We start from the raw sequence: 144,179 nt of genomic DNA on the forward strand, positions 1-144,179 counted from the left end.
CGCACAATCTCCAGGAAAAATGGACATCCTCAGCGATTAGATACATGAACGAACATCATACAGCATATCCACCGTTCACCCACTTCGCTGAATTTCTACGAGAACAAAGTCACATCAGGAATAACCAAAGTTTTCTCTATGAAACAACATTCATCAGGATGGATACAAATGTGTTGACCTATGTTCAGAAAAACTCTGTTGTTGTGAAGAAAACTAACACAAATCATGAAGTTCAGAGCGCAGTTAGTAGAACTGAAGATATTTCTGTACCTGGAAAGTGTCCGATACACAATACTGACCATCCTGTGAATAAGTGAAGAACCTTTAGATCAAAGAGTATTCAGGAAAGAATAAAATTTTTAAGAAAAAAAAGAATATGTTTTCGATGTTGTGCCTCAACCACTCATATCAAGAAAGATTGTTAGGAGATAGTGTCATGCAAAGAATGCAACAGTAGCAGTCATCCTACAGCATTACATATCGATATGCCATCGGTACTTCATACAGCTGCATCAACTCACAGCGAGGAGGCTCCAATTGACAGTACTTCAAAGTGCACTCAGATATGTGGTAGATTTCCAGGAAAATCTTGTGCTAAAATTCTGTTAGCCGATGTACATCTGCAAGACCGTCCTGACAATCGTGTGCGTGCATACATCATGCTAGATGATCAAAGTAACCGTACTTTAGCCAGTTCACAACTCTTTGATTCACTCAGAATTGAAGGACAGGATGTGGAATATATACTTACATCATGCGCAGGAAAGGAACGAGCTCTTGGGAGGAGAGCCTATGGCGTAGTAGTGGAATCGATGGATCAGAATGTCAGACTTCAAATTCCTGCTGTCACTGAATGCCGCTATTTTCCTAACAATCGCGAGGAAACTCCAACACAGGAGGTAGCTCAGAACTACACTCATCTACTTGACATTGCCCAGTATATTCCACCCCTGGATGATAGTATGCAAATTTTGCTATTGATTGGAAAAGATGTCATTGCCCAGTACATTCCACCCCTGGATGATAGTATGCAAATTTTGCTATTGATTGGAAGAGATTTCATTCAAGCTCACCATGTTCTGGACCAAAGTATTGGACCAGATAATACCCCCTACGCACAAATACTCCCATTAGGATGGGCCATCATAGGTGAAACCTGTTTAGATAGTTCTCACTTGCCAGAAGAGATCAACAAAAACAAACATTTATGTGAAAAACAAGACATTCTACTGTCTGAGAATAACTTGTTCAGGAGAACGGAAGATGATGAAAAACCTGGCTGTCTGCAAATTACAGAGCATTCTTAGAAACTATGAGTTCCGAGTTCAAAAGGGACAAAGATGTCTTTTGGACCGCACCACTGCCGTTTAAGCCAAATCGTCAAAAGCTGCAGAACAACTATGATTCAGCATTGAAAAGAGCCAAGAGTTTAGACAGACGCTTGGAAAAGAATCCCTTGAAGAAAGAGCAGCTTTTAGCATTCATGGAAAAGATGTTTCAAAGAGGCCATGCTGAAAAAGCGCCACCCCGTATAGAAGGAGAAGAATGCTGGTTTTTGCCGATCTTTGGTGTCTACCACCCAAGGAAAAAAGATCAAGTACGGGTAGTATTCGACTCAGCTGTGAAGCATAATGGCGTCTCCTTGAACGAAGTACATGTATTATGTTCAGACCTAACAAACAGCCTCCTAGGTGTGTTTCTTCACTTCAGACAGGAACCAGTAGCCATTGTTGCTGACATAGAGCAGATGTTTTATTGCTTTAAAGTCAACGATGAACATCGCAATTATCTTAGATTTTTCTGGCATGAAGAAAACGATTTTCACAAACCTCTTGTTGTATATCGCATGTGTGCATATGTTTTCGGAAACACAGCCTCTCCGGCGATAGCTACATATGGCCTTAGACTTGCAGTAAATCACAGTTGTCTTGGTTCTGATGTCAGGGACTTTGTGTGTAAAGACTTCTGTGTCGACGATGGACTCACTACCTACTGCTTCAAAGAACACAGAAAGCACTGTAAGTTGAAGGAAACTTGAGACTTCACAAGATAGCTTCAAACCGAGATGAAGTCATGCAAGCATTCACATCTGAGGACCTGTCAAAAGATTTAAAGGACCTGGAGTTTGGCAATGAAATTCTACCGGTCCAACATACTCTTGTTGTTTTGGTTTTTTTTTTTGGAATCTGGAGGCTGATTCCTTTTTGTTCCGCATCTCAATGTTGGGTCAACTCCTTGAAAGATGTACATTGTTTAAGTATCCTGCGCACTTACCTTTCTGTGTCGTGGACAAATGCATGCAACAAATCCGTACACATCTTCGCAGATGCATCCGAACGGGCAGTAGTCGCTGTTGGATACCTTGTATATCAGAGCGAAAATGGAAACATGGAAATGGGTTTCATCTTAGGGAAGTCAAAGGTTGCAACAAAGCATGTTCACACCATCCCAAGGTTGGAACTTTGTGGTGCAGTACTTGCAGTGGAAATAGCAGAATCCATTGCTACTCACCTAGATCTTTACATTAAGGACTTAACATTCTACACTGACATCAAAGTGGTTCTGGGTTACATTCAAAATGACACTAGAAGATTTTTACACATATGTAGCCAATCGAGTTGAGAGGATAAGAGCGTCCACCCGACTTCAACTGTGGCGCTATGTGTCGACAAACCATAATCCAGCAGACCAGGCAACACGCTCTGTAGCAGCTTGTGAAATGCAGGACAATCCTTGGTAAGTAGGACCAGCCTTTTCTCTGGACGAACATGTTTCTACACAGGATGCGCATGAGTTACAGAACCCAGATGAGGACAAAGACATTGTTAGAGTTATCTTTCTTTAATTATTGATTTTTCATTTTAGAACTTTCTTGTGTTTTTCGGTAAAATTGTCATACGAAGCCCGCCATTTGTTCATGCGGTTGAACACCGCGTTCTGTATTTTTTGCTAAGTTTAGCCTACCACAGAGTAAGTAATGATTTAAAACTTGTTCATTATTCTGTAAAAAAGATGATTTCAACATGTTTATAGCTTTTACAGTAAAAGCAAATAAATTTCCTTTCAATAATGTATGAAATGACTCTTAGAGATTTTAAAATCACATTAACGGTTTGTAAAACATCACCATCTTATAACACATTTCATTGCCACCATTCTCAGTAGAGTTTGTTCATTGGCTTTAAGCATCACAGTGAAAGGTTTAGTTCAGAAGGAATTAATCTTCGTAAGATGTTCTTCGTCAATTGTTTTTAAGTGAAGTGTTTATCTTTTTTTTTCTTGAGAGATGTAACTCTTTTTGTTTTCAATATTGTACTACTTTACTATTTTAATCTCTTATTGTCATCTGCTCTTCTAAAATCTTTGCCGATTTGATTTAGTATTTATCAGACTTTAATCCAAATGATTATATTCGATAGATGTGACAGTAACAGTATTATATATTTATACATCGCTTACATCAAATTGTATTGTAAAACGCCTGTAAAGTTTAAACAAAAATATATTTTAGAACATAAACGCTTGAAAAAAAGCAAATCCATCCAATTCAGAGGTATCATAAGATTTTTATCTATAGAAAACAATTCTCAGTATAAAAAGTATATACACTTAACTTTAAACGTGAAAGGATACCAATCGAAATTTCGTCGTTTCGTTCTTTCAGAATTTTAAAAAAATATTGATAGTAAAAGCTTAATCGATTAATGTTGCTACACTTTTGTTCATACTCTTGAATGTCTGAAAATTACTTTAGATTAATGATCAATACCTTTGTACTTGGGGATAGGGGTTATATTTTTGGTGAAGAAAGATGTGTATATGAAATTGTTCAAAGCCTAATTTTGCTCTGTAACTCTTGTCATCATGATTTGATAGAAAGAAATTTGTACACATCGTTGATGATTTTTATTGTGATTGTATAAACATTTTTTTTATTATATAAATACCAAAAAAAAGTTTGATTCATTTTTTTCAACGTTAAGAAGATATTTTCCAATATAGAAGGTACGGGTTCTTTATATTGCATGTGTCTAAAGATAGACATGCACATTTTTATTTTCATTCACAATCATTTTTAAATTAATGCTATTTTTCTAAGGATTTTTTAGATACAGTCAACGTAAAAAGAAAAAAAATCATCTCGCCCCTGTTTATAAAGCTACATTAAGAATAAAGTGTAAACCAGTCTGTTAAAACCATCAATTTCCATGATCAGTTCCTTTAACATACACATCATCAATGCACTATATAAATCGATAAATTAATTAGAATACTTTTTCCTCACGGCAGGGTCACCTAAAATAATGAAAGATTAATATATCAATATGTATAAATTTATATTCATCATTATTTGTCAGAGTTACCCGTATAAAGCGATACCGAAGGACACTAATGTTTGCTTGTGCGATCCATCCCACCAAATCAATCTCTAACCAATTTCATACAACGTTAGAGATTCGCAATAAGGGATCTTCCCTTTGATGTTTTCTCCACGTTATAATTAGTTTAGGAAATGAAAGACGTCAGTGGATTACTTAATAGGAAAGTATTCTTTTATTAAGTGACGCATAAGAAGTATACTGACTTTGGTTTTAACTGAAGATAAGATGTAAAAGAGATTTTAAAAAAAATGAAATTTAGGACGTTTGGTGGTGGATTTGTTTTAATCGCTGTCCTATGGAATACAACAAAATATGATGGTACGTAATTTCTTAATTTACATGTACATGTATATTATTGATGTACATGTAACATGCAAAAAAGTACAAAATATCAGTTAAGACCATTAAAATAGGAGTTTAGCTAAATTATTCAATATATATATTTATCATTAATTGTGTTATTTCAAAATTATATATTTTGTTCAGTTATCACTGCGTTTTGGTGGTTTTGATAATCAGTTCCTTATCTGAAAAAAGATAATAAAGCATTTATTTGTAAAACTAAATCAAAAACAAGATTGTTATGTTCTTCAAAAGATACGATTTGTAAGTATGATGACCAGTTATCACTGCGTTTTGGTGGTTTTGATAATCAATTCTTTATATGAAAAGAGATAATGAAAAAAAATTATTTGTAAAACTATATATGCCGCAAACTGTTCATAGTTGTAACGTTTTAATACTAAAGTGATATTGATTATTCTGATTATGTTGCTAGTTTTAGGAAATGGAACCGATTTTTTAAATGTCAGATATTTTATGATAAAACCCACATTGATATTTAATTGGTCTTGCCATGATTCATCCTTACAAGTCAAGGGTTTCTGATTTACACATCTCCTTCCATTTGAAGCGAAGAGAACCAAACACCATTGGCTAGAGAAGAAAGACCTGATTCAACATTTATAACTTTAAGATTTAAGAATTTATTTCAATATTGAAAGTTGTACACATAGAGACATATTAAGAAGTACAAAATTCAAACAGGCTTTTTTTTAGCTTTTATATTATTATTTCACAATTTTCAATTTTAAGAAATATTTGCACATTGTATTATTTTTATATTACTTATAATAATGAAACATATACTTATAAGTTTATTTGAGGAAAAAATGAAAACAAAAAAGCCATAAAAAAGTTCAAATTAAAAACCCACATAAAATAATATCATTTTTCATATAGTTTGTGGAATCGAGGCACCCTTTGTAAGTGCATGGACGCCTATGGCATCTGACGGGACAAGCCCTGTTGTTATACCCCACACATTAGGGGAAGTTCCCGCAAAAGTTGATGTCCAAGTAAAGGTAACATATAATGGAATAGAATATATGTTTCCTGGGATGGGGTCTGCGCCTAGGGACGACGATTTGGCCGCTGATTACGGAGGAGTTGGATACCTGTATAATGAATTGGAAGTAAAGGTATACGTACCTGTGGCAACAAATTCAGGAAATGGACCAGGCTGGGCGATAACAACAGGTTTGGCCATCATGAGATATGTTACAGTTTCGATACTCAAGCTAAGTAGACTGTAAAATTCTGCAAATTAGGCAACGTTTCTTTCAGACCAGATATTGTTATCTATCTTGCTGATTTGGTTTTTGTACGTTTTATTAATTATTTTGTTTTTCAATTAGTGTTACTGCTGGTACCAGCTTCAATACTTAATACCTAGCATAAAGCAGCAAAAACAAAAACAATTTACGTAATGTTAAGTTCTTACTGTTTTACGATTATTTTCAAACACCACGTTGACAAATCGTGGCTGATCGGTGGATTTCCTTATAACTTATGCCTAATGCGAGTTCATATGTCTTGATACGACTTACACACATTTTCAGATTATGCAATCTGATACAATGTCATTTTTCGTTTAGTTACGATATCACACATTCTAATAAGATTGTCCAGATAGGATTTTCAATGAAAGCTCGACCTGATCCGAGCATCAAGCCACAGGTGTTCTGTTGCGATAGGTTATGATAATGAATTTATTCTCGATCAACCTCTAAAGTGGTCACGACTTCGCAACGATTGGACTTCGGGTGACCATAATGATACATTGCAAGCGCAGCTCAGTGTGGTGATTATCTTGGCCTAAATTGATACAGAACACCATATATAAATATATATGTTAATGTATTTTAATAGGTGTTATTTCCGTGTATGCGATATATAATTTTGGTATTTGATATATAATTAGTTCATATTTTTTGCAACTTATACAATATTTTCAAATTAATGATCAATATCTATCAATTGTGAGATTTGTTTTAAAGAAAAAAACATTCTGATTCTCCTTCTTAGGCGGTGCATTGTATGCAGGTCCTTTTGTTGGATCATTTACAAGCTGTGACGTCAGAGTGAGAGCATGGAAACTGTCGTACTGGCCTACTCCGAATTTTGTCGGATCAGCACCCATTTCAAAATGTAAATATTGTTAAGCATTCTGGCAATACTATCATGGACAAATATTTTTTTTAATAAAATCAACATTTTAAAACCGTTAGCAATTAAAACCAGAAATGAAGATACAGTTGAATCGTTACAATTTTCTTGATTGATCAATCTCTTTATTTATTTATTTTTTTAAATAAAAATATCATGTACAGTAAAAGATGCAATGTACATGTTTTTAAGTGTATTTCAAGAACACGTGTATCAAGATTGTCAAAGTAGATATTCTAAGCAAGAGATTTTACATCAAACATAAATAAACTTCTGTATGTACAGATATATGTTAAAATATTTTCGTTCAAGTCCTGTTTAATATTGTTTCATTTAATTGATCATGACATAATCCAACCGAATAAAAGCCAATCAAATCCCGGGTATTTCATCCATGAATAAAACAATGAAATAGTTGTTAATATTTTTTATGAACCGACAGTGAATTTTACTTGCAACAGCCCAACTTTAGGACAGTCATTCATGAATCAACCTGTTTTCTTTTAAAACCCAAATGATTTAGCTTTGGTATAGGTAGAGACGCAATAAAGTAAAACACGATAAAAAAAATTCTTTTGTCATATTGTTTCCAAGTTGTTACGTATATATTCTAATTTTAGCTCTTTATTTAATGAAGATAAAAAAATATTTAGTCTAAAAATAGATATGGGCATCAATGAAGACATAAAATTGAAAATCAGATGACACGTATTTTAAATGAATAATTGCTGTTATAGTCCTAGGTGAAGCAAATGTGTCTGTTTGACCCTACTATTTCAGCTTCACCATATGCTGATGTACCACATGGTCTCGGAGTTTACCCGGATTTTGTGACTGTTCAGCTAACACTGTCAGATGGATATGTGTCGGAAGCCCAAGGTATTATAAAATGCCTTTTATTTGATCTATTAATTGTCTGATGATGAGAAATATAGCCATTGTCGGACAGGGTTCAAAGGTTTATAGGACATGGTGTTTAAATCAAATCGATTTGATTCCTCCAAATATTTACTCTTTTATATTGTTTAAAAATTCTCTGTCGTTTTTCTTGAAATGCAGTTCGTATTTATATACCTTCATGACCTCTTTTCCATTTAGAAAAAATAACTACAGATTTTATAAAAAAAATATTTAATGTTGAATATGTTTTGTGCTGTTCTAAACTGATTTCGTTACTCATTTCAAATAAGTTTCAAAAAAATTTCCTTTGTTAAATGCATAGTGACTTGCACGTTTTTATGTTATGATTTGAAATTGGTAGTTTGTAAAATCAATTTCATGACAAAGTTATTACCTATGATAAAAAATATTTCCATTAACGCACATGGCTTAAAGGTTTTTAAGCCACAATGATTTAAAAAATCGATTCGATGCTTCCAAACAATTACTCTTTTCTTAATTATCTTTTTTTTTCTAATTGCAGTTCGTATTTCTAATCTTCACAACCTATTTTTAATATTACAAAAAACTACATATTTACATATTTTACAAAAAAAATATTATATAAGATATGTTGTTTTTTTTTTTTGTTATTTCAAGATGCTATAATTAGTCTTTACAAATAAGTTTCAAAAGTCCCCTTTGTTATATGCGTACGTACCTGTACATTTCGATAATATAATTTGGGAAGGTTAGTATATCAAGCAAATTTCATGACATAGCTATTCCCTACTTTTTTATTGAATATTGTTCAGCGATGTATTTGACAGTGTTATAAAGAGTTGGATAATTAAAAGTCTATATTTTTTACAGGAACGACTACGACGACGTCTGATCATAGTACGAAGTGGGTCAACTCCTGTGGGACAATATTTGGTGTCACTGACTCCTCGGTCACTCTCTGGGCGGCTGCTGGAGCAGGTAAGAGAATGAATCATGTACTGTATATATTTATTTTACAAACGTTAAACGTACATCATCACAAGGAAAAGATTTAGTGGATATACATTTTGTTTATTATTGTAATTGTTTCAATCTTCTCTGTAGAACCCTTTCGTTTTCTGGGTAGCATAGGTCGGATTAGAGGAAGCCTAATATATTGTAATAAAAAAATTCCAACGTTATCACGATGAACACGGTTTAAATAGTTATAATAAACATTTCTGTTTAAATATGCATAGCTGTCCTTCTTTCCTTTTTCTAAATTTCGTAGTTAAATTTTGAGCTACGAAACATCCAATTCTTAACAATATAAGACAATATTTTTCTCACTCAGATTACTCTAATTATATCAGTTACAATTTTTTTTGAATTTAATTTTATTATCTATTCTATTTATGCTTAATCGAACCAGTTTTAAGACATAACAAATCAGAAAATAAATAACTCAAATTTTAAACATGACAATTGTATAAATGTTACAGATGACTTTGTCGCTTGCTTCAAAGATGGCTGGGGTACAGAGGATGTATCGTATAGTTCAGCAAGCGTAGACATAAGAGCCTGGGTACTTACCCCTTCAGAGGTCATACAAAATGATGTGTATCCATATACACAAAGTGTGACGTCATTGCCAACGGAACTACAACTCACCTCTTTATTTCATAGCGACTTTCATATTGTTATTGTGGAGGTACGTTCAAGGACATTATGTGTGGTGTTACTCTGCTTGAAACAATGCACATTTTTGCTTACTATTAAACCACATATAAAGAATAGTTGATACACTCTATTTATAAATTCATTTATAAAATTTTCTGGAATGTCTTATCCTACTTCAAAGTTCACTTGTACCGTAGCTGCATATTCTGCAAGCAGTTATTAAATACAGATGAAACAAACAAAAAATTTCAATATTAAACACTATAAAATGACACATACAACATAATATAATATACGTGCTTTGTTAGACAAAAGACAATTCCGTCGCCCACGGTCGTGCTTTTTACGGTGCTGGGTCTGCCAGCCAAGGAGAGTTGAATGAAGCATTTGGAGGGACTGTGTATGGATACAGCCAATCACAGGCCGTTTTATGGACTTCTGATGTGTCCTATGGGAAACCAATTTACGTCGACGGTATATGGGGTGGTGGTACAGACCCTCTTCAAGTGTCTGATGTTCTTATAACTATCAGAGTAATTGCAACTGGAGCTCTTATAATTCCTGTAGGTAAGGGTCATATGCATAGTTGCAATTGGTAAGACTATTTTTTAAAACGTCTGTCTTTGCGTATTTTTGTAAAACTTCTGTTGATAAGTACCTTTGAGGAAAAGTTTCAAATTCGAATAGAAAAAACTTTGATGTATATTAAACATACGTATTTATGTTTCATTAACCAGTCTATTGAATAGCTACATATCTTGTTACAATAAAACATTACCAGATATATACATGTAACTAGGGATGAGTAAAGATTTTGAATATGTGCGATTCACTGTTCAGTTCAAACAACTTTAAGTTAGAAAAAAAAATATAAGAAGGTGACAATAATCTTACATAACGATTATCGTATCTTATGAGTGGATGTTTTTTTTTCAGTCGCATGTCCTCCTCCACCGTCTATTGCCGATGGTTATTATGATTTGAGTAACGACACAGTCCAGTATTTCTGTAATGAGGGTTTTTCAGCCAACCAAACAAAGAGTATATTTAATTGTAACAACACCATTTGGGAGAACATCACATTTTCTTGCGAAGGTAATGTGTGCTTATCATTTTTCTATTATTGGTTGCTATTACTTGATCTCGACTGCTCTTGATTAAATTATTCTTTATTTACATTCATTACCAGTATCAAATTTGGTGAAGAACATAAATTAATTCAATTGCCATTTCACAACAAAAATGCTAGATATAATACTAACATTGATTAAAGGCATTCGTCTTTTTTATTCTATTAAGTAGACATGCATTCCATCTACAGCTTATTGGATAAGCATTTGAAATTTAGTTTAATTTACTTTTCCTTAATCAGTCTAGAAGTCCGTCCAAGCACAGTTTCATGCTCAGTAGTGAAAACATTGACATTAACAGCTGCAATTTCGAATGATTTTGTTCAATATCATAGCGTTAAACCTTTCAAAGACTTGTTTTAGTTAAACATAAAATAAAAGCGTTCCTCAATTTTAAACTTTAATTTTTGTGATAAAGCAACAGCTATGACGCAATTTATCTTGAATACAGATTACCCGTTTAAAAAGAAAATCTCATTTAGGAGAGAATATTCAATGCATGTCAATAAGAAACAATGAGTAATGGTTTTCATCCTTCAAAACATTCTCGTTACATGGATATATTTAGATGAAGACTCAGATTCAGCTCATGTATTATGTGTGAATGTCAATCAAAGTACGCCTTGCATTCGTTTAATCTTTCCAATCCATAGTTTGTACCAGTATTAAATGTAAGCAATATAAATTATCTATTTCTTTAGCTTACTTAAAAAGAAAATCAATTGTAAACCTTTGAAATAAGGATCAATCAAAAGCATGTTTTGCAAACATCGCTGAGTGAAGATGATTTCTTTGTTTAAATTAGTAGACGTTATACATTATCCGCTTATTTTTCCTTTTAAAGACGTTTAAACCTAAACAACCATAACTTCATCATAAAAAGTAGACCAATCTTAATAACTGGTGTAAACCTTTGAAATATGAATCCAATCAATGGCATATTATTTTTCAAAAATCAATGAATATTAAACAAACAAGATATGACAATATTATCCCACTGTTTGGTGTTTGTTTTCTAGTGATGTTGTGTCAGGAACCGATCACCATTTCTAACGCTGTACATGTATCTAATGGATATCAGAACGGAAGTCAGACTTTGTATTCTTGCATACAGGGATACGCTGGAAATATTGGAAACAGGATAACAACCTGTGATGGAACACACTGGTCAAACACAACCTTGACTTGTGGTGAACAAAAATTTTTCTTTATGGTCAGAAACTAAGGCCCATTACTCTACATCTTTATTGTATCACTGATGTTTTATTCAAAGGCGATGGTTCTGAACCCAGTGTACTTTAATGAATCGAATGTTCATCGCGTATATCTCCACTTGTGTCTATTCATACTAAGGCCAATCTATTTAAATGTTTGATAAATCAACATTTTGCTAACTTTTACTTACATATAGTTGCATTTCATCGAAGAATTATTGATGCATCACAAGAGGTGATTGACTCGAACATACAGTGATTATTCATTGTTTGTCCTAGAAAATAACATTTTTTTGCATACACTTACACATGAAAAGCTCAAATTCAGATTGAATGCGGTAAAGATATACACTGAATCTAAAACCGGAATTGTTTTATAAAACTTTGTTAAAATTCAGAACATACTAGTTTCATGAATTTCGACTTCGCTGTCTAGTTAATGTTGGGGAACAATTTGAGATACCAAAAGGCAAGGATTCATAGTTAAAAAAAAACCCAATTGTCCATTAAAATGCAGAGCAACTTTTCAATTTAAATTCTGTAAAATCCTCGATACTTAGAAAATGTGTTATGATTGGTATCATGAAAAAAGCTTTGGGCGAATAATTAGGAAAATATTAATTTTATTGTATTTTAGAAAACATAATATCGAAGTCTTGTGGACTTCCACCTTATATAAAGGATGCGTTCCTGGAAATAGAAAACGATACTGTTACTTATCACTGTCGTGAAGGCCATATTGCGAACCAAACAATGAACACAGCACACTGCATCAACGGACAGTGGACACAACTCTCATTGGGATGCATAAGTAATTTTTTTTAATTTTTTTCTTTCATTTCGGTTCTCTTCCAAGGTTTTAAGGTTTTGCCTGCTGTCCAATTGTTTTACTTGATAATACATGCATCTGGTAATTATGTTATAAAAATGCAAAAATGTCGTTTTAACATTTGAAGCAAATGAATGTATCATTAAATAATACGAGTGATAATTCAAATATAAGTACATGATTACCAGGTGCCACAAAGATTTTCAAACCAATTTAAGACTTGCATACTTATATAGATACAAATTGTGGCACTCCGCCCATAATACCAAACACTTTGAGACTTAGCAACGGGTTCAACAACGAGAGTGTGACATTATACTCTTGCAACTCAGGATTTTCCTCAAACGGTGAAGATCCAACAATATTCTGCAATGGAACTCATTGGTCGATTACCCAGTTTAATTGTTTAGGTAACACCTGTACCTTGAAAAAGTTTACCCTTCATTCTCTTTTTATGCTGTCATATAAGGGTATACAGTGTACTTTGGATTAAGCTTTGTATTCGTTTAAAAAGAAAACCATAATACAGAATTTTACAAAATAAATGCGGAGAGGATTTAGATTTACACTGCCAATATTCTTAAGTATTTATTTTGAAACGTAATTAAATATAAAAATTAAATATTAAATATGTTCTTGAAAACTATTTTGCATAACATTAACAATATTTACTTTTGTATTAGCTGACATTAATTGTGGTTTTCCGCCAAACGTGTTAAACGCATATTACGGAGTAGACAACAACACAGCTACGTACCAATGTCTTCCTGGATACACGGGGACAACGAAAAATAATACCATTCACTGTAATGGAACAGTTTGGAACACGCCAAGCATTCAGTGTTCAGGTAAAACGTCATGAATATATAAAAACAGAAACACTTAATATAATGATCACATTTATTAACAATTTCATACAAACTTTTTTTCACAGCCATATTTTCAAAAAAAGTATATTCATGACAGGAAATTATTTCAAAAAATACCAGTAAGGGAATATGCCAAAACGTTTCATTTTCAGAAGAAACATGTGGTGATCCTCCAGAAATTCCAAATGCTATAAGCGTTTCTGACGGATATTCAAATAGCAGTATTACATTATACTCGTGTTTGACTGGGTTCCTTGCCAATAGCGAAAGTCCAGTTACTTTGTGCAATGGAAGTCATTGGTCCAGTTCAACGTTTCAATGTTTAGGTAACTTTATTGCGTCATGTAGTTTGAAAGATTTAAAAACTGCCTTGTCGTGTGTTAAGTAATAATTAATAAAACTGCCAAACTTCTCTTGCAGGAAACCTTAACTGTGGATTACCCCCTGAATTATCTAATGGTTATTACGTTATAGACAACAACACTGCTACCTATTTTTGTTTGCCTGGATTTACAGTAAATGGACAAAACAATACAGCACATTGTAATGGGTCAACTTGGGAACTACCTAGCCTTACTTGCACAGGTAGTATTATTTCGTTTTATCAATTTTCTTTAAATTCAATTTAATTTAGTTAATCTTTCCGTCAAAAACGTTTATAATTAAATTACATTTTTAGTTTAGAAAAAGGTTAAATGCCACTTCTCTTATTATTTATTTTCTTTTCACTAAGGAATATGTGTCATTAATTATTTATACATGTATCAAGTATAAGCCATCGGAAACTTATTAAAAAACCACAATTGTTGAACTTGTTATATCATATTCGTTCTTATTTATTACATGTAGCTGTCTTATTGAAAGATCAGAAAGAGACTAACAAGATGGTTACTTCTGAATGATAAATATGTTCACTTTATTCCTTTAAGCGCAATTCTGTCCTTCTCCACTGGATATTGCCAACACAGACAAGATATCTAGCGGATTCAGCAACGGAAGTTTAACAGTTTACAGATGCGTGTCAGGGTTTGTTTCAAACGGGGCGGATCCTTATATCTCCTGTAATGGAACGCACTGGTCTAATACTGTGTTTTCTTGTTCTGGTAAGATTTAATGGTTTTTAAAATCGTTGCATGGTTGTTTTCTAGGAAATGTAGAAACATATAGAGCATTTAATCGAAATATTCTAAAGTAAATACGACTATATAGAATATATGGAAAAAAGACCCATCGTATTGTAATGATATGTTGAAATTATAGTGTGATTTTCATTTTGGCTCAAATGTATATCACTCATTAGTTCCCATTGTCTGTTGAGCTCCTCCGAACATACAAAACACTACTTTTATTAATAAGAATCAGACAACAGCCATCTACAAGTGTTTATCTGGATACACTGTCAAGGTACCCAGTGCATTCAGCAACGGAAGTTTTACAGTTTACACATGAGTGTCGGGGTCCGTAGCTAACAAAGAGGTTCCGTATATTTCTTGTTACGGAACACACTGGACAAACACGCTGGTTGAGCGTTCTATTGAGAAAAAGTTTCAAGTTTAAATATTTACATCCATATTTTATTCATACATTTTTTCAATATCCATCACCTAAGTTTTTTAATGGCAATGTTTGTCAATGACCTTTAACTCTGTGATAAAGTAGTGGTAGAGATGATGAATTGCCAACGATGCAGAAACACAATCTACAGAATCATACAATAAATGATTATTAAATCAATGATCCGGTCAAGACACACTTAATATTGTTATCAATATAAACATTACCTTTAACGATTCCTTTTTAGGCGGGTTCTGTCTTCCGCCGCCGGATATTGCAAACACAATTAAAATCTCCAATGGATCAAATACCGGAAGTTTAACAGTTTACACATGCGTGTCAGGATTTGTTGAAAACGGAGAGGATCCCTTTATATCCTGTAATGGGACACACTGGACAAATACGTTGTTTGCTTGCTCTGGTGAGCTTAAAATTGAACTCATAAATGATTTTGAAATACTGTTAACATGAACATATTAATGGACTATGATTCCCGATTGCCTCGATTTCCATTTTTTCATTCAAGGCCTTAATGTGTTGATCTGGTAGTGCCGAAACAAAGAAATACGTAGTATTCTCAACAGAATATATTTTATATAACATGAAAGCACTTTACTTCTATATCAGGTGTACATAATTTTTTAAGTAGGGTTGTTTTAATCGGCCGGCAATCAAAAAATGCCTTTTTCATAAAATTGTTGATTTTATTCATCGTTTGATAGTTTCCAGTGAATGTGGGCCTCCACCAAGTCTACCCAATGCAAGTTACTTTTTGGAGAATCAAACAACGGCTGTTTACAACTGTTTGTCTGGTTTCACGCCCAGCAACGCAAACAATGCGATCCATTGTAAAGACTCTAATTGGAGCAATATCAGCTTAACGTGTACTTGTAAGTTTCAATTTTTTATAATTATTATTTCATGACACTAATATTTGGGGGGTTTTGTACAGTATTTATTAACCTTATTATATCTCATCTATTAAACGTCACGGTTATGTTACATTATTTGAGAACAGAAATAGAAAGCACTACCACTTGGTAACTATGCAAGTGATGAAAATCTCTATTGTTTCAGCCCAGTTATGCACCTCTCCCCCGGAGGTCCCTAACGCTGTCAAAATAATCAGTGGATTCAGCAACGGAAGTTTAACAGTTTACACATGCGTATCAGGGTTTGTTGCCAACGAAGAGGTTCCGTATATTTCTTGTAACGGAACACATTGGACAAACACGTTGTTTGCTTGCTCTGGTGAGCTTATTCATGATCCAAGCTTATAATTGTTATTTCTTGAAATAAAATTGATAACTATTTCTTGAAACAAAATGGTCATTTATTGATCATTCTAATTAACAGATTCGCTTAAGAAGCTTAAAACGGATTAAACCGTTGCAACTATATATTTATTTCTAATGTCTTTTATATGTACCTTCCAGTAACAAATTCTTAGTTTTGTAATTGTTACTAGTTACGTGGTAAAGTAAATATACATATCATACAATTGCCGACAATCACTTAATAAAAAACGGATTAATCTGATGTATATTTTCATAACCATGAAGTAATTCAAACCATGGCAAATTTCCTTTGCAACCGTGTTATCTTGTTTTACCCAATAAGGTAGTCTTAGTTTTTGGATAACAATATATATTGTTTTTTATGTGTGAAAAAAGATTTGTAAAGATGCTTGCAAAATGAAAAAAAAAAGACATTTCAAATGATGACATTTCTGTTATGTATGCCCCAGTTGCCAGTGACTGTGGGCCCCCTCCAAGCCTCCCAGATACTAGCTATATTCTGGAGAATCAGACAACAGCGGTGTACAGCTGTTTACCGGGCTATACATCTAACAACTCCAACAACGCAATCTACTGTAAGGACTCTGTATGGAGCAATATCAGCTTAACATGCATTGGTGAGATACTATTATATTTAAACATCTATGTTCAAAAAACCCTTTATTTCGCTATAATTACATTTTAAGTTATCAACTAGTACTAATATGCTTGTGATATCTTTTTAAGAGTAATTTTACATTAGAAACTTTATCGAACAATCTTTAATTAAAATGTATACTTCAAAGAATATACATGTAAGTCAGTCTTTCTTTTACGTGCTAGCCAATTTGTTGGATTATTTGTTTGATTGGTACTGTAAAAACAAAGAAATAAGCAATCATCTCAACAAAATACATTCTATATAACATGAAAGCACTTTACTTCCATGTCAGATGTACATAATTATGTTTTTTAAGTAGGTTTGTTTTAATCGGCCGGCAATCAAAAAATGCCTTTTTCATAAAATTGTTGATTTTATTCATCGTTTGATAGTTTCCAGTGAATGTGGACCTCCACCAAGTCTATCCAATGCAACCTACTTTTTGGAGAATCAAACAACGGCTGTTTACAACTGTTTGTCTGGTTTCACGCCCAGCAACGCAAACAATGCGATCCATTGTAAAGACTCTAATTGGAGCAATATCAGCTTAACGTGTACTTGTAAGTTTCAATTTTTTATAATTATTATTTCATGACACTAATATTTGGGGGGTTTTGTACAGTATTTATTAACCTTATTATATCTCATCTATTAAACGTCACGGTTATATTACATTATTTGAGAACAGAAATAGAAAGCACTACCACTTGGTAACTATGCAAGTGATGAAAATCTCTATTGTTTCAGCCCAGTTATGCACCTCTCCCCCGGAGGTCCCTAACACTGTCAAAATAATCAGTGGATTCAGCAACGGAAGTTTAACAGTTTACACATGCGTATCAGGGTTTGTTGCCAACGAAGAGGTTCCGTATATTTCTTGTAACGGAACACATTGGACAAACACGTTGTTTGCTTGCTCTGGTGAGCTTATTCATGATCCAAGCTTATAATTGTTATTTCTTGAAATAAAATTGATAACTATTTCTTGAAACAAAATGGTCATTTATTGATCATTCTAATTAACAGATTCGCTTAAGAAGCTTAAAACGGATTAAACCGTTGCAACTATATATTTATTTCTAATGTCTTTTATATGTACCTTCCAGTAACAAATTCTTAGTTTTGTAATTGTTACTAGTTACGTGGTAAAGTAAATATACATATCATACAATTGCCGACAATCACTTAATAAAAAACGGATTAATCTGATGTATATTTTCATAACCATGAAGTAATTCAAACCATGGCAAATTTCCTTTGCAACCGTGTTATCTTGTTTTACCCAATAAGGTAGTCTTAGTTTTTGGATAACAATATATATTGTTTTTTATGTGTGAAAAAAGATTTGTAAAGATGCTTGCAAAATGAAAAAAAAAGACATTTCAAATGATGACATTTCTGTTATGTATGCCCCAGTTGCCAGTGACTGTGGGCCCCCTCCAAGCCTCCCAGATACTAGCTATATTCTGGAGAATCAGACAACAGCGGTGTACAGCTGTTTACCGGGCTATACATCTAACAACTCCAACAACGCAATCTACTGTAAGGACTCTGTATGGAGCAATATCAGCTTAACATGCATTGGTGAGATACTATTATATTTAAACATCTATGTTCAAAAAACCCTTTATTTCGCTATAATTACATTTTAAGTTATCAACTAGTACTAATATGCTTGTGATATCTTTTTAAGAGTAATTTTACATTAGAAACTTTATCGAACAATCTTTAATTAAAATGGATACTTCAAAGAATATACATGTAAGTCAGTCTTTCTTTTACGTGCTAGCCAATTTGTGCCCTTCTCCCCCGGACATAACAAACGCTGTTAAGGTACCTGGTGGATATAGTAACGGAAGTTTGACTGTCTACACATGCGTGTCTGGCTTTGTTCCTAACGGAGAGGATCCATATATTACGTGCAGTGGAAAACTCTGGACGACAACGTTGTTTGCCTGTTCTGGTGAGCATTCAAAAAAAAATCATGAAAAAAAAAATAGATTAAGATGCAAACCATTTGACATAAACGCTATTTTCACTGGCATAGATATATACTTCAACCCTTTATTTATTGAATTGCTACTGCCAATGGACTATGATACCGATTGCATCCATGTCCATACTTCACTAAAACCCCTTATTTGTTGGATTGGTACTGTAAAAACAAAGAAATAAGCAATAATCTCAACAAAATACATTCTATATAACATGAAAGCACTTTACTTCCATGTCAGATGTACATAATTATGTTTTTTAAGTAGGTTTGTTTTAATCGGCCGGCAATTAAAAAATGCCTTTTTCATAAAATTGTTGATTTTATTCATCGTTTGATAGTTTCCAGTGAATGTGGACCTCCACCAAGTCTATCCAATGCAACCTACTTTTTGGAGAATCAAACAACGGCTGTTTACAACTGTTTGTCTGGTTTCACGCCCAGCAACGCAAACAATGCGATACATTGTAAAGACTCTAATTGGAGCAATATCAGCTTAACGTGTACTTGTAAGTTTCAATTCTTTATAATTATTATTTCATGACACTAATATTTGGGGGGTTTTGTACAGTATTTATTAACCTTATTATATCTCACCTATTAAACGTCACGGTTATATTACATTATTTGAGAACAGAAATAGAAAGCACTACCACTTGGTAACTATGCAAGTGATGAAAATCTCTATTGTTTCAGCCCAGTTATGCACCTCTCCCCCGGAGGTCCCTAACACTGTCAAAATAATCAGTGGATTCAGCAACGGAAGTTTAACAGTCTACGCATGCGTGTCGGGGTTCGTTGCCAACGAAGAGGTTCCGTATATTTCTTGTAACGGAACACACTGGACAGACACGTTGTTTGCTTGCTCTGGTGAGCTTATTCATGATCCAAGCTTATAATTATTATTTCTTGAAATAAAATTGATAACTATTTTTGGAAACAAAATTGGCATTTATTGATCATTCTAATTAACAAATTCGCTTAAGAAGCTTAAAACGGATTAAACCATTGCAACTCTATTTATTTTTAATGGCTTTTACATGTACCTTCCAGTAACAAATTTTAAGTTGTTTAAAGTAAATATACATATCATGCAATTGCCGACAATTACTTGATAAAACACGGATTACTCTGATGCATATTTTCATAACTTTGAAGTTTTTGCAACCGTGTTATCCCATTTCACTCAATAGTGTAGTTTTAATTTTTTGATAAAAATATTGGTTTTTATGTGTTAAAAATAGATTTGTTAAGATGCTTGCAAAATGAGGAAAAAATAGACATTTCGAATAATAACATTTCTATTATGTATGCCCCAGTTGCCAGTGACTGTGGGCCCCCTCCAAGCCTCCCAGATGCTAGCTATATTCTGAAGAATCAGACAACAGCGGTGTACAGCTGTTTACCGGGCTATACATCTAACAACTCAAACAACGCAATCTACTGTAAGGACTCTGTATGGAGCAATATCAACCTAACATGTACTGGTGAGAAGCGATCATTAATTAGATATCCATGTTTAAAAACCTTTTACTTCGTTATAACTAAATTTTAAGTTACTGAGTATTATGTAGTACTAGTATGCTAGTAATACCTTTTTAAAATCATTTAACATTAGAAACGTTATTGAACTATCTTCAGTTAAAGTGTATACTACAAGGAATAAACATCTTAAAGTCATTTTTTCTTTTACATAGCCATTTCGTGCCCTTCTCCCCCGGACATAACAAACGCTTTTAAGGTACCTGGTGGATATAGTAACGGAAGTTTGACTGTCTACACATGCGTGTCTGGCTTTGTTGCTAACGGAGAGGATCCATATATTACGTGCAACGAAACACACTGGACGACAACGTCGTTTGCCTGTTCTGGTGAGCATTCAAGAAAAATCATGAAAAAAATAGATTAAGACGCAAACCATTTGACATAAACGCTATTTTCACTGGCATAGATATATAATTTAGTTTATATCACTGATTAAAAATATGTCTTTATTCAGAATCGATACTAATCGATACTAATTATTCTATTTCAGACAGCTTTTGTCACGAACCACCGAGCATTCATAATGCTGATGTGCTTATAGAAGGTTTTCAGACCGGGAATTTGGCGTTATACTCGTGTGTAGAGGGGCATGTCGCGACTGGTGGACTGTCAACCATAACATGTAACGGAACGCACTGGTCCCAGACTAACTTTTCCTGTCTAGGTTGGTCTAGCTGAATTCATTCCTGTGTATTTTCGCCCCGTGTTATCTTCGTCCCCCCCCCCCCTTTTGTTTTACTTGCAAACGGTTTTGCACCATCTTGAATTCGCCATATTAAGTTGTGATTAAAGAGAAATAATTTGATACATTGGAATTCGCCAAGTCTTAAATTCGCATGCTGACAATGAGGGCCAAAGGGGCGAAAATAAAAAAGGGGCGAATATTTCCCTGTAAACAGTATTCAACGAGTTAAAATGTAATATTTTATGCTCTGTATTAATACAACTTTGCAGCGACTTCATACACCTAGCATTACACTTTGCATGCTAATTAATTAATCATAGAGATTATGTTATTCAACTTACTTGTAGGTACTCAGTCTTTTATGAAAAACACTTCTGAATTCCGCACTTGACCAAAATTAAACATGTTATTTTGCAGAAGGCAGTCTTCAACCCTCTCTTTGTGGACCTCCGCTAGCTTTATCTAATGCTTACTATGAAATCACAAACAACACTGCTACCTATCATTGTCATAGAGGATACACGGCCAATCAGACGGACAACGTTATCAGCTGTGTACAGGGACAGTGGGAGGAGCCTAAGTTATCTTGCCTGGGTAATAGTATCGGCACTGCACGCTGCCACCCTTCTCATATTGTACAACTATTCTTATGAAGTATAGATGTATTGAGTGTTTAGTTTTATCATGCATTTTCTTCACTAATGGGAAGGACAGGATAGTTTGGGCAACTTAACTAAACCCCAAACATTTCTGGTTTAAAAAAAGATAAATTTTGAATTGTTTGAATTAAAATAAGAAATGATTTATTCTTCCATCAATATACATGTGTACAGTTATTCTTGAAATCGTAATCCTAGTCTTCAAACGTACACACTTTTTCTTTAGATATATCTTGCCCAACACCTCCGGATATCGCCAACGCGCTGAAGATTTCTGACGGATTACACAACGGGAGCATTACCATGTATGCGTGTTTGCCAGATTACGTAGCTAGCAATGCAGCCAATACCATTGTGTGCAACGAAACAAGTTGGACGCTAACGAATTTGTCCTGTTCCCTAGGTATTAGTTATAAATTCATTTTCGTTACATTGCAATTTTAATTTTTATGCTGAATTTGCGGGAGTCCACTTGGTCACTCCCTCTCCTCCCTGGATAATCCAAATTAGTAAATTACTACGCTAAAGCCACATAGCAAATAACTGTCATTACCCCCACCCCCCCCCCCCACCCCTCCTCTCGAAAAAGAAATTCTTGGCCTTTGCAAGCTTTGATAATAATAATAATAATACGGATTAATACCGTCGTATTAAAATATTAAAATTAAATCTTCTATACTCCAGATCGACCTTTGATACATGTATTTCAATTTTTTTTTTTTATACAAGGGATGGAACATTAGCATTAACCCGTTATGAGGTTTTTTTTCTTATTACTCCAGTATCAGCGCCGGCGGGGTGTGAACTGCCTCCTTCTATCCCGAATGGTTACTATAAGGTCCAGGGCGACACCGCTTCTTACCACTGCCTGGGTGGATACACGGCCACCACCATCACTAACACCATACAGTGTGTGGGGGCGGCGTGGGAGCAACTCTCACTACAGTGTATAGGTAAACATACAAAGTTATTTAAGGTACCTCACTACACCTAAACTTAACCTTTTTAAGACAATACGTCACACGACGGTGATTTAAATGCTTTAATTGTTAAATTGATTGTATGAAGTTTGAATCCGTCTGGGGCTTTTGCTCAGATATACTGAATTCAGGTTTTGAAAATGTAATTTTCTATCAAAATTGCACATTTTTAGCCTATTTGACTTGAATACTTCTAACCCATCATGCTATCTATCATAGTCAAGTAATTTTCTGCTGATTCAGGAAACTATTTCAAAGTGTAGTGAGCCACCTTAGTTAATTAAAATGGTTAAACAATTACATACCTTTCCATGAATTGTTTAATTTTTAGTGGAGAATAGAAATCGAACTGTGGCTTTTTTGGTAAAATTGGGTTAGATAGACTGAAGAACTTTATTTGATGTCGGTACATGTACATCATCAAAACTTTTCTTCATAGTACACTTTTCTATTACTTCGAATTCTTTCTAAAAAAATATCCCAATGTAAGTATTAATATTGTTCGTATTATGTATCTTAATTGATAAGGTTCAAAAAGCATAGACAAAAGTTTGAATCCCACGCATAGTATTTGTCTGCGACTTTGCTAAATCTTAGTTTTGCAAACGGATTTTTTCTCGCATGACAGAACTGCAATTTGTTGGGCTCTTTTATCTAGCTGATTTTTCTGGAGAGCTATACAGTTCAGCAAACCTCGACCAGTCTGAGTCTTAGCGATTGATCGTAATGGTTTAGAAGACTGGTCGTTGCTCTCCAGCGATCAGAATATAACCCAACTATGTTTTCTTTTATTCACTTTAGTTACTAGCATTTTAAAATTTTTGTATCGATAACAATTCGTTTATAAATATAGATATGAATTTCAATTTATTTCATACAGCTGTGGGAAACTTTACGAGCACAGCGGTGGTAGACGGAAAGTTCGCGAAGCTAAGAATTCCCAAAAATAACACGAATGCTTACGAGCGGAGCCTGACCTGTGCGGACGATTCTCGTCCCAGCGCCAGAGCTATTGGCGGAGTGGGGACCGCCATCTTGTGTCTGGTAGCGGGGCTGATCTTTCTTTCAGATTGTGTATCATATTTTGAGAAAACTAGCATCAAATCTTCTCAAAAAGCGGCATCGTGTACTTTGGATTCATCGTGTACTTTGGATTCATCGTGTACTTTGGATTCATCGGAAACGAGTGCAGTGCATGTGTATGTAGAAAAAACAGATTCCGAAACGTAAATAATTCAATGGTAAAATGGGACATGCAAATCAGCAAAATAACTATCATATTAATGATAATAATATGTGTGTGCGTTGACAACTCTTATATGTATTTACATGTATGTATTGTTTCAAAAACATTCCGTATATGTCATTATATGTAGACTATTTAGCAAAAAAAAATGAGGGTATATATTTGAAATCTTTTTTCTTTTTCAAGACTACAGTAAAAATATCCCTAAATATTAATATGAGATATATCATTTCTATGTAAGAATGGTAAGAATCACAGAGTAATATGCTGATCTGGCTGGCCACGCATAGTACCACTGGTACCACTAAACAGAGAACTCTAGAGAACTTTGGAGAACTCTAGCAATTTTTGAATATTTAAAGTATTTAGGACGTATTTTTGCATTAAATATGAAGAAAAAAGTTGTATTTTAGTCAAAATGTATATTCAAAATATTTGGTTTTAAGTACATATTACACGCAGAAAAATAAATCTTGACCAAAATCGTAACCATGCTCCTTAAGGGTCAATCCAATGTTTTTTTTTACCTATCTGATGAAAACGTGGGTGTATGGGTGTTTTTCTTTTTATATTAATACATTGAAAATAACTTCTAAACATGAATTTAAGAAAACTTATTTTAATTATTAACACAGTTAAAATTTGTCTTCTGACAAGCAAATGGAAAAAAAAAATTAAAAAAATTCAAAGACTGGAATTGTTTGAACACTTTCAAATACATGTGTATCATGAACATCTGATCCATTACTGAAATTGACAAATTGATCACTAAATGCATCGTTTTAATAACTTAGAACTTAATGTTTGAGCATTGTCAATCTGACAAAAAATAATCACTCTCTTAAAGTTTATGATAAACATTTAATGTACAAAAAAATATCAGAAGTGTCATTTTTCTTTGATATAAACATTAAAATGGAATGTTATTATTCATAAAACATATCAATGGTAACAAAACAAAAACAAAAAATAACTGAACAAATAAGATTGTTCATAACTTATTAAACAACATTTACATGTAAACTATAACAAAATAAAGATCTGAAATGGAAAACCAAATGACATTAAACAAATCTTCAAAGCCATAAAACAGTCATAAAACAGTCATGAAAGTTTCATCTGTCACCGTAACTACATCTCATACTGTACAAGCCAGAACATCTATGATATCAAGTTACTGTACAGTTCTGTTTTTCTCGATGTTTTTAAAATATAAAGTTAACTTGTATTCATCCTCAGCATATTTTGTGGTCTCTTGCAAACTATCACAATAAATACATTTATTTGGATCAAAGGAACATTATTTCTACATGTACATGTAAGACATGTACCATACTTCATCACGAAAAAATCCCAGTCATGTAGATCTAGTATCATGAAATGATATTAATTGAACAAGAATTGGATTCAACAACTTATGAAGTAAATAAAGCAAGCCAATCATATTGGAATGCAAGATCTATGATAATTGAGATAATTTGGAAACAAAAGAAAAAAGAAAAACACTGCAATATACTCCAACAAGCATTTAGACATTTACCTAAAATAATTTCTTGCTTGAAGTTCAATGTGTTTTATAAAAGATTGACTTACGTTTACTCAAAATAAAATTACAATTCAAAAAAATATTTGTAATGTATTTCTATTTTAAATACACAGTCAATCATCTTTATGAAATTCTAAATAAAAATTTTGTTAACATGTTGACACCTGTTATTTTTACTTAACAATTCGGACAATTAAAGCAGTGAATGGTTATTTTGATTGTTAAATTGAGACAGACACAAAGACAGACAGGCAGTGAATGGACGGACATATAAACACAGTCAGCAAAAGTTCTGTACATCAAATGGAAAACTATTCAGATTATAATGACAGTGGAACAATAAAACATCAGCAACCTTTTCATTCACAAACATACTTTCCACATGGTACAAAAAATACCACATATACTCATTAACAACTCAATGAAAGAACTGAATTCATTTTAACAAAAATTCATTGGTGGATTTTCAGTGATATTTCATACTTTCTGAAAGAAAGACAATTCCACAAAATGCAAGAACATTAACTCCTATCATTACCACATCACCCAGACGATCGTTATTGTAGAACCTATGGTACGCAATGTCATTCAAGTCTCTGAACCTCTCTGCATAAAAATCAGTTTCGGACGCATGACTAGACATATATGTAGCAAATGGAGCATGATTGAGTTGCTGCTCTTCGGAACTACTCTGGGAGGGGGTATCTGTGGAAAGCGACTCTAGACCCCCACCCTGGTCTGCGTAAATGGACATGACCTCGGGGTCCTGGAAACTACTGTTGTTACAGGTGATGTTCTGGTGGTTGGGGAAGATGTCACTGGCTTTGATTGACAGGGCCACTGATTCGTAGAAGGTATATGATTGGCCGGTGAACTGCTTGGCGTGAAGGGGGTGGTCAGTCTCTAAGTCTGGTGTACTGTCAGACGAATCTATATTCATCACAGCTCCCTAGAAAGACAATGAGCAAACGATAGAATTAGACAAGTCTTGACTTAAAAGGAGAAGTAGTGTTTGCATATTATATAGCAAGTCATTCTATATATCAACATTCTGTAATAAAAAGTCTGTCTTCAACTGATTGACAGACTAGTAATTGGTTCAATAAACAAGAGGGACTTTGGACAGTACGTGACAAACTCTGATTTGATGAAGGCGGGGTTTACTCATGGTTAACTGTCAAGTCATTGGCTGATAGATATGAATACATTGAACGCAATGACATTCTTTCAACTTCATCCAGGGATTATATTTTGTTGAAACAACATCAATTTTCCACAATAGAGCAGATCTTGACCAAAAAAAATTCCAGTTTTGACAGTCTATAAATATAAATGAGCTTCTTTTAGTGAATTATAAGAAAGGGGTCAATATCTGAAAGCTTCTTTTGATGAGCAATCTAGATAGTAACATACATTCCCTTAAATCCAAACTCTTGTTAAAATGGTTCTAAGAAAGTAAGGATAGCTATGTACAGATTTTGCATAGCTCATACATGTAATGCCTCTGAAAGCCTTCAAAATGAAATTCAATTGAACAAATTTTAATGATTAAACATAAATTTTACCCATCCTCCCTGGTTGATGATGAAGTCTGCGGCGTAATCAGACAGGAGCTGCGTGGTGTAATCAATCAGGTTCCGTAACCCTGTGTGTCCTGTTTCCACTGCCCTCCATGCGACACTCTGTCCATACACCAGAAGGAACGCTACCTAATAAACAATATTATGAATATCAGGCTATTTGGCTACATGATATATGACTGTATATAATGTACATATCAATTACATGTTAATGTAATATATGATTGATCACAAATACAGTTTATGAGTACAAATTATTAATGATTTATCCAGTAAATAAACTGGTATTAAAAAATGTTAACTTATCTATTCATTGAATATATAATTTATCATCAATCCTACAACATGTACAAACATGGTGTACATGAAATCTTAATATGAATTTTTAATCCCAAATACAAAATTAATATTTTAAGATCACTCCCACGCTTGACTGTGAAATCATATATACTCCTTAATCATTCAAACATACATGTCAAACAAAGTCAAATGAAATCCTCTTTCTCTTTACCTGTCTCCACCCTGGGAGATTGTGGTCCACGATTTGACAAGCCATGTCTCGGAACACTTCGTAGGAGAACGTCTCCTGTCCACTCAGGAACAGTCGGTACAGCACGTCGTCCAGCTGGAACTCGTACTTGGCACGTACCTCGTCCCCGATCCTGGCCAAGACGCGAGCAGCGTGGGTCTGGGGGGTAAGGGGTGGGGTCAGAAGGGGGGACATCATCTCTCCATTCAGCTTCATGGCTGGAAAGACAAGAAAACACTGAGTTTTGTGCCATAAATTAATGCATATACATGTATGTTATTTTATTCTAATTGTGTTACACCATTGAAGCAGTAATGCATACATATACCAGGCATATCTAATATAATACATGCAATACTAATGGTGGAACTTAAGTTTATCATTCTATTGCTACAAGAAACATTTGTTTACATGGTTTCAAGTTGACAGTTTTGTGGGATACCATGATCAGTTGTGAACAAATTTTGTATCCACTAAAGTATGATTGACATATATATTAAATATTTACATGATTCTTGTAACTCTCTGAAATATTAACATACAATTAATGAGGCTGACCTTTCTCAATCTCTGACTCCAGTGAGGACAGCTCCTCCCTAATCTCTGCCCTCACATAGTCCTCCACACTCTCCTCAAATGCAGGGCAGGCTTGATTGACAATGTGGAGGTGGAGCCTAGTCCTGTCCCCTGGATTAACGCTGGCTGAGTGGGTGTGGCCTTCGATGTGACTACAGCAGCAGCCATCAATCTCGTGGGAGGTGACAGAGTCCCCACTCCCCGGGGAGGGGCCACTGTTGTCTATGGAGACACTGGAGGAAGACATTGTGGCTGAGGAGCTAGCGCTGTCACTGTATGTGTAGCTGTAGGCAAGGAAATGAAATAAACAAGTATTCTTTAGGCTAAAAACATGAAAAAACTCAATATTTTAATAGGCAAACACATAAATCATTAAGTTTTCTTTCCCAAGCAATATTGAATCAGGTCAAATGCTGCTGCATTTCCTTATTCTATTGCTGCATTATAAAGGGAAACAACTCAGTTTTTCATATTTATGCTAATATGAAAATTGAGAAATTACCTATAGCATAGGTTACAATAAAGATAAATCCAATTTAATTCTTGCTGGCCTCACTATCCTTTGAGGCCAAAGGATTACTCAGTATAAACTATAATTGATGCAAGTATTACAGAATCTTTTTTGACTTATACATTAAAGACACAAACTGACAAATTCATGTCACAAATAAATAGGGATGGGACGATCCACCGATGCACCGGTGCATCACGATATTTATTTTGACGATATTTGGTTCGATACATTTACCATTAATACAACGATACCTTACCGAACTTTTTTTATTTTTCAAAAAATATCCGAGCTTCATATATCGGCTATTTTTAGTCCGCGCGCCTAATATGAAAGTACAAAGATGGCGGAAAACCTTGTAAAGTTGTCAAAACTGTTAGGAAGCTAAATATGGAGTGTGGAAAACTTTTGGAGTACTTGTTTATGAAAAACTAGTGTACACGAGACTAGAGTAATTTGTAAATTGTGCAACGCTCATTATGAATATAACAAAATAACTTTGGACATGCGGTAATACATCGGCAGGTTGAATAAATTTTAAAATTTTATTCATGTTTTCATTTCATTGCAATGTATCGTGATATGTATCGTATCGCATCTCATGTATCGTGATATGTACCGAATCGGCTCAGTACAGTATCGTCCCAGCCCTACAAATAAATTCCAGCCATATTCTAAATCGTCTCTCAATTAACATATATTATCACAATCAATAAAGTCAACTAACCGTACAAAGTACAAGGATCAGAAAGACTTTTCACATTGAAGGCATATGCTGGTATACATGTTCATGTAAAGCATGCAATCTTACAATGTACCGGTACATGATTGTACATGTAAACATCTTGCATCAAACTTCCTTATGTGAATTACATGAATTCAGAAAAGTGGGACTAAATTTATTAAAAGGACATTTCTACTCTAAATCTCAATATACACTTGTATTTATAAGTCATTACACTTACACATGAATTTCTCTGTTCTCTTCACTGTCAAACTGCTGGTAAGTGGGAACAGCAACTTCACTATCCATTACCTCAGAGCATATACCCCTATGCTTGACTTCTTTCTCAATTACTGCTTTCACCACATCACACAAAAGAGAGTCCACAATCTCATCCATCTCCTTAGAATTCTCTGTCAGATTAACTGGTGGCCCATTGTCTTCTGACTTTGGCACAGCGGGCTCCAAGTTTGCCCAATCCTCAAAACTGGGTTCAAATCCAGCTGATTTGGGTGTAATGAGGGCAGGTTCTTGATGGCAAGGGAACAAAGACTCTGGGTGCAATACCAAATTGTCAGGAAATAAATCACTGGACTTGAGATTATTGGATTGAGGTAAAATGCCTGACAATTCACCATCCGCCTGGAAGGCTGGGAAACTGTTTCTTTTTTGGGGTAAAGAATGAACACAAGACACAGAATTTTTTTCTTTGGTCACTTGCACATGACCATCATGATTATCTATCATGACAAAATGTTCTGAGTTCACAGTTTCCAGGGATCTGGCCTTCCTTCTTGGGATCTTCTGCTGCTCTGTGATGGAAGTGGACGATGATTGAGGCCTGTCTTCCTGGGTTGGATGATCGAGGGTATTCTGTTTGCGTAGACCTGCTTTATGATTGCATCGCTTGTTGAAGTCTGGAGTCACCGGGAGAGAATGGCAAAATCTCCTGTACAGGAAGGAAGTATAAAAAAAATGAAATGTTGCAAAATATATACCAATACAGAGTAAGTAGAATTTTAAAAATCTGAGCCAGATTCTTTATAGCTTACTGTGTCATTCATTTGTATTTTTAGCTCAGATGCATGTAAGTTGTATTTAGAATTCACAAAATATCATAATCACACTTATATTGTCATAATAAAATTAAGTCCTTACACTGAACAAGTCCTCAGATTCTTGATTACTAATAAAAATGTCATTGGACTCAATTGAACAAGAGAGAGAATCCTACCTGAACAAGTCATTAACATTACTCAACCTGAACAAGTCCTTGGAGTCGACTGAACAAGGGGGAGAATCCTACCTGAACAAGTCATTAACATTACTCAACCTGAACAAGTCCTCGGACTTAACTGAACAAGAGGGAGAATCCTACCTGAACAAGTCCTTGGACTTCTCTGAATGAGATGGAGAATCGTGGGGATTTATGCCTAGGAAGTTGAGGACAATCAGCTTGGTTTCCAGCTTAAAGCTCTCGGGCGTGTATGAAGATTCCGGTGGGGTCTTAGCTGCCATTGCTTTCTACAAAAACAATCAAACAATTCTTATAATCACAACTTATTACTCTACAGATTCTTAGTACCATCTTAAAATATCAAATTGTTATAAGTATCTACGCAAGACATCTTAATTTTTTTTTTAATACATGCAATCTGATTCCTGATCAACAGCAAGACAATCTATAATTTAGTTAACTAATGCCAAATAGATCTGCAGTGGGCTTAAAGCATATTAAGAAGTTTCAGTTTTAAAAAATGTATGTACCGGTAGTATTATAACGGTTGATTTCCAGCGTTTCGTAGAATAGCAGGAAAATGTTTCATGATAACGTGTTGAACTGTTCAAATAGATTTGCGTAGGAATACAGGGCGGGGCCATAGGAAGGCCAGTATAAAAGGGTCAGTGTTAATAGCAAAGGTCATTCTAGCCAGTTTCACTCAGGGCATGAAACTTAGGTTCTTTTTTCGCAGGCAGCATGGTGGCACCAAATGACGAATTCTTACAAAGAGTTTCAAAAATAATGGACTCCAAACTGCCTTCATTCGAGCAAAAGATATCCAAACATCAAAAACAGCAACATGAACAGCAGTTGTCCAGGATTCAAGCAGCAAATTATATAGGGAATTATATTTATATGTTACATTTTATGTACACACGATATCGATGATGCATTTTCATTAAAGGCCAGCCGCCCACAAAGCTTGTCTGGCTCACACCTAAGATGTGTTGCTGTTAATTTGTTGGAAATATTCTTATAAGTTTATATTATACGTAACAATACATGTTATTTGATTGCTAGTTCTGATTTTTAGTATAATGAAGTTTCTAATAATTCTCAATTCTGGCTAAAGTTTGTCGCCAAATTAGACACCCAACTTAGATGACATTTAGCACTATAAAGATCTTCTCAAACAAGTCAAATGCCAGTAAATAATTTCTCTATTATCTCCATACTAACTTATTAATAATATACTTTGTACTTGCTCTTGGATTGGTAAATAATCCAGTTTTTCAAATGCTGGAACCTAATTTGCATTCAATTCAGCTATTTGTAGTTGAATTAGTTTAGGATATTATTATATACATTTCCTAATACATAATAAACAAGTCTGAGAGATGTTTGTGAAACACTTATGCCCCCCTTCCTTGGAAACATCCACAAAGAAAATGAACGTTAACTGAAAATATTTGGAATTTTTTTTAAGTCCAAGGGGCATAACTCTGTAGAAATTTGCTCTATCATACCCAAAATTAAACTTGACCTAGACATTATTTAGATAAACCTGTATACCAAATGTCATATCAATATGTGCACCCTCTGTGAATAAAATGAGCGGAAACTGCAAATAACTGGAATTTTTCTATGTGCAAGAAAGAAAAAAAAATGTGTGTCGAAAATTGCTCTATCGTACCCAATATTAAACTTGACCTAGATATTATCATGATAAACCTGTATACCAAATTTCATTTCAATATGTTCATCCTCTGCAAAGAAAATGAACGGAAACTGCAAATAACTGGAATTGTTCTACGTCCAAGGACCATAACTCTGTCGAAAATTGCTAGACCGTACCCAATATTGAACTTGACCTAGATATTATTATGATAGACCTGTATACCAAATTTCATTTCAATATATTCATCCTTTGCGAAGAAAATGAGCGGAAACTGCAAATAACTGGAATTTTTCTAAGTCCAAGGGCCATAACTCTGTTAAAAATTGCTCGATTGTACCCAATATCAAACTTGACCTAGATATTATCATGATTAACCTGTATACATACTAAATTTCATTTCGATATGTTCATCCTCTGCAAAGAAAATGAGCGGAAACTGCCAATAACTGGAATTTTTCTACATCCAAGGGCCATAACTCTGTCGAAAATTGCTCGACTGTACCCAAAATTAAATTTGACCTAGATCTTATCATGAGAAACCTGTATACCAAATTTCATTACAATATGTTCATCCTCTGCGACGAAAATGAATGGAAAATGTTGGTGGACCGACAGACAGCAGCAAAGCAATATGCCCTCTCTTCTTTGAAGGGGGGCATTAAAATCTGATCAGTAATACACAATTTTACATTTTCATTCTGCATGACCAATTGAGTAATTCTCTCCACTAAATTCAAAATTAATTTCATTTGTAGGGTTTTTTCCTGGTGGAAAACTTATTATCCTTACAGGCCATTCCAAAACTTTAAGCTACATTAAAAACAATGACAAAAATTGACCCCCCTTAAAAAGCTTATCAAAATGTTTGAAAAGTAAAAATAAATGGCCAGGTTAATTAAGGTAAAGTTCACACTAAACATGAAAAGATTGTAACGACTGGACATCAGCGATCTTGATGGCATAATTTATTTAAGTACTAGATTAAAAGAAAGAACTAGATTAAATAAAAGTACATATAATATCCAGGAAATTTTCGTGGTCGGATTTATTTCCCCCGATTGTACAGCTGATATCAGAATTCTCAGCATCCTGATTTAGCCAGTTTTACTGAAATAATTATTATGGCCAATATAGTGTCACAGAAAACATACAGAACATGATGGTATCATCTACATGTAGGTCTATACCATACACACTCCAGCTTCAAAAGCTTAATAGAAACTTAAGACAAACCTCCATTAAAGTCCAAAAGAGCGTTGGCCAAGAGTTGGATTACAGCCAAACATTAATATTGGAGTAGACACAATCATTTATCAAAACTGACCCGATGTATAACATTGTGCTATCTTTGTAGGACATTGTGTGTCTGAGTGTGTGTAACATATGTGTATAATTATCATGTCATTGCATGATTATGTTTGCAACTAATGAATAATATCTTTAACTAAATTTGAGGGCCATAATATTGACAGCTTTTTCAATTCCAAATTGGAGTAATTTCTTTACAATTATCTTAAATTTCTCATCAAACCTGGAAGCTTAGACTCTTTAAAAGTATTTGTTTCATCGTTGACTATAATTACATAATAATGTTGTAGATTTATGTATACAGTTCAGATCTTCAGACTTTCAATGCGTTGCAAGTACAAACAATAAAACAAGATATCTGTGAGCCAATGCTTACAAGTGATACATGTACCCAAGCTCTTATGTGAATAGACAAAATCAGCAAAGTTGACATATATTTAATAAGGAGTTGCCATCAAATTTGCCATAATAAGGCCAAATTTTGGTCAAAAATATTCAAAGTAATCAGTTAACAGGGTGACATTTGATTGGTACAAAAATGAATCCCAACATAAGGCATACCAACACAAATACGGTGTTAATATTTCAAGCATTTACAATTAATTACCTGCATGGTAATAATTGGTGAGAAAAATTTCACAGAAATTTGATAAAGACACAGACAGACACACAAGGGTAAAACAATATACTCCTCCTTCAGAGCGGGGACTACATGTACTATAAATGTCAAAAAACATAATGTAAACTAATTTGCTCATCATTGTTATTCCTGTCCGAGAAATTTTCGGCAGGTAAAAAATGAGGTTTGCAATTTAATCGTCATCCCAGATTTTTCTTACTGTGATCTCGAACCAATCTTCAAATGTTCTGTTTACTCATAATCCAGATACCAGGTAATCTACATCCTGAAAACACATATATATCTCACTGGTAAACCCCAAATAGAGTTGGTTTACAATATATTCCTTCTTTGGAACTTAAACGAACCATACAACCTTATTTGACAAAATATTATTTTTCATACCTGGTTAAAATGTCTGCTCATATGATAAAAATCTGCATTATACATGTACCTTTGTGATAAGCATACTAATTATATCAAAATGTGTGTGAGATTTATGTATTGCATACTTTGTATGTCATTCAAAACATTAAGGACAGTTTTAAAAGGCAACATTTTGCTTTGAAACAGCAATATTACAAGGATGTTGTTTTGTAATTGCCTATTTTTATCTGAAAGCTGATAGTCTATTATTCTACTGTTATTCTAACATTCCTGAGATATTTTACTACTGATTCACCATCTTATTTGCATCAAACATTTTCCAAAACACCCTAACCGACCCCAGAAAGTGAAGTATATTAAATTCACAGTCACTGTATCGATATCACATTGAGATTGAGAGTACGTCACTATTTTTTTTTACATGTAAAGGAACTCCACCATTTCATTCTACAGGACTGGTGATGATATTTAAAATACATTCTTCCCAGACAAGTAAAGTAAAAACATCTAAAGTACAATGTGTCTGACTCAGGAATTTTTGCAGAATTATTTGCATAATCATGTTAATTAGGCTAATAAGTCAATAATTTGCGCACAATTATCTTTTAGTGGCCAAAACCTACAGTATCCAAAGTTTTTTGTATTGATGGCAATGTAAGTGTAGCTCCACGGTCCGTCAACTCTTTAAAACCACGCATGTGACAAATACCAGAGACAAAAACCTCTTCAGCTCTTGTCACTTGTGTGATCTTTCCATGCCTTTCAAATTTTGACATTTTTAAAGATTTAGATTTTCATCATCGTAAAAGTTTATTATTTGAAATAAAATAAACATTAGATATTACCTCCACTGATTAACTAAGCCTATATCAAATCATCTGACATGTTTACTCCTTCCTACTTTCACATTTCGGACGGCATTTTTCCTTCGTCTAACCGACACCGGAAGTGTGGACTACGTCATCAGTTATTGCTCCCCTCACAGTCACGAGAGTTTAGCCAGAAACTTGTCGATTTCTTCACGGTGCTCGTTATTACACAGCTGTCAAGATGGCTATGAGTGATCAAGATGTTCAGAAACAGGTATCAAAATGCTGTGTTTAGATATGTCGTGTATTCACATGATAATTAAGCCGTCGATGTAATTATTGATTTCCTGACAACACAGCTATTCAAGATGTACCCTATGTCTTCATACCTTTCACACGTTTAAAATGGCCCATGTTATCTTTTTCATCTTTAAGAAATGCAAAACAATGCATTTTATTACTTGGTTTTGATAAATATGGATTTATTATAATGGAATTTTTAAAATGATTTTACTTTGCCGGTATAGATCCTACAATTTATCAATTTATACTTTTAATCATAACGTTAGGTACTTCAAGGAAGTCTCTGGGTATTAAAGGTAATAAAACAAATGCTTATATTGTATGACTTATTATAGTGAGATTGGGTTAGTATAAAGGAATGGTTATCGGACTTACCCTAAGCATGCAGCCCAACTGGTCTGCATCTTTTGGCCTTGTGGTAACGTTGCTGATCACAGGTCTGTCAAGTCACCCATTCCTGTAACAATATTTCACTACAGTAAAAGACGCTTATAATGAAGTGCCAGAGATGGACTTTTTGCTTCATTATTACATGTAGCAGCACTCTGATTCATTTCAAGTTACAGTAATAACATATGTAATAATAAAAGTCTCTGGGAATGAAAATCGCTTCACTGTAAACGTGTCAATTTATTATAAGCGTGATGTGTCAATTCATTATAAGCGTGATGTTCACCATAACCATGTTTTACAGACAGGTTCGAATACTGGCGCCAGATAGCTCAGTTGGTAGAGCACCTGACTAGAGATTTAGGGGGCCCAGGTTCGAACCCAGGTCTGGTCCGTCATTATTTCTCCCATCCCGTTACATTTGGTGCAGTGACAAACCCCTGGAACTGACAGGTTAACTCCTGCCAGGGGAAGAGCTTGGGGTGATCTTCGAGGGTGAAGATCATTTAAGAGGGGAGGAATGTGACGGTCAGACCGGTTAGAATACCGGCGCCAGATAGCTCAGTTGGAAGAGCACCTGACTAGAGATTCAGGGGGCCTGGGTTTGAATCCCGGTCTGGTCCATCATTATTTCTCCCATCCTGTTACAACTGTATCTGCATGTGTATAGTATAATGAGGACTGCCCTCTCCCCCTTCCTGATTTAGACTTTTGGGATAGTTGATTCTCTTTTTCATAGAAATTCATTTGATGTTGAGGATTAAACCTTATGTCTTTTTTCTCCCTTTAGATTAAGCACATGATGGCTTTTATAGAGCAGGAAGCCAATGAAAAAGCTGAGGAGATTGATGCCAAGGTTGGTAACTGTAATTTATGTTATTAGCTATGCTATAATTTGTTACACAGTGGTGGTCTTGCACTATTATATAAGTATATAACATATTTGATTGACCTTTCGTGTTTAACAAAATATATAAAAAAAATTATAATATTTTACAAGAGAGAGTAATCAGTTATTAAAAAATAGATGTAAAATGTATTTTGTTGTACAATCCAACAAGGAACTGTACACCTAAGATTGTGGCATGTGGCAAGTTTATTCTTCCATATTTAAATAATATTTCAATCTAAGAGAACAATGTTTGTGTTCAAAGTGAATAATGAATTAAAGAAATTGAAATTTTGTCATTGTACACGATAGGAAGGTAATTTGGAAATCCTATCATTTGAATTGTTTCTTTATCAGGCAGAGGAAGAGTTTAACATTGAGAAAGGAAGACTGGTGCAGCAGCAGAGGGTCAAGATTATGGAGTATTATGAAAGGAAGGAGAAACAAGTGGAATTACAGAAGAAAATGTAAAAAAAAAAATGTTTGATATAGTATATAATAATTTCTATATTTTACTGTTTATAAACTGAATTTCATGTATTGAAATTGAAAAAAAAAATATTTTAGTTTATTTACCATTTTAAAAATTTTTTGGTGTAAACTGTGGAACAACTTTTTTCATGTAACATTAGGATCATTTTTTGATGATTGTATATTAATTTGATATGTTTTTTTATTCAGTCAAAGTTCCAACCTTCTCAATCAATCAAGACTAAAGATTTTGAAAACCAGAGAAGATCTCCTAAAGGTATTCTTTGAAAAACACATAGTTTATATATTGTTGTAGTTAAAAGTATAATATAATTACCGGTATGTATCTGAAAGGGGGTTATTGCAGAATGGTTTGGTATTTCTCATATTTAAACTTTTATTACTATAGTGAAAGTATATAATGGTGCTCAGCACATTTAGCATTCAAAGAGACTTCACAGTGGTTATGACACATGTGCAACCACATTCAATGGTATTGAAACTTAAGTTGTTTTTTTCTCTCTTTTTAATTAAAAAAGTGAAACATGGAAGTTGAATACCAGTTTTTAGTTGTAAAATGCAGAAGACATTGATGTGATTTGGACCCTAGAAAATTAGTCTTTAAAAGGCTGATTTTATTCTTATAACTGACATTATTCTCACCTTAGGACCTGATGGAGGAAGCCAGACAGAGACTGAGTAAAATCACAAAGGACAAGCCCAAGTACAAGAAATTCATGGAGGGACTCATCACCCAGGTAAATACACCAAAGTGAAATCACAAAGGACATCCTAAAAACAGTACATTAACAGAGGAACTTATTACTGATAACGATTTTAATGTAAAAAAGAAAAAACAGGCCCAAGTGCAAGACATTCCTGGAGGGACTTGTTACCCAGGTAACATGGGGGGGGGGGGGGGTTAGGTAGAGTTTTCTTATTACTTATCCCATGCCCCATTACTTTATTTTAGACTACATGGTTTATTCTAGAAGTTTAAAAGAATGCATTTGCATACAAGAGGAATTATAGATTGTTATCTGAATGATTGATTTGTGGAGATGGAAAATAATTTTTTTTCTAAACAATACTCTATAGTAATGCAAAAGGAAATATTCTTTAGATTAGACTGTTGTTTTTGGTTTGTGTATTTTGGATAATAGCTTATACTTAATGAAATGGCAGAAGTATTATATACTTACACTTACACAAATATTTAGTGCTAAATCACAATGGAAATCTGAGTTATCGCCCATTAGCCACAAATCTTACCTTCAGGACTTTCAATGTAATGTAATCACTAAATGCAGCTTTTAAATTAATAAAAATTTCGGGGCTTATTATAATATGATGTGACTTGATGAAACATTGCAAGGCTTTACAATGTAATATTTCAGGGTTTATTCCAACTGATTGAGGCATCAGTGGTTCTGAGGTGTAAACAGGAAGATTTAGACTTGCTTAAGGTAAGTTCTATCAATATTTGTCTTCTAATTTACGTAACTCAACAAAGTCTTAAAACTCCATCCATTTTAGGATTCAATTTTGTTAAATTTTGTTCATTTCTTGCATGTAAGCATTGTGTAAAGTTTTTACTGTCATCAACATGTGTTCAAATCAAGATTTTTGCACCGTTCTTTCTTTGATTTATATTTTTAATTTAACTATTTTTTTAAAAACTAAAACTGCATTGTTATGAATTCAATTTCTATAATTGAATAACATAATATTACACTACAATAATTTTTTTGTTTTCTTTTATAATGGTAATTTTTACATGCAACTTGTGTTGTACAACCATACAGTAATTAAGCAGAAAATGGAAAGATTGCTCAGACAGTTGGTAAATGAATTGGCATTTCTATACCTCATTTTCAGGAGAGTCTTCCAGCATCTGTTCAGCAGTACAAGGAGGCGACAGGAAATGACGTCTCCATCACCATCGACACCGATAACTTCCTCGGAAATGATGTGTAAGTCTATTGGCATAAAGTTGGATAGGTTATTTCCCTTTAATTGCAGTATGAGTGATTGCAAACAAAACAATGTAACAATTGTAAAATGAAAGTTATTTAAAATAGAAACTTTTATTTATAGAAAAAATAGGAAATAACTTACTGTTCTTGTAATATTTTGATAGTGCATATATATATGTCTTAAAATTATTCAATATTGAAATTTTACATTTTGAATAAGCCATGTACCATAGCATATGATTATGTATTTTGAATGAGGTTATCTTTAATATTGGCTTTGACTAATCATACTTGTTGTTAATGCTAATGTTATTAAGAAATCAACCGAGGAAATATTCACAGAAATCAAGCTTGTAACATTTTATTTTGTATGTGTGTTACGTCTTAACGTAAGTGAACATAATATCTCGCATCTTTGATTGTAGATCTGGAGGAGTTGAGCTCCTAGCACAACACGGGAAAATCCGGGTTGAGAACATGCTTGAAAGTCGTCTTTCTCTCATTAGTCAACAGGTAAAAAGTTCCGTCAATCAAATGTCCATATTCTTCAATGAAATTTAGACAAGGGAGAAAACTCTACCAAACAAATGTGAATTTCTTATCAATGAAAAAGATTTTTTTTTTAAATTGTAAGAAATATTTGAAAATTCATTTTTAAAAATGTTGTATCATTAAATGATTTTCCTGTTTTACTTATAATAATTGAAATGATGGAAAATGTGATAATGATAGACAAATGAGAAAGTAAGAACAGATGTTTGGAATGAAAATTGTCTGGTTAATTAATTTCTCAATCTTTTTTCCCATTTACTTTTCAGATGATTCCAGAGCTGAGAACAATTTTGTATGGAGCAAACCCCAATAGGAAATTCATGGATTAAAGACAGTTAATATGGGATCTTATAGACAAAATATCTAATACACCGCATCTATTTAATGTATAGTACGCAATCTAGTCAGTGTTTGACCAATCGTAGGGAAGGTTATAGATGCCGTTGGATGTAACATTGCTGCCATACGCATTTTGAATACCCTATATAAATTAATATATAACTATACTGATATTTACGAGACATGTGAACAATGCTATACAGTAATTCAAATTTACTCCCAATTAATTGTAACGATATCAAAATTTAACAATGTCTGATTTTTTTTGAAAAGGTTGAAATCCATGACGTAATTTAGGGTATAGAGTTATTTCCCTTTGGATATACTACTCCCTATATTATACACCGTATAATATGTAACCCAGAATTAGTGTCTTAGTCTTGTCAAAGGAACTGTGATCATTCCATTCATTTGTATCAGTGCTACAACTTGTATGTGTATCCATAGTACATTGTTGATATTTAATCAGGGTTATAAACTGTGAGATAAAAATATCTGTGTTTGTGTATTATTTATTTCTCAAACTGACAATGTGTACTGTACGTATATTTAAAAAAAAAAACTCCTAATCTATTTCAATATATTTACATCCACCAAGCAATATTCCCACAATTTTTACGGAAATTGATTGTAATTCATAGGTCTGTCAAAAATGACAGGACTGAAATCTACACGCCCCGTTTATCGAAATGTCGAAACCTTCAGCAACCCAGGAAATATCACGGACTGCACGAAATAATCATGATGATGTCAAACTAAAATTCCCAGAAGACGATTTGGCCGTTTCTTTTATCTAACGTTCTAATGTACATAAGCAATAATTAAGTGAATATTTCTTTTACTTTTTTCGAGCACTTTATTATAAAAAGATGTAAATATACTAGTAAACAATAAAATGCTTTCTTTAATAACGATTCATGCGGGTGATGGAGGTAGCGGGTTATGTATTTTTTCTGCAGTTCTGCCACTTTCATACCCCGCATGAATCACTAAAGAAAATATTTTATTGTGTAAATAAATAATGAACACATAGTAGACTGAGTATAAAACAACTTGATCAAATGGTAGTCTTTCTTACTGAACGAATTAGTGTGTTAACGTGTATACATGTGTTGCATATCGGATTTTTACCTGTCTGAAATACTTTTCACTTATTAAAACATGAACGTTATACACCAAATTAGATCATATCTCTCTCTCTCTCTCTCTCAAAACTAATATAGGCGTCTGAAGCAAGAGAAGTAAATATTTGAAGAACTTTAAACATAGATTATTTTCATGTGTTCAGAATCTTGCGGGCCACGGCTGTGATACAGACCCAAAGGACAAAATTATCGATGGAAGTTTTTAATTACGCTTCTTTTGAAACCCTGATTTAAAGTTTTAATATGCATATAGCGAGCTCTCCCAGCGATGTTATTTTATCAATAACAGCTAGCCCAGTGTTTACTATTATATAATAAATTATTTTCAAATAAAAGCTCGATCAATAGGCAGACTTTGCCATTGAATGCTGACAAAGGAATCCGCTGATTATCACGTGCATGTAAACTGCAAAACTGTCGCGTGCATGAATGCAAAAAGCTAATCTAGAGCGATTTATAGTCAGCACGGTGCATGTAAATAGTACTTGTCAAAGGCTTGCTTCTGCATTGATTTCTTGTTTTTGGTAAAAATCAAACAGTACTTGCACTCCTACATGCATGACTTTTTTATAGACACGTGCGATAAGAACTACAGTTAATTGAAATAATGGTTTGTTCCCGTTTTGCACACATTTGAAAATTATGTATAGAAAAAATGTGTGCGTAACGGGAATTTGACCAGGTGAGATAATTGCTTAATTGCTATAGTCTATATCACAGTTCCTGTGAGGGCTATTAACAATAAAATAAATAAAACATATCTACTCCCAATTGATATTTACATTTATTTTATGGTATAATATAAATTGCATAAAAGCACATTTACTTGCATGTTCTTGAATTTAATTTCACACTTCAATCTGCAGGCATGTTCACGAAACTTTCCTAAGATATGACATAAGTGTGTTCCTAAGATATGACTTAGGAAAAAAGTTAGGAACATCCTAAGATCAACTTAGGACACGTCTTAGGATGTAGCTCGACGGTAACTTAGGAACATCTTAAGTTAGGATATCCTAACCTAACCTTCTACAACCATATATGTAATATACATAAACTCGCGATTTTCATAGAATTTGAAACGTTACATGAGGAAACACATGTACCCTTACAAACACAGCCAATTTCCCTTTAATCTGCAATATATAGAATACACGAACATGTTAAATAAAAAAATAAGTTGTAATATATTTCGAAAATATATAAATACAGTTCATTCAACATTACAATTTTTTTTAAAGATTTTTTTTCCAAATAAAGTGATAAAAATCAGGAATGATCACGCATGGCTTATATAACCCGATGTAAATTTACTTTTTAGCAAACGACATTTAAATAATTATTTTCAAAAATTATTAAAAGCAAAACAATGAATGTAACGCATTAAGTGTACAGTGTAGATTAAAAAAAACATAAGTGAATAATTTTCATTCGTCAAACAGAGATAGTATTTGCAAAAAAAAATCTTAAAAATTTGTCAGCTCCCAGGCAGGCATGTAGTAACGGGGAAGTGGTGAGACTTCGGGGCCCCCCTCCACGTCATTTTGTTAAAATGAACACACATGATAGAATAAATGACTATGTCCCCCCCCCCCATTCCCGGATTAGGAATTTGATGTTTGTCGAAAATGATGGAACTGTGGAAAATATTGTTTTATTATACCGGTCTTAAGAAAAGGCTTCACAACATCCCAATATCCCCAAAAATTTAGGATGGTCTTAGGACAAGGTAGGTGTTGTCCTTAAGTTAGGACAAAGTTACGGCGGTTCCTATATAAACTTAGGAGAGTTTCGAGAAACAGACTTAAGACTAAGACGTATCCTAAGATGTACTTAGGACACACCATAGTCCTAAGATACCTTCGTGAACATGCCTGCTGTTCATGAACAATTTTATTAATTTATTTAAACAATTAAACTTAAGTATACTTAAGGAAGTACATGTGCATGTTACAAGATTGAAGAGAAATTATATTTTAATATTCAATTATTGCTGACATAAATAGAGGAAATGTGTCTAGTGAAAACGCTGCTAAACATTTCTCATTTATGCTTTGGCTTGAATAATCGAAGAAAATAGACAAACTGTATGATGATCAGTCACGTAGCATCGGGGGGGGGGGGGGGGGGGGGTGCAGGGGGGATGCCTGCCCCCCCCCCCCCCACTTTTATGCGCAGCAAAGCTTTTTCTTAAATTTACATACAGTGTACGAAAAATTGAATTAACATGGAGTTGCCCCCCGCCCCCCCCCCCCCACTTTTGTGCGCAGCAAAGATTTTTCTTAAATTTACATACAGTGTACGAAAAATTGAATTAACATGTAGTTGCCCCCCCCCCCCAACCTACTTTTGTATGGGACCATGTAAAAAACAATGAATTGAAAATAAGGAAATAATCAGTGAAATTGAAGTAAAGGTATACTACTCCCCACGGATTAGGATTTTCAGAATTTTGGAAAGTAACCTTTTGCCATTTTATTTTTTTTTTTGCTTGTCAAGATGTTTTAGATGAGTCTGCCCCCCCCCCCCCCCCACTTTCAAAAACGATGCTACGTGCCTGATGATATGATGATAAGTCGTCAATTTTATGATGGATGCTTCAAAAACTGTAAATATATTTTCACAAAACCTAAAACAAATGTAGACCTAATTCATGCATGTTCAACCTTCTGCAGATTGAAGTATATCGAATCAATATTAAGATTATTTCTGTCGGAATTTTTGTGCTCCATGTTTTTAACGACCGATTTGAGAAAAGCCCCCAGAAAAGTGACCCGCAATATATACTAAAGCGGTGACGTCATAAGAACTTATCGAATCAGTATTAAAATTATTATTTTTGTCGGAAATTTTTGTGTTTCATGTATTTAGCTACTATTTTAAAAAATCAGAAAGTGACCCGCAATATATACTAAAGCCGTGATGTCATAAGATGTCAAAGCCTCTACTTCAAAGATTGAAATATTTTTTGATAAAGGTCTGTTTCCTTTCATAATATTCTTTATGTTGATACCAATCAACTAATTATAAACATGCGTTTTACATATTTTGAAACCAAGTTGAGACACGGAGTCCCCCATCATCTTCACAACATCTTGTGAAGATGATCAGTGAGTGGAAACATATCGTTATCTTTATTTTATGAAATGAAAAAAAAATGGTGATAGTTATTAGACCTAAAACACAACAAAATATCTATATTCTCGTAAAGGTGCTGATAAAACACAGGTAAAAATCCAGGTAAAATCTTTGACTGGAAGCAGACTATAATTGCTATCACAACATAATTCACACCTATTGTTCTATACCCAATTATCAAATGTATGCAAAACGGGAACACACCGAAATAATTACAGAGTAACTACATTTAATAAGTTAAATTGTATAAGGGAAGTTGATCTCTCTCTCTCTCTCTCTCTCTCTCTCTCTCTCTCTCTCTCTCTCTCTCTCTCTCGCCGTAGGGTTCAGACTCTACACCCCTCCAGATTTGCGCATGCAATACCCCAGTATGTATCGTCTTAATCATCTGCTCATCGTCTTCACATCGATATGATATTTTTTTTTTCTCTCTGAGGCTACTGGTATCTACACCAAAAAAAAAATCAGATTTTAAATTTATTTGAAAAGTGCAATTTAGTGATTTTTAAAATGTCCGACAACGTTTGCAAAAAGTAGAGAAATACATTCATTTTAGTAACACCCAGGTAAACAGTCTTGTCCCATGATCCCCTGCTCTTCGATCGGGGACAACAATCGAAGAGCAGGGGACCAGTGAGCAGGGGATCATGGGACAAGACTACCAGATAAAACGAACATCATTGGTTTGAAAAATGGTCAGTACATAATGAATGGTCCAGGTACCGAGTCCTCTCCTCTTTACAGACCGCTCATTGCATGATTAACTACGGGTCATCTCAGAAATAAACACCGAGCTTGGATACTGTCACGGATTATAAAAGGTGTCTTGTTTGAGCGAGGAAGAAATTTAGACGCATGGTCATAAAGACTTTACAACACAGGCACGTAGCATCGGGGGGGGGGGGGGACTTTTCTTGCAACAAAATCTTTCTTAAAATTTCATTATTATTATAGAAAATTGAATTTCCATCAAAGGGAGAGTCAACTACCCCGGACCCCGGGGACTAGAAACTGGGGGGGGGGGGGGGGGGGGGGTTAGAGGGGGTCTTGTCTCAAACACCTGTGGTGAGAATAGGAACCTAAATATTTGACTGACTTTGGATCCAGTGTTGTAAGAGTGGTGGCCAATCAGGCAGGGAATCTAGATCTATACATGGTCTGGATACACTGGTCCTCTTTACACAACCAAAAGATTGTTCGATCCGTTCGGCATCACAAAAGACAGAGTCAGATCCTGTCAGCAGACCTAGTACAACTGCATCGGTATCCTGGATCCTCCACTATATACAATGACAACTGTGATTAACATCTTCGTTGTTGTTTGGGCGCGGACACAAAATATTACCTCTTTTTGGCTATATAGTATATATACGGGTAAAGTGAAGAAAATCCAGTTTTAATCATGAAATTCCTAATCCGTGGGGGGGGGGGGGGGGGGGGGGGGGGCTAGTATGCTTCTGAATCCAACTTCTCAATCTTTCAAGGTATTTAGGAACAATAATCTTTCCTGCGAGAAAAAGTGGGGGGCTGAACCCTCTATCATGCTATGTTTCTATATAATGGTTAGGTATAACTTTGCCAAAAAAAGTAATTAAACGCTAATGAAAATTTATGTTGGTAGATATCAGTATATGCATTGAATATTCAGGCTTAAGAAAAGTTAACATGTTTATTAAAATTAATAGACATTAGGGAAACAGAGGCTACAAGTTCGACCTTACGGGTACTTTGCAATTTACACGTATGTTCATTCGGGTACATACGTGTAGAAATTCGTCATTACACAAACTGATGACGTAATGCACATATTTTCCGTTCTACACGTACACGTTCGCGTACACGTTGGGTTGCTAAACCTCTCTAATGTCTCGGAAATACCTTTTTTTATATAAAAATGCTTGACTTCTCTCCCCGTGTTTTATAAACCCTTAAAAAAGAAAAATCAACAAAAAAGAAAACAACTATTTATTATAAAACATTGTAAGTTAGAAAATATCACAACTGGTAAACATTTATGTACATGCAGGCACGTTCCTTCAATTGATACATACTGTCTATTCTCGTGTAACATTATCACAACTATACACTACTAAACCTGACTAGAAGTTTATGTATAAATTCTACAAAACAGAGACGAACTTGATTCAAAATACTTGGCGCATATACTACACTATTTAATTATATTATAAACTATTGTCTACTATCTACCTCAAAGAAACCTGTTATTTCGTAAGCGTTAAACAATTCTTATAATGCGTGCATGATAAATGTTGGAAGTATGAAAAATAAACTCATTTTAAATAATGATATATCATTTTGTTTTTGCATGAAAACATATTACCGTTATAGGACATGAATTAGCGAGTTGCACGCTCGTGTCTCAGTTTTCACGTGCAACACGTGCAATAATGTAATAAATTCAATGTTAACTGCAGTTTGATTGTCATATTACTCTTTTATCACAAAATAGATCTATAACGATACACATTCATATTGAAATAACATTGTACGAACAAACAAAAGAAGAAAAAAATACCCCTCCCCCCCAAAAAAAGATGTATGCTAATCTCAGAACTACTATACATGAGCTATCAAAAGACATTTTCAAAATGTGTAAGTATAATTAATTGATTATGTACTTTTTTATATTAAAAGTATTTTCTAATCGCCAAATTTCCAAAATACAAATGTATACCTAATTAAAACAGAAATAGACTGAATGAAAAGAAAGCCGTCTTAAAGTGGAATTTAGAGAGATCCTATCTATATTTTATGCACAACGATGAGCGTAAGCATGGCCATTTCAATATCATATAACCATTCTCAATGCCACCTACATTTGTATATACATGTAGGTCAATCTTCCAGGAAAGAGTATACAACAATGAAACAAAACAATTATTTAAATGCCACTTTCTTCCTACATTCCTACACAATCAACTACCATCCGTAAGGATCTTCATACATTATGCCGTTCTTTTTTTGCAATTTTCCCGAGGGCGGAGGTGGAGGCCAATCTTATCGATAATCCTCAGGATTCGTGAGCCACCCTGGATCTGTATTTAGCCCAGGCTACAGGCGTCTTCTTCTTGTCCTTAGTGTAGCGGTATTTGATGGACAGGAACTTGTTGTTGGCCGCCTCCCTCCGGTGTTCGTAGATCTTTAGGGGCACGTGATGGTTGCGGTAATGGTCGATCTTCATCCAGCCCCCTCCCACTCTAACGTACTGGTGCCGGGCCTTCCTCTGTAAATGACATACATATAGAGGTGTAATACAATACATAAGGGCACGTCTATAATTAGCTGCAAGTCTGTATATGTAGCTCGCGGTCTGAAAAAAAAAATGGAATGGACGTCCTAGATCGTCCATCCAAATTGTTCAGACCGGGAGCTACAGACCTGCAGCTAGTCTATAATGAAATGTAATTGTAAAGAAAAAATTCAAATACATAAACATGTACAATTTTTTAGGGTATACCTGGTAACTTTTTGTATTACATACAGTTACCAGGTAAACCCATAAATGTTTCAGCGAATCAATGAAAATCAATTTGTGTGTATACTTGTAAACAATTATTTCCACAAGCAACAAACACAACATAATCTTCATTTTATTATTTAAAACATGCAGGTATGCTATTAAATTCCGGTAAGAATTATCTTAAATCAGACTAATAATTCCTAATAATGAGGCATAATCCTTACTTAGCGTCAATTGTTCTTTAAGTCGTTTGTTTGTCTCGCTATTGAACTTAACATGAAACACCCCCGTCAATGAATTAAATACATAATAATAAACGCATATTAGACCCATATTTTGAAAAAAAAGTTTATATATCATGTTATTTATCTAAATGAGCAAACTTGCATTTAAAGCACATTTATTACATGTACATGCATATTCAAATAATATTAAGAACTGTTCGTGTCTATTATTAATCAACATACATCCCTCCGTGCCTCAATCTTAGCCTTCGACATCTGTCACTCTGACATAATTTAATTTTAACGACAAAAAATTGTTTTATGACTATAACGTTGTATATCGTTTTGCTAAAACTATAATATGCCATGCAGAAGCATACTTTGCATGCACGTGTAACTGTCTTACCCTGTATATAACAGGCAGTGGTGGCGGTAGCTTGGGTTTGACCTTGACTGGTTCAGGTTCGGGCTCGGGAGTCTTGATTCTCGGTGGCGGCGGTGGCGGGGGAGCTACCACTGTCTTCTTCTTTTTCTTCTTTGGTTTAGCGGGCGGTGGGGTCGGGACGCGGGGTGGTGGTGGCGTAGGTTCACGGGGTGGTGGGGGCGTAGGTTCACGAGGTGTTTTCTGTTTGGTCTGCGTCCCAATGGTGCGACTTTCCTTTTCCGGCGGCTTTGGAACCACGTAGTTTGTGGTCATCTGTACACCAACATTGCGGACCTCTTTGTCGGGAACATCGTACTCGTCCACCCAGCGGTCTCCCTCTAGCTGCTTGACAGCCCTCGTTTCGTTGTTTTGTAGACGATATTCGCGGACTACTCTCTCCGTCTCGTCTTCAGTGGCGGAAGTTTCATCTTGCTGAATCTGTTCATATTCTTTCGCCATACCGGCGTGGTACGAGCTGGGTCTCTCCCGCCTGATTATAATAGGCTCGCCACCATCTCTTCCATTATAGGAACTTGGGCGACTTCTGGTGATGATGCGGCGCACCACTCGACCCTCGCGCTCGGACACCACCGGACGACGCACCACCAATACCCTCTGTGGTTCCTCTCGCTCCACACGCCGTATAACTCGTCTCACAACCTGGCCTTCATCAAAATTCCTCTGAACAACATTCTCGTTGTTTTTCACAATGACTCGTCGTCGAACCGTTCCCTCGGGAGCACTCGTCACAGTTCGGATTGTTTTGACAGCACGCACGGAAGAAGCCGATCCCGGCCGACGTCCAGGCTTCCGGACAACATTAATATTTTCGTAGTTTGAGTACTGTGTTCCGTTATTCTGAAACTTTGCCGAATCAGTCAGGTGCTTTTTAATGAGATACTGTTTAGTTTCCATTGAGTTTTCTATAGGCTTCACATACTCTCTCTCACGTACTTTGTTTCTGGGAGGTTTCTCAATCACGGCATGTATAACCCGGGGGTTCTTCACCACCCTCCTGTGTATCATTCTATTCCGGTCATCAATGATGTTGGTACTCGCTGTCGTCTGCGTACACGTGCTGCAATATGACGTCACTGTCTCAGAATCCGTTTCTGTCTCCGTCTCGCTGGGTGTCGGGGGAAGAGCTCTTTTCGTGACGGGCCGACGTACGACCACTCGTTGTTCAGGCATTTTTGTATAATCAATCAAAAATATCCCTCTCTTTTTATCAAATATTGAAAATTATGTTAACACAAAATGACACACACGATCCAAGTAACGTACACATCGATTGGAATCCAGGATCTATTACCTACTCCATAAATCTACGACAAGTCACAGACTTCACTTTCGCCATTTTGATTGTGTGATTGCGAATCACCCATGACGATCGGCTAGCTTGTTTACCGGTCGGCTTTGTGTGGAGGAATAATTTTGTTTGCAGTTTAAAACTCCGTGAAATAAAACCTCCAATTCTTACCTATAGAGCACTAAAGCATAAGTAGACAAACACACCAGGACTTTAAATCCAAAAATAATAATTACTCCAAAACGAGTCGAACCAGTTTTTCCTAAGATTTACATTTCCAAGATGTCTGTGAATACACCTACATGTATATTTACCATATTTCAAAATCCACAAGCGAACGAGTGTGGGCAAATTAGCGAAGGTAAACAAGTATCATGTCGCCATATTTGATTACTAGTATATATTGATGTTTCCTTGGCTACGAGAAGAGACAGTTGACACGTGACACGCTGAGTTCGATGCTTGCGGTGAATGAAACTTACACCTGTAATTTTCACCTGAGTGACGCGAAGCATATTCAATAATTACTTCATTATTAACTTGCTTGGGGTCTTGCGGAAAAGTGATCTTACGTGTATTTACAAATTCTTAAAATGCGAAATTTCAATTAATTTTCATTTTCATCATTAATACTTATTCATGAACTATGATTAAATTGCATTGCCTAAATTAATGCATAACGACAATTGCCAGCCAAACGCATTGCGCGTTTTTATAGTTGTTACAAAGATTCATATAAATTTATCTTAAGCAGAATATAAACCGCATGCTGAAATGGTACATGTATGCAAGTACATGTAAATTGCATACGCGTACTGTCATACCTGCATAATATGCATTTACCGGATTAAACATTCAAATAAATATTCTATTTCCCTTGCGTTCAGTTGGTATTATAACTTTAAAGTAATTACCAAGATGTCTTCTTTGAGTCATGCATGTCATGCATTTCTCTATACAAATCTAATTCAATTTTCTTGAAAAAAAACTAACAATTGTTATTCGTTATAATTACACAATTATATTGATATTATAAACATATTGAAGTACAATTTGCTTTATTTTTTTTTTATTACTAATAATATATCTCTATGTAAATATTAACAAAGTACTTCATGCATTAGGCGTACATGCACCCCAGAAACTAATAAATAAGCAATATGATTATTTTATGATAATATTTAATATATATAATTTTGATTTTTTACCCTCGAAATCAAGTCAATATTCAATTAAATACGTCTTGGATATTTTTTAAAATCTTGAACAACTATCCCATACACTGTATGCACGCATTACACTAAACCAAAAAGCTTTAAATTATAAATATACAGTTATCACAAAATATAAATGAAAAGCAACTGAACTGAATAACGACAATTGTAACATATCACAGATTTTCAATAGGAATAGCATCACATTAAGCTTGTTCAATTATGGTATAAAAGATGCATATCGGATTTTATCCGTGTGTTTGCGCTCTCTGCTAACCACAGGGGTTTTGGACCGAGCATATCGGAACTGAGAACGGATAAATGGAATCCGATCGGACGTCGGCTGCAACTTTCGGTGTAAGGGACGGTGCTGTATTCTGTGATGCTCTTCCTTCATCCACCCTCCGCCCACGCGAATGGCAACGTCTGGAGGAGGCGGGGGCTGAAAGGAGAATATCTACTTTTAAAAATTACTAAAAAAAAGATTTATAGTTGATAAACAGATTGGTATGTTGATAAAAAATATAATATTATATCAGTGGTACATAAAAGAAATACTCTCTCTCCCTCTCTTCTTTCTTTCTCTTTTTTCTCTCTCCCTCTCTTCTTTCTCTTTTTCTTTCTTCTCTCTCTCTCACTCTCTCTCTCTCTCTGCCACTGACTGAACTTAATCTATATTATACATAAACTGTCCAATTATAGTTTGCCATTAAGAACGGACAATAAGGTTACATGCATGTGCTTCTATATATCTTCAACTGTATAAAGGCATCAAAAACCTTCTTCAAGGTGAGCGACACAATTATGTTTGTGGAGTTTAAATATTGGCGATATAAACCTGAATAAGACAGACAGGGTTGCGTCTCTTGAAGCAATTTAAAAGAGTTCAATATTTCGTAAAACATGCAGTACCTGTATGTATCCAAATTTATAAATTCATACAAGACGCGCATGTAAGGAATGTATCCCCTAAAGATGCAATGTAACATCAAATGTTTACTTAAAGGACTTGTTTGAGCATCATCTGATAAAAAAGGGTATCAATTATTTGTCATGCATGTTAATAAACCAATACAACTGTTATGTGAACAATAACAAGACTCGAGCTTTGTTAACAAAACACAGAATTCTATCCTCTAGCTGTAACCCGCATGTAACTCAATTTTTGACTTTCAAATATTGACAAAGCATTAATTCATCCATTTTGACGACTTAGTATTCCACACTTTAAAAATGAAAAAAAAAATAATAATAAAAAAAATTAAGCTCAAATTACATGCATGTGTACATGTACCTGTGTAACAACAAGTTAAAAAAAAATAAATTTACCTTGTTATTTTAAAATAAAAAAGTAATCAGGCAAACAAACTAAGGGCAACAATTTCAAAAGATGATTAAAATCAATGAATAAATATCCAAAAGATATATCTTTTTCGTTTTTTGACTTCAGCCTTTTGGCCTTTCGGGATGAGGGGGTAAATAGTCTTTGAACATGTCCTAGGTAAATAATAAAGCCTTAAAACAGAGATACGATGTCTTAGTTGATGAAATATTTAAGCAAATACTAAACCTGTTCCAAAAACATTATAATTAACAAGTCGGCATTTAGAAACATAATGGACGCAAAACCAATGGGTGACGAATATAGCAAGATTACCAACATGTGTATTTGTATTTTTTGTAACGTCAATGATATGAAAGAGAAATGAAATGAACGTTGGATAATAATTTCAATATTTGAACTTATATCACGGCAGGGACGTCGACTTTATGAATAATTAAACCTTCCGCATGCATTTAAATACCTTCTCTTTCCGAACACGTGGCTTTTTGACGGGCTTTTCTACGAACTCTGCCAGCATCACATCAGGCTCTGAACCTATCTCCACAGAATGAGACCGATCATCCTTTATATCAGCATCCGGTCTACTCGGGGACCGTTCATCGGTGCTGACTGTTGTTGCTGTTGTCGAAACAACTTCACGTCTGGGACTTTCTTTCGGTTGGTACGGATGATGACTGCTTTGAACCATTTCTACAGGGGTAGGTGTAAAGTCTCTAGTATACATATTATCTTTCTCTTGAGCAAGCATGGGCGGAGCACACAAAATCTCAATACCCGATTCACTGTCACTGACATGATGCATCACGCTAGTTCCCACTGTCAGCGACTGACAGTCAGTTGGCTGCTGTTCACTGTCAATACCCCTGACTGGATTTCGGAACACCTTTGGACCTCTGAGCTCTGTTAGTGTCTGTGTGCTCGTGGACGAAATTTCGCTCTTTAACCGAACCGATGAGTGCTCGCCCAAGTATTCGAAATTCGAAAGTTCGAAACTTTCCTCTCGATTCTTCGACTGTCTTTTTGATCTGCTTTTTTCAATTGATGTCGAGTATTGGGTGGAAACACTGCGTTCTGACACAGAACCTCTACGTCTTCTGTTGGAATCACTGTGTGAAATCAAAGCTTGCTCTTCAAGTTTTTCTTTTTCCATAGCAACATTTCTAAATAATTTTGACCCTTTGCTGTTGACTAAATAAGCATCACGTTTGTTACTCCCTCTAAACGACCCTTTATTCTTTCTGCCAAAGCCCCTATAAGAATCACTTCCATTATAATGTGCAGACCTACTTTGTTTGAGTGTCTCATAAAGTCTCTCTGAACGAGCGGGAGCAGACGAGACGTTGCACGCGCGATTGAAATCAGACATGTAACCCGTATCAGAGGCAGACATTTCCGAACCGTTCCGCCATGTTTTCGGAAGTGAGCATACAACATTTTTAGACAATGGCAGTCGACTACGCCTCATCTGGTCCATCTCATTTTGGCTTGGCGCGTATTTATTCGCCAGTTTGGTTTGTATTCCTACATCCCTTACTATAGCTTTTGGTCTAGATTCCTGAACTATGTACTTTGTGCTCATCTGCGTTCCAACGGTACGCGTGTATCCTGAATCATCGAATAATTCGTCAACACTATGAGAGAACTTCGAATCTTCTACAGAATCAGACGATCTCATAGAACAGGAGTCATATTCTCTACCGCCATCACGAGGTTTTAACCTTATCCTTACTCTATATAACTCCTCCTTATCGCGATCGTATACGAACGAGTATTCTTTATCCTGTTTCTTCAGCTGTTTGGCCTCGGAATATGAATTTGACAAAATCCTTGGGTTATAGATCACGTGGTTGGCATTTTCTCTCGTCTGTGTCCCAACATCCCGAACTCTCGCAAAATATTGTTGAGGGTCGAGAATATAGTGGGTCTTCATCTGAGTTCCGACGTCACGTGATCCTGGTCCAGCGGATCCATGATACATGTACCTTTCCCTGTCCGCCCGGCGTTGAATATGTTCACCCATGGAAAATCCCGAGGAATCATCGGAATAATAGTCGTCACTAGACATACTCACTGTACTATCTCATTTAGTTTCTACTAAAGTCCTTGATGGTGATATAAAATCCATTTGTACCATGGATCACTTTGGTTTATATATAACTCAGAGTCTACAGCATGTTTCTAACACATCAGGTTCACTAGATTCGTTCTTACAAATCATCCACATCATCACGTATGCCTGCCTCACGGTCATATGAATACAACAGGTTTCGATTTTATTACGCAGTTTCAATTCGCTGAATATTCCACAGAGAAATTATTGGAAACGGTATCCAATACACAAACATTTACGATTCAAATGCTTCACTTTAACCTTCCGTTTAGCACGGTCCTTGGATGTTGCCAAGGCAGACTCGCATAATAAGAGTTCACACTTCGTCAATGCGGCTTGGATTTTTAAGACCCATATAGTCACCAGACAAGAGAACGATTCAATCGTAGCTATCAGACGTTTAAAAAGGAAATATTGTGTCAATTTAACAGCTATTGAGTTCTACAAGGTGTGTACAACACCAGAGAACGGATACGATCTCAGATCGGAATTTGTTTTACATTGATATAAGTGTATTCTGTTGAAGACAGGTTTGTTTTAAGTGTCTTTACAACAACAGATCGATACTCAACCTGTCGTCAATGTTTCAGAGTTTTACACAGATACACAGGTGTCGCTGAGAGAGAGAGAGAGAGAGAGAGAGAGAGAGAGAGAGAGAGAGAGAGAGAGAGAGAGAGAGAGAGAGAGGTATAAAGAGTAATGGAATGGAAAGATGGGGATATACGTAATTTAAATAGTAGTTGGTCAACATGCACTGAGTATGTATTTCGTTACATATATAGTTCCATTGTAAACTATGATAGGATTTGAAAAAAAAATCTTTGTTGTTTCCAAGGTTATGTCTTGGGCAAGGGCATCTCTCATTCAAAGACAGATTCAATACATATATCAAAGCGTTTTACAAAAATATTTGAAAACTTTCAAGCATAAAAAAAGAAATAGTCCCACTTTAATTTTGCACTTGCAATGACAATGAAGATGTAAGGCACTCACATTTGCATATCAGATAGAATCTAAACCCACTCAGCGTTGACATAAATCAATATATTTTAAAGCAATCCCTAAATCAAAATAATTTTAAAAAATATTTGAGAAGATTGTAAACAAGATGTCTATATTACGTACAGCCTTGCGTGTAATTAAATGAAACCGAATACATACATTTAAGGATTAAATGTGTTAGAATTTGTATTGGCAATACCGTGCAAGAAAAGTATGTGATTTACGAAATGCGGCAACACACGGAAGTAAAATGCATGTACATGCATGCGTTATCTTTCTTGGTTATTAGCGATTTAACACATGTCTGTATCCAGGTATATTTGGTGCAAACAAATTCCTGTCCAGTTTAACTTTATGTGTGCCTCTGTTGCTTTTAATTAGTTTATTTAGGTAATTTAAAGGTTTTTTTTTAATAATAATTATGTAATTTTGAGTTTTGTTAATATTATACATGTACACGGGCAATAAAAACACAGGAAAAATAATGATTTGTTGTGTTCTATTAAACTGTGTACTCCAATTATGTCACCATGGTGGTTTTTAATTGACAAGTGTGTAGTGAATTGTTTGTTTGTGTGTATATATGTGTGCCTGGCCGTGTACAATTTTAAACTGCTATTGATCTCTTGAAGTAAATTCAACATATTAAGTATACCTTAGATCAACCATTGATTCAATTCATCCCTTTTATTGTCCGGGTTTAGGTGTTCATTTTTTATAAGGGATTTAAATCAACGAATAAACATTTTGAGATCGCAAACAGATACCATAAAGCATCCATTGTGTGGCAGGTCAGACAGGCGAATTAAAACTCAATTGTATGGATATAATCCTAGATTGGTAGGAAGATTGAACGCTTTCTTTGGAACAAGCTTTTCCTTTTCTAAAAGCAGGAGCAGTATTTTAAAGCAAACGTTCGTGGCATCTCTTTCTTTCTCTACAAATTTCCTGCTTCGTTCTCTCTATCTCTGTATTTTTGTCCCTCCCTCTCTTCCGCATGTCACTTTCCATATTTTTTCTCTCTCTCATTCTCTTTGTCTATCTTTCTCTCTTCTGTTTTTCTTTCCGTCAGATTTATCTCACCCCACAATTAAGACAAATAAATGTAACAGTTATCTAGAGAAGAATAAAACAAATGCAAACTTACCGGAGGCGGAGGGATATATTTCCTCTTTGGTCCGAATTTCTTGTCGGGGACGGGCTCCGGGGGAGGAGGCCGGAGATCGATCTCTTGAACCAGAATGGGGGGAGGTTCCGGTTTCCTCACTATCTCCTCTATTAGGCCCGGATCTTTCTTCACGACAACTTCAATCTCATCGTCCGTATGATATGCCTTCTGCGTGGTCTCTGGTATGATAATGGCCGTTTTGTATCTATCTTTCGGGAGTTTTGGTGGACGCTTTCTTTCCTGTTCCTCTGTTTGTGTATTTACATTGTGGGTGATGATCTCCTCCTTTGGTTCTTCTTCTTGTGGCACATAATGGGTGATCATTTGGGTCGCTACGTTGCGATACTTCTGCGACCTGTACTCATCCATACGGTCTTGAAATCCTTTTTCAATGACACTTTTCTGAGATGTTGTTTCATCTGTGTATGTGTCCTCAGTTTCTGATTCAGTTGCCGACCCGTCATCTTCCTTGTTGCTGGCCTGTGGGTTTGGTGCTCTACGTACAGTCTCTGTTACTCTCCGCACTTCTGTATAGACAGGTTCTTCACGCCTCTCTCTTTCGACAATCGATCCAGGCTCTCTCTGTTGAATAATCCTCCAGGATCCGGGTTTTTGAGACCGGAACTGTCTTGCTGCATACCCTTCTATCTCATTCGACGGAAATCGCCGCTGCACTGTGCGGCGACGAATCGACACGGGCCTGCTGTCATAGGACGTTGTACTATCAGTAACCGAACACGTGCTACAAGTCTCAGAAGTGTCTGTGTAGCTGCCGGATGATCCTGTGCTTGTCAGCGTAGTACTTCCGGTTCCGGTTCTGGATGAATATGAACTTTTTGACGACTTGGTTGCTCGACGAACAACGTACCCTGTCGGACCAGACACGTATGTGGGATTTGATACGGATCTCACAACCCGACGTTCTCTTATTATTTCCGGTTCCGGTAAATTCCTGTACACTGATCGTCCATTTTGACGCAAGATGATTACTCTCTCCTTCTTCTCTCTTGGTTGATCATGACGTCTCCGGCGATTTGAATCGCCCTCCATGTCCCGAGATCTGATGAGTGTTCCCTGGGAATACGAATACACAATCTCTCCCGGGCTTCTAGAACTTCGTCGATCGGACATGTTTAATTAAAAATTGAGAAGTTCACAATTTTTCCTAAATGGATATCAAATATAAAACTCCATTCAATTTAACTTCACAATACATATAAACATGAGCAGATGCCAACCATTTCATTCATTCTCTGTCGGCTTGAGTAGAGCCATCTACTGCACATTAACCACTGCCAAAAGTGTGTTTCGGCGGTCTTTGTGCGGGCTTCAATTCGGGTCGACCGATCGAATACAAACTTCTTGTGTTCTGGTAACTTAGCGAAATAAGCGGCTTATTGAACTAATGATTCCTTCACGTTAGAGAAAAAACAGTAACTTTAATTTAACTTAAGTTTAAATTCCATTGTTTAAATGTCTCGTTGATCAAAGCTTCCAACACAGTCTGGGACTGCATGGAACTATACCCTGCATACCGTCCCATATTGACCCAATACTGCAGGTATTAGAAACAGGGTATTGTGTTTCTCGGCGGGGAACCAATTCTAAGTGCGGTTTCGCAAACACGGCGAAAAAATTCTAGTAACGATCTTTCTGTTTTCTATTAAAAGGCTATGTTTAAAAAGAGAACGTGAAAATTAGATCGTTAAAATATCTTTCAGAAAAGTTTGGTATCGCGGATTTTGTTCTGTCTCTGAAGTCTGTATGGGAACCATTTAGATCGATTCGTTCGGTTTTTAAAAAAAAAAAAACATGCATTAATATCATTGGTGACATAATTATACTGATATAGTTCAGAGAGTTGAAAACGAAAGTACAATACACGTGCAGTTATATAATTATGTTGTTTTTTTATACGATTTTAAAATATACATAGATAAGACAAAATCATATTTGTTATTCACACCATTTTCAATTCCGTGCAACGATTTTAAAATTTTAAAAAAAAAAAGTTTTTTTTTTACATGAATACATTTAAAAAAAAAAGGAATACGGGTATTCTACAGATGCATGCCTATTTTTGTATATGTTACAAACGATGCTTATACTTTATAAAATATCATTTAAAGGGTCATTATTCTTTATATAATACCTTTAAAAAAACCGATAATATGACGTGATTGATAAAGTAAAAAACAAAAGAAAAGAAATCGTTTATTTTGAATGTGTTGTATCCATACCGACTGACTCTAAAAAAAAAAGGCTACGCTAAACACATTCTTGCAGAGATTGCAATCTATCTGGAATGGTTCGATCTGTCTATCTAAACAGAGACCTAAAAGATTAAGTTAAATGATAGGGGATAAAACTATGCAGTCGATCGATTCTTCTTGCTTGCCACTGACAGATCTGATAAGACAGTGTTATATTCAGCTATGGTGATATGACAGTGAGATATCTAGCTGTGGTGATAAGAAAGTGAGATATCTAGTTATGGTGATAAGACAGAGAGATATTTAGCTATGATGATAAGACATTGATATAATTAGCTAAGGTGATTAGACAATGAGATATTTAGTTATGGTGATAAGACAGTGAGATATCTAGGTATGGTGATAAGACATTGATATATCTAGCTAGAGTGACAAAACAGTAAGATATTCAGCTATGGTGATAAGACATTAAGATATCTAGGTATGGTGATAAGACAGTGAGATATTTAGCTATGGTGATAAGACAGTGAGATATTTAGCTTTATGTTTAAAAGACATTGACATATCTAGCTACGGTGATAAAGCATTGAGATATCTAGCTAGAGTGATAAAACAGTTAAATATTCAGCTATGGTGATAAGACAGAGAGATATTCAGCTATGGTGATAAGACAGTGAAATATTTAGCTACAGTGATAAGACAGTGAGATATTTAGCTACAGTGATAAGACAGTGAGATATTTAGCTATGGTGATAAGACAGTGAGATATTCAACTATGGTGATAAGACGGAGAGATATTCAGCTATGGTGATAAGACAGAGAGATATTTAGCTATGGTGATAAGACAGTGAGATATTTAGCTACAGTGATAAGACAGTGAGATATTTAGCTATGGTGATAAGACAGAGAGATATTTAGCTATGGTGATAAGACAGTGAGATATTTAGCTACAGTGATAAGACAGTGAGATATTTAGCTATGGTGATAAGACAGTGAGATATTTAGCTACAGTGATAAGACAGTGAGATATTTAGCTACAGTGATAAGACATTGAGATATTCAGCTACAGTGATAAGACAGTGAGCTATGGTGATAAGACAGAGAGATATTTAGCTACAGTGATAAGACAGTGAGATATTTAGCTATGATGATAAGACAGTGAGATATTTAGCTACAGTGATAAGACAGTGAGATATTTAGCTATGGTGATAAGACAGTGAGATATTTAGCTATGGTGATAAGACAGAGAGATATTTAGCTATGGTGATAAGACTGTGAGATATTTAACTACAGTGATAAGACAGTGAGATATTTAGCTATGGTGATAAGACAGTGAGATATTTAGCTATGGTGATAAGACAGAGAGATATTCAGCTATGGTGATAAGACTGTGAGATATTTAGCTACAGTGATAAGACAGTGAGATATTTAGCTATGGTGATAAGACAGTGAGATATTTAGCTATGGTGATAAGACAGAGAGATATTCAGCTATGGTGATAAGACAGTGAGATATTTAGCTATGGTGATAAGACTGTAAGATATTTAGCTACAGTGATAAGACAGTGAAATATTTAGCTATGGTGATAAGACTGTGCGATATTTAGCTACAGTGATAAGACAGTGAGATATTTAGCTACAGTGATAAGACAGTGAGATATTTAGCTATGGTGATAAGACAGTGAGATATTTAGCTATGGTGAAGAGACAGAGAGATATTCAGCTATGGTGATAAGCCAGTGAGAAATTTAGCTATGGTGATTAGACAGAGAGATATCTAGCTTTGGTGATACATGCTAGCCATTGAGATATTTAGCTTAATTTTGTTTTCACGTGAGAGTACGTGACACTTGCAGGTGGTAAATGTATCCTATATATCCAGCTCGAACCGTGAACTGTGATTTGAAAGCGAAAGAATCTAAAATATCCATGACCAACTTCTACTTTTTTAAAAAGACAACACTTTAAACGCTAGCTGTACTGAAGGATGCTAGGAACGTGGCGAAGGTCGCAACAAATACTGTATCATATATCTAGTAGGAGAGACGGGCTTGGGCCGATGCCAACCGCTCGGGTTGATACCAGGGCCGAGATCAAAACAACAGTGCGATATTCTATATGTATCATATGAATGTTATAGTACTTGTATCTCCTAGATGTTTAGAAAAATTAAACTTAATGATTACGAAACGAAAGTATTACTAGGGCGTCACTGCATCATATTGAGTACATACAGCTGAAAATTTTCCCAAGAAATTTAAGATGCAGAAGCATGTAGAAAGGTCGCGTCGTGTCCTATTACAAATATTTTATTTTTGTGTCCTGTACTTATCAACTGTAAAAATGAGATATATTTCTCTCTCTCTCTCTCTCTCTCTCTCTCTCTCTCTCTATTGATGTCTCTCTTTCTCTTCATTCATTTGTATATATCTATATATCTTCATCAATGCATCTCTCTCTCCATGCATCTCTCTTTCCATCCATCTATCTCTCTCTCCCTCCATCCATTTTTCTCTCTCTCTCTCTCTCTCTCTCTCTCTCTCTTCATTTGTAAGTCTTTCCATTAGTTCCATGTATCAGACTAAAGCCATATCATACGAATACTTCCATAGATTTCAAGTAATTATTGTTTTACTTTTACAACGATCAAACGTAAATAACGAAAAATGGAAGATAACTCTTGAGACTTAAATACATGTATGTGTTTGCTAGAAAAATTTCATTTTATTATGCGTATTTAATCAAATAATTTTTTTTTTAAAAATTCCCTCTGCAGAAATAGATTAGATAATGTTTAATTTAGATAAAATGAAACGTGAAATTAATCGCAATACATTTGATTTAGTACGTAATATATACATGTATATATAAATAACCATACCATAGTTTTGAAATGCAGAGGTAAAATTTATGTTTCCAATATAGTCAACGAAAAATTCATATAGAATAAAAGAAAATCTATGTGTTCAAACCGAATTTCTGTTTGCACATAACTTAAAAGCGAAAATGGTATTAGAACCACGGTATTGAAGAACAACGGTAATTTTAAAAATTCATCTTAATCTTTACAGATTATGCCAAATTAAAAAAAAAAAAACATACTCACACAGACACACACAAACACGCAAAGCACCTTCACCCTCCACGCCAAATAAAACCCAAGCAACCCCCCCCCCCCAGAAAAAAAACCCGCAAAAAACAACAACAACGAAAACCAACAAAACAACAACAACAACAAAACAGCGGTAACAAACACACAATTACACTTCCAGGGAGTAACATTTTTGTTTGTGATATCATGTAACACTGTTTATTCAAATACAAATTCAGACACAGAGATACCCCCTCATTGCACACCTTTGTCACATTGTGATTAACCTGATGTGCAACATAGTCAGTGCATCATAAAATAGGGGATTTTTCTTTATATTTCGTAAAAAAAAATCCAGGGAATATCTGCTATTTTGAGGAATTTATTTTATGCTTTTATGCTTTAAAGTACAGAATTACGCAGCATATATTTTTTAACGTTATTACTTGTTGCGAAAAATCCTGATAGCAAATTCGATAGTTTTAATGAGCAAACGTCAAATTATCACCACTTAAAAATGTAAACGATAACAATTAAAACAATAACTATTTGTTATCATCGGGGTATACATGGATATGTTTATAATCAAATATTTTAAAATTCACCAAAACTGACTTATACGAACACCTATGGACGGTGTGCTAAACTGCATTCCTTATGTGCTTGATAACAGATCAATGAGGTACCGCTCTACATGTACTGTAGTGCCTCAGAAATCGACGCCAAAACATTGTCTTATTTTTTCATGCACGTGTAAACAGAGGAATGAAAAAAAATGCACCCAAGCAGCGCCACGATTATTATTTGTTGGTACAAGCTAACCTATATTACCAGAGAATTAAAATCGCTCTTTTACAATCGTTATCTAAACTCTAGTGTATGATTCATCTGCTTATATTCAAAATATAAAACATAACACACGGAAAAAGGAAATACCCTTAAAAAACCCATAACGTAATGAAAGTTTTAAAGACCAAGGGTATCTATGTTAATATCCGGATCAAATATTCCAGTACCTCAGACAAGCACACATATCAGACAGAGCTTCATAGTGTTGACTAGAAGCACCAGGCGGCCATCCGCATTTGGCATAGAGCTCAAAACATCATGCGAAACTCATGAACTCTTGATTTTCTTTGTGAACCTTGGTGCGTGCAGGACTACGAACTCTATTTTTGAAAAAAGACTTTTTTATATGGTGACATGTTGAGTTTTAATATTCTCACAATTTCCGCGCTTTTATTATATGTAAGTTGTGGACTGGCTTCGAAGAAAGAGGTAACTATTTTTTTTATCTCATAGATTAGCTGTAAAAAGCATTTTTCTAACAGAGTAACTTTTCTGACTGAACTGGTATATATCGAGAAGTTAATATCTGAATTGAATCACTTAATAGGCAAATTGTCCCTTGGCCAGAGAAACTGCAGAGATTGTTTCATCATGTCCACGAACAAACGAAGAGTGGGAAAAAGCGGCCGCAAGGAAAAATTGCGAAAACATCACTCACCCCTGTCCTAACTACATTTATCACTGTGTTATAAATGCCTGGATGAATGCAACAGTTGAAGTATGCGCGCCAATCAGACTTATAGTTGGTAAATAAATACATAATTTTAAAAGATTGAAACGGACGTTTTTGAACTTTGAATTCTTAAAATATCTTCCAATCACTGTTTATATTCAACTTTACAAATTTGTGATATATAAATATAAAAAAGAATACATGTATACAAATTACTTTTGAGGTAAAGTTTGTTTAAGTGAGATACTTCTTAAAAACGTAAAGAAAATTTCTCGTAACCAATATATTATGCAGGTTGAGTTGATTTGATACATTTATGACAAAAATTCTTATCTCAGGAAATGTTTGCGCAGAATTCAATCTTGGAGGTGATACAATACAGCGGAATTCTAAAGCTTCTTGTAAAAAATGTCCAGCGATGTATTCGTCCAGTAATGCTTTTAGATGTTAGTACCTGGATTTTTACTTCAATATGATTGATAACCTACGTAGGATGCTATGCATTGATTAAAAAAATGGTTAAGATACGAAACTGTTAAATTAAATCTATTAAGATTATTTTTGAAATGTATTTTTTGGATATAATGTTTCGAGTCTGATTTAAAATTCAAGATCAAGTAAAGATTGCTTTTATATCAATGATAGATCCTGAATGTTATGAATACGTCAACAGATCAAAAGAAATAAGTCAATCGCCAAAAACAACAGACGCACCTATTTCATCATCATCATCATCATCATCATCATCATCATCATTATCATCATCATCATCATCAAACACAACGTCAAGCAGTAGGGATGTTCAAGAGAAAAATGGGTCTTCACAAACTGAATCTAAGATAAGGTAAGATTCCATGCGGTCGTAAAGTAACCACTTATCTAAATTAAAGTACTTTATATACTTAGCATTCCGATCGTATTTTAAACACGAGTAGTTTTTGTTCTGTAACAGCATAGTGATTGGCGTGAGTGTCCCAATGACAATTGTATTTGTCCTGCTAATCTTCCTTGTTTTTCGACGCATTGGTCGAGGGCCAACTTCCCATGGTCGTTCAGCACTTGATGTATGCACTTCAGTAACACGTAAGTACCATTGAACGTCTTCTTAGATACGCCGTGAATCATAATGATTACAACACTTGTTTAAAGCATGAGCACACTAAAAAAAATCGTCTTTAAAGTCGTAGAGTAGAGCTCTATGCATGTTTCTTTGCGTTTTGTGTATATTATATTTTGTTATAGGTAAGCTTTTAACATACTGCATTCCTACAGAACAGACGACGACTGAAGGTACAAAAATTCATTATTCAATATCATGAGACAAATTGCCATGTAAACTAACAACTATATTTGATATTTTCACTCTCATTTATCTAATCGCTTCTTATAAAGATTGATATACTTGTCTTTCGTATGGATTTAAACATTTGTAATACAATTTTAGTGTATGAATTGTAATAATTTTTCAGCTGATTCCTTAGCCGACCAAAATGGCAGTGTTGATACTCATAGAAATACACTTACGGAGGAAACGAGATTACAACCGCTGATTGACCATGCAAATGTCTAATGAATTACATTGAAATAATTATTTTGCTCAAACAAAAACATATATTATAACCAAATGTTAGGTTTTCAGGATTGATGTTTGAATACCATGTACATAGATATTCTGTGTATTTAAGTTGCATTTGTTTTAAGATGTTTCCAAAGACATTCATCTAATAATATAGTTTTGATAAAGCTTCAAGAAACTGTTGACGCATTGTTTAAATTATAAACTTAAGCTTATTTATCACTCAATTAATCACTGACTCACTTACTCACTCACTGACTGACTGACTGACTGACTGTCAGTCGACTGACTGACTGACTGACTGTCAGTCGACTGACTGACTGACTCACTCATTCACCCACCCACCCACTCATTAACTCTAATTAGACGTTAGTATACAGTGTTATTTCTGCCCAGTGTAAATTTCGCCATTTTTTACTTGCTAACGGTTTTGCCCCGGCTTAAATGAATTCGCTCAGACAAAGTTGTTTTATAAGAGAAAAAAAAATAAGCTGTTGCATTTCGCTCTGTCTTTAACTATCCCGTTGACAACAAGGGAAAAAGGGGCGAAAATAAAGCAAAGGAAATATTTCCATGTATACTGTTTATTGTAAAAATGGAGATGTTTTGCCACCCCCTGCATTTATTTATTCTTAACGTTTATATATGATGATCTTAACTTTTATGCGTTGTCATCTTATGAGTGTCATAGAGTACTTTCTTCGAAAAATTAATATGTTCTTCTTATCGTAATTGTTTAATGAGGATCGGTAAATCCAAATAGTGTGCATGTACCTGTTTGATGAAAAGAGTTTAGCAGCATATAGAACATAACTTAAAAACTGTATTTTTATTTAGAATGTGTATGCTGCGTGTTAAAAGATATGATTGTTTTTTTTGTTATTTGTTTTATTTGTTTTCGCAGTTATTTATTTGAATGTGTAAGTCATGTATTGTACAAATGCGAAAACAAGTCTGTTTCCTTTTATTATAATTTTGTTTGTGATAACGAGAATACCACGAGAATTGCGTTTTCTATCACTAACATCTTTGGAATTTCGCCAATTAAAATATGTATTTTATACTTTCTGTCCATTGCTATTATCATTTGCTAATTCATACACACGTTGCACTTAGTTATCAAATGAGATACAAAATAGAATGTTTGAGATAACTGGTCGTTCGAACGGGGTACAAGTGGTAAAAACAAGGTATTTAGTCGTAAGAACAATATTATTACTTATTAGGTTAGTTACTGACTCACTACGGAAATATATTGGGTTGATCAATCTCATAGATAGCGAGGCGAAGCCGAGCCGTCTATGAGATTGATCAACCCAATATATTTCCGTAGTGAGTCAGTAACTAACCTCATAAGTGTTTTGTTTTTCCGAGGACTATCAAGCGAGATATTTATTCACAAATAGCGATGATCTATGCAAAGCCATGTACAAGATGCCTAACACCTCATTCAATTTAACTCATTTAAACTCTTCAAAATTTTCAATCTCACCTTTCAAATACTCTTTAAAAATCTTTGCTTCACCCATGTTGACTTACATTGTTTTGTTGCTATTTAATTTTAAAAGTTTTCTCCCTTTCCTCTGCAGATATTTGATCAAATTTCGACTCTGCCATTTTGTTCTGCTCCAGACAAAACAATGTGACGTCAATATTCTAAGGGCAACTACTCTAATTTTAAAGAATTTCAAAGGGCAACTACTTCAAATACTTTAAGAACTTACAGCATGCGGTTTATGTATTAAATACTATGAAATGTCGAATTGAGTAAGGGAAGCGTCGGCTAATGACGGCCATATTGCCTAATATCATTTCTCACCGAACAAATATAGAGATATATGAGGCAATCACGTGCTATGTCTAAACCAATGAAAGTGTGACATTTTTTTCCAAGGGAAAACAAAATACGTTATTTAACTTCCATTTTAAGTTAAAAACAAAGGCAATAACTATACATGTACGGATATAACAAATAATGGTTAAACGAAGTAAATCAATTAGTCCTTAGGACTTTGCTATAACCGAGTTTTACTGTAATACGACATACAATTATTATTAGGTCGCTACATGTACACTTCAAGAAATGACGTTTCTCTTTCGAACAATGTAGCGAATTGCAAATTCTTAAATAATTTTTTGCGGTTCAATTGATTTTTTGTAATTACATGAATAAAATGTATCTTACAAATGACAAAGATAATATGCTTGGTCGATACCTCCGAAAGGTTGAATATTTATTAGTCAGTGAATTGTCAATCCATCATCGGACATTGAGCCACAATTTGAGTTTTACTGTTGGTCGATTACATATCAAACTATTTCTCAAATTGCTGAATATTCACCTATTACCACGTTGGCATTACTTCAAATTGTTTACTAAAGATCCTGCAACATTGTGTATTTATGGCCGCTGCTTATCAACCGTTAATTCGAAATTTCGTAATTCGAAAGAAAAGGTCGAATATTCATTAGTCAGTGAATTGTCCATCCATCATCGGACATTGAGTCACAATTTGAGTTTTACTGTTGGTCGATTACATATCAAACTATTTCTCAAATTGCTGAATATTCACCTATTACCACGTTGGCATTACTTCAAATTGTTTACTAAAGATCCTGCAACATTGTGTACTTATGGCCGCTGCTTATCAACCGTTAATTCGAAAATTCGTAATTCGAAAGAAAAGGTCGAATATTTATTAGTCAGTGAATTGTCAATCCATCATCGGACATTGAGCCACAATTTGAGTTTTACTGTTGGTCGATTACATATCAAACTATTTCTCAAATTGCTGAATATTCACCTATTACCACGTTGGCATTACTTCAAATTGTTTACTAAAGATCCTGCAACATTGTGTACTTATGGCCGCTGCTTATCAACCGTTAATTCGAAAATTCGAAATTCGAAAGAAAAGGTTGAATATTTATTAGTCAGTGGATTGTCCATCCATCATCGGACATTGAGCCACAATTTGAGTTTTACTGTTGGTCGATTACATATCAAACTATTTCTCAAATTGCTGAATATTCACCTATTACCACGTTGGCATTACTTCAAATTGTTTACTAAAGATCCTGCAACATTGTGTACTTATGGCCGCTGCTTATCAACCGTTAATTCGAAAATTCGTAATTCGAAAGAATACGGTCGGTCGTTCATCAGCCTATTTGTCAAAGTTGCCCCCCCCCCCAAAAAAAAAAAACCCAGACGACCCTCGGTCGATCTTTAGTCGACCTTTGGTGTGGACTGGCCGACATTTAGGAACAATAATTCCATTACCTAAATGACGACCGACCGACAGCAGACAGAATGTTGCTCGACTGTCTATTCAACGACTGGTTCAACTAAATAAATCGGACAAAGACGCAGACAAAATTAAAACTTGGCCTGACGGACACAATGATTGTCGACCGTCAAAAAATGTAGTTATTGGAAAACCATAGACAGATACGTTGCTGACTGTCACCCGTGTAATCTCATTTTTGCTTCAAAAAACCATTGGTTGTTTTTGGAAAAGTGGCTGGGGTTTAAGCCGTGGTAGGAACGTAAAAAATGTCTGATTTTATGCTAAGAATGACGTGGTGATAACGAACAGTGTTCCAAATCAAAAGTCTAATGAAAAAATGCAAAGCAGGACCATAGCAAACTCGGACCTCTAAAAAAATGAAGGTAGGATCAGGTGCCGGGGAGGACTGACCGGTCACACCCACCGTGTGCTCATCGCGCAGTCTGGAAAACCAAAAATAACGTGGACAATTAGGTGATTAATTATGGTCTATCAATAAGTCTGAAAACATATATATACTCTATATCGTTTCCTAGAAGACTGCAAAAATTAACATTTCGGAGGTTATTGAAATGTACTCTCAATTAGACTGGCAAGTGCTTTCATGAATGCTTGACCTAGCATTAATCAATGACATGCATTATGTACAATTAAAGTACAGTTATTAATTAACTGCATATCAATCAGGGTATGCCTAATTATGTTTTGTTTATGCCTCTGAAAGTATATCATTTAAGTCTGTTTGCGTAGTCAAATGTAATATTTCTGAAGAATGTGTTGGGAAATAAGGTGAATACAAAATTCTATATTTTTGATTACAATGTTAATTTGAGACAATCAACCTTGGACAGATACTTAGTTGATTACCGATGCAATGGCAATGGAAGCTTATAATGTAATGTATCTTGTCAGGGAATTTTGAATACCGAACGGATTCAATTTAAATTAAATGATGATACCAAAAAATTTACTATCGCCTTCCAAAGTATCATACATTAGTTTCTGTTGTGTACAAATAAATGTATAAGATACAAACTTTAATGCATATATGTATTATCAATAGAGGTACACAGCTGGTAAATCACCTAAAAATTCCCAAAAGTTTTACCACAGCGAAACAGTTGTTTGATATGTAGTTCAAACCTTTACCTATTTTTATGTTTAAAAAAAGCCTCACGAAGTGTACATTAGCTCTCTCTGGGATTAAAAGACTTTTTCTGATCATTTTGCATTGAATATCATGTTAAATATACTGTATTTGGATAAAAATTCCGAGACATAGAAACCCCTTATTTCACATTTACGCCTCATGAAGACTCACTTGATAAAATCATAAAAATGTGATTCTTTTTTATAATTCATTCAAACATTTTCGATGATTTTCTGCTATTCCATGGAATTTCAGTAATGTTATATACAGAATTTTGCTATGTTAACATAGCATACAGTGTAACTCATACATGTTTCTTTGCTTTAAAAACAAGGAATTAAAGAACTTCATCGTGATATTCTTGTGTAAATAATCAATATTCGACTTGCCAATACAAACGCATAGGAACACCTATAGACGATTTACAGAACTGCATTTCTTATGTGCTCGATAACAGATCATTGGTGCATTGTTCGAGCTTGACTTAGATATCAATATCATAAAACTATTATTTTTTCATACACGTGTGAACAAAATAATCAGAGTAATGCGTTTCGGTCATTAAATTACTGTACAAGTTAACGTTTATAACTGAAGAACTAAAACCTTTCTTTACATTGGCTATTAAACGAGCATGACGAAACATGAGTCATCTTTATGTACAATTAAAAATTTTAAGAATAACTCATAGGCAAAGAAAATACCCTTTTAAAACCCCGCAGCGTCAAAATAGTACGGTATTTCTGATAATATACACTTTAAATGTACCAGTGTATTACAGGTATACCTTTCTGACAGAAGTTCAGCAACTTCTACAATCATACTGTAATTTGAGCCAAATCTCATCTCGTGAACTCATGAGTTTTTTAATTCCTATGCGGACCTGGAAAGCTTGATATCAGCCTGTAGGATTTCACACTCAATTTTCTGAAGGAGTTTTCATGCAGTGAAATAAACATGTTTAGTTTTAACATTTGTATTATTTCTGCTCTTTTATATGCAATTAGTGGATTAGTATCAAATATAGAGGTAAATATCCTAGTTAATGTTTTTTTTATCTTATATATTAGCTGCAAAAAGAATTTTTCTACGAAACAGTTGTTCAACTGTATTACATCGAGTTAGATACCAATGATTCAATGGAATCAATTTGCAGGCAAGTTGTCCACTGGCAAATAAAACCGCTGAGATTGTTTCATCATGTCCCCAGACAGACGAAGAGTGGGAAAAAGCAGCCAAAAGGAAAAACTGTGAAAACATCACTCATCTCTGTCAAACCTACATTTATCATTGTGTTATAAATGCTTGGATGAATGCTACTATTGAAGTATGCGCGCCAAGCAGATTTATAATCGGTAAATTAATACATGATTTTAAAAAGTTGGAACATGCTTCTAAAGCTTTTAATTTAATGAAGCATGTTCTGTGTAAGCTACACAGTGACGTTTTGAACATTGAAGACTTCAATATTTTTCAGTCACTGTTTATATTCTATTGAGTGAGTGAGTGAGTGATCTATGAGTGAGTGAGTGAGTGAGTGAGTGAGATCACTCACTCACTCACTCACTCACTCACTCACTCACTCATAGATCACTCACTCACTCACTCACTCACTCACTCACTCACTCACTCACTCACTCATAGATCACTCACTCACTCACTCACTCACTCACGCACTCACTCACTCACTCACTCACTCACTCACTCACTGAATCTAATTCAAACTACTGTATACAAGGTTATTTTCGCCCCGTGTTGTTTTCGCCCTTCTTTACTTTCTGTTTTCGGTTTCACCCCGTCCTAATAAAACTCGCTCGCATATACAAAATTGATTTTAAGAGAACAAATTTAAGCCATTTGATTTCACCCATTCAAAACGGAGGCGAATATTTCCTTGTATACAGTATATTGTACAGATGGGGATATTATGCTCCAACTTCGTTAATTTATTCATTACGTTATTGATGATCTCATCTTATCTGGTTTGTCAGCTTATGGGATGTACTTTTATTGAAAATGTTGTATATTTTTTGTTTACCGTAATTCTTTACTCAATAGTGTGCATGTACCTGCCTGGTGAATGCATGTAGACCAGAATTTGAAAAGTGCATTGTTATTCAAAATGTGTTTTTTAAGTGTTTAAAAATATGAATGCCTATTGTAACTTTTGTTATTTCTTTTTGCTGATACAATTATTACTTGAATGTGAAATTTATGTATTATACAAATGCGAAAACAAGTTTGTTTCTTTTTGTTTATTAGTTTTGTTTGTGATAATGGGAACACGGCGGCAATTGCGCTATCTATCACCAACATCTTTGGAATTACGCCAATAAAAAAATATAAAGTACGTTATTTCCATTGATATTATCATTTACTATGTCGTACATACGATATAATAAGTTATTAAATGAGATAAAAAATCGAATGTTGAACAAAATTGGTCGTTAGAACGGCAAACAAGTAGAACGAGCAGGGTATTTAGGCGTAAGAACAATATGATACGTTAACAGAGGGTTGTTCGGAAATTATTGAGACATTTACTATTATTTCCTTGGGGAAAAAAAGAAACCCTTGAAATTTCACCAAAACGTACACCAGGATATAGTTTATCAATGTGAAAAGTTTCGTGTCCATAGCATGATTAGATCATTCCTGGTAAACGGACCATTTTGCCTTCGTCCAGTGACCTGGCGCAACCGCAAACTTACCGCAACGTCATTTTAACGCTTCTCATTGATCCTATGTTTGAAACACCAAACAAACAAAGGGATATTAGAATTAATTCTTCATTTCTCATCTTTTGTTTACATTACAAGATGTCAACATTCACATATTCTTTCCATTCTTGATTTTTGGGGAATAAATCGGGTTATTTCTAACCGAAAGTTAAATAACTGTGAAATGTCTCCTACAGTCATTCTGTTTACATATTTTAGAACTGTTGACATCATTTAGTGTGCGAAAAGTACTTGATATTTAGTCACTTTGTCTGAATTCTAGCTAAATAATTAGTAAAATAAGATAATAAACTGAACCCCTCTATCCCTTGCCATCGTATATGTTTTGTTAAAGCAATTGGGTGCCCTGAAAAGGTTTTTTTCCGAAATTTCCACCACTTTGATGTATATTTGCTGCGCCGCCTTGACGTCAAAATTCAATATACTGTCGTTGGTAAATTTATATTGTTTGGTAAATATATCTGTACCATATCCGTATTTCAACTCGAACAGAAGTGAAACTTGATCAAAAGTTCGTCACAATAAATAGCAAAATAAACATAAATAATCTGATTTCTTTTATTATAAACTATTACTTTGCAGACACTTAGATAGACGATGTTTTAGTTTTATTATTCTCCGAGTTTATGCTTGCGCCGGGTATCCCGACCACTGATTTGTTTATCTACCGCTGTAAACAAAATAGTAATCATTTTTTTAAAAAATATTTTTTGTTTAATTATTTGTGAAATGTTCATGCCAATTTTCCCCCTAATTCGTCACTTAGGAAGGGAAATATCCATGTTGTCTCAATAATTTCCGAACAACCCTCGTACATGTATTTACATTTTAAATTTGAAAAACATAAGGCTTAGCTATAATACGACATACATGTACTATCTCGTTGCTACACTACGAGAAGAAACGTTTCTTTCCCGAACGATATCATACCGCAACAGCGATTTCTTGGGAAATCTCTTGCGCTATTTTCTTGTAATGACTTTTTTTTTTAATTAAATATTTTATTCAGAAATATGCAACCCTTTACAATATCTGATTGCCCCGGGTCAGGACAAGCAGTTTAAAAATCTTAACTAATAAACAGATTATAACAATCGAATAAGTTCTAGTATTTTACCTCTATATACTTTTGTTTTTAAAAAATTCAACATCAAGTCCATTTCTTTAGAGAGAGACCTTTTGAAAAAATTCAAAAGCGTGTTACATGATTGAACATTTTCATTCATTCTACATATCATTTTATATTTATAAATTACATATGATACATATGATATAATTGTATTTAAAAATACTGTTTTTGAAATTTTTTTTCTAAATAGAATCCTATAATGATGTGTTTCCAGCATACATCGAAATTCAAAATACCATTCAATTTTTGCCACAATCTCTGTACAGATAGACAATTTAATAAAAGGTGCTTAATGTCCTCCTTTTCACACAGAAGGAATTCACAATTTGCATTAGACTTTGATTTACATTTGTATTGAAAGGAATAACAATTCAAAATATTATTTAACAACTTTTAATTAAATTCACTAAGTATTTTGTCATACATGTTCTTAACCTTTCTTTCATAAATATCTTTTCAATTTTCTCTACCAATATTAAATAAATTGTTAAATGCAGATTGGTAGCAAGGTGGTTTGAATTTTTTATGAAGCAAGATTACATAGTGGAATTTACATCTTTTATCGAATATATCAAAATTAATGTTCCCTAATGAAAATTATAAACATTTCTTTTCAGTTTTTTTGTATAAAAACAACACTTCATATCAAAACACTTTTTTTCTTAATTACTTTCTTTAAAATATTGTATTCACACAACCAATTATTTTTCTTCTTTAGATCATTTGAAAGTTCTTGTAGTGTTTTGAATTCACCATTTTTGTTGAATAAATCTTTAACAAACAAAATTTTACTCATTACCCAGTTTTTAAAAAATAATGATTTCCCCTTATGTTCAAACAGAGTATTATTTCACAGTGGTTGTTGTAATAACATAAATAAAATGTATCTTACGCATGCATGACAGAGATAATGTGCATGCCTGATATCTCCAAACGTTGGACGATTACTTAGTCGGTGAATTGTCACACCATCATTGAGCTATTGTTGTGCCATATTGATAGTTTGATTTTTACTCTTGGTCGATTACATAATCAACTAGTTCGCAAATTGCTGATCATTTACGTAGGCATTGCTCCAAAATGATTGACACAAATGTCTGTAGCAAGCCTGCGTCGTCCGCCTGGCCGCCGCTTTTCAACCATTAGACTGGAGTATGTTTCACGTAATTCATACACATGGTCAGAAGTCCACCAGCCAATTTGTCAAAATCTCCCCAAAAGACCAGTCGACACAACATCGATTTTAAGTCGTTAATCGGTGTATGCCAGCCAACATTCAAGAACAATTGAAATGCCTGAATGACGACCAACGGACAACAGACAAAATGTTGCTCGACTCTCTATTCAACTACTTTTTCAACAATAAGAATTGGTCAACGACGCAGAAAAAGAACCTTGGCCCGTCCGACACAAAATTAGTCGAACAACCCCCCCCCCTCCAAAAAAAGATATATAGTGAAAAAAACCCTGATAAATAGCCAACTGTCGCACGTATTATCCCATTTTTGCTTTTAAAACCATTGTTTGTTTGTTGTGACTGAACTTTTACCCTTGGTAGAAACGTCAAAAATATCAGAATATATGTTAAACATAATTTCGTTTCCGAGGTGACAATTGAAATTCCCTGGATGAAACTGGTAAGTGTTTTCATAAATGATTTGCTTTCCATTAATCAAAGTTTTCATACATTACAGTGCATGTACAATCAAAGTACAGGTTATATAGCACATCAATTAGAGTATGCCTATTTAGGTTTTCTTAGTGCATCTAAAAAATTTTTATCATCATCACCAAAACTCCCAAATAATAGAACGGTTTTATTTGACATGGAAAGCTACGTGTCCCGATTTGCACAGACTACGAGCAGACTGACATCCATTACTCTTCTTCCTTAACATTCTTTACTTTCTAAGGTAGGTTGGCGTTTTTGAAAGAAACTCTGAGGAATGTAACCCAATGACACCAGTAGTCAACTGTATGTGGAAAGTCATGGCATACAGTGTACATGTATATTCAGTATTTTAAAAGGATGTTTTGGAAATAAGGTAATACAGATAATAAAACATTAGCGCATGTCTTTATTTACCATAAATTGCAATATTTTTATATATAATATATGCAGCCCCACGACTTTAAATCTCAAATTTTCCCCACAGAAACACATAAATGTTTATGGCAGACGAAGCTATGATTTTAAAGTAACATTAAACATTTGATATCTTTATCCATGTCAACTTAAACTATTCTGATGTTACTACAACTATATCAATAAGTTTTGTGAATGATATATATCAATACATTTGATCTCTTTAAGCAGTATTTGTTGAGATGATAGTGAATGAAATGGAATTTGGCGTAGAACATTTTAATAAGTACCACATATATACATGCACAGAAGTTTAGCAATAAAAAGGATAAAGCTGATATTGATTAACGCAGACAAAGTATATCTAAAAAAACCTTTACATGTAAGGCTATGCTTTCGTTTTAACTTAAATGAAATGCTTGTATAACCTTACAGATTTACTTGTAATCGGAAGAAAATATCATAAGGACCACGCCACTAGCTGTTCAGTAAAGCTTCGACCGCGTGTGATAGATAGATAGTTCTGTTTTACCAATACTCATAATATTTTGCATATTGTATGGGAATGAAAAAAAAGATTCAATTCAAATTTTATGACGAATAACAAGCGATATAACTTTCCATTTCCGATGTACGCGCATGTTAGTCTCTGCTGTGTAGAATTAACGTATGAGATATTGATTCTTGTATGAGTCGTGTGTGTGTAACCAATAGTGATACATTGTACATAGCTGGTAAATCACCTAAAAAGTCCTTCTTAAGGTTTATTTTTGCAAAATAATCAATTTTTGTTCGATATATAGTTCAAACTATAGCCTATTTCCTATATTTGGACAAAATAATAAAAACCACTCTCACAGGGATCAAAACACATTTCTAGATCATATCATTTAGATAACAATTCAAGGACATAGATACCTCTTATTTCACACTCAAGTCTAATGATGACTGACTTGATATGCAACTTAGTCATAAAAAAGAGATTCTTACTAATAATTTATTAAAAAATTTTGAGGAATTTCTGCTATTCTGCGTAATATCTGTATGGTTTATACTGTATTACGCTATGTTTACAAACTCTCATAAATATTACGTAAACTTTTTATTGCTTCTTCCGAAATCAAATTTAACAGTTTAAACAAGCAAAAGTCAAATTGTCACCCAGTTAAAAAACTATATACGTTTTACAATCTTAAGCAAGAAATTAAATTTATTATCATAGTGTTATATACTTTGAATATTCAGCAATTGACCTGTCAGCACTAACGTAAGTTGTCACCTATATACGATTTGCATATTTACATTCCTGATGTGCTCGATAAGAAATCGATTATGTATTGCTCTAACGTGACATAAAAACCAATATCATAAAACTATCTTAATATTGATGCAGGTATAAACAGAGGAATAAGAGTAATGGATGTTAGTCTGCACGCAGTCTGTACCAGTTAATGAAAGTTTCTCTCTCACACTGGTTTTTATAAACTTTAGCATTAAGGAAACATGAGTCATCTTCATGTACAATTCAGAATTGAAGAATAAAACATGGGCAAAGGGAATACCCTTAAAAAACCGACAACGTATAATAAAACGGTATTTATGATACAGAATATTTATGATGATATACTCTTCTAATGCCCCATTGTATGACATATATATAATTTTGATAAAAGTTCAGCAACTTCTACAAGCATATTTTCATCCTGTGAGCCTTTACTTATGCAGACCTTCATATTAGTGTTTAGGATTGCAAACTCAGTTTTCTAAAAGATTTTTCATACAGTGAAATTAACATGAATAACTTTAATTTTTCTTATATTTTTCCTGCTCTTTTTTTTGCAATCTGTGGATTGGTATCAAATATAGAGGTGAATATACTAGTATTTTTTTAAAATCATATATTAGCTGCATAAAGAATTTTTCTACGAAAGAGTTGTTGAACTGTAATACATGGACTTAGAAACCAATGTTTTAATGGAATCAATTTGCAGGCAAGTTGTCCACTGGCAAATGAAACCGCTGAGATTGTTTCATCATGTCCACAAACACACGAGGAATTGGGAAAAGCGGCCGCAAAGAAAAACTGTGAAACGACCACCCACCCCTGTCATACTTACATTTATCACTGTGTTATAAATGCGTGGATAAAATGTTAACAGTTGAAGTATGCGCGCCAAGCAAACTCATAGCTGGTGAATATATATATAATCGCATTAAGAATATTACATGTTTTTGTTTGATGTCATGAATGGTTTATTATTTAATCTAAGAAGTGCTAATGTTGCATATTAAAGTCTAAAACATTTCTTTAAATTTAACTACAAAATAATATTTGTTTTCCTATTGAGTAAACGTTTTGCAGGGAGGCAAATATAAAACGTTAGGGAAAGTTTCCCGTATACAGTACACATATCAAATTGATTGTCATATACGTTAAGGATGAATTTACTTTCTATGAAATGTATGCGCCGAATTTAATTTTGGAGGAAATAAAATACAGCGACATTATGATTAAAAATGTCAACGATGTCCAACAGTATATAATTCAGGCAATGCATTTAATTGTAAGTAACTGAATTTATTTTCTTTTTTACAAAATAGCAACCGTTTATTTCGATTATTATATATATTTATCAAAAACAAATGTCATTGCTTTTAACAAAAAACTATGAAATCTAAAATTATTTTAGAGAAAAAAAATTGCTGAGAATTGTTTATAGAATATACATTGTTTCCTTTTATCTGATGATCAGATTCTGAATGCTATGATTAGTCGGGAAATCGATGGAAATGAATAAAACTCAAAAATCAAGAGAAGCACTTAGTTTAACCAGATTTTTCCAATCTCCAGCATCCAACACAACGTTAAATATCAGTAGAAATCTTCAACAGGAAAATGCGTCTTTACACAAAGAAACTAAGATAAGTAAGGTAAGTTTCTGTTTTAGCCCTTTATCAAAAGTACTTATAAATGATTGACATTTCAAATGAATTTCAAGTTCATTTTTGTCCTGTAAAACAGCATAGTGATCGGTGTGAGTGTCCTTATGGCGGTTGTATTTGTCCTGCTTATGGTCCTTGTTTTTCGACGCACTGTTCGAGGGCCAATTTCATTTGGTCGACCAACACATGGTGCATGCTCTTCACTTAAACGTAAGTACCAATGCACGTCTTCCTAGAAACACCGTAAATTATTAGACGTACAACACTTGATTTTAGCATGAACAAATCTCGGAAGCCATCTTAAAGTCGTCGAGTAGAGCTGAATAGTATATGTTTTACGTGTTTTTATTTTGTTACAGGTATGTTTCTGCCGTACTGTACTTCCACAAATAACGACAGGATGACAAGTGAAGGCAAAACAATACTTTCATAGATTGTCAAAATGTCTAAAGGGACAATAAATATTTTTTAAACATTGTATTATTTACCATATACTATTTTATCATTTATTTATCGATATTATATACATATATACATCGTTTGAATTTCAAGATGTAAAGTGCAACACACATGTAAATATATGCTCTCGAAAATAACTTTTCAGCTGGTTTGTTAGTCGATCAAAGTGGCAGGCCAAATCCTGAAAAAGAAATAACACAATAGACGAAAACTTACGACATTACCACCACTGATATAAAGATCGGTTAATTAAAAAAAATATTTTCCATATGAGAACAAAAAACAGCACATTTATCCGTGTACCAATTTAATGTTTCTTGTATACACGTTGTTTTGTGAATTTATAAATGAATGGAATCGATTATATAATATAGACAAATTGTATAATTCGTTAAGTTTATATTTCAATTAATTATTTAATCAAATTAATCAAATTCAAACTATCTTGAAAACATGGATATATTATGCTCGCGTATGTGTTTATTTACTTGTTAAGCAATGTATAAACTCAATTTGCATGCGTTGTCAGTTAACTGTTGATTATGAACATGTGATGACGTACTTTTATAGCAATAATTGTATATTTTTGCCATGAGGTCAAGATCTAGTGAATTATTTCAGAGTGTCGTTAGGTGCAAGATCCATTATGCCGCCATAATTGATTTGATATATCTTTTCCCCATACTTTATGATTTAGAGAATTATACAGAAAAAAAAATATTTTCTTGACATTCCATTGGGCATCCTATAAAAAGTAATCCTAATACCTATGTTAGATTTAATATCATTTAAAAGAAGTGTTCAAGATAATTCGCCATGCTGTGTTTGTAGAGACTGCAGACACTCTGGATATATTTCATTCGTCAAAATCGAAAAAAAAAACCCTCCGAGATCTAAAGCAGGTTTCTTTTATATTTCATTAAAACGACAGATTAAAACATGACCTTTCACTGTGTTTACCTTAAAATTAAGCTCCGATACGTCTTTTAAAACCAAGCTATTGTTTTTAAGCATCATTGACAGATTTCATAACTCAAATATCAGAATTCTGTAGGTTCCTGTCATATACTAGATTCCGACCTTAACGTCATTGTCTTTGTTGATCAGATGTTCTTAATGGTGCACATGTACCAACATAATAAAACGCTAGTGTGAACCATGTGAAAAAGAATGTGAAAAGTGCGATTTTTATACGTTTTTTTCTAAGGGTTTAAAGATGTTAAGAGTAGCTTTTGTTATTTGTTTTTGTTGAAACAATCTGTTTCTTACTTGACTATGTAAGGTATGTATTATTCAAATTTGAATACAAGTTCGTTACCTTTTATTATTTATTTGTTTGTAATAATGAGAATACGATGAGTACATCATTGCTTTAACTATCATTGATATCGTTTGAAAAACAAGAACTTACAACAATTTATAAAATGCTTCTGTCCATCGATAGTATCATTTTACTAAGTCGTACATACATTATGCCACATTTTAAGTAATTGAACGAGACACTAAGTCGAATGTCTAGGATAATTAGTTGTTACAAAGTAATAAAAGTCGTAAAAACAATTTGATATTATATAACTCAACATTTTAAATATGAAAAACATAATAAATACAAGCACATGTTGTTATATCACAGCATACATATATTATCTCGTAGCTTCATATGACGACTTTTTTTTTTTACGAACGACGAGGTCTACCGCAATAGCGACTTCCTGAAGAACTTTATCCCTTGCTTTTGACCCGTTTTCTCGTAATTACATATTGAAAATGTATCTTACACATGACAGCGGAGATGATATGCATTACTTTTAAGTATTTTAGGTTGTTTCTTATAATCATCACCTTGTAGTTATTTTTTTTTTCGAACGATAAATTATTTTTTCGTAAAAACGACTACAGTTAATACAAGCATATCTTTTACAACATACTGTGGAATCATTAATTTTCGTGGGGACCAATTGTTGTGGATGGCTTAAATTTTACAGTTTTGTAAGGACATAATTTCGTGTATTCTCATATATCTTCCAATGGAATTTTGACTTTATTACCCTAATTTATTAATTCGTGGAGGATGCTATTTCGTGGATGAGAAGTACCCACGAATTCTACAAAAAATGAGCCACCACGAAATCTAATGATTCCACAGTACATTATAGCAAAGCATTTAACTCTTAAGCAAACTCTTCCGTTTGCGGAGGCGGTTTCGTTTTAAAAATCTCATAGCATATTATTACATACCATATCATTAATTCAAGCTTTTCATGTCAATTTCTCAGAGCATAAAAATCTTGTAGCATTGCATATCAATTTCATACCATATCATTAAAATTACAAACCATAGCATAAATTGCTAAAGAATTGCATGAACTGACTTTAAGTGATATAGTTACATGTTTATCATGACTTGTTTTGTTAAACGTTCAAGGGGAATGTAGTTTTTTCTTCACTTGTACGACTTCTTCTCTTACATACAATTAAAAATTGTGAACAATTCTCTTATCTATTCGTGTACTACGCAACATATCATGATGATCATTTACAAACGTTATTTCTTTTATAAGCAGCTATTTTTAGGTAGCTTATTACATATAATTATGACTCTTATTATATATAATTTCAAATTTAATAACAACTTAAATGTAAATCTTTTCCCTTACTTAAATCCAATGTTGCAATTGTTTTCTATTTGCTCAAAATTATTCAGTTACCAAATGACATTAATCTATTAGCGTGATTACAGTTGTATCTATCCAATATAATGGCTGCATGAATCGTCCATGGTATCTTGTTTACATAAAAATATAAATGAATTCAAAAAAGGAAATACCCATACTATTCCAATGAGGTGTATTTAAAAATCTTCTTAACGCGAGCAACCAACAAAGAACCTGAAACTTTTAGAATAGGATATTTATTTATGTCATAATAACTCGGTCGAATTTACTCTTTGGATATACATCGGTAGTTTTAGGACATTAATTTGCTGTATACTGTGAATACAATGGTATTGCGACGACTAATTTTCTAGAGTAAGATTTATCTATACCCGTTTTGATATTGCAACCATGCGAAAAAGGGTGGTTTGCAGGGAAAATATATTTCCAAGGACGAGACTCTCGTAAATATTCTCCCCATTTCTTCCCTGCGAATAAAAGTTAGATGTAACAGTTACTGGTTAAAACACAAATTAACCTGGTCAGTTTACATTGTGAGTTTATGATTGGGCAGGGGTTAGGGTAACCACTGTTTTGGCCGAACAATTTTAAAGTCATATTTTTTGTTATTTTGGATGAATGTAAAATTTAAAAAATAACTAAGCAAACAAAAAAAACGAAATAAAATAAGATCAAAACACAAACCCCAGGTTATATAAGAATATTGACGATTCGACAGAAAATTGTTTGTCTATATTAGTTACGTGTTTTAAATTTGGTGCACAAACGTTGTTTTATACTATTTTTTCATGTAACCTTAAAATAACTTTCGTTTGATAACCTAACGTCCCTATCAAATTTGATAAAATTAAGTTTTAAAAATCAATGTAAAACAAACATATTCAATCTATTTCAAAAATTGTTTCATAACTGAATTCTTGTAATTATTTATTATTAATTATTAATTATTATTATTTATAATTATCTTGTAGTTATTATTTGAACAGATTGTTTAGGTCGACCTTTAGAAATAACTTATTTTTCCGATTAAGTTTTATACCCATGCTAAAGCTTCTTTCGTGAGTTTTATATAAAAAACAAAATAACTATTACATAATGCATTTTTTCTGGATCATCGCATTTTTCAAAGATTAAGATTTCTATTTTTGAAACTGCTTCATAAAAATTTCCAGATCTAAAAACAATGGTTTATGGATTACAGTATTTGGCATCATTCTGAAAAAATGCTATTTATTAAAAGAAATTGTCGCCTTTATTGAAGCAAAGCCAAACTCTATCTTACTCATTCTTAAAAAAAATGCCATCATGATAGAAGTCAAACGTCATATTCTTATCGCTTATGAATTAATTTGAACATATTTTAAAAACAGTTTTGTCTTTGGTACTATTAAAATATTGTAGACTTTTAAAACCTCAGATAAATAACAAATACGGCAGAAATTTCAACTGTTCTGATATAGGATACAAAGTCGCGCAGATTAATTAACATAACATATTTATCCTTTGTTCATTTGTTACCAGCCTACAGTTTAGGAGAGCTCTCAATACTTTATAACTTTATTAATTTGTTTCAAAACATTTAAAACAATCTTATAAACAAGAAGGGACAGAGAATCAGATGGAAAACATATGTACAGCGAGTCAGCATGACTGACATCAAGGGAATTTCCTGCCGAAATTACGCACTATAGAGCATTTCTTTTCTGCGAATTTGAAATGACTGTGAATCATGACTTTTTTATAATGCTAATCAATGTTTTTTTATTATTGTTTGTTTAAGATCGGTTCAAAACATGGGTTTTATAATTCTTTTTAATCTATTGCATAAAATTTAATCTCATATCACTTTCTGGCGAGTGACAATTTTGTTTAAAAATATTTTTTAAAGTATTTTAGAAAAATTGATCTGTATTTAGTTATATTTTTTAATTGTATTATGAGAATGCTCTCCTTATTTTTCACTTGTAATGAAAGAGTCATTTTTTTTAATTTCATCCAGATTTATTAAAACAAACATTACAAAATTATGTTTTTTTCCTTTGTTTTATTATTATCGATCTGCTTATCCTCAAATATTAGTTTTAAGTATTGAGAGAGAGTTAACCAATATTTTAATGAAATGTAAACTTAGGTACAATTAATGCATACTTGTATGACATTTTGTTTATTAAAAGCATCAAAAGACGCAGTCCATGTTTATTAAGTCCATACGACACTTGCATAAAAAATCTCACGATTTTAAAAAAAAATACCCACTTCATATTATTTATAGGGGATTTTTAATGTAAAACCCAACAGAATCAACAACAATGTCAACACAATTTTGAGGAAATCAACTATTGAATAAGTTCCTCATAAAGGTTATAAACGTGCGTTTTATAATGTAATGAAAAACCATTATATGTGAATTTGAAAGTAGTAATTCGGTGTCCATTTAACTGCTGTGAACGTTAATTCATGGTGACTGCTGTAAACCTCACATGGTTGTCAGTTGTCTGTCTCTATACTTATCTGCTGTCTACCATATCTTTTTATTCATACAGAGGAATAAAAATAATACACGTCAGTTAACCACGATTAGTTATTGTACAAGTTAACTTATATAACTCGAGAACCAAAGACAACCCTTCATATTGGTTATATAAACTTTAGTACATCGATACAAGGATGCATGATTTATCTGCATATAATTCAGATTTAAACGACAGCAAACAGGAAAAGGCTATTGACCATAACAAAATAACCAAAAATGGTACTGTATAATAAATTAATGTACAGAATTCTATTTTTGGGGTGATTCAATGCATCAAATTATGATGCTCATTGTCAAAAATGTCCAGAAGTGTAAACGTCTAGTAATGCTTTTAGTTGCAGGTACCTGGATTGTTTATTTATAATAAATGACCTTTCTATGATGTTATGCATTGGTTGAAGACGAGAGTGATCAAATGAATACAAAACTATAAACCTGAAATTTTTTTTTCTATGGATGGTACTTTTTTAAATGCGGCGATTTTAAATATAAATCAATCAAATAACGAAAATTGCTTTTATTGAATTGACAAAACCTGAATGTTATGAATACGTCAAGAAATAAAAAAAATAAGTAATGCTCAAAATAAGTCTTCACACATCGAATCTAAGATAAGGTAAGTTTCCATATTGTCGTAAAGGCACCATTCATCAAAATACGTGACATTCCGGTCGAATTTTAAGTACCATTTTTGTCCTGTAAAACAGCATAATTATCGGTTTGAGTGTCCCTATGGTGGTTTTGTTTGCTCTACTTATCTTTCTTCTGTTTCGACGCATTGTTCCAGGACGAACCTCATTTGGTCGACCAACACATGATGCATGCTCTTCACTAAAACGTAAGTACCAATGAAAGTCTTCTTAGATACACTGCAAATCATTTTTAAAAGCACTTGATTTGAGCATGAACAACCCCCATGGTGGACTTATACTCTCTGTAATATAAATCTCTACGTGTTTTATGTATGTTTCGTTACAGGTATGTTTCTGCCGTACTGTGCTTCTACGAATAACGATAGCCTTAGCACAGCAAAGGAAGATTAAAAATCCGTTTTTAAATAGATTGTAAAAATGTCTACAGACACAAAAAATAAAATTTTAATAGGAATATTTTATTGTATCTTCAGTTATCATTTATTCACTGAGATTTATATTATGTTTGGATATCAACATACTTACATGCTCTTGAAAGGAACTTTTCAGCTGGTTCGTTAGGCTATGAAAGAGGAAGGCCTTATCCTGAAGGAATACCAATATCAGCGTAGACCTACGATATTACCACCGTTGATAGTCATGAAGATCGACTATTAATAAAAAAAAGTGATATATTATCCAAATAACAAGAGCAGCACATTTCTCGAAATCCATTAACCATCTTAGGGTTATTCAGAATGTTTTGTAAAAATATATTTGAATTGAAATTGAAAATAATTGAATTGAGCTTCATTAAACTGTTGACATAATTCATCAAGTTTATTATATTCACTCACTCAATAAATCAAGGTTATCATATTCAAACTATCATGTAAATGTATTTTGCTCCCACATATGTTTGTTTATTTGTTTCGTATTGTATGATCTCGACTTGTATGCGTTGTCAGTTAACAATAGCTTATGAATATGCCAGGACGTAATTTTATTAAAATAGTTGAATATTTTGACAAAAGATCAAGATCTAGTAACTAATTTTTAGAGTGTTTTAAGGTACAAGGTCCATTATGACAAAAGAAGAAATATATTTAGTGTATCGTTTTTCCGTACTTTATCAATAATCTGTAGGTCTCTTTTTCTTATACTAGATATATTTTTTTGACCTTTTTAGCATTTTTTTTAAATTCAGATTATTTTAATAGGGTACATGTAACTGAATAATGAAAAGCTAGTGTGAAGCATGTAGAAAAAAAGTGCGAATTAATCCAAATCGTTTTTTTAAGTGTTAAAAGATGTGAATGTTTATTGAATGTTTATTGAAACCTTAATTACGCGTTTTCACTGATAAAATTATTTACCTTTATGTGTAAGTTATGTATTATTGAAATTGAAATACATGTTTGTTTCATTGTGTTAAGTAATTTGTTTGTGATAATGCGAATACGACGTTTATTGCCTTTTTTATCTCTAACATTTTTTGATATAACATGTACGCCAATAAAACATACTATACTTTCTGTCCATTAATATTATCATTTTCAATGTCTTCAATACGTTAAATTAAGTCATCAAACAAGATACACAATCGAATGATTACAATAATTGGTTGCTAAAACGGGATAAAAGTCGCAAGAACATAATGATACGTTATAATTACGACATTATAAGTTTGAAAAACAAAATGAGTGGTTATGACACGACATACATGTATTATGTATACATGTATTATCTTGTAGCAACATACGACAATGTTTCCCTTACAAACGACGTTACGCAACGACATAACGACTACTTGAAGGATCTTTTGACATGTTTTCTCGTATTTATAAAATGTTTCTTTTATATTACAAAGATAGTGTACAAAACTTACATGTATATAATGTTCTTTGTCCTACTTATATTTGCAATAATGATCTTCTAGTTTATTTTTTTACTCTAATGAATGGTTCAAATTCTCAAAATAAGGACTACAGTCAATTTAAGCATAACTTTTACAATATTCACCACAGGAGAGCATTTAAATCTTATACCTTAGCAATATAATCTCATATTACAGCAATGAAAGCTAATCCCATATCAGATAAGCTCGTAGCATATCATCACGTTCTCATAAGTCATAGCATACAATAGTATAGCTTACAACATAAATTCAACTTAATTTTTTAAAGGGTTTTTTTTTTCAGAGAACAAACGTTTACATTGCAGATCAGTGATTTTTTACTTTGAAATTGTTGGAATTCTTTTTTTTTGCAGAGACGGTTTTGTTTAAATCTCTTAACACAGTATTTCTATTTCTTACAGAAAAGCATATAATTCTCATAACACTCAAAAAACATCTCATAGCATATCATTAAAATTGCAATTAAAAGCACAGCATAACACTCCTAAAGATATGCATGAAATGACGTGATCTAATTACATATGTATCATGCCTTTTTATCATACGTCCAAGTTGCATGTCGATTTTTTACCTGTAAAACCTGTTATCGTATATACAATTAGTATTTTCGAACAACTGTCTCCTTCATTCGTGTTCTGTTTTACATATATGTATTACAATTACGACGTATCTTTTTAGAATGTTATTTTTCGAATGTACATCTATATTTACGTATACGTCTGTACGTTCTGCGCGCGTGTATTCCTAACAATCATATTTATTGAAAATAATGGCTGAATGATTCATCCTTCATATCATTTTAACAAACAAAATTTTAAAAAAAATTCCCAAAAGGGAATACCCGTAGTATTCCAATTATCTGTGTTTAAGAAAGAATTCTTTTTAATGCACTCTACGCAAGCAACCAACAAAACTTATGTAAACTTTCAGCATAAGATATTGATTTGTGTCATAATGACTTGGTCGATTTAACTCTTTAAATTTTCGCGAGTAAGTCTTATCTAGTCCCCATTCTTTATATAACCCGCTAGTTGCAGTGAGATATATTTGCGATGACGAGGATCTCCGATATTTTCTCGCCTGCGAATATTGGCTCTTACAGAAATCAATTGGTCAGCTTACACAGTGTGTTTATGGTTAATCGAGGGCTAGGGAGAGCACCTTTCCAGCCCAACAGCTTAAAACCAAAAAAGATTTAATACATCAATCTGACTTTATCTTAGATATGTTGATTGATATTATGAATAAATGTAATATTATCTCCCCCCCCCCCAAAAAAAAAAAAACCCAACAAACAACCCCCCCCCCCCCCAAAAAAAAAAACAAAACAACAACAACAACAACAACAAAAAACAAACAAACAAAACCCAAACTTCATAAAAAAGACATATAAAGGTTCAAAATAGAACACTGAGTTTTAATTGCGTGTTTTGCTGCAAACTTAATTACTTAAGCATTCATTTATTTCACAGATAATTTACCCGTAACGCGAACTTTCATTTGATAAGCTACCGTTTCAAACAAATCTGAAATTGAAGCTTTAAAAGTCAATGTAAAATAAACATACACATTTGATTTCAAACTTTGTTTACTAAATGAATACCCCAGATTTCTTCTTTTTGTTTTACACAAATGCCTGAGATTCTTTAGTGTGTTTTATCCCCCCCCCCCCGAAAAAAAAAATAACCATTACATCATGCATTTTTCCGGGTCATCCAGTTTGTTAGATGAATATCAATATCTTTTCAACGGCGGTATAAAGAATCCAGGTCTAGAATAAAATATGATATCTGGTATCAATATGAAAGACTTATCCTTTATTAAACGGATTAGTCGCCTTCATTGAAGCAAAGCCAAACTTTATCTAGCGCATTCCTTAAAAATAATGACAGAAGTAAGACATACCCTAATCGCTCATGAATTAATTTGCACACATTTTTAGAATCCTTTTGTCCTTGACATTATCCGAATATCAACGATTTTAAAACCACAAATAACTGTCACACATACTGCAGGAATTTTAATTGTTTGATATAGGATACATGTACAAAGACGCACTTTAACATAATACGTGTATTCCTTGTTTGTTTGTTATTAGAATTTAGTTTAAGAGTACTCTCAGTGTAAATAACTTTATACCTTGATTGATTTGTTTAAAGACATTGGATATTGACTTACAAACGTGTATGAATGAGCAGGTGCTCAGATTAGCTCTTGACAGCGTTATATAATTATGACTGATATAAATGAGGTTTCTTCCTTGGAACATTTTGTCTGCGAATTTCAAATGAATGTGTTTTGTGCCATTTGTTTGATATGCTTATCTATAATGTTTCAAATTACTGTTTTTGTTTAGAGAATCGTTACAATATTCGGTTTGTAATTTCATTATGTTTATTGTATGACAAGTAATCTCTTATCACTTTCTGACGATTTAAAGTTTTGTGTAATGTGACTTAAACATTTGAGATCAAAATTATTTTTTCCTAATCCCTATGTATGAAATGGAATACTGTGGTTTCATCAATATTCGTTGAATACCAATTTTCGTGGATCTCGTTGTTAAGTTGATCAACGAAATTGAATGTTCATTGAAGTTCAATTTCAACTAACATTATGTATTGATAGGATCATTGGCCACGAAGTTACGTGTCCTTGAAACTGTGGTTTTCAGAAAATCCACGAAAATTGATACCCACGAAAATTAATGAAACCACAGTAATTGTGCATTTTGAATGATTGAGCAAAATTTGATTGTTAAAAGTGACATGACGGAAACCACTGCGTTTTTACGGAGCTCCCGCGGCGGGTAACTGCATTGCCACAGAGATCTGCATGGCGATTGACTGCGCTCTCAATGAGTATCTGCCAAGCGCTCATGGTGTGGTAAGAGATTTTACCTTGCGTATTCGGCGTGCTCTACGCGTTGACTGCGTTGACAAAACGTTCTTTGCTTGCTGATATGTACTTTTTAATTTGTTCAATTTTACAATATTACAAACAAGAATTTTTATCTTTACAACTAGAAAATAAATGACAAAAACGTTGTTTTCTGTTTAAATGGAATAATGGACAGTGTAAATGAAGCTTGCTTACACGTATTGATATACCAAAGGTGTAAGCACTTAATTTTGTGCAGATATTTTGTAGTTTTTTTGCAAAATGTCTTCTTTTTAAGTAGAAATATTGTTTGGTGATTAAAACATTTAACAAAATACTACATATTAACAAAATTATACAAACAACTTAAGGCAAAACAGGCATTTTTATAAAGTATATTGCATTCCTACAAATATCTACTTCATTTACTATTGAAATAGATTTTCATGTGTTAACATAAATCAAAGTAGGGAATGGTATGAAAAACGACCAGTATTTACACATTTTAAGAATATTATCCTAACACTCATACTTCCGTTTGAAATTTTACATGAAATGAATTCTCCGGTAAATCTCATTCATTCCAGAACCTCTGGATTTTTTTTACATACTTAGCAACGATAAAAAAACTATCCGAAAACATTTGCAGTGATGGGTTGTGACCACAAAACATGTAATGACCTGAAAGTCCGTGCGGTCAGAAACACCCATATGAAAATGTCTACGATGTGTGGTGTTCAATTTAACTGACGCGGTTGAAAATTAGTTTCAATGCAGAATGTAACTTTTGAAAATGCTCTTAAGAAGAAGAGAGAGAACATAAAAAGGAAGCATGGGGTGGGGGGGGGGAGGGGGTGCACTAAAGTGTTCAACTCGAACGTGGTTAAAAAAATCACATTATCCCCAAATACATGTACATTATTAGATACTTCTCTCCAAGGGTTCAATTTGTTCTTTAACACCCATGAAAACTACTCTATAAAGTCAAATATAATTCTTTTTAAATGTTGTTCATCCGGCAAAAATTTTGGTCTTGAATTTTATCAAAGTCTTTTTCGAGTGCCCTTAACCTCTTATTTCGGCATATCGCAGTTTATAATCACTTGGCCTGCATTATCTAATAAAAAAATATATAAAAACTTCATGTTTCTGTGATGCCCTGTCAATATATAAATTCTCAAAAAAAAAAACCAAAAAAAAAAAAAAAACAAAAAAAACAAAACACATACACGATCATCTTCAATATGCACGCGAATTAAACCTTATCAGTTTCTTGCATAGTATACAATGCCAGTTAACAACACTGTTTTTAAAGGCACCATTTTAGCACTTTGCCCGATTTATGTCTTAAAATAAAAATAATAATCCATGGATGTTACAGATCATGTTCATTTTGATTATAAACACAATTCTAAAGAAATTGTCTACTTTACACCAACGGCGTATAAATATAAAAGGATGTGCAAAGTCACACGCTGATGATACTAGCCCTCGGTGATGAACCAAAATATAGGCTCTCGACATGTTTATGTGAGACTTAAGGCATATTTTGTTGTCTTAAGAATATGTCAGCATTGACATAGATATGACAGTAAAACGGCTGTGATGATATTTTATCACACATTTCTGTTTTGAATAGATGTTAGTCCTAAGAAAGTTTTGAGAAACGGGCCCATGGTTTCTTGTGTTTATAGATAAAGTTATCAACGCAAAAAGCAACATTTATATGAAAATTACGAAAATACAATAGATATATACATGAAAATATACTTGTACAAATATAAACAATAGCAAAAATCGAACTTTGTTTACAAAACAAAAAAAAATCTATATGCAGTATCGTGCTCGTAAGAACTTTTTGTTTTCAAATACAAGTATTCAATTTGATAACGTTTTTTTTTACAACTAGTTGTAGAATTCTTTGTTGTTGTTGATTTTTTAAAAGAAGCAGAATGTGACAATGTGTTCTCTTGCATTCAAAAAATGCTGATGTAATAAGAGATGTTTAAACTGTGTCTATTATGCCGTATTTGTATAGCACTGGTTTAAGTTGTACAGGTTTAAAAGCGTAAAACACCTTTCACGTTAAAGGGATATACCCTATTAAAGCTATAAAGGGAATTTTGAAAAAGAAAAATATTTAAGAATCTTCTATCAAGCCCATATATTATTTTCTGATGCAGTTGGTCTCATTCTATTAGTAGCGATGTTTTTCACTTGGACAATTTCTCTTTGGTTATTAATATTTGAAGGATTGTAAACTCCATTAAAAATCGTTGCAGTTACAATGATTCAGATTACCATGCTTATTATTCTGGTGGTCCTGAAAATATTATGTGGATTTGTTTCAACAAATAATAAGGTAATCTAAATGAGTTACAAGTATTATTATTTACTTTGCATAACGTCATTGATGAAAATCGTGATTATAACACCTGGTTGTTACTACATACAATTTCGCTAAAATAATAAATGAAAATAATCTTAATATAGCCAAGCTGTCTGGAGTCAACATTGTCAGCTGTGTATGTGGAATCATGTCCCCGAACAGTCGATGGATGGAGAGAAGCAGACAATAGGAAAAACTGTAAACAAATTGCACATATATAGCTGCACATCTTTCGAATACCACTGTGTAATAACTGCATGGAAAAATGGAACTGTTGAAGTATGTGCACCAAGACAACAGATTATTGGTAAATTATCAAGTATAAAGTGTCATAAATTCGTTCCGTATTTTAAAAAGCAAATGTAATTGAATAACAAAAACATAATTACCTTTTCCAGGAAAGGTTTGTGCTGAATTTAACGTTGGAGGAAATAGAATACAGCGAAATGATAACACACAATGTCAAAAATGTCCAGAAGTCTACAATTCTAGGGATGCTTTTAGATGTATGTATCTTGTAATGCCTTTCTAAAAACACTCACAATGCTGTTAATGATTTGATACATTATATAGACCAGAAGCTAATTTTACTGATTTAAGTTCAAAGATTTATGTTTCCATCTTAAACAAATCCTTTTTAGCGGTGGGAAATTAATTTTTGAATTTGCTTAGGTTTGTAAAAATAAACAAAAAGGGTTAGAGTTTTTGTATTATATTTGCAGATCCTGAATGTTATGATCATGTAAAAAGTACGGAAAAGATAAATGAATTACAAAGTACTAAAAAGTCACTTAACGTTAGCATGGATTCCTACACTACACAATACGTATCGATCTCGTCACATGAAAACGTGTCATTTCCTGTAGAAACAAATCTTAGGTAAGTGTTTTAATAGGTGAAACAAAACAATTGATCGAAATATTAAGAATTCATTTTCTTCCACGTTGTTCAAAGGAAAATGTTTGGTTATTTCATTGCATATTGTTTTATGACATTATATTTAATTTGTTTAACAGTGTGGTGATTGGACTTAGCGTTACGGCGGTAATTGTTTCGAATTTCTTGATTGCCTTCCTTGTTTTTATCTGTATTGGTCGATGTCGACAGCAAACCGAACAAAACCAACACACGCAAGGTGTATGCTCTACGTTAAGACCTACATTTGGTCTTATTTTTATTTGCTATTTCTTTAATTCCTTACAACTGATATCAATGAAAAGTTTGACATGCATTAATAGTTGTAAAAAATAATCGTTCATGTATTACATGTACATGTAATAATATAAATCAAAACCAATTGTTTCAACATGACAAAAGGAAAGAGTATAAGATAGCGTGCTGGAGAAAACTTGGAAAAAACATACAGCAACTTACAATATCTGTCGTCCTTCTAATCGTTTTTAGGTTGCTCAAGGGTCGTCCAAAGCAGCAAGTTTGACGAAGAGAGTAACATGATTTCCGAAGTCTAAGAAGAAAAATTCCTCAAAACCATGCAATACTGTATATTAGTTAAATATATCTGGAAACAGCATAAAGATGTATTTATTTTATGGTATCAATGAGGATAATATGTGGCCCAATGCTGAAGGCAGATGGATACATTTTACTAAGGGGGTTTTGAGTCACCAATTCCATCTCTATGATACCCCCTGCCAGAACAAAGAGTAAAAAAAAAACACAAAAAAAACAATTGTGTAAATATAATAGATTTGATAACATTTGCATGAATTAGGATCAATAGTATGTTTATTTTGATTGTCATGAACCCAACGTTCAATTTGTTAGAATTTCTGTGTATGTCTATTTGATTGTGGACTTTACACGAAGAGAAGAGACGTAAGTAAAATTAAAGTTAATCTGAGTTTTTTGGTAGGAAAGGACTTGATCAATGAAGTGTCTATGAACAGTTTCTGGTTGTAATAAAATGTTAAATTATTTCTGAGAATTTTTTTATAAATACATAAAATTCTTTTTTCATATCTATTCTTTTATTATGTGTGATATGGATATTTATGTACGCTGGTATTTTGTTTCGTGGAATACATTATATAAAACTTTTATTATTCTATAGGCAGCATTTTTTGTGGTATGAAAGAGATGTATGGTTTTCATCGAGATTTCATATATTTTTTTGTTTTTGTAAAATTGTACATCCGATATCTTGAACTTTTTCCTTATTCTAATAATGATGTTAATATGTACCTTCACAGTCAAGTAATTTGTCCAACAAAATGCAAATCGCCTTGGTTTCTAAAAATGATGTAAAACTTAGACTACTTAACGTCACGAAACATCACTTTATTTAAGAAATATAACATATATATATATATATATATATATATATATATATATATATATATATATATATATATATATATATATATATATATATATATACTTACGCCGGTTGTGTTGTTATTTTTTTACCAACGTCGGCACATACATATCCCTCATAAATCACCAAAGAAAGTATTTTATTGTTAATGCGTTAATTGCATGTGTAAATTTGTTCGTACAAAGCAAAATTGTGCTGAAGAAAAGTTTTGTTTTTGCTCGCTTATTTGAGAAACATATTTTTTTAAAACGTAATGTATATTTTAGCTATTCATGTGGTAATTTTGTTGATATATGTTACCGTGTAGGTTGTGTTCCGTGTTGTCTGTTTATAGGGAAAGAAATTCTTTTGTAAAAATGTGTTTGTATTTTTGAAAGGGGGACTCATTGTTTCAATATTTTATTTCTTAAAGGCATAATAAACTAATTTTGGTTTTACTTTACCAAGCAGAAAGACGATTTATTTTGAACGTATAAATACTGTAGTAGTGTGAGTTTTTTTTACATTTATGTATAGTATATACACTATACCAGATTCAAGTTTCGAAATTTGCCATCAATGTCTAAAGAACTAGGTACAGTTTCAGTCATATTTTGCCTTGTTTTAAAGTGATTTTTAAAAATATAACCCAAAATGGAAATGTTACATTTATTTACCCATAACCTTATATCTATAAATAGTAACTTGATTAGATTTTTCACAACGGTAATTGTGACGTTATAAACAGTGCGTTTCATAAAACCGAGAAGAAGATACCAATTCTTCAGTTGTTTTTTTACAATAGAAAACTATCTCCGCATTTAACATTATAACTTTATCACGTGATATCACATAAAATATATTAATTTCGTTGTGGGCGACGGCTTTGGACATATATCTTTCTTAAAAAAACTACAATAAAATATTTCATCATACTTAATCATAGAATATGCCAAAATGTTGAAGTGATAATCTAATTTTAAAAGTTTATAACGTTGTACTTTATATGCACAAATATTCAAAATTGTATATGTATTTTCATGAGATTGAAACAATTTTTGAATTGTGGGACAAATATTGAAATTAACTTTACCTAAATGTCTATTTAATTTAAAATCAGGGATTAAAACTGGAATATTAAAAAAAACACAATTCTATTTCACCACCAATAACTTAAACCCAGAGTTAATTCAACCCTGTAAAGTGAAAATGCGATTATGGTGGACAGTTTATAAGTGGATCTATTTTTTCCGGGGTAGACCTATTTTCAATAATTTTTCTGTGTAAATTTAATAAGCTTCAATTTTCCCGAGAAGGGAGGGACCGACTGACCTCCTCTCCTCTAGATCCGCGCATGAAGAAAAGCATCTGAAATACGTTTAAATTTTATCATAAACTTATCATTAAAATATTATTACATCATGAAATACAAACAATTTCAAAATGTTAAGATCCTTTTCCTTAATTTTTCTTTATTATTAGTCAAACGTTTTGCACTGTTTTCAATATATCTTATTTAATAATTTTGTTGCAAGGATTTTTTTTGGCCGGAAAAATTATCAGGGCGAAGCAACAAGGGGGCATGTGGAGCAAAATGACCAATTTGTCACCATACACACACAAAACGCCAAATAAAAAACTGCATGTAATATGGGGAATGCATAAAAGATGGCGGCAAAAATCCTCAATTAATCAGTCTAAGACCTAAAAATAGGCTGTGTTTGGTTACATACCCTCAAATACATATGATAAAAACTGTTATCGTCACAAAGCATTCGATTCTACACACCTAGATATAATTTTCTTTTAACATATAATGAGTAATAAAGTATCTGTTAAGGTCAAGATCTAGTAAATCAAAGATGCCTACATGTTTATGAAATACAAGATTTACATTCTTTTAATGGTGCTTCATAACAATATCTTTGTTTCATAGGGTGTACCGGGGCTTACATTTTTGGTAGACACAATGAAAAATCATGTTTTAAACAACCATTGTCTATGAAATATAAAGGATAAAAGTAACAAATCTCAGAGTTTTGTTCATTTTTTAATAATGAAATATATCTAGAATGCCTACAGGCCCTCCAAAAACGGTATTTAACAAACTTTTGACCTCCTCTTTAAAATGATGTCAAATTAAATATCCATACCGGGATTACTTTTCCCATGATTAAATATAGAGGGTCAAAATATTGTTATATTTTCTACATAATTTCTTTAAAGCCGTAAAATACGGGAAAAGATTCATCAAATCAATTATGACGTCATAATGGTTCTAGCACCAAATAGACAGTCTGGAATCATTTACTAGATCTTGACCTTAAAGAAATTAATAAAAACAGTATAAATGAATTTGTTTTGACTGGTATGAGTATAAAGAATAAATGCTTTGAGTAAAGTACATGTGCGTAACTGTTAAAAATTATCATATAAAGCAGCAAGTTAGTTTTTTTTTAGATTAAATTGCTCAGACTAGATTTAAAGTAAACATGTGATATATTGTATAAAGGTCATTTATGTTGCTTCCTGATAACGTAGTAAATAAGGACTTGCACTCCATTCCATACATCGGTAACTATATGTTTCTATGATTGCTGTAAATAGTGTTAATAAATTTATTACTACATGGTAAATATTTTTGGAAACACTGTTCAAGTATAAATAAGGGACATAAGTAGATAAATGTTATGTGAATGTCTCGGTAAAGTGTGTGTATTGTCTTTGTCTTGTGCTTACTTGTGCATGTTTAATGGCTGCATTGTTTTATGGTGATTTCTAAAATATTTTGAATGAGTCCAAAACATACTATTAAAAGGAATCGACCTTTTCAATCGACTTGGTGTTAAATTCAACATTCATCAAGGCACAGTTAGAATATGGTATTAAAGGAGCAGGAAATATAAAATAAAATCTTTAAACCAGACATTGTTGTAAACACATCTTTAGTGACTCATCTCGCCAACGCATACATATTCCAGTTAAGGGAATACCCTGAGTTGTCCATAATTTAATTTTGTATTTTGATATTCAATATTATTATCAATATTCATTCCCATTTGCTGTCAAAGAAAGCAGTATTACTCTATCTTCAGTAACAGCTATCTCATACATTGTCTTGCAAGTTTTGTAAATACTTTCTGAAGCTGCTTCCGAGTGATTAGATTATTTGGATATATCTTGTAAGATTGCAAGCTTCGTTAATCTAGCACGTAAAGGTATGTCAGCTCCATTATGTCACTTGTTTACGTCAAAATATGTAACCATAATAATAAAACATTTTGATTAAAAGTTGTTAATTAAAACGGCAATTCAAAAACAAAATGAATTATGAGTATATTAATTAAATTTGCTGTATACCGGTTTACATACATTTATCATATTTTTGTTTATATACATGTTTTGAGGAAATCTTGTAATGCGAAAGTTGAACGTTTAGTGACAAAGACAACACACACATTCTCACATGTCTTTTTCTTTTCAGTGCATGCTGTCTATGCAAACAAGCCATTTTTAACCATTCTGTATATAAGATATTATTGGTGTTATCAAACCGTCTACATCAATAAGGATATGCTGAACATGCTCCCTTCTTTCGCCGTTTTGTATATAATTGTTACATTTCCTAAATCTACGGAAGTAAGATATTGAAATATTTGGCCTCAAATAAATAATGATCAAATGACATTATGGATATTTTGTTTTGTTTTTTTATGTCATGAAAAATAATATTTGGCATATTATTTTTCAGGCAGGTTGTCCATTGTCAGACCAGATTGAACCGGTTAATTCATGCCCACAAACAGCTGCTGAATGGAAAGAAGCAGCCACTAGAAAAAACTGTAAAACTACCTCACATAACTGCTATTCATTGGATTACCACTGTGTGATTAATGCGTGGATGAACGAAACGATTGAAGTATGCGCACCCAAAGTCGTTATCGTCGGTAATGTATAATGTTTATCCTAATTAAAATACTGTTCTTTTTTATGTATATTAAAACCGAACCCAATCAAATAAAAGTAACGCAATTCAATGAATGTTTTATTTAGGAATGGTTTGTGCCGAATTCAATTTTGGAGGTAACAGAATACAGCGAAATGACAATGCAACCTGTCAAAAGTGTCCCACAGCCTATAACTCAAGTGTTGCTTTTAAGTGTAAGTTTAATTTCCATTTTATCCTTAATACTAATTATTATCAGCTTGTCTCCAAAAAATGATATGATGAAAGTGTCATATCCATCATATACATTGACAGACCCTGAATGTTATGAATACGTAGAGAGATCAAAAGGGTTGGATACATCACAGAGTAACACAGAATCTTCATATTCAAGCACATATGCTTACAATAAATCATCTGAACAAGATGATGAACAATTGCCAATGGGGGGTCAGTTTAATCACACGAAGAATGAATCTTCAGTTGCAGGGCCTGAAGCAATGTGGGTACTTTTTTCGAATTTCATTAATGATTCTCTTACCGACATAAGTAAATTTAAATATCATTATTAAAATTGAATCGAATTTTTTCCCCGATAACAATTTAGAAAGTAGTTGTTAGTAACTTTTGTTATTGCGTCATTGCAGGATAGTGATTGGATTAAGCCTGACGGTGGTAATTGTATTGATTATCTCCTCTGTGTTACTTCTCATTCGTCGACGGCGAATAAGACACCAAGAAACACGAGATATGCATATATGCTCAGCAGTGAAACGTAAGTACACACTATTGTTCTTTTTTTAATTTCTTGACTTCAAATGGCTCTCCTTTATAGGTATGCTTCTTACTCGCTGTAGTGATAGATGTAAAACAAGTTAAGATATAAATCATATGTGTATTTGATGTAAAAAGAACGGCCTAAGTAAATGTACAATGGATTTTAATTTATTTATTTAATTTACTATTTTAATTTAAAATGTTGTTTCATGCATGTTTATCATGTTTTTAACACCAACTACATGTACATATGTTGTATTTTTTTTAAATTTCTCTTAAGGTCACTTACAAGAGGATCAAAGATCAGAGGATCACCTTTTGACGACAGATGACTAAAACCTTTAACATGGGACATGTATTGAAATATTGTTTTGAAAAAAGTATACAAGCAAATGATCTCATATTTTTAAATGAATTAAAATGCTCATCAGAAGCGTCATATCCCATTTACTCAATGAATGCAGCTTTGTAAGTTAAATTTTCAGTTATTATGTATGTTTTTATTATGTAATTTTGATGTGGTAGCATACAGTTTGATTATTTGTTATATAATCGTGTATTATTTAGATTAGATATTCTCTATTTTTCCTTTCATCAGCATTTATATTCATTAACATTTATATAATTAATACAGATTTTATTCTCGTTCCCATACAGGCAAAGACAGAATAGTCTGAATTTATCAAAAATTTATTAAAGTTATACATTACTGAAAACAGTTTTATGTTATATAGATAAATGGGAATAATCTTTAGTCTAATGAAGTTTCGTTTTGAAATAATGTCATAATAGTAATATGTATGTATTATTCTGTTTTATTTATTTTTTTTAATTTTCTAGCTATTCGAATTTTCGTGTTTAAAGATAAAACAGAATAATAAAGTATTATAGTGTATTTTGCGTTTGATCAGGATTGCTGATTGTTATCACTTATATAAAAGGTTGTATAAGTAGTTTACTGAAATAGTCGTGCATTTCTAATGTTTAAATCTCTTTTCAATGGAAAAAAGTTGATAAATGTGCAGACAAAGGGACAACTGATATTTAAATGATTTTTAACTGTCACAGTGCTGGATGATGTAATTTTGTATGTTTACGTTTAGATAATAAAAAATATAAACTTTTATCTTATTTCTATGTTACACTTAATCTGGGACACTTATCACATCTCGGTCGTTTGTGAATGAAATTTGATTTACGACGAACGGATAATGCGTGGGAAAAATTAAAGGGAAATATGTTCTCCTTGACCGTTCTCCATGGTTCGTAGTTTTTAGTTTAAATTTTGTTATTAGACCGATACACTAAACGCATCGTTCGATTTAAAGATAACGAGAGAACCAGTGTATATACAGAATATATTCATATATACATGTGACTTCAATAAATCCACATTTGAAGGGAAGAAACAAAAAGAAAAAAGAAATATAGAATTTGGATTAGTGTTTGTTATAAAATATACATCGCATCGATGTTTGGAAATAAAAAAGGTATCCTTACGTTGTTGATATGCTATATTATTAACAATTTAAAAAAGACAGCATCATTTTACAAGTTCAATTTGATTGTGTTATGTAAGTCATAATTTGTAATCTGAAAAACACTAACAGTTTTTGTAATATTTTTTTTTCACAACACGTCAAGTGTTTTTAAACTTTGAAAACACCCTCGAAGAGCACAAGTTATTCGTGATGTAATGATTGTTTGGCCTTCACAAAGACTTTAAATAAGCTAACATTTAAACGGATTATCATGTATGATGACTCACCACTCTGTACCACCCTATCTGGTGCACACAGAAAACACTGACCGAAAAATGAAATGATCACAATTGCTCTATTATGAAGCTTCTCTCTCCTCATGGTTGTTTCTTTTATCTTTATGTAAATATTTTAAGTTTTCCTGAAGTATCCGTGGCAATGAATACCATTTTGTGAAATCAAAGAAGATTTAATTTATGATGACGAAGATTGAATCGATTTTATTTAATTTAATAAAAAAAATATGTTCTGAAAATCACTGATTATACATCAGCTGGTTTGTAAAACTAGTCGTCAGCATTTAATGCACCGGTTTTTTTTATAATGATTTAAAATCATCAAAAAGGATCGAGCGGTAATTCAATTCAGCGGTAATCATGCATTCAACGAGTGACATATATATTTCACGGTTACAGACATGAATCATGCTTGGCGTTTAATGTTACAGTAACTGCAATAGAGAAGGAAAAATCTACCATTACGAACAATAAATTAAATTGTATTAAAAACTGGTCAGTTTGTACCTCACATATTGACAAAGCAATCATACGTGTGTCTCGATTCAACTAAAGAATCAATAAATCAAATAAATTTTGTTTATTCAAAAAAATTGCATCGTGTCAAATTAGTTATATAATGCTATATGTTCTTTAACAGCAACGCGTACTTGAATTCATAGCAAAATAGGCTATAAATTTAGAATTCAAGTTGCTCAAAATTCGACACTTTGGTAATTCTGCATGCTTTTTTTAAAATTCAAAGTTCAACCATTATCAAAATTTAAGTTTTGTCAGGATAACGATTTATCCACTAGGTAATAACGAACAAATTTTTGTACAGGACGACATTTATACAATTTTACTTCCGTGAAATTAATTGTTTTGCCTACAAAATGATAAATATAATATTGATTTTAAAGCATAATCTGATGGTTACTGTGAAGCAACTTAAAATTTTACGATACGAAATTACAAATTTAACTGACATTTCTTTATTAATTCACAGGATGCAACGAACATTTTTTAGAGGAAATTATGATATGTTATTCTCCAGTCTTCAAGTAATGAGAAGGAATTCATTAATCACATCTCTCAGATGTTTGTCGATTAAAAGGTTAACTGGATGGATATGTTTTGTTTTAACTTGAGATGTTATATTAAACAAAATGTTTGATATTGAAGACAAGAGAAAGAAAACAAATGTCATTTAGAGAGATGTTTTTATCTCTTGGACTTGTTGTTTAAATGTATTTTTTTCTTATTATATATATTTCAGTTTGGTATAATTCTACTATAAAAGAAGCAAACAAACCATTTTTTTTTAAACTCCGGCATGAAGAAGGAGGAAATGTTGTATAATACTATTTGATGATGGTTGTAAACTTTTGGAATTTATAAAAATCAAACAACCTCACTAACAGTTGTATGATGCAATTGACTTGAACATAAATTTCTAAACATTAAAAATCATAAGATTGTATTCCGATAGCAGGTAACTATATACATTGCTAAAAAAGAAAATAAAATCAATATATTGTGTTACATTTTGTAAGGGTTATATTATCTTAAATAAGGTATAATATGCAAAATTGCAATTTAAAAAATACGTTGATTTAAACACCTTTTGTACTTCTGTTATCTACACAATGTGGCTATTTTGAAAATACCCGTCTATTACCGCATTTGGGAAACTACCTTTAAAGTTTAGATCTAAAATTAGTTGATACGATTGAAGCGGATCTTTGTCGCATATATATAGGCTGTAAATGCTGTGCGACTCATTTTAGCTCGAGACAGTGAAGTGATAAATTGTTGATGCAGCATTTAAGATTATTTTTAACCAACTGACACAGTTCAGCTAAAAGACATTCTCTATTCGTTTGTTTACGATTAATTACTACACACAAACAGGATATGGAACTTTATAGATTGGTCTTTGATTGTTTAACATTAATTGCATTTTCTAAGGTAAGTTTGGATTTACAAATTTAATTCTTTCTTTTGTTGACTTCTTTCATCTATTGTTATCTCAGTGTTAAAACATGAATGTTAACTTTCTTAAAAACTTCATTTTGTAGGTTTTTGTGAATTCTAATGAATGCAATGACAACTTAGCAGCAACAGCAAAAAAAGTGAAATCATGTCCACAAAACCACAAGGAATGGATCAAAGCAGCTGCAAGGAAAGGCTGTGAAAAAATGGCACACTCTTGTTTATCTTTTGAATACCACTGCGTAATTAATGCATGGGGAAATGAAACAATTGAAGTATGTGCTCCCAAACTGCGAATTGTTGGTAAGAATGCAAGTACTCGACGAAAAAATTATCAACTATATGCATATCATCTCAGTTTCATGAAGTAGATTCGTATTTTTTAAAGCATGCCATTTTTATGCCATTATTAAACTTACTGTTTTTTGCAGGAAATAATTGTGCTGAATATAGCCAAGGCGGGAAAAGAATTCAACGCAACGGAATTGTACAATGCAAAAACTGCCCGTCTTTTTACTTTTCTAATGAAAGTTTCAAATGTAAGTTTATGTATGTTTATGAAAAATTAAGAACTCAATGACATTTGTTTAATTAGTTTAAGTATCTTTATTCATAAATATTCTCTTAATGACCTGAAATTCAAGAAATCATGTTGCTCTTCTATCAGATCAAGAATGTTATGAGCACGTCAAAAATGCAAAAACAGCACATACAACACAACTGACAACCGAATCGATATCAGTGAAATCAACAGAAGAAAATGTTTACCAATCTACATCAATAACTCCTATGGAGAATTCAGCACGACTAGTTCAAAATATTGATAACCAAAATACAATGAGTCATATGTAAGTAAATTTAAAAATAAAATGCCTATTATAATAATGCTGTACTTAAGAGAGTTGCAAAACATTAAAATAATTCAATTATTTTATTAATTTTTAGCTGTGTTGTTATTGATTCAGATATTATCTAATTAACAAAATGTATTTATGTTTTTAGCATCATCTTCAGTGTGTGTGTGGTCGTCGGTCTAGCTGGCATAATAATTGTTTTCACGGATAAACAACGATCATGGGCAAATAAAATTTGCTCTCATTTTAAAAGTAAGTATTTAATTTTAACAAAACTTACAAAATTCTTTTGTGTCAAATACTAGTTGACTGCTACCAAATGTTTATTTGATGTTTTAAAACAAATATTTTATCTTGTGATTTGCTTGATAGGAATAGTTTTACAAAGTGAAGAATCAAAAATGACAAAACCAGGTACGCTTATTTTTTTTTATTTGTCATTCATTTAGAAGAAACATTGGATATTTAGAAGTGAAAAAAGGACATGTATATATTGTACATGTAGGATATATTACATGCGTATTTATATTAACTTATTTTGTAGAATCTGCTATTAGAAATGTCGAGGAAGGCCCTGAAGTACAATTTTGTTTACTGGAAAAGGAAACGCAAATACAGGACGTGTTCTATAAGCTGAATGAATCTTCAGACAATGCTAATTCAAATGCAGTTTCAAGCTGACACATTTTCTATTATATGCAATATTTGTATGTTCTGTTATTTATATATTTATTGTTATTATTCATGTTTCATTGACTCTAAATGGCAGCTACTTATTAAATGAATTAAACCTAAAACAAACTCGCTTTCGACATTCAATGTACGGATATATTACTGAAAAAAATTGAAGAAAAATCACTGTTATGATAGAAACGAAAAGATATAACTGGACGTAAAGATTCTATCAAAAGTCTGAATCTTTATATAAATGGCCTGTTTTTAAGGTGACACTTTTCCCAAGATCAATAGACCTATTTGAAATAGCCAATATAAGAAAACACTGTTTTAATACCAACTCTTTTTTTAGTCTATTAATTCATTAAGATTTCACAATCTATATATGTACAGAAATGAAACTTTGAAACGGAGCGTAAACCTAATTTTAAAAGATAAAACACAACGGAGAACCTGCAATGTTAATCATGAACTTTTAACATGAAAATATTTATGTTGATTTTAAAGATTGCAACCACGTAAACAATATACAGCTCTCAAAAGTGTTTTAGGAATCGGTCTGTTTGTTTAAATAGCTATAGATTATTTGGTATGAAATCAAGACACTTAACTCGCTTCCGTCCTTTATGAATATAGTTTTTTTTTAAAAGGAGCTGATAACGCATAGACAACTTTTAAAGCCAATCCTTGCCCTTGACCGATATATCAAACACAGGTTTTATCTTCGTATATTAGTCATCTTAAAGGTACTTTAAATAGTATATATCCATGACGTATTTATGTATACAAACCACCGGCTGCAAAAAATATTTTTTTTCACAAAAATACACAAAATATACTATGTACTAGTCTAATACTTCTACATATATCAATAATTTAATTCTGGTTGTAACGCGCTTTCTGATTGGCTAAAAAATTATTTTATTTCGTATAAAGAATGTTGCCTACGTCATAGTAAGACTAACGTCAAAAACGTATCAATAAGCCTGACGTTACGTTTGAATTTTGTACAATTTTACGTCATTTTAAAGGTCAAATGACCGTTTTTATCTATAATGAAGAGTAAAAAAAATTAAACTATAAGCAATGAATTCAATATTTATTAGTTTTATTCGATATAAAATGGTTTGAAACAGTTTACGATTTTTTATAAACCGCTTCGCGGTTTATAAAGTGTAATTTGCCCCAAACCATTTTATATCGTATAAAACAAATAAATATTGAATTCATTCCTTAAAAAAATTACATGTAAATAAAAACAGGTTTGTAAATAAAGATATAGATAATGATATGAATTTCCATTTTAAAAAAGAATACGTTCGTTTAATATGATACGTGTATTTATTTAGTCTGGATGAATCGTTTTCGGAGAGTGATTCGACCAGATATTGTAACAGTTATGAATAGTAATGATAAGCTGTTAGCCTATACAATACAAACAATGATAATTACATTGTATACGGGGATTGTTAGAAAATTTCGCGGATAAAGTGATGTACGGCAAAATTACGTGTATTTTGTGAGATGGCTTATATTTATTAAATGTTTTATTAAATGACTGCCAATTGAAAATAAATATTATGCAAAAAATAATTTGAATTTGAATTGCGTTGTTCGTCCAAATTAGGCAATAAAACGGTCAGATTTTCACCATTTAAATTGAAACTTTCCAAAATGACATTCGAAAGTTATTATGAGATATAAAAAAGCATTATTTTTTATGCGCTGATACAATGCATTTTCCTTATAAGGAACATATATAGATTGTAAATGCATAGAAAATATAAAAAATGAAAAGAATGACATGATCCGTGAAGCATATTTTATCAAAATAATTAAGCTGTATATTTTTATAGTGCGTTGAAATACCCAAACCTTAACATATGTCTTAGGAAATACGTCAGGATTAAATCTGAAAAGTTCCACCGCGATCATGTAAATAGTCCGCTCACATTCAAACTTGTACACAAACTTTTGTAACAACCCTCGTACACTTCGAAACACACGTTAATTATAATTGCAACTAGTGTATATGTAAATTAAATGCACTGCAATGGAGTAAAAAGTGTACCATTCTTACTACAAATGTTTAACACTAAAAATGAAAGATCTAGATTCAAGTATTGATATAGAATATCTAAAGCGTACACAAAATGTTTCCTTAGATAAATAAAACAGCTATAAATCAAAGTATAATTCTTCCGAAAAGGTAACTTTATTTTTTGATGAATTTGAATAGTCTTTGTAGGTAAATATCGTAGCAAAAAATGCATAGAAAAAGCTGATAGCACACAGCTATGATATCATTGTTGTCATTAAAACCAAAAGTGAATAGAAGTAATAAACATTATTGACAAAACACGTCATGTATAACAAAGGCAGAACGCTCGACTGATTTCAATATATCAACCGATGTCGATCTCGGCCTTGCATTATAGATTACATGAAAAAAAAAATTGGAAAACATGGATTACTTAGACGAATTATATCATTTGCAATGTTTGTGTAAGAAACAAGCCCCTGTATTTATCAGATAGTTAATTGTTAAATTTTAGTTAATTTCGATTTGCAAGGTAATAAATGGAGTATATGGAATCTAAGTTACATGTAATTCTGCAAAAAGACCAACCCACCCCCCCCCCCAAAAAAAAAGAATATTTATCATGTAACAATTCAACAGTGAAACAACGAAACATTGCCAAAATAAAAACCAATACCCCCGCCCCCCTAACAAAAAAAAAACAAAAAAAAAACAAAAAAAAAAAAACAAAAAAAAAAAAAACTAAACATACAATAAAAGGAATAGTTCTTGCGATGAATTTGATTGTTAGACGTAGATTTCTACATTGATAGCGTCTTGACTAAAGATGGAATTGTCTGTATTAAAATCTTTACCCCCCCCCCCCCCCATGGCGGTTTATCTGTTATCATTTATCATACTAGGAGCACATCACGTTTTATTAATTTATCAGGGCTGAAATAAACCAAAGAAAACAAACATATGTTAATTGTAATAAATCAAAAATTAATTGAAAATATCTTTGTTTTTCCTTTACTTAAATAAAACTTCAATATCAACATATACCTCATAGCCTGCAAAGAAAAAAAAATGTTTTTGTTAATTTAAGAAATCCACGTTTAATCCAGGCTATTTGGTGCTAAGCTCGGGTGTAAAATATGGTTAATAATCAGGTCCTAACATTTTCAAGTTTGGCTGCCTGATTTTGCTTTTCTTATAATTTAAATTCTTCATTTTATGATGGACACACGGAACGATAACTTGGTGATACTGATATCAGAGAATCAATTGACTGCTGGTCCTTTTTTCAGTAAAACGTATTTTTCGTATTTTCACATGTTCATGTGAAAGGTTCATTTACCCTCAACAGGAGTCTCATATTTTAGCTATATAGATATCAAACTCCACTCCTTAGTTGTTTAAATATAGTTCTACATTTGTTCAGTTCGTGTTGGCTATGTAAACGAATTATTGTTTGGTTAAATGCCTAGTTGAGCATATATTCGAGGTCGTATGACACTTCTGTTTTATAAATGAAATATTTCAGACTATGTGTAATTGCATGATAAACAAGTTAAAGGGTGTGTTGCTTGTCCTTGAATGTTCTCCTCCTAATGTATAGAGGATCATTGAATGGGGTATCTTGTTCGTCTTTGATCAACAACCTGCAATTTAATTCTTGATATAATTAAAAACGACTGCTTTCCAAGAACTGCTAGTAAAAACGCCTCATGATTAAGCAAGCAATACATTTTCAGAACAAACGGGAATACAATGTAGGCGTATGATGTAATTTAAGCTGCACTTTACATATATATATATATATATATATATATATATATATATATATATATATATATATATATATATATATATATATATTTATATATATATATATATATATATATATATATATATATATATATATATATATAAAATAAGAATTTCTACAATATCTTGACATGCAAAAATATTTCAAACTAGAGCAGAGCTCGTGGCAAAGCCACGAGTAGGTCTTCCGTTGTTGCTGCGAGTTGAAAATATATGTGATGTGGTGTCAAACGATTATAATTACTAAACTTTCAGTTCTGTTTTTGTTATAAAAACGTGTTGTGATTGAAAGCCTGCATATAAAACGTGTATTGAAAAAGAAAATAAGAAAATGTTTTAGGAAAACTATTTGTCGCAAACAGTTTATGTAATCGTAACAAACATTATTTAAAAAATGAGATATTTAATGGCGAGTTAAATTTTCAGAGGGTAGCAAGCATTGTTGTAAACAGTATGTACGCATGGGTCATGTCAGGCATTGTGTTTTTTTTTAAAAACCGAACCCGTTTACAAAACACGTAACCTTTTCTCTAAGATAATTTCTTTATTTGAATATTTCTAAATTTTTAAAAACAATGTACAATTTAGAATTGTTGCGTGCTGACAAAATTTACAGACCCTGAAACGTACTACTATACCAAAAAAGCGTGCGACTTACGTGCAATAAACGTTTCGTGTTAACCGTTTAGCGTTTCGTGTAAACCGTTTAGCGTTTCGTGTAAACCGTTTAGCGTTTCGGACAAAGCGTGCAGAGTTTCGGACAAAGCGTGTAAATCGTTTCGACCAAAGCGTGCGAGAACCATGTGAAACGTTCATCAGATTTCATTCGGAACTCTCTGACAATTTGTTTCAAAATGGCGCCCGTGTTTTACATTACATGTACTTTAAACTGTTTGCAATTGGCAAAACTCTTTTGTAGGTATTTACATGAAAAAAAATCTAGAGGAAATGATATACTTATCTTTTTACAAAATTGAATTTATTTTTAACAAACAAAAGAAAGGTATATGTATTAAATGGCGACTAGTTACAGACTACATGTATATATAACGTTTTTATACGATGTTTCAGTACTGGTCCAGTCGTTTTACCGGTAACGAATATTTGCCAGTATCGAATAATATTTAGAAAAATTACTAGTGGAAGACGAAGTTGAGGTTTTAAAAAATCCTAGCTAGGTAATTATAAAACAGAAATAAATATTCTATCAGTGCGTGAAGTTGTTTGCCACTTTGTATTTTGGAGAGGATTTATATAGGCTTTGCCTGTTGCCTAATCCACTTGATTACTCAATAAAATATGTTTAAATTACACTGGCGTCGGAAGGAAATTGAAAGTGTGGGGGGGGGGGGCTAGACTAATCCTCAGAGAAAAAGCGGGGGGGGGGCTGAACCCTCTATCACGCTATGTTTCTAATGGTTAGGTCTAACTTTGCAACAAAAGTGCGGGGGGGGGGCTAAGCCCCCCCTAGCCCGCCCCCCCCCCCCCCCCCCCGGTTCCGACGCCTATGAATTAAGTTGTTTGCCATTTGCACGATTATTTACCGAATTGTTTACAAATTAAAAATGTGACCCAGATATGAGCTGCCGGAAAATCAAAGCAGAAAAAACGAAAGTGTGAAAACAATTAAACCTAACTATGAAAATAAGTTTGTTATTGATCCCTATTTAGTGGATAATTAGTAAATATAATTCATTTAAAAAGATAATGCATCATATCAAATAAAAATGGAGCTTTGAATGAAATTACGACTTCAAATAGAACCACGTGTAGTTTTCCTAGTTTCGGTTCATTGCGACAGAAGTATTATTTGGCTGCATATATTGATAGATATACGGGAAAAACAAAGGAAAATGGCAACTACTTATCATCAATTACTATTATAAAGTGTTTTTATGAAAATTCAATATTAAAAGTAACGCAAATGAAAACTGTTCAAGTCCAGTTTTAATTTGACGGGAAAACGGTATGATAAAGATAATCATATTATTTGTTTAAAAGACATATTCCCACAATTGTTTTTCCTTCTTCATTTATAAGTCCATTAACATGTACCTCTAGGATATTTTTGAAATTAAATCGCCTCAAAATATTCGGTCAGAAGTGATAAAGGGCGCTTAATTCGATACTGGGAAACGAATTCGAAACTAGGAAAATGGAGAGGGTGTTGAAATTACTTCCTTTATATTTTCGGAAGTTTGATACTACAGTTTAGAAGGACAAAGAAACGCGATTTGAACATAAAATAAAAACATTTGGAATTCCGATAATAATAGTTGCATGCACGACGAAACCGCACACTGATTCGTTACCGGTAAAATGACTGTACAATATTAAAATTCGCTATACATAAAAAATATTAAATACAATTAGCAAAACATGATTTCTGTTGGAACAAGCCTTAATCAACTTTAACTTACACGAGCATGTTTTGATAAGCTTGTAATTTTTTTATATTTATTTACATCGATGAATCTTACTAAGACCATTCGGCTTTGTATAAGCGGCACACATAACCTCGGACATCGGGTGAGACCTGCACCTGGCTGAACCTGTCAATCAAACTCTGTGTATTTGTTTTCATTGGATGGTCAAGCGTATCTTTTTTTGTCAATAGCCAATGGAAAAATTAATGACTTCAAGGTAATCGGAATCAGTATTTGTTGAAGCACACAATTTAAATGATAGAAAATTTATTAATTATTTGAACAAAATTAAATGTAAACATAGAAAGAAAACATACTGATCATTTCTATGAATTGCGGGAAGTAAGTTCTTTGGAATCCCGATTATAGATATTTTTACAAGTAATTATTTTAATTATTTAAACCACTGTTAACGGAAAACAAGAAGTCTTAGAAGTAATTAACGCACAGGGATTTGCATACAATGTACACAGTCAAGCAATTAATTATTATGGGAATCTTTACGTATGGTACTTAATTCAAATAGATCATGATAATCTATACACTGTACGCCGTTATACATGTACATGTAAGGAGCGCCAGTAATATATACGAAGATTGAGTCAAAAATTTACATCATTTTTATTTCTTGTTCTTTTCAATACAATGTTAAATTACTTTGGAAAAAAAATCCCAAATAGTAATTACAACTTTCTTTTTTGTTTTAATCATTTGAATTTTTTCTGAGGTACATGAATATGTACATAACATATTTATTTACGCGAATGATACGACATAGGAAAAAAATTATCAGATGTTTGTATGACATTGTTTTCTAACGAATGTGACTAATTTAATTTTAAATATTTTTTCCACAGTTTCAATGTAAATAACATCAGATTTATTTACTGTTTGTATTTTTACATCGTATTCTCTGAAACCAATAAAAATACTAATGTTAGAAGAAATATCAAATCCCGCCGAATACTGAAAACCCGATTTCAGTTTGTAATCATACGGATTTTATTTTTGGTATTGACTATTGAGTTACGGTAACATTTTTTCTGGATGATTTTTAAAATTTATTATTTTATGTAGTAAAAGCACCATTCCAATTGTTACTCAATTAACATAACAATTGATGACCCAGGGCTATATATGTTCTGAACTGTGTGCGCTGAAGCGACACAAGATTCTCGGTCGCACGTGGCGATTGAATTAACACAGACTGACCGAATAAACAAACGGGTGGGAAAGTGAAACAAAATGTTACACATAAGAAGAAGCCACCAAAAATGATTTTCGACAGATCTTGATGTCGTTTCGTCAATCAAAAAAACAAAAATACAGCGCGAGCTCCTGTCAGCGGGGCGGAAGGAGGAGGGGGGGGGGGGGGCAGCAGCAATGAGTTCGCTTCCACAATGAAACGAACATGTAGAAAAACTACAGAAGTGGTTAATATGTGACAGATAGAATCTAATCTAAAGTTGTTTAAAACTCATGTGAATATTCTTTTTAAATAATCATCGAATGCCTCAACTCAGGACATTCTTTTATCGTGCTAGCACCTACCGCAAACATGTAACATGGAACTTTGATTATAATTTGATTTGATTTTTAAACTACCTTGTACGCTATCGTATACATCAATGCTTAATCAACTGTACAAGTAAAATAAATCTATCTTTTCACCTTAAACCAATGTAATAGTTGAAAACATAATAAAATATAGTCGTGTCCGTGCAAAATATGAAACATGAACGCGTGATAAGGTACATGCAGAAGATCACGAACCGACCGCGGATCACTTGTCCACTCGCGCCGGATCTCCTCAGCCATGTGCGATATATGTGATTATCATTTAAATGTTCAATAGTTAGGGGTTGTTGTTGTTGTTGATTTAAAGCATTATTAGTACAGTTTATAAAATATTTTACATTAACAAACCAACCATTAATTTATGTCTGACGATGTTTCCGATTTGGAGTACTATCGTTCATTAATATTCATTTACACTCAAATTTAATTAAATAAATACAAAATGGACAAACTTTGGTTACATAAAATTAAAACAGTTCTTGTATTTACGGCTATATTAACTCAAACACGTTCATGTGCATGGAAGTGGGCGTCTCGGTGTGCGAATCTTGTGTATTAAATAACCGCTACATGTATGTAGTGCAGCCGTGGCTGAGATCCTCGGCCGTGGGCGAACGATAGATTACGTAAAGGTACAACGCACAGACTCGCACAGCTCAGAACCCAGGAAGCTTTGAAAAGATTGCAGTATAATGACCTTACTCTATCAAATAGAAGTTCTTTATTTTAAACTTAAAACCCACAATTGATCTATGTTTATTATTGATTTAGATTGAAAATGACATTCCTTTATTAATTAACTGAACGGTTTCTTAATTGACACCCAATCGTTTAATCCATAAAAAAATATGTGTAATCAAAACGAAAACAATTCTTGAGTTTGCGGATAAATAAACTCATTTATAAGAGACGCAACTCTCGTGTATTAGATAACCGCTGACCGCTAGGTGGTCCAGCCGCGACTGGTGACCGATTTTCTCGGCCGCGGGCGAGGGAGAGCTTACGTAATGGCACACACACACAGCTCTGATTCAAGGTAGATTTTAAATGCATGGAGTTAATAACTAAAATGTAATTCATATATTTTTTTTAATTCCATATTTTGTGGTTTTCTAGAAAAGACAAACAATGATTTGTTTTCCAAATCCCGTTTTTAATGATTGTGCATTATAAGAACTTAACAACAATGACTTAAACTCCTAAAATAAAGCACGTATTCTAAAAAAAAAGAATTCTTATGAATTAATGCCGTTTGTATAACCAGCATACTTTCGGCGGTAACTTTATGCCAGTTGTACGCGCAAAGACTTTCGTTAACTTGTCAAATGAAAACATGTACATGTTAACATGTAAAGCTTTTTACACTCATATTACACACATCTCATACAAAATAACATTGTAACGACCTTTATGAGATCCCAACAAACAACTTTTCCAGCGACAGCCATATCGAAATCCTAACCGTTTTTGAGTTATTAAGCAAACACTTTTAGGGGCCATTGGCCCTTAATTTAAGGGACCAGCCCTTTTTTATTGGTGTCAAATGAAAGCTCTTGATATTTTGCACAACTTTTATTCTACATGTCTTAACAAAATATTTTTCGTTTAAAAGATATAAAGGAAAACATGTCTAAATTTTTGCACTTTTTTGAATCCTGTTTTTTGTCCCCCTACCCTCTCCTAAATAAAAAAACGTAATCTAAAAACAAAAACAGATGTGCACAACTACAATGTGTCTGTTATTCAAATTCGTTGGATTCCCATTCCCTGCTATCATAGTCTCGGAGCCTTTGTCTGGAAACAAAAGGCCCTAAAAAAATTTAAAAGGGGAATAACTCTTTAACGGAAAGGGAATTCTAAATTGTATGAATTGCTTAAGATAGTGTTTTGTAAAGTACATTAGCCCTGAAAATTTGAGCAAAAAGCGTTCAGAAATGAGCAAGATATGAAGCCTCAAAGTTCGCGTCTAGGAAACAAAAAAAAAAAAAAGAAAAATAAGACTAGAGCAAAGCTCGTTGCAAAGCAACGAGTGGGTCTTCCGTTAATGTCGGAAGTAAAGTTGGAAGTTCCTGTAAGAAGCAGAGCTCTTAAACCAATAACAAGAGTAACTAAAATATAAAAGATGAAAAAAAATCGAATTATTCCTGGTGCGACTTAACAAAATACGAATGATTTTAAGTACGACTTAACAAACACCTTTCCGATTTCAAGAACGACTTAAGAAAAAAAATCCGAATGTGTTCAAGTACGACTTAACAATCATATTTTGGTACGAGTTAATTTTACTTCAAACATTACGCTATTTTTTAAACCAAGGACGCGGAATCAAAATTTCCGGAAAAATCAATTTCTAAACCCCGATATCTCTGTAATGCATCGTCCGATTTTAAAACGGGTTTCGGTTTTAAATTAAGCTTAATTAAAGCTTATTTGCTGTTTTTTGATTAAGGTAGCTCCATACTCGTAAAATTCTCTGAGGAAAGTTGAAAAACCGAAATGATTTCGACTTATTAGACCTAAATGTCATCAATTGTTAGAAAAAATATACATGTCATCACACTTTTTGAGATGCCAGATAAACATAAACTAATGCATATTTTAGCATTAGAAAAATTTATTTTTTTCTGTTAAAAGTAAAATCTTGTAGGCAGAATTTGTTTTTCTTGTTTAATTTTAATGTCAACTTATTCAGAAAACTAAAATTACAAAAATATTTTAAAATTAATCGTTGGAATAAGAAAAACAATAGCATTTAGACATACAACTGAGAGAAAAGTCAGAAAAAGAGTTATTTCCCCTTTGCATAGATAAAATATATAAAAATTTGGAAATTTAGTATAAAATTAAGTGCGAAAATATCTTTTACCTACCAATAATTCTAATTACATCCATGTGATTATATTCACATAAAATAAATAAAACTATCTTGCACAATTTTTAAAGAATTCAAAGTTTTACAAAAAAGTGTGACGTCACAGAACACTGGATCTACTTTAATATCAAATTATTTGTCAGAAAAGAGTTATTATGAAAAGACTTAGTAGCCCTTCTGGCCCCTAATTTGAGGGGTCAGCCCCTTTTTCTTGATATCAAATAAAAGGTCTCGCTAATATAAACTTATTTTGTTCTACAAATGTTCATGAATTGTAAACCGTTCTCGAGTTATCTGTACAAATGCATTTTAGGGGCCGACCCTTTAACCCCTTACCGGGGCCACTAACAACAAAATTGTTGGTATCATATTGTTAAAAACATTATTTTGAACAGCTTTTGTTCTACATTGCTTTTAAGAATATGTCTCCTTTTTCAGATATAAATGATCAGAGTTTTGAGTTCTGGCCCCTTGAAACCCCTAATTACGTAATATATGACTTAGGTATGGTAATGTATAGATGAACAGCTGTACAATGAACATTTTTGCTTCTATAATTAATAACAAAATATTGTTCAGTAAAGAGTTATTGTAAGAAGACATTAGAGCCCACTTGACCCCTAATTTAAGGGGCCAGCCCCTTTTTCTCGACATCAAATAAAAGGTCTTGTAAATATAAACATATTTTGTTTAACAAGTGTTCACAAAATGTTTACCGTTCTTGAGATATCTGTACAATTGTGTTTTAGGGGCCGACCCTTTAACTCCTAAATGGGGTCATAAACAAAAACATTTAAGGTAGCATATTGTACAAAACATTATTTTGAACAACTTTTGTTCTACATTGCTTTTCAAAATATTTCTCCTTTTTCAGATATTAATGATCAAAGTTTTGAACTTCTGGCCCCTTGAAACCCCTAATTACGTAATATATGACTTAAGTATGGTACTGTATTGATAAACAGCGGTACAATGAACATTTTTGCTTCTATAATTGATAACAAATTATTGTTCACTAAAAAGTTATTGCAAATAGACTTTAGAGCCCTCTTGGCCCCTAATTTGAGGGGCCAGCCCCTTTTTCTTGATATCAAATAAAAGCCCGTGCAAATTGAAACAGCTTTTGCATTACATGTTTTAACAAAATATTTATACGTCAAAAGATATTACGAAAAAAGTGCGAAAATTTGGTGAAAAAATTTGCTGCTAATTTTCAGGTTCAGGCGAGCTTCTAGGCCTTGCGCATTTTTCGCAATTGGAAGCATGGAGGGAAATCTATAGACGTTCATCTACAATCCCTGCAAATTTTAAGCTTTTATCATGATTAGTTTCAGAGGAGATGCGTGGACAAAATGACCCTTAAAAATTTACAAAATCGTCCATATCTGAAACCGGAAGTGACGTAATCATTTGAAATTTAAATAATTAGTAGCGACATTGATGCTTTATGACTGCTAAAAATTTAGTGTAAATCGGTTGAATAGTTTCTGAGAAATAACGCTCCAAAAAAGTCAGAAAAAGAAAAAAAAGTATAATAACTAGAGCAAAGCTCGTTGCAAAGCAACGAGTGGGTCTTCCGTTGATGTCGGAAGTAAAGCTGGAAGTTCCTGTAAGAAGCAGAGCTATTGAACCAATAACAAGTGTAACTAAAATAAAAAAGATGAAAAAATCGAAATATTCCTGGTACGACTTAACAAAATCCGAATGATTTTAAGTACGACTTAACAAAAACCTTCCTGATTTCAAGAACGACTTAACAAAAAAAAATCCGAATGTGTTCAAGTACGAATTAACAATTATTTTTGGTACGAGTTAACTTTACTTTGAACATTTCGCTATTTTTTAAACCAAAGACGCGGAAACAAAATTTCCGGAAAAACCAATGTTTAAACCCCGATATCTCTTTAATGCATTGTCTGATTTTAAAACGGATTTCAGTGTTAGATTCAGCTTGATAAGCTTTATAAATCAAATATTCATTTTTGATTTGATCAGAAAATTCATTTTTTCGAAGAAAAAAATTTCACTTCCGGTTTCGACCGGAAGTGACGGATTTTAATTTCCAGCCTTATTGCACATGTAAATTGCCAAATTCATAACCACAGAAAATTTCAAGACTCTATCTTAAAGCGTTTTTGAGAAATGTCGCGGACAAAATGACTTTTTTTAAAGTTTAAAAATGACGTAACGTCAAAACAGAAGTGACGTTGTTATGGAAACTTTAACATCTTTGAGGCAATATAATTGCACATAATCCCTGAAAGTTTCCTTTATGTAAGTTGAAAATTTTTTGAGTTATGAAGCCGAAAAGGAGTCAGAAAAAAAAGAAAAAGAAAAAAAATAATAACTAGAGCAAAGCTCGTTGCAAAGCAACGAGTGGGTCTTCCTTTCATGTTGGAAGTAAAGCTGTAAGTTCCTGTAAGAAGCAGAGCTCTTATACCAATTGCAAGAAAACTAAAATACAAAGATGAAAAAATCGAATTAGTCCTGGTACGACTTAACAAAATACGAATTATTTAAGTACGACTTAACAAAAACCTTTCCGATTTCAAGAACGACTTAACAAAAAAAAATCGATTGTGTTTAAGTACGAATTAACAATTTCCGAATTATTTTAGGTACGAGTTAATTTATCTTTGAACACAACACTATTTCCTTAACCAAGAACGTGGAATCAAAATTTCCGGAAAACTCAATTTTTAAATCCCAATATCTCTGTAATGCATCGTCCGATTTTAAAACAGATTTCAGTTTAAATTAAGCTTAATAAAAGCTCCTTTGTTGCTTTATGATTTATATCAAATTATTGATCAGAAAAGAGTTATTATAAAAAGACTTAGTAGCCCTTCAGGCCCTTAATTTGAAGGGACAGCCCCTTTTTCTTGATATCAAATAAAAGGTCTCGCTAATATAAACATGTTTTGTTCTAGAAGTGTTCATGAATTGTCAACCGTTTTCGAGATATCTAAACAACTGTATTTTAGGGGCCGACCCTTTAACCACTTACCGGGGTCACTAACAACAAAATGTTCGGTATCATATTGTTAAAAACATTATTTTTAACCACTTTTGTTCTACATTGCTTTTCAAAATATTTATCCTTTTTCAGATATTAACGATCAAAATATTGAATTATGGCCCCTTGAAACCCCTAATTACATAATTTATGACTTAGGTATGGTACTGTTTAGATGAACAGATGTACAAACAACATTTTTGCTTCTATATTTAATAACAAATTATTGTTCAGTAAAGAGTTATTGTAAGAAGACATAAGAGCCCTCTTGGCCCATAATTTGAGGGGCCAGCCCCTTTTTCTTGATATCAAATGAAAGGTCTTGCAAATACAAACATATTTTGTTCTACAAGTGTTCAAGAAATGTTAACCGTTCTTGAGATATATGTACAAATATGTTTTAGGGGCCGACCCTTTAACTCCTAAATGGGGTCATAAACAAAAAAATTTAAGGTAGCATACTGTACAAAACATTATTTTGAGCAACTTTTGTTCTACATTGCTTTTAAAAATATTTCTCTTTTTTCAGATATTAATGATCAAAGTTTTGAATTTCTGGCCCCTTGAAACCCCTAATTACGTAACATATGACTTAAGTATGGTACTGTATAAATAAACAGCCTAACAATGAACATTTTTGCTTCTATAATTAATAACAAATTATTATTCAGTAAAGAGTTATTGTAAGAAGACTTTACAGCCATTTTGGCCCCTAATTTGAGGGGCCAGCCCCTTTTTCTTGATATTAAACGAAAGCCCGTGTAATTTGAAACAACTTTTGCATGATATGTTTAAACTAAATATTTATACATTAAAAGATATCACAGAAAATGTGCAAAAATTTCGTGAAAAAATTTGGTGCCAATTTTCAGGTTCAGGCGAGCTTTGAGGCCTTTAGCAATTTTCATCATTGGACGCATGGGGGTACATCTACATACATTCGTTTACAATCCCTGAAAATTTCAAGCTTCTATCTTGATTAGTTTTGGAGTAGATGCGTGGACAAAATGACCCTTAAAAATTTACAAAATCGTCAATATCTGAAACCGGAAGTGACGTCATCAATTAAAAATTTTATAATATGTAGCACCTATCATGATGTATCCGTTCTAAAAATTTTGTGCGAATCGGTTGGATAGTTTTTGAGAAATAGCCCTCCAAAAAAGTCAGAAAAAGAAAAAAAAGAATAACTAGAGCAAAGCTCGTTGCAAATCAACGAGTGGGTCTTCCGTTAATGTCGGAAGTAAAGCTGGAAATTCCTGTAAGAAGCAGAGCTCTTAAACCAATTATAAGAGTAACTAAAATATAAAAGATGAAAAAAATCGAATTATTCCTGGTACGACTTAACAAAATACGAATGATTTTAAGTACGACTTAACAAACATCTTTCCGATTTCAAGAACGACTTAACCAAAAAAAATCCGAATGTGTTCAAGTACGACTTAACAATTATTTTTGGTACAAGTTTATTTCACTTTTAACATTACGCTATTTTTTAAACCAAGGACGCGGAATCAAAATTTCCGGAAAAATCAATTTTTAAACCCCGATATCTCTGTAATGCATCGTCCGATTTTAAAACGGGTTTCGGTTTTAAATTAAGCTTAATAAAAGCTTCTTTGCTGCTTTAAGATTAATATCAAATTATTGGTCAGAAAAGAGTTATTATGAAAAGATTTAGTAGCCCTTTTGGCCCCTAATTTGAGGGGTCAGCCCCTTTTTTTGATATCAAATAAAAGGTCTCGCTAATATTAACATATTTTGTTCTACAAGTGTTCATGAATTGTAAACCGTTCTCGAGATATCTGTACAAATGCGTTTTAGGGGCCGACCCTTTAACACCTTACCGGGGCCACTAACAACAACATTTTTGGTATCATATTGTTAAGAACATTATTTTGAAAACTTTTGTTCTACATTGCTTTTAAAAAATATTTCTCCTTTTTCAGATATTAATGATCAAAGTTTTGAGTTCTGGCCCCTTGAAACCCCTAATTACGTAATATATGACTTAGGCATGGTAATGTATAGATGAACAGCGGTACAATGAACATTTTTGCTTCTATAATTAATAACAAAATATTGTTCAGTAAAGAGTTATTGTAAAAAGACATAAGAGCCCTCTTGGCCCCTAATTTGAGGGGCCAGCCCCTTTTTCTTGACATCAAATGAAAGGTCTTGTAAATATAAACATATTTTGTTTAACAAGTGTTCACAAAATGTTTACCGTTTTTGAGATATCTGTACAAATGTGTTTTAGGGGCATACCCTTTAACTCCTAAATGGGGTCATAAACAAAAACATTTAAGGTAGCATATTGTACAAAACATTATTTTGAACAACTTTTGTTCTACATTGCTTTTAAAAATATTTCTCCTTTTTCAGATATTAATGATCAAAGTTTTGAACTTCTGGCCCCTTGAAACCCTTAATTACGTAATATATGACTTAAGTATGGTACTGTATAGATAAACAGCTGTACAATGAACATTTTTGCTTCTATAATTGATAACAAATTATTGTTCACTAAAAAGTTATTGCAAATAGACTTTAGAGCCCTCTTGGCCCCTAATTTGAGGAGCCAGTCCCTTTTTCTTGATATCAAATAAAAGCCCGTGCAAATTGAAACAGCTTTTGCTTTACATGTTTTAACAAAATATTTATACGTCAAAAGATATTACGGAAAATGTGCGAAAATTTTGTGAAAAAATTTGGTGCTAATTTTCAGGTTCAGGCGAGCTTCTAGGCCTTGCGCATTTTTCGCAATTGGAAGCATGGAGGGTATTCTACAGACATTCATCTACAATCCCTGCAAATTTCAAGCTTTTATCATGATTAGTTTCAGAGGAGATGCGTGGACAAAATGACCCTTAAAAAATTACAAAATCGTCCATATCTGAAACCGGAAGTGACGTAATCATTTGAAATTTTAAACATTAGTAGCGACATTGATGCTTTAAAACTCCTAAAAATTTGGTGTAAATCGGTTGCATAGTTTCTGAGAAATAACGCTCCAAAAAAGTCAGAAAAAGAAAAAAAAGTATAATAATAAAGAAAAAGAAACCGTAGAATAACAGAAGGGTTTTCCGTTGAAAACGGAAAACCCTAATAAAGAAAAAGAAACCGTAGAATAACAAGAGGGTCTTCCGTTGGAAACGGAAGACCCTAATAAAAAGAAACCGAAGAATAACAAGAGGGTCTTCCGTTGGAAACGGAAGACCCTAATAAAGAAAAAGAAACCGTAGAATAACAGAAGGGTTTTCCGTTGAAAACGGAAAACCCTAAAAAATCTTAACCCGCACAATAATAGAAAGGTCTTCCGTTGGAAACGGAAGACCTTAAAAACCCCTTTGGTTACCATTGGTTTATTTAGCGAACAGGAAGTGCGTTAAAAATAAAGCAAATGGAATTGATAAAAGAATTATTAAAATTTAAAAAAAACCTTGCTTCCATTATTATGTTGATTATTTTCATTTAATATTTATAAACATGTACTAGATTTGCAGAAAAAGAAAATGCTAAAATATGCCCCTAACCCCATCCCTGCTAAAAAAAACCCCCCAAAATACAAAAAAAAATCAAGAATAACAATTAAAATTTTAAAAGGGGTAGTGACAGATGAGTAAATCTCAGAGTACCTGATTTTTATATACAAATGGCTATAACCCAGTTATTATGCAAAGTAGCTGACTCATGGGAATTTACCTGTACACTTGAAGAAGTTTTATTTATCTGGTTTCCACTTAACTCTCAAATATATAAAAACGATGCAGTGGCCTTGACATTTTGTTGCAACCCAAGACCTTGGCCTTTTCTAAATATCAAAAACACTTCCGGTTTGGTTGAAGTTCACTTAAAACTTTTTCATTGTTTTAAGCTACCGATGAAAATGGCGTTACATGAATGGAAGAGAAAAATGATATCAAAATAGCGTTTCATATGGATAGCTTAATATTAAAAACAAGGTCGAGTACAAAATAAACAGCAAATTTCAAGCTAGTATAACGTGTCATAGAAACAATGCAAACACCAACATTCCAACGGCTTCGGCTGTTTTCAAAAAGATCTCTTTCGTCATGTGACCGTCTTTCTTTTTAAACTATCACCAAAGACTAATATCAATTGTAAAAAAAATGTCAATCATAATAAGCACGGGCAGAACAATACCAATGGAATATTTTGATCTCTCCTCACGGTTAATTGATTTCAATCGGTGTTGTCTTATTTTATCTGTGCTATTGATGAAAAGACATACTGTGGAATCATTAGAATTCGTGGTGGCTCACTTTTCGTGGTGTTCGTGGGTAGCCCCCCCCCCCCCCCCCCCCCACGAATTTTAATCCTCAACGAAAACAATTTTAGAACGAGTTAACTTTGTTGCTGAAACAGTAACCGACGCATCCACGAAATTACATCCCCACGAATCAGCAAAAAAGTCATAATCCACGTAAACTGGCCCCCACGAATTTAAATGATTCTACAGTATCAGTCACTAAATGGTGAAAATTTCACATTATTACATTTCGTAATTGTCAATTTTTTCTATTTATCAGGGGGAACGCATAGAACTTTTGTTGAGTGTATATATCATCGGAAACGTATTGCATGCACTGTTATCAAAAATACATATATACGAGGGTCAGTCAAAGAATACAAACACTTTTACCATTAAACATTTACTTAACGTCATACTAATACTTAATTTGGTAGACATAATTTTGCAATAGTTTCAAGAAATTGAGTTAAATGAATAAATATAATCCTTTATTTCTACTAACTATTCAAAATTTAACTCTACGAAAATGAGACCAAGGTGCACGGTCATAACTTGTGTTATGTGAGCAATTAATCTTACATGTATAATGTCGAAAGTATTATTTCTTCAAATTGGGCTTAAAAACAAATATTATCAAAACCTCAAATTAGGTACTGTTTTTTTTATGTACCAAATATTGATGAGAGATATCATGTTTCGTTGAATAGAAATCAGTAACTAAAGACAGATAGTCCTCTTCAGAATTGACATAACACTTGAACGTCACAGACGTCACGGCGCAACAAGAGATACAAACAGTATGGTTTTAACTCGGGAAACAACCTATAAAATATGTGAAAATGCTCGATAGTGTAAACCATGTCCATAATTATTTGAACAAGTGTTTTAAATGGTAATGCATTTTCAGAGCTAGTGGAAACTGTAATTTGGACATATCCAGCTCAAAAGAAATAGAATATCTCTCAGCTATGTTAGGGCATATATGAAATAAATTATGCATAAAAAGATATTCGAAAACATTACATCTCTCTTCTGATTAAAATGTGTTTTCAGTCCTGAAACTATCTTGTTTTCCTTGGAAGAGATAATGAGTAACCGTGTCTCCAAGAGCGTACGATCCCCTGTCGACAGCCTCACAGCTTCCATTTTTTGAATGCTTAATTATGAGAACACCAGCTATCCCTGAAGGACACAAACCATAGGGAAACATTGAAGACCAAGGGTGTGACGTGTGTCGTGACGTATTGACCACGCCCAAGCCACATGTTCGTTTTCATTTAAACAGAAGAAATTATCCTTGGCCATTTCACAAATTGGTTTGTATTGAAAATAACAAACGTTCAAGAAACATATTCATTTATAATAATCTATAAAGAACAGTGTTGGAAGTTTTGTTTGAAAGGATACACAAACAACTTCAAGAAGACAAAATATATTTTGTATAAATTTTCGATTGCAAATAATATTGTCTTGAAAGTTACTGCTGATTTTCCAAATCAATATTATTTTTGAATTTTCAGTATAATGAGTGAATAATTCGTTTACCTTTTTCAAGGGAAAAAGTGTATTAAAAACTTTGTAAATTGTTCATATCGTTTATATACATGTATTACTGGCGACCAAATATAATATTCATATATGTCACATTTCATTATTATTTGTGTGTACGTGCGCTAAACAAGAAATAAAATGAAAATAAATTTAACAATGATGTTCCGACTAGTTTCCTAAATTGTAAAACAATTTTACATGTTATCCCTATGATGTTCAAAATAATCTAGCACTACGGAAACGACGGCATATTATATTTTAAGAAACATTTTTGGGTAATTAAAATTAATAATTTTGTAAAACATGTTTAGAGAATCATGTGCGAACTATATTTAAAAAACATACATTCCTTTTAACAAGTAAAGGAATTACCTTTTAATTAAGCAATAACCTTATGTCTATCGGATAGAAGATTTTTTATGAATTGAAGAGCAATGAACATACATTATATCAGGTTCTGTAACGTGCTTAGTATTTCATTGTTTATTTTATTTATTTATTTATTTATTTTTTATTTTATTTATTGTTTTTGCTTTCAAAACAAACATAAAATAATTTGTGTCTATTACTTGAATAGCAAAGCTAAACAATCATTGCTGTTAATACTTTTGGCTTATCATTTATCTCGTTTGGTACGAAAATGATTCCAGTATTGACACGGGTACACGAACATTTTAAAATTCTCCATATCTTATCTTATCTTAGGCCTCTTCATGCCAGGTGGCACATAAGGCAGCCACACAGTCTCTCCACCCAGTCCGATTCTTTGCTTTTGCCACCACTGTTTTCCATGTTAGCTCTATCTTTTTCAGCTCACTCTCTGCTGTTCTTCGCCATGTTGTTTTAGGCCTACCCCTTTTCCTTTTCCCATCAGCTGTCCAGAAGATGCTTTCTCTGGTAATGTCGTGCTGGTCTTTTCTGAGCACATGGCCGATCTATCTCCACTTCCTTCTAGCGATTTCCACGGATATGTCTTCTTGACCTGCCATATCTCTGAGTTCGTTATTAGATATTACTTTTGGCCATCTGATCTTGAATATGGACCGTAAGCATCGGTTTACGAATACTCTCAGTTTCTTTGTGAGGTCTTTCCGGAGCTTCCAGCATTCTGAGCCATATAGCAATAATGAGAATAAAATTCTCCATAGCTACACTTAAAAAAGTTTAACTTTTCAGTGCTTTTTACAATCCAAAAAAAAATAAAATAAAAATAAACCGGATGTTCATTACTTTGAAGATAAATGAAAGAACATAATTAGTAGGATGGGGCTGACAAGTATTATATGTGCAAGGCTAATAGACTGGTGCAGCTAATCAGGGACAGTTTCAAGAGGGTCGTTTTGTTGCTAGATCCAAATTGAATCCCTCTCCAGTGGTTCGTGGAGGACCTAGGTTGCATGGTGTCAATTTCTTGGCGTGTCACTGGTTACGGGGAGTCGCTTTTGTCGTCCGCTTATTTTAAAGGGATCAATTTGTGTACAAAACATTCAAGGGGTTTCCTAAACAGGTGGCAGAATTGGCGCAATGCATTGTCCTAGAGGTTCAAGTAGTTTCCTCAATGGGTGAACATGTTTCAGAAATCTCGTGTTTTCTCCCCTGATCTGTAAACGTTTACTAGAAAAGAAACAGCTGAAACAACTTGTATAAAGGTTAAAAAAATTAACATGTTGCCTATTGCAACTCTTTTATCTGAGATAAGAATCCCCCTAAAACAATCTGACCTTTTACGATTGTTTGTCATAAAACATTATATACTTTTTAAATCATATTAGATAAAGCTTGTTTGTTTGGTTTTGAGTATCAATGGATTAACAATTATTCAAAACTCAGAAAATAAATGAAAACAAATTAGAAAGTGCCAAAGCAAACGGATATTTACAAATTATAACACACAATGAGATTTATGACATTTAATTGAAAACCGTTACAAAATTAGACCTGCAAAAAATAATAATTATGGGGAAAAGTTTTCTCACATTATATTGTTGATTTTAAGCAAGCTTATGGTATAATAAAATTTTTGCAACAAAGAGAGAATATTTGCAATCTCTTTGCAATATGCTTTGAAAAATTAGGTTAAGTCATTATATGCTTACATTTTACATTATTTTACCAGAAAGGAATCTTTTAAATGTTTAGAAATCAACTTTCTGAAACCAAACCTTGAATAGACGCTGACGTTCTGTATTTTTTTTTTTACAAAGCTAATATCTTCGCACTAATTGCTATTGGTTTATGTTCTGAGGGTAGCTTATTAATATGCTCTTGCTTATTTATCAATATTTTTTTTATAGATGTAAATTAAGTTGTTAAAAATGCACTTTTCATAATTGTAGTAGCTTAGTTCATGAACTACAGTGCTGCTATCCAGAAAGTTGACAAGGATAGGATAGGATAAGATGCAGGATGCACGATACATGATAGAAATATAAAAGCTAAGTTCTATCCTATCCTATCCTGCATCCTGTAGCCAATCAGATTCGAGTATAAATTTCAGAGTTATTTTGCTAAACGAAAATTGGCTAAACAATGTATTTTCAATGTCAATTTAATACGTTTTACAAGTTAAACCATTTAATAATAATTATTATATCAAGAACGCGGTGCATAACATTAATGCGCGCTAAAATGTCGGCGCTACATCTTTGTCAATTCGTACGCAAGTACGGAGTTACTGCGAGAATTCGTTGCAACATTTGACAACGTCAGAAATAGATTTCTGTATTACCTTCATTTAAAGTCTGCAAATTAATAAAAGCTTGAATTTATAAACGACTTATTTGGCATTTTAAAAGATAAACATGTATACAAGAATCAGACATTGATTCACGTTTAATATAATTTCTTCGATGCCCAATAACAGGGACGCATATTTCTGTCCGATATTAACCTGAACATATCGAATTAATAAATGTTAGCTAGCTATAAATGCTTAAGAATCTAAACTTTTAAAATAACTCCGAGTGGTTTAACTATAAACGATATAAACTTCCTAAAGGAATTATTTATTTTCAGATCGTGTTTACAATTATCGCCGAACGAATCGCTCGAATAATGAGAATTACGCTCAGTTATATGTGATAAGAAAATAATTTGATAAAAATATGTGACTAAACAGTTCCTCCATAAGTGCATCGAAGTTATTTATCTGTTTTTTTTTATGCATAAATATAATTAAATCAAAAATCGAATCGCTTACCTGTTTGTTTACGTTATTGTGTCCTTCCCGCGTACGATTTAATTTTACCGTAGCACAGGTAAGTAAGTTATCCCGCTCGATGAATATTCGGTTTTTAGATTTAATTATTCATTTTGAGTACTACATTAATTGATAAAATCATTTTATTTTTAAATTTCGTTTCATTTAACTTGCATTCCTATATTTTGAAAGTATGAGATAGGATAGGATAGGATAGAGCTTATTTGCAGGATATGATGCAGGATACAGGATATAGGATAGAATAGGATAGTTTTGTCAACTTTCACGATAGCAGCACTGTATAACAAAGCATACTTGTAAGCGTATAAACTTATGTTTGTTACCTTATTGTTTTGGTAATGCTGTCCTTCTAGATTATATGTTTGTTTTTTTTTTTATTTTATGCGTACAAATTTCTTTTGGTAATTTATCATTTTCCATTTTTAATAATTGCATTCAATTTGATTGCTTTTTTCTGTTTTGATGTGTTCTTAGTTTTTTTTTTTATCTATACACATTACCACATTGATAAATTCCATTCACATTGCAATCAGATTATTTTGATTTGAATACTAACACTGAATAAAATATTTCCCTTCCCAATATCATTTTCATATTTTATTTCTGACATTGATAATTAAGGCAAAAATGTAAAGAAAAAAATGCTCTTTTATTTGTTTTAATATTTCTTTTATTTGCTGAATCCTCTTATTGCTTTAAATTTCCAGATAACTAATTAATGAAAATATTACCGTTCCAAATTTAGAATGTATAAAAACATGTCTTTTTTGGCCATAATATTTTTACAAAAACAAAAACCACTCTGAAATCTCAAGATTTTTTTATGAAATGAAGTTCAACAGTAAAGAGTCATTTCATGATACTGTTTTAAACCTAATGGATAGAATTATATCCCCTAAAGCCTATAACCATCAACGAATTGTTTAAGTAAAAACATTTTGGTTAGCTCGTTTTCTGCATGGTGACTTATCCATCACTTGGTGACAGATCCAATATTGGGATACCTAGTGAAGTAAGTTATGTGTGGTCAGTGTCTGTGTCTCTAAACGATGGGCGGATCCAGGGGGATTAGAAATCTCATTATCCCAACGGGAGTTCCTGCTTAAAGGCCTTTGATATATCATACGTAGACAACATCTACGGCGATTTGGTAACAATGTTAGATGTTGACGAGAATTTCATTTGGTGTCGTTTTTACGGCTAGAGATTATTAAAATAGTTGTCTGTCTTACTTATAATGTAACCTAGAAGTCAGCCTATAAGATACAAAAAGAAAACACTCCATAGCTTGTTATGCAACATTTTGGTAAATAATAATTTTTTGGTGTTCATTTTTCTCGAATTTTTTTTCTTTAGTAGAAAAAATTATTTTTGTGCATGTTATTTACAATATATTTTAGAATTTGATGGGAAGCTGTGTAGTAATTATTTTTTTTTACTTTAAGTTCAATTTAGTTTCATGTAAATATATTTCTTTTCAATTTATAACAAATAAACATAGGCATAAACAATTTATGCCCCCTTTTTACATCAGATATAAAGTAAGTCTAATAAATTATGCGATTCAAACGCATGATTGACTGATAACTTGAATCATTAAAGGTGAGTTACTCTTATATTTCTTTTTGATATTTGACAAAAAAAATGATAAGAAACATAACAAAAATTAATTTGGGGATTATCTACATACCAAACCAAAGTCTGACGATTTACAAATAACTGTTTATTATTACTATCTTGACATATAATATCCTTTTTAGATTTGTTTCTTTTTTACATTTAAATACATGTAATTGTTTGCCCTGATTTTCGTTTTTTTTTAACCAAATGAGTCAAAATTAAAATTTCATGTCATACCAAACCATGAACGTAAAATAGTGCAGTTTCGTCCGATGTCAAGTACAAGCTTCACGTATTTAAACCAGTATGGTTTTTTTTTTAAAGTTAAGATGTGTAGAAGACACAAAACGTTCTTTTACCAGTGAAAATGGCACAATGACAGAGATTTCTTCAAACATGAAAAATTCTATTGTCACTTCCGAAATGAAGATGGACTAGGTAAAGTTGCCCCTGGGTACTTGGTTGCCATGGATCCGTAAGACATCCTCATAGAATCCATCATGCACTGACTGCATTTTCTTAATAAATATTGACATTTTTTTTTACTTTTTTAATCTTTAGTTTTTATGATCTGTGTACAAACATAGAATTGTGAACAAATCTTTGTATCTTGCTTATAATTCGAAGCTTAACAATCAAATATGGCTAGTAAATAGAAATTGTAAACAATTAAACACAAGAAACATGCATTATAACAAATAAAGATCACAACTTATTTTTTCGAAATGAATCATATATATATACATGTATATACCTACATATTTCCGTCAGCGATATCAAACTCTATTTAAACATAATAAACTCGAGAAAATGCCGAGCATCTCAACAAAACCTATTGCAATAATCTACAATAGAATGAATTGTATTTCAGTACTTTTTTGATACATCAGATTTTGCTTAATTTGCGCAGGTAAACAGTTAACTGTTTGATTTACCGAAGTCCCTGTTTGATTTGATACGTACAAATCACGAAATACAGACGATAGTTCCCAGGTTACAAAGCATAAATAATGTAAACAAAACGAAAATCAGAACAAGCGAACACCAACGTCATGTGTGAAAACTGTCAACGCATTGAAATATTTAGCCTCAATTTACTTCACAAAATCGGCACCAATATATTTTGCATGTTTCAAAAATGTCCCTTCATACGCGAACTGTTGCACAACAAGCAAATTCATCATAGTCAGATGGACCCTTTTCGTATATTGTCATGGCTGCTTTAAACAAAGAACCTCATTTTAGAAGTATGGAATACGAGTCTTGGTAAAATGGGTATGCAAACCCGGGCCGTGGCAAAATAAAAGCCGGGGCAGATCGGCAATCGTCAATTCCAAATACGCATTATTTTGCAGCAATATTAACACCAATACAAATATACTGGTCCATCAAATATCCTGAAAGTTTAATGAGATTGGCAGATTAATAACTGCCAATCTTTTGTTTTGCCCAGGCCAAGTCTTGCCTGCCCATTTTACCGGATGCCGAACCTGAAGCGATTAAACTGATTGAAACATGCTTTTCCTTTATTATTTTTTTCGTAATAACTCAGGTTTGAAACAGAATTAGCCCTTAATTTTTGCAATTTATATTTTCCTTCCCATAAGGATAATTTATGCTAAATTACGTAGAATTGGACTGAGTAGTTCTTGAGAAGAAGATTTTTAAAAATGCACCCCCTTTTTCTTCAGTTTCAAGGTTTTCTCCGCTTTGAATACAGATTGGACTTTTATTTCTGCAATTTATATTTGCCCTCCCACAAGGATGCCTTGTGCCAAATTTGGTTGAAATTGGATAAGCGGTTTTAGAGAAGAAGTTCAAAATGTAAAAAGTTTACGGACGGACTGACGGACAGACAGAAGGACAGACGGACGACGGACAAAATGTGATCAGAATAGCTCACTTGAGCTTTCAGCTCAGGTCAGCTAAAACAAACACTCACTGTGGCCTCAAACTAGAGAGGTATATCGACGACGTATTATTAATTAACAATTGTTACTTCTATACTTACGTTGGCTCAATGAACTTGACATAAAAGAAACCACAGATCCATTGTCATCTGTTTCATGTTTTATATTTAACTGGAAATGGACAATGATGGTAACCTAACAACACAACTTTATGATAGACGTGATGTCTTCAAAATTTCTATAGTCAACGTTCCTTATTTATGTAGCAATATACCTTCATTACATATGAACATTTTCTAAAGCAAGACAAGCTACTAACACACAAGTTGATAAAACGGGACTACCCACAGTTTCGATTGACATAATGTTTTCGTACGTTCTATTATCGATACAACGACCTTGTTAGCAAATACAATCTTCTGCTGGGTCGAATGCTGACTATCTTTCGTCATACTTATTTTTAGGCCATTGTTAAACACCTGTTCGTCTACGGATTTTTCCGTTTTCCCTAGTACGACAAAAAGCACACGACAGATCTGACCGGTCAGCATAGGATGTCAACCCCTCTATGGCACCTGATCCTGTCTCTACTTTTTGTAGAGCTCCTGTATTATAATTTTCCTTTGGACTTTTGATGAAGAACATCGTATGTTGTCGCCATATTTCACATCAAAAACTAGGTCATTGAGGTGTTGAAACAAAGAGTTGTTTTATAATTAGCTCTGATCGAAAATATTTTATGAAACATCACCTGTTGATAAAGCAAATGTTAAGGTCAGTAGCGGGTTTAAAATTTCGCGCCTTCTGCGCATAATATGAAAAACAGTCGTTCACATGTCGTAAAACACCAATTAAGTGAAAAGTATTAATTGAGATTATAAATATAACAATTTGATTGTTTTTAAAATTATTATTATAGTTTAAAGAATTTTTAATGAATTAAACCAAAACAATCTCACTAGAATGTTGCAAGAACACACTTCCGGTTTTCGATAGATCGTCAATTGAAGAAGAAAACTGGCTATGATTTTCATAGAATTTTCAGGATGTGCCGCTTTGATGTTATATCAGAGGTGATGACCAGAAAATATAAGATATGGGCATCATTTCTATGTACATTTTAGCGATTCATCTACGTTCATCGATTCAAAGTCAAGGGCTGAATATGCAATGTTTACAAAACGAGTAACAAGGTAAGTAATGTACATTGTATATTATATGATTAACGACTATCGTAGGCATATCATTATTATCGTCTGGAAAATGTACTCATCGAGGGACGGCTCGGGGAAATTTTTGTCAAAGTCTAAACATTTAAAATCGATAAGGGCGTCAAAATTATATCAGAAAAGACAGAATTTCGTCAATTTAGCAACTGAAGACCAAGCTTATTGTCACAGATCTATTGAAAACCACTCTTATTCAACATTTGAAAGTGAAATTCTGAATGATTCTGAAACTGAATGTCAAAATGAAAAAAGTATCAGTACATGTGAAAGTGATACAGACTTTACATGTGCCACTCAGGATTTGCCAACATATTTGGTTGACTTAGATTATTGTAGATTCATTGTAGACTTAGGAGTTTTAGGAAAACAATTAGACAAGTGTAGCTCTTGTAGCAAACCCCTGCGTTTGACCAATTCACTGGGTGTTAAGCCAGCAGGTGTGACAGGAATTGTGTATGTCCAATGTCCAGATTGTGGATTTATAAGCAAGGTTTATCTTGGAAATACACATCACACTGAAATAATATCAGAGGCCGAGGAGCTTATGATATATATACAAAGATTGCCACAGGTATAATTTCGTGTCTAAATTTATGATAATCTAATTTATAGTTCTTTCTTAGTTCTCGTTTCCATCATCTTTTGTTAATTTTCTTAATAATACATCAATCATATCAGTGATCGATAAAAGGCATTTCCATTTATTAGTGGGATTTATATGTATAAAAGGAAAACCCTTTCATGGATCTTATTACCTATTCAATATTTTTCAGAACACCTTACACCATTTTTCAATAATATCAAATGGGTACATTCATGTAATTGGCAATGCAAAATACTCATGGACATTTTGATTGTATCTTTGTATTTCAACAAGATGTGATAAAGTCTGCATTCATTTATCATCCTAATTAAAAGTAAATGAAACTATATAATTGTTAATATAAAAAATCAATTAATTTTTCAATTCCCAAAGAGTCTAAATCTTTTTTCACATCTGTCTTTACCAAAATCTCAATTTTTTCAACTTTTAAAATCTTGTAAATAAGAATGAAGACTGTGATCACTTTTACATATTAATCAAATTTTTATACTAACAAATAAAAAAGTTACATGTATAACTTGGGTAGATATTGAGTTCATTGCTTACAATTTAATTTTCTGTAATTAAGCATACAAATTGATTGCATTTTACTTTTAAAAATGATATTAATCTGTTCAAAATTCAAACGTAACGTCAAACAGATTAGTACATTTATGACGTTGGTGCATGGTGGCGTGTCTTGTGATGAGCAAACCAGGTTATACAAATTTAACTAAATTTTTCTATCCAATCTAATGCCGCGTAACAACCATAATTAAATTATTTTAACTAACTGTAATCTTTTTATACAAGATAAATTCTACTACATTGTCTAGACATATTGCATATGACACCATAAAGCTAATTTTATTTTGGCTATTGTTGCTCAGGTGAGCAATATGACCCATGGACCTCTTGTTTTCTTATTTGTTAATTTGTTCTTCCATCTCTGAAATTAATTTTCTACAATATATTTTCAGCCAAAAAATGCTAATTAAAAAAGAATACACAGCCAAATGTAATGCGTTTCAGTATTATATATATTTTTTTAATTGGAAAGTATTTTTGTGACATTTGTAAATAATATATCATTGTTTGTTTACATTGATTTTAGCGACAAAAACCATGTGAAGAAAAATATTGTCAAGCGTCTTGATGAGCTTCGCTCTAAACATAAAGAACTATCCATAAAAGTAGTAAACGCAATTAGTAAAAAATTCTCCAACATGGTATCTCAAAATAAGGGAAATGTAAGTGGAATAGAGAACGGTCTTAAAGCATTGGTAGGTCACTTGTTCGGAGACCATGAATGCTGCTCATCAAGTTGGTGTGGATATCAGAGAGACAAGGCATATCAGCATTCAAACCTTCCATATGGTAAAGACCTCACCTCACAAGATCTAAAAAAGGACTTGGAAAAGCTTTTTCTTGGAAACTTAATGAACCAAGCCAAAAAACTAGCTAACCTTTCCAGCTCCCAAGCTAATGAGAGTCTCAATAATACAATTGCCTCCAAAGCCACAAAAGCCAAACATTACTCTGCATCAGCTAGCTTGAGCTATAGGGTTGGAACAGCTGTTCTCCAAAAAAATGATGGATATTCCTATGTCTAAAAGGTAGGATTGTACAATCATGTATTCTGTGAAAATTGTTTCCAAATATTATATTTGCATTCAGTGTATACTATGAATTTGAGTGCAACAACTTGTGTTATTATACCCTCAATGTTGGGAGATGAATAATGTTTTTGACCTGTCTGTTGTCTATCAGTACCTGTCTGTCCATCAGTCAGCCACTCAGTCAGACCGTCAGTTAGTCAATCATTCCATTCGTCATGTTTTTCCTCTTCTGTACAGAATTGAGTGATACTTTGTAGTACATGTATTTATAACATAATGTGTTAATGTGCATATTACCAGGAAATAATGATTCCGCTATTTTTCTGGAAAATTTCGGTCCTTATTAACTTAATTGAATATAGTAATGAATAGTTTGTAAGCGCACCTTGTCTTAAACTGATGCTTGGAAATTATTGAAACCTTGTAAGCATTTAGGACACAATATATAGATTTGCATACATGCATCACCAGAAAATTCCGATTATTTTTCTTTTGTTTCCTCGAAATATGTATACTCTAAAAGATTTTTTTCAGCAAAACATTTTTGAAATTGGTCTTAAAATGATGTGAAAAATTATAGATTAACAAAGCAGCTGGAATGTCACCAGGCAATGAGACACTTAAACGTGCAAACCAGTTGGATTCAATGTTGCACAAAAAATCAGCTACCAACAGCTCTAAGAGTGGGAAATATATATATATATATATATATATATATATATATATATATATATATATATATATATATATATCAACCCCAGTCAATATTTGTATAATATTCACTTTGGAATTCGTGGTGGCTCAATTTTCGTGGTATTCGTGGGTAGCCCTTCCCCACGAATTAACATCCTCAACGAAATTTTTTTTAGAAAGAGTATTCTTTCTTACTGAAACCGAAAACTGACGCACCCACGAAATTACATCCCCACAAATAAGCAAAAAAACCATCAATCCACAAAAATTGATCCCCACAAATTTAAATGATTCCACAGTATATGTCAATTTGAGAGTTTCTGCAATGTTGTGTGTCTGTATGTGTGTGTTTAATATATACACCCATACATACCATAATGTTTAACTAAGGCATTACTCTGTGAGTGACCTATAGTGATTAGAGTATGGCTGTCCACCAATCTGTCCATTGTAGATCACTTATATAATATCTATCATATCATTTTTCTGAAGATTATCTCTCAAACCAAGTTTGAGAGATAATATGAACCAAGTTCTAGGTCAATAATCAAGGTAAAACAATGTATCACCATCTCAACTATGTCTAGTTCTAACTAGGTTGACATCATGCATTCTCAGAGCAAACTTTGAAATAAATATTTGGATATTTTGATTCATCTAATGGAAGTAAAAAGTCCGTGAATTACATTACATTTTTTTAGGAATGGATTGTGAAGACCAGGATGTTGATGAGGAAATTCCTGCAATTACATGTACAACTGACATTGATTTATCTGTTGTATCCAAGGCTCCGGTTGTAGTGTTTGATCTGGAAACAACTGGACTGAGTGAGTGAAGTATTTGTCTTGAGAATATTTTGAAATTTGATAAATTGCTTGTGCAAGGGTGCATGAGCAGTTTTAATTTCTTTTCAGTGTATATTATTCATTGCTATTGATATGACATAATAAACATCTTTACAGGTAGGTCAGCTGATATAATCCAGATTGCTGCACACTCCACACATTGCGATTCCTTTAACACATATGTCTTTCCAAACCAATCAATGTCAAAGGAGGCAATATATATATAACTCAAATTCATGTGTTAGGGAATAAAATGTTCTTCCATGGTAAGGAAGTTAAGTATAAGCTTCCACACAATGCTTTGAAAGACTTTATTTAATTATTGTCCACCTTTCCTGAGAAGCCATTGCTTGTTGGACACAACATTAAACGTTTTGACTGTCATGTTCTGTACAATGCACTAAAATCACGACACATGTGGAATGAATTCTCATGTGTGTGGTTTTTTGGACACTTTGGACTTATTCAAAGAAACTCATCCAGGGCTTAGTTCCTATAGCCAAACTTCACTTGTACAAGCACTTCTACCTGGTCAGAGTTTCATGGCTCACAATGCCAATGATGATGCTTCAACACTTCTTCAGCTTATTGAGAAAAAGGGCCAGCTCAACGAAGCCAGGGTTAAACAATTCAGCTTTCCGTGCTCACATTGTAGTGACTTTCAACTTAAACGAAAAAATTTTGAAACATTTTCAGACATAAATGCTAAGGCCATTTCCAAAGCAATAGCCACTAAAGCTGCACATTCAAACTTGAAATTCTCCCACTTGAGACTAGCAGTTGAAAGAGATGGAATTGATGGATTACATGCCTTGATGTCTAAACCTACGAAATCTGGTGACCAAGAGTTACATCCTGCTGCAAAGTTATCAAAAAGATTTTTGTTTTCCTGACTCGGGAATGCTGAGAACAGTGGTACATGTCTTTAGTCATGTTACATGTACATATGCAAGGTACGTTGTACATTTAGCTATTCCTTGCAATTTTTAGCTCACCTCAGCTAAAAACTCAAGTGAGCTTTTCTGATCACTTTATGTCCGGCGTCCGTCCGTCTGTTCGTCTGTCCGCCTGTCTGTTAAAGTTCATATACCCCGTTTTCCTAATATAACCCATTGTAAATCGGCGGGGATGATAGATTAGACCAAACTTTGAGCGCGGTAAACAGATAAAGTATCCGGTCAATTTTTTTTTTAATTTTGCATATTGTTTAATTATAAGTTACCCCTTCACTGTAGAAAATTTTAAGAAAATCGTATGTTTGTAATTTTTTTTATATTGAATTAAAGTTCAGATACCCCGTTTTCCTAATATAACCCATTGTAAATCGGCGGGGGTGATAGATTAGACCAAACTTTGAGCGCGGTAAACAGATAAAGTATCCGGTCAATTTTTTTTAATTTTGCATATTGTTTAATTATAAGTTACCCCTTTACTGTAGAAAATTTTAAGAAAATCGTATGTTTGTAATTTTTTCTATATTGAATTAAAGTTCAGATATCCCGTTTTCCCTATATAACCCATTGTAAATCGGCGGGGATGACGGATAATTAGACCAAACTTTGAGCGCGGTAAACAGATAAACCATCCGGTCATTTTTTTTTTTTTTATTTTGCATATAGATCAATCATAAGCTATCCCTTCACTGTAGAACATTTTAAAAAAATCGTATGTTTGGAACTTTCTCCCCCGAGACTCCTTAATACAAGATTAGTATACATCACACGTATGAGATAAAATTTAGAAATATGTCTTTTCGGAGATAAATATGGTCGTTTTAATGTAAGGTATTACTCAAATAGACATTGAAACAATGATTATTTTTAAATACATGTAGTAATTGCTTCAAAGCCTACATATGTAATAACATAAATGAAAAAAAAAACCCTGAGAACTTGAACATTTTTTTTGTGTTTAAAAACACGACTTAAAATTAACCTAAAAGCATTCTGTTTTCTTTACGTCGTCGTCAGAACTAATATGTTTGGTGACGTGATTTGTGTTTGAATCAATTTCAAATCTGTGGTTTTTTTCATATTTAATATGAATCTTTAACAAATCAGTTTTTAGTACAAATAGTGTGTAATATACAATAAAATCTTTTTTAAAAAGGATCAATGAAGCGTTGAAATGCGGGGTTGTGTCAAAAATAGTCCTGACCGAAAGTTTAATAAAGCATCACTAGCTGAAAAAGCAAAGGTGTAGCACACAGGTATTATACATCACACGTATGAGATAAGTAACAATACATGTTTTATATTTATTATGTATTATATTCCACTCAATTTAGTTTCAAATGGCAATAATGCTTAAATTAGGTGTTATAGCTCCGGTCCTAATTTTCTTTCAGCAATGATGAACCCTTTAAATTAACTCCCTTCTAAAGAATTCTTTTTAGTGGAATGTCAGATTCCATTTTCGGGAAAATGCGTCTTCATTGAAAAGCACTGAAAATAAAAAAAATAAAAAATTGGAAATTTACCAGTTTCGGAAATGATACACATCAAACAGGGTAAAATATTTTCTTCAAATGTTAACTTAAATGTGTATTTGGTAGTTACACTTCTTTTTATTATAGAATTCTGACATAAAATGTCAAAATAAATGTGTCAACAGCCTCCAAGAAAAATTGTTGCTCAAACCTCTGCTTTCTTGTCTTATACACAATTACCCGTGTATTGTTCAAATTAAAATGAAGGCGGATTCTCATTATTTAATTTTAGATTTATACCTCTTTTTTGTTACAAAATTGAAGCTGAACACCGCTCAAATATAGACACGGTCCGCCATTTTTCTCTTTCACCATACTTATTAAACACCAAACAGACACAAACTTTTATTTTTTGAATAAATCAAAGCTTGAGAGTTGAATCCAAAAATAGTAAAACACAGTTAAAGCGAACACGTTTATAATGAATTGACGATTACGGCGAAGTGATTTTCATTCTTTTAAACATATTTTGATATTAATATTGTGGTCCTATTCTCAGTAAATTGTGATTTGAAACATTAAATGTAATCATTGGCATGTATCGTCATATTTTTTTTTTAGGAAACATATACACCAGTTTTTATAATAAGAGGAAGTCATTGCCTAGTCATATCGTAATATGTTGATGTTGTAAGTAAATGAAATTTTTATACATAATATTTAAAAACATTTATTCCAAATAAGCTTGTTTATCGATTCTAGTAGTGCTTTGATAATGCTATTATAATATTAATCCCGTCTGATAAGAAGAGCTTTTATAGAGAAATAGAAAAAATGACTTTAAATCTAAAATATAGATTGCAATAATAAGAGTGATAATTAGAGCAGACGAAACATGTTTAGTCCACAAGTGGTAATTAGATAAGACGAAAAATGTTAAGTACACACGCTACATTTATATATAATAATGATCATGACACATTTCTTCCTAATTTCTGTGTTAAGGAAAAGTAATTCATATCACTTTTTTCAATAACCTGTTTTGTCATGAACTCTTATTATATTAACGTTTTTCATCAAAATTATAGATTTCATATTATTTAATGAAATAGTTCTGGAATTTGGGGTGGATGTTGTTTTCCTTACCATATTATCGATTCTTTGAGGTTAATAGTCACATCTTTTTGAAACGACATTTTTTTCTACAATTGTATCAAAATCGCTATACACCGTTTAAAGGGATTTTTCTTACGAAGGAGATGAAATAATAATAAAATCATCAGATCGCTTAAAAATATGTCAAATTCGTGATCTTAAATCAAACATTCAACAAACATTGATTACTATCTGTATTGGACGGGAAACGTGAAATTAGTAGAGTAACCTTTTTTTCTGCTTTTGACATTAATCTGTCATGTCATGTACAGCAGGTGTAATATTTTTTACATAATTATTATTTATTATTATTCACTATTTATATATGTGATAAATATACATGTAGGTCTTTCATATTTGTATTATATATATTTTATTTTTACCTTATTAAAAATTATATTAAGCACTGAGAGTGCTTTATATTTTTTTTTCATATTTTTTTAATTTCATCTAGCAGTTTCTTTGGAAATCAATTATATATATTATTATATCTTAAATTTCAATTTCCACTTCAACATTCAAAATGTTTATAAAAACAATACACAAGCTTTATTTGCGTGACAAAGAATTGTGAGATCTGTATTTCGATTACAACACGACGACTTTTAGAAATGCCTTAATGAAGCATTGGAAACGCTAAAAATTGTAAATTTAGAGTCTTAAGATGATGAAAATTGGATCTACCAATAAAAATAAAAAAATGCAACAAAAATCTCTTACACTTAACTGTTGCAGATAACTATGGACACGTCATTGCATCATGAATTCTCTTTCGAGATTCAATGCATCTTGTCCTCTAAAATTACGTCTTCTTTTAACTGCAAAAGATAATTTATGGACCTTATGATGCGACATAAGCTGACTTTGCAATATTTGTTTCATAATGTGAGGAAAACCAATTATTTGCTTTTTAAAAATTTAAATACAAATATATGCATCAAAAAGTGCATTGTGCAAAAAAAGAGAATCTAATATTGAAACGTTGAGCTTATTCTAAATAAGAATACTCATTAAATGGAGAGAAAAGAAATTGAAAGTACAAAAATGTAAACAAAATTCTAATAATTCTTTCCAAGTTATAACAAAAAATATGATTGTAGGCCTTAAATAAGTATATTGAGATAAAATAGTTAGACGTTAAACAAAAAAAAAAGCAAAAAAGCAAAAAAAAAAACAAAAAAACAAAAACAACAACAACAAAACATAAAGGATATGTACTTGTTATTGTATATCATAAGAAGAATTAGTATAAAAACCCATATATGCCAAAGCAGGGATAAATCAAGCATTTAGAAACCAAATATTAATGTATATTCAGACTATTGTTAGTATTTCTGTTTAGTACAGGAATGCAACACAACTCTGAGGCTAATTTCAATATCTAAAACAGACTAAAGTATGTTTCAAGATTGTGTACAGGTGCTACAATGTAACGTGATGATTATCTTTATACCGGTATAGAATTTTAAATAAAGCAGTTGTATTGTGTAACATTAAATATTGTAATATCAAATGATTAAAAAAAATGAAATTATTGACATTTTTGTCATCGTACACGCTTGACACAAATTTCATATCAAGTGCGAAATGTTGTTCGGTCAAATACAATAATAATTTAGTTACTTACTAAAATCTGTTTTATTTTTCTTTTCGATCTAAATTTTGATGCTGTGTAATTTACTATGTCAGAATTTGGAAAACACAAAAGTATATGCTTATGCGCTACTCTATCGCGATCGGCGATAGAAAATAACGACCTTTATCTTTCTTATTTATTAAGTCTCCCATTTATCGTTACTCCCACTTTGACTTGACTCATCGAAAACATTCAAAGAAAGTCATTTAACATTATTTTACAATAAACAAGTTAGATAAGCATAGAAACTCAAAGGAGTGACGTGGTTTTTAAAAATATGTTTAATACAGCAAATGAACCAAAACAGATGTTGGTGTTCGGATTTACGATAAAACTTTTATTTTGTAATTTTTGATATTACCTGAGATGGTTGTGCAGTTTTTTGGTTTCTTGTCTGATGACTTGGTTTTCTGTTTACGACAATTTATGCTTCTTCTTTGTTTTACAATAAATAACGGATTTGAAAATATTTTTGTTAATTTAATGGAAGTCAGAACTCACCTTGCAACACCATTTATTATCGGTGGATCTATGTGTTTAAGGAATAAATGTATTGTAACAGAAAATAAATAGGTTTCTTTTTGAAAAAAACCCCAAAATAACACAAATTAACAGCACAAGGCAAACACTTACAATAGACAGATTATTTAATGGGTATCCTGTTTTCAAATATAACGAAAATCTTTTTCCCTCTAACCAATTCCTATTGATCTTAACTAATGCATTTTGTTATACAATTTTTACTTCTCGAATTTTAGGGGAAAAAATGCCCGAAAAAGCTATTTAGAGGAAAATTCAGAAAAAGCTGCAATACAGTGAAATCCGGCCAGCTTTCCGTAAGAAAGCAGCATATGAATTCTATGTCCCTTAAACCAAGTACATGGTCAAATCCTGCAAACTGCAAAGTTAACCTTAATTCCTTAAATAGAGGAAAAGATTGTGAAAACTTCAATGATTTCAACAGTATGTGGTTTTGGTATCAACAGAGAAGCACTGAAAAACAGGACAGCTGATCCAGAGAATGAGAAAAACACACCATTTACAAATCGGAGTTCCGGAAAACACGTACGAACAAAGCCAAAAGAACAATTTTTCTGAAATGAAATTCGGAAACTGGAAAAACTGGTATGAATGATAAATCATATCGTCGTTTCTAGATATTTACAGATTAAACCCCTAAGTAATCCCAAGGTAAACCCAGAGTGGACACAGATAGTAAACCCTAACCAGAAGTAGACGCTACATGTGTATTCAGAAAATACAGGGGGATGGAATTACAGGCAGTAAGATGGTTAGATAAAAGACGGGTCTTCTTAACACTTCAGTGCGTACAGTTGACCCAAAAAGAAAATGTAGAATATCTTGTAATATATATTAAACCTTGAACATATTAGGAACATTAACACTTCAAAATTTAGGAAACGATAATAGAATAAGAATATTGCGGTTTTGAATTTATTGAATGCAAGATATATATATATATATATATATATATATATATATATATATATATATATATATATATATATATATATATATATATATATATTGTTTTCATTACCGAACACTCTAGCCGATCGCCGCAAATATTTCATCCCGAGTTTAAATCACTCGGAAAATAGCCGGTTTAATTATATAATTCCAACTCTTGTATAAAGTAAATATAAAATCTATCATAAGTACATTTCTCTCTGTATAAGAAAATGATGCATTAAAAACGAATTATTACAGACAAGTTAAATAAATATTTACGCAGATACACATTCCGTGTACGATTTGTTAACATTGTTTTCATTACCACACACTCTAGCTGATTGCCGAGAACATCTCAGCCTGAAATCAAATATCACACGGAAAATAACGGGTATAAATTACAACTCGGGTTTTAATTAAATATAAATTATATCATAACTAGTTTTGTTTCTGTAAAATATGACGCAACAAAATTATATTGCATAAAAAATAATGTTTACGTAGGTATACACTCTGCGTACGATTTAATATATTCGATATACATTTAAATATGCTACCTTGTTCCTCAGAACTTCGTTTTTCATTTTCATAGTTAACAGATATGATTTACATATAATATTGGTTAATTTTGATCTAAAAAATTAGTATCCTGACGGAATGTTGGATAGGATTTACTATTCTTGTTCGATAAATATTCGTATACGGCGCACCAAACGAGTTGCAACTTAGTAATAAATTTACTTGCTTATGAAATGTACGAAACGATTAACACGATTGGATAAACGGAAGAATTGTTGAAATTAAACGATAAACCTGATAGGATTAACGCACGATAGGATAGGATTAACGCACGATAGAACAGTATACACGCACGATAGGACAGAATTAATGCACGATAGAACAGTTTACAAGCACGATACGATAGGATTGATACACGATACGATAGGATAGGATTGTAAAACATAACGTTGCGGGTACTGTATATATCAATATTATCTTTTTAATTCAATATTGGCTTTCAAATGTGATATCTAGGTCATTTACAAGTCATCAATGTTCACTGATTTAAGTAATGATATATTCATTTCATTAAATTGTCAAAAAATAAAACTCGCATGTAGTCAATCTATTTTGGATGTACTAGAAACACTAGTATAATGCTGCTATTTGTGACGTTATTTTGACAATCATGTCATCAGCTCAGAGTTGCTTATGCCTACGTTTGATTACGAAAAGTAAAATTAACAACTAGAAGAATCAGAAAAAATATCGTAAAGATAAGATAAAAGAAAAGCCATACAAAGTTAGAATTACATGTAACGCAAGCACAAACAATACCGCAATTAACAATAATGGTTTGATGCATCATCCTCCAAAATTGGTTCACGTCCATCAAGCAGATCAGGTGGTGACAATGTTTTAATTTATGTACAAAATTTAAATTAATCAATCGGATCAAATGGTGATCATGTTATAATGTATGTACAAAATTTAAATTGATCAATCGGATCAAATGGTGATCATGTTATAATTTATGTACAAACTTGAAATTAATCAATCGGATCGAGTAGTGATCATGTTATAATTTATGTACAGAATTTAAATTAATCAATC

The 144,179-nt window shown here is 32.9% G+C and overlaps 8 protein-coding genes, 1 long non-coding RNA gene and 4 pseudogenes across 11 annotated transcripts; 10 read left to right on the forward strand and 3 right to left on the reverse strand.

Moving 5' to 3' along the window:
* The first annotated feature begins 5,633 nt into the window (after positions 1-5,633).
* LOC128185149 (uncharacterized) lies at positions 5,634-13,097 on the forward strand. Its single transcript, XM_052854822.1, has 10 exons — positions 5,634-5,921; positions 6,750-6,872; positions 7,671-7,769; positions 8,643-8,750; positions 9,254-9,462; positions 9,740-9,998; positions 10,368-10,526; positions 11,581-11,751; positions 12,413-12,586; positions 12,841-13,097. Exons 1-10 carry the CDS (start codon positions 5,666-5,668, stop codon positions 13,095-13,097), a joined length of 1,815 nt encoding a protein of 604 aa, XP_052710782.1. The 5' UTR covers positions 5,634-5,665.
* Positions 13,098-14,210: 1,113 nt separating this feature from the next.
* On the forward strand, positions 14,211-17,056 carry LOC128185150 (sushi, von Willebrand factor type A, EGF and pentraxin domain-containing protein 1-like). The gene is made up of 7 exons (XM_052854823.1): positions 14,211-14,214; positions 14,403-14,576; positions 15,275-15,448; positions 15,750-15,917; positions 16,105-16,278; positions 16,775-16,942; positions 17,052-17,056. The coding sequence occupies exons 1-7, from the start codon at positions 14,211-14,213 to the stop codon at positions 17,054-17,056; spliced, it is 867 nt and encodes a 288-aa protein (XP_052710783.1).
* Positions 17,057-17,378: 322 nt separating this feature from the next.
* On the forward strand, positions 17,379-18,543 carry LOC128183396 (uncharacterized). Its single transcript, XR_008243587.1, has 3 exons — positions 17,379-17,525; positions 17,713-17,886; positions 18,382-18,543. It is a non-coding gene; the product is annotated as an uncharacterized LOC128183396 (long non-coding RNA).
* A 216-nt stretch (positions 18,544-18,759) lies between these two features.
* Positions 18,760-26,002, forward strand: LOC128183377 (uncharacterized). Of its 2 annotated transcripts, XM_052852366.1 has the most exons (7): positions 20,292-20,445; positions 20,656-20,829; positions 20,994-21,167; positions 21,606-21,782; positions 22,074-22,250; positions 22,630-22,800; positions 23,708-26,002. In XM_052852366.1, exons 5-7 carry the CDS (start codon positions 22,151-22,153, stop codon positions 24,055-24,057), a joined length of 621 nt encoding a protein of 206 aa, XP_052708326.1. In that variant the 5' UTR covers positions 20,292-20,445; positions 20,656-20,829; positions 20,994-21,167; positions 21,606-21,782; positions 22,074-22,150; the 3' UTR covers positions 24,058-26,002. The 2 variants fall into 2 exon arrangements, with proteins under 2 accessions (XP_052708327.1, XP_052708326.1); XM_052852367.1 differs by lacking the exons at positions 20,292-20,445; positions 20,656-20,829 and adding an exon at positions 18,760-18,928.
* On the reverse strand, positions 24,907-35,702 carry LOC128183369 (uncharacterized). 2 transcript variants are annotated; one of them, XM_052852359.1, is made up of 7 exons: positions 35,599-35,702; positions 30,918-31,063; positions 29,781-30,488; positions 28,287-28,588; positions 27,711-27,946; positions 27,185-27,328; positions 24,907-26,568 (listed from the first exon to the last, which is right to left on the reverse strand). In XM_052852359.1, the coding sequence occupies exons 2-7, from the start codon at positions 31,055-31,057 to the stop codon at positions 26,086-26,088; spliced, it is 2,013 nt and encodes a 670-aa protein (XP_052708319.1). In that variant the 5' UTR covers positions 31,058-31,063; positions 35,599-35,702; the 3' UTR covers positions 24,907-26,085. The 2 variants fall into 2 exon arrangements, with proteins under 2 accessions (XP_052708319.1, XP_052708318.1); XM_052852358.1 differs by lacking the exon at positions 35,599-35,702 and adding an exon at positions 34,587-34,756.
* On the forward strand, positions 35,680-40,974 carry LOC128183382 (V-type proton ATPase subunit E-like). The gene is made up of 9 exons (XM_052852371.1): positions 35,680-35,836; positions 37,046-37,111; positions 37,502-37,611; positions 37,826-37,892; positions 38,284-38,373; positions 39,013-39,081; positions 39,494-39,588; positions 40,017-40,104; positions 40,410-40,974. Exons 1-9 carry the CDS (start codon positions 35,804-35,806, stop codon positions 40,470-40,472), a joined length of 681 nt encoding a protein of 226 aa, XP_052708331.1. The 5' UTR covers positions 35,680-35,803; the 3' UTR covers positions 40,473-40,974.
* A 5,739-nt stretch (positions 40,975-46,713) lies between these two features.
* Positions 46,714-50,632, reverse strand: LOC128183372 (caskin-1-like; annotated as a pseudogene).
* Positions 50,633-51,255: 623 nt separating this feature from the next.
* On the reverse strand, positions 51,256-58,692 carry LOC128183373 (protein enabled homolog; annotated as a pseudogene).
* A 4,664-nt stretch (positions 58,693-63,356) lies between these two features.
* Positions 63,357-65,481, forward strand: LOC128183375 (uncharacterized). The gene is made up of 7 exons (XM_052852364.1): positions 63,357-63,623; positions 63,742-63,940; positions 64,206-64,313; positions 64,513-64,711; positions 64,820-64,950; positions 65,110-65,157; positions 65,337-65,481. The coding sequence occupies exons 1-7, from the start codon at positions 63,549-63,551 to the stop codon at positions 65,435-65,437; spliced, it is 861 nt and encodes a 286-aa protein (XP_052708324.1). The 5' UTR covers positions 63,357-63,548; the 3' UTR covers positions 65,438-65,481.
* Positions 65,482-77,632: 12,151 nt separating this feature from the next.
* LOC128183381 (uncharacterized) lies at positions 77,633-79,215 on the forward strand (annotated as a pseudogene).
* A 12,951-nt stretch (positions 79,216-92,166) lies between these two features.
* Positions 92,167-93,737, forward strand: LOC128183386 (uncharacterized; annotated as a pseudogene).
* A 3,915-nt stretch (positions 93,738-97,652) lies between these two features.
* On the forward strand, positions 97,653-99,142 carry LOC128183385 (uncharacterized). The gene is made up of 5 exons (XM_052852375.1): positions 97,653-97,800; positions 98,067-98,221; positions 98,334-98,529; positions 98,636-98,743; positions 98,844-99,142. Exons 2-5 carry the CDS (start codon positions 98,156-98,158, stop codon positions 99,098-99,100), a joined length of 627 nt encoding a protein of 208 aa, XP_052708335.1. The 5' UTR covers positions 97,653-97,800; positions 98,067-98,155; the 3' UTR covers positions 99,101-99,142.
* Positions 99,143-102,834: 3,692 nt separating this feature from the next.
* LOC128185151 (uncharacterized) lies at positions 102,835-103,908 on the forward strand. The gene is made up of 4 exons (XM_052854824.1): positions 102,835-103,032; positions 103,143-103,359; positions 103,488-103,595; positions 103,724-103,908. The coding sequence occupies exons 1-4, from the start codon at positions 102,979-102,981 to the stop codon at positions 103,906-103,908; spliced, it is 564 nt and encodes a 187-aa protein (XP_052710784.1). The 5' UTR covers positions 102,835-102,978.
* The last annotated feature ends 40,271 nt before the right edge of the window (positions 103,909-144,179 follow it).

Source organism: Crassostrea angulata, chromosome 5 (genome assembly GCF_025612915.1).
Source record: "Crassostrea angulata isolate pt1a10 chromosome 5, ASM2561291v2, whole genome shotgun sequence".
In the NCBI taxonomy this organism is placed as follows: Eukaryota; Metazoa; Mollusca; class Bivalvia; order Ostreida; family Ostreidae; genus Magallana; species Magallana angulata.

Coding starts and splice junctions, on each gene's coding strand:
- LOC128185150 (XM_052854823.1), top strand. Junction 14,577..15,274: donor TACTGTGTTTTCTTGTTCTG/GTAAGATTTAAT, acceptor ATTCCTTTTTAG/GCGGGTTCTGTCTTCCGCCG. Junction 16,279..16,774: donor CACGTTGTTTGCTTGCTCTG/GTGAGCTTATTC, acceptor TGTATGCCCCAG/TTGCCAGTGACTGTGGGCCC.
- LOC128183385 (XM_052852375.1), top strand. CDS start 98,156: ATGCTGAACATGCTCCCTTCTTTCGCCGTTTTGTATATAATTGTTACA. Junction 98,530..98,635: donor ACCCAAAGTCGTTATCGTCG/GTAATGTATAAT, acceptor TGTTTTATTTAG/GAATGGTTTGTGCCGAATTC. Junction 98,744..98,843: donor CTCAAGTGTTGCTTTTAAGT/GTAAGTTTAATT, acceptor ATACATTGACAG/ACCCTGAATGTTATGAATAC.
- LOC128183375 (XM_052852364.1), top strand. CDS start 63,549: ATGTTGAGTTTTAATATTCTCACAATTTCCGCGCTTTTATTATATGTA. Junction 63,941..64,205: donor GCCAATCAGACTTATAGTTG/GTAAATAAATAC, acceptor TTCTTATCTCAG/GAAATGTTTGCGCAGAATTC. Junction 64,314..64,512: donor GTCCAGTAATGCTTTTAGAT/GTTAGTACCTGG, acceptor TATCAATGATAG/ATCCTGAATGTTATGAATAC.
- LOC128185149 (XM_052854822.1), top strand. CDS start 5,666: ATGGCATCTGACGGGACAAGCCCTGTTGTTATACCCCACACATTAGGG. Junction 9,999..10,367: donor AGCTCTTATAATTCCTGTAG/GTAAGGGTCATA, acceptor TTTTTTTTTCAG/TCGCATGTCCTCCTCCACCG. Junction 10,527..11,580: donor CATCACATTTTCTTGCGAAG/GTAATGTGTGCT, acceptor TTTGTTTTCTAG/TGATGTTGTGTCAGGAACCG.
- LOC128183377 (XM_052852367.1), top strand. CDS start 22,151: ATGTATGCGTGTTTGCCAGATTACGTAGCTAGCAATGCAGCCAATACC. Junction 22,251..22,629: donor GAATTTGTCCTGTTCCCTAG/GTATTAGTTATA, acceptor TTATTACTCCAG/TATCAGCGCCGGCGGGGTGT. Junction 22,801..23,707: donor ACTCTCACTACAGTGTATAG/GTAAACATACAA, acceptor TATTTCATACAG/CTGTGGGAAACTTTACGAGC.
- LOC128183369 (XM_052852359.1), bottom strand. CDS start 31,057: ATGGCAGCTAAGACCCCACCGGAATCTTCATACACGCCCGAGAGCTTT. Junction 27,947..28,286: donor GGAGTCAGAGATTGAGAAAG/GTCAGCCTCATT, acceptor TTGTCTTTCCAG/CCATGAAGCTGAATGGAGAG. Junction 27,329..27,710: donor ATCTCCCAGGGTGGAGACAG/GTAAAGAGAAAG, acceptor ATTGTTTATTAG/GTAGCGTTCCTTCTGGTGTA.
- LOC128183382 (XM_052852371.1), top strand. CDS start 35,804: ATGGCTATGAGTGATCAAGATGTTCAGAAACAG. Junction 37,112..37,501: donor CTGAGGAGATTGATGCCAAG/GTTGGTAACTGT, acceptor TTTCTTTATCAG/GCAGAGGAAGAGTTTAACAT. Junction 37,893..38,283: donor CCAGAGAAGATCTCCTAAAG/GTATTCTTTGAA, acceptor TTCTCACCTTAG/GACCTGATGGAGGAAGCCAG.
- LOC128185151 (XM_052854824.1), top strand. CDS start 102,979: ATGGAACTTTATAGATTGGTCTTTGATTGTTTAACATTAATTGCATTT. Junction 103,360..103,487: donor TCCCAAACTGCGAATTGTTG/GTAAGAATGCAA, acceptor TGTTTTTTGCAG/GAAATAATTGTGCTGAATAT. Junction 103,596..103,723: donor TTCTAATGAAAGTTTCAAAT/GTAAGTTTATGT, acceptor CTCTTCTATCAG/ATCAAGAATGTTATGAGCAC.